The sequence below is a fragment of the Pelodiscus sinensis genome, chromosome 31 (genome assembly GCF_052426305.1).
Source record: "Pelodiscus sinensis isolate ZL-2025 chromosome 31, ASM5242630v1, whole genome shotgun sequence".
Taxonomy (NCBI): Eukaryota; Metazoa; Chordata; order Testudines; family Trionychidae; genus Pelodiscus; species Pelodiscus sinensis.
Window position 1 is genome coordinate 12,181,048 of NC_143082.1, and position 109,261 is coordinate 12,290,308.

Sequence of the window (109,261 nt, forward strand, 5' to 3'; positions counted from 1 at the left end):
GCTCTAAGGCCACTTATAGCTCGTTCATGGGGCTGGAGCCTTTGTCATGAGCTCATGCAATGCCCAGCTGCATCAGTGCAACAAGCTGCTGTGCTACTCTGGCCTCAGGAGCAGACAGAGGGGAGATGCTGACCCAATTCCAGTGGGTCCACAAAGTTGTCCTGGAATCAAGCTGGCCCAAGGACCAGTGGTGCAGAAGTGAACCCAGGACCTGGCTCAGGATAGAAGTATAAAAAAATGTAACTGTGTAACCACTAAAAACCTCTGCAGTACAAAGCTTGTATACAGAGTAGGGATGTAAAAGTAGTCGGTTAACCGATTAACCAACAAACATGCATTTTTGTCCCCCTGCCCAAACACGCGCACACGCACGCCAGTACATTTTTTAGCAGGCTGGCCAGCAGCCCGGCTCAGTCCTGGTTTGCGAGGGGTCCAGGACCTACCCCTGCTGCAGCTCTGCCTTTAAAGCATATTAGGACCCGCACAGGCAGGCAGCCCAGCTCGGTTGCAGATTGCACTGGGGCCAGGAGCTCACACCCACCCTACATGGGCTGCTGCCAGCCCGTACCTTTGCCTCTATTAGTTTTTAAACTGGCTCCCCTCACCAACCAGCTCCCAGGTGGCACCCTGCACTGCTGGCTGTGGGTATGTCTACACTACAGAGTTGTGTCAGAAAAATAGTTTTTTTCCAACAAAACTCCACATTGCAATTGCATTCTTCTGCAAGAAAAAAAATCAAAGGAACAGAGGGTTTTTTCCGGTATTGGTAATCCTCATTCTACGAGGAAGAAGCCTTTTTACAAAGAACTCTCTCGCAAAAAGGCATGTGTGGACGGGGAAGAGGGAGTTCTTTTGGAAGAGGAGGAAAGAGGAAAAAGCACAGGTGCCCTGGCGGCCACGCCGTCTACAGTAATATCAGTTTACATGCAAGCACATCCATTCAGTTGGGATACTCTTTCGAAAAAGCAGATTGCTTTTCTAATGCACTTTTGCTGTGTGGATGCTCTCTTCCAAAAAAAGCTTCTGAAAGAAGCCTGTAGTCTAGATGTAGCCTCTGATACAGAGGCACCAGCACAGAGTGGCAGGGGTCTTCTCAGGAGTGAGGCTGGAGTGCACTGGCTGCTGATCCCACCCCCAGGAACTATAGAAAAGTCGACTAACCAATAAGAATTCGTGAGGTTGCTCGACTATTCAGTTAACCGATATTTAACATCCTTAATACAGAGCCCACAACCAAGCCTCTCTGGGAACATGGTCAATAGGGACTGCCAGCCCCCACTCCCGGGGAGCCAACATGTAACCTGAGGCAATGGAGCTGGGCTGGACAGTGCGTAACCTGAGGCAGTGACAACATTAGTCACACCCCAACCCCTCTATGGGGGGGGGGGACAAGCAGGTGCTGGAGGAAGCTGGCTCTCCCCAGCACCATCTCCACAGAGGACCGGGGAAGGGGCAGAAGCACAGAGGGGAAACGGCGCTCACGCCAGGTTCTGTCTGCTGCGCTTCTGCTTTTGAAACCTAGCAAGAGCCCCTTGGGCTGTAGCACCGCAGTCAGAACACACTTGCCCCATGGGTCCCTGCTGCTCTTCTGCCTTTTCAATGCAGTAAGGGCCACAGAGACAGCCTTTACTACATTGAAAAGGCTGAGGCGCAGTCGGGATAGAATGCCCCACCTCCCCGTTATTGACTAGTTGATGGAAATTCCATCAACTACTCCATTAGATGATGAATCAATTTAATATCCCTAGCTGGGCCTACCATGGACAGGGCAGATCCGGCCAGCCACAGCAGCCCCTTTCTGTGGGGGGCCCAGCAGGGCTGGAGCAGACCCATGTCCAGGGTGGGCAGGGACTTGCGCCAGCCCCTACCAGTAACTGAAGCAGTAACCCTCACCCATTAAACTTTTCAGTTTAGAAAAGAGGAGACTGAGGGGGGATATGATAGAGGTCTATAAAATCATGAGTGGTGTGGAGAGGGCTGATAAAGAAAAGTTATTTATTAGTTCCCATAATAGAAGAACTAGAGGACACCAAATGAAATTAATGGGTAGCAGGTTTAAAACTAATAAAAGGAAGTTCTTCACACAGCGTGTTGTCAACCTGTGGAACTCCTTGCCAGAGGAGGCGGTGAAGGCTAGGACTATAATAGAGTTTAAAGAGAAGCTGGATAAATTCATGGAGGTTAGGTCCATAAAAGGCTATTAGCCAGGGGATAAAATGGTGTCCTTGGCCTCTGTTTGTCAGAGGCTGGAGAGGGATGGCAGGAGACAAATCGCTTGATCATTGTCTTCGGTCCACCCTCTCTGGGGCACCTGGTGCTGGCCACTGTCGGTAGACAGGACACTGGGCTAGATGGACCTTTGGTCTGACCCAGTACGGCCATTTTTATGTTCTAAGGAACACTGGGGGTGCAGAGGAGGGAGTGCGAAAGGGTTTAAACAAAACTCTTGGGATTGTCAGTGGCTTTGCTGGGTTCTGCGGCAGTGAAGCCTCCATCCCTTTGCCTGGGCCCTCCAGAACTTGGCCCCTGCTGCACTTTGCCTTGCTCTCAAACAGCTGGACAGCTGTGGCCATTAAGGATGAGGCTTATGTGTTAACTGGTTAACCATTTACATCCCTAGGCCTGGCCCTGCATAGGGGTCTGAGCAATGTCATCTCAGAACCAGCCTACAGGGGCTGGCCAGTAGGAGGCAGCCACGGGCAGAGCCCTGACTTGCAGAGGCCTCTGCCCTGAATTATTTACATACTAATAGCAGCCAGAGGAGATGTGGGGCCCAGCATGCTGGATGCTGCACGAACACAGAAGAATCCTGCCCCCCAGGAGCATCCATGCACTCAAGACAGTTAGACGGAGAACGCCAAACCCACGGAGGGATCTCGGTCCTGGACTCACATCCAAGCCAGTCTCCCTTGTCCAACAGTAGCCAGCCACCGTGCCTGAGCCAATAGTACTCCCTATTAAGGTTATACAAACTTTTCTGTGATAAGACCCTGTTTACACGGCTTAGAACTTGGCTAAGCGTTGCAGATTCTGCTCCCAAGGGCAACCTGGGCCCACAATGCAGGGGAACAGGCCTCACTAGAACGGGTACCAAGATTCTCATTTTTAACCGATCCCTAGGCATCTAAGGCAACACTGCCCACCATACTCCAGGGCCTAGACTGTCTCTACAGAGCCACCTGCTGGCCAGTGTCAGTCAGAACAGGTCTCTTTACAGAGGGTTCAAGCCAGTTACTCTTACACCAACATACCCTCCACACATGGGCTGCATCTAGACTGGCAAGTTTTTCCGCAAAAGCAGCTGCTTTTGAGGAAAAACTTGCCAGCTGTCTACACTGATCGCTTGAATTTCCGCAAGAACACTGACGATCTCATGTAAGAAATCAGTGCTTCTTGCGGAAATACTGTGCTGCTCCCGTTCGGGCAAAAGTCCTTGTGCGCAAAAGGGCCAGTGTAGACAGCTCAGATTTGTTTTGCGCAAAAAAGGCCCGATCACGAAAATGGCAATCGGGGCTTTTTTGCGCAAAAGTGCGTCTAGATTGGCACAGACGCTTTTCCGCAAAAAGTGCTTTTGCGGAAAAGCATCCGTGCCAATCTAAACGCTCTTTCCCGCAAATGTTTTTAACGGAAAACTCTTCCGTAAAAAGCATTTGCGGAAAATCATGCCAGTCTAGATGTAGCCATGAGGTACTGTCCTCCCCTTCCTGGGCTAGCCAAGTGCACAGCCAGCCCCCTTCCCCACCGACTGTCCTTTCAGTTAGCAGAGGCTCTAGAAGTGAGATTTGTAAAGGAAAAAACTTGGAACATGGGGACCGATGGAGCAGCCCCTTCCCGAGTTCGCAGAGAGCCTGAAAAAAAAGAAGTCCACTGGAGGGTCATTGTAATGGATACGGTCTCAAAGCCAGTGAGGACAGGTTAAAGGCCAGAACCATTGACTAGTTCTCTGCTCAGCAGGTCATGAGACAGAGCGAAGTGCCGTGCATTCTGGGGAGGTTTTCACCAAGCATGGGGCTGCAAGGCAGAGGCTGAGTGTTTTCCTCAGCTTTTTCTGCCTTCCCTGCAGCACGCGGAGCAGACTCTCTAGGGAAGCCAGCAACTCTGGAAGGGGCTGGAAGGCAGCATGGCTCAAAGAAGGAAAAAAGTCCCAGACGCTGAGGTCACTACTGCAATTTTATTATTGCGTCATTTTTAAAAGTCAAAGGAGGAGTGGCTGGAACACAGAACAGAGGATCTGAGAATCCTATGGGGCTCGGGAAACACACATGCTCCCACCCTGCCACCGTGGGATGCTCTCCCCGCCCACCACTCCCCATGACACCCCCAGCCTCCCTCCCCCCAATAAAATAATAAAAAAGGAGAGAGGTATGTGAAAAGTCAGCGTACGTCTAACACATCGAGAGCTGGGAAAATTGTTCTTAAAAATCCGGCAGCAGTCGACAAAACCCACCAGGGACGAAGGAGGAAGCTGGGGCTGTGGTGGCCAGAGGTGGCAGAATTCATTCACCCTGTGCGCACCGTGTCTGGGTCAGAGTCCCCTCCCAGCCCCCCCTCACAAATCCAGTTCCAGATCCTCCAGCTCCTCCTCCAACGCTTTCCGCCGTGCCAGCTTCTCCAGTTGCTCCTTTGTCGGCTGCTTTATTTCCCCAGAGTCAAGCCGCTGCTGCAGCTCCTCCACCTGCCGCAGCTTCTTCTTCAGGTTTTTCATCTTCTTTGTTTTCTCCGAGGCTGAGGAGTCCCCATCCCCCAGGGCCTTCCCCCCACAGGGCTGCTGTGTGGCTGACTTACCATCCCCCGGGGGGCCCCCTTCCCGGCTGCTGCCCCCCGAGAGGGTGGTCTTCTCCAGTGACTGGATCAGTTCGTCCGTCTCCCTCTCTCCTTTCTCCTGCTGCTGCTTCCTCTTCTCCTTACGTTTCAAGTTCCTCTTGGTTGTCTTGGACAGTCCTGTTTCACTGCTCTCCGCCTTGGCGGCCTGCTTGCCTGGCTGCATGTTGGCCTCAGGGCTCAGACCGGGGGGCAGGTCTGGTTTGCTTTTGAAAAACTTCACATACTTATTCTCGTACCTGCGCAGAACAAAACCCATCAGGACTTTCCTCTCCCTCTCTCACACGCAGCCCACAGGAACCAACCAACTGGTACAGCCACAGCCCTCAGGTCAAATGCCCTAAACCCACTGCAGCGGCACTTGGGAGGCACCCGGAGTGCTGCTGTACACCCAGCCCACTGATCCAGTCACAGCCCCCCCTTGAGCCCCAAGTGTTCAGCACCTCACCTCAGGACAGCAGCATCACTGAGTGACAACTCTAAAGGGCAAAGGAATCCCCAGCATTTGACACCCCCACCCTCAGGGCGGGAGGAGATGCCCAGACCAGAGGAGCGAGCCTCCATGTACCAGATGCACTTAGAACATTAGACTCTTTTGGCAAAACCCTGGGAGTTTGCAAGTACCTAAGCGCTATGCCTGAGACTAGCAAAATGCTGGTAGAGGTAATCCTCGCAGCTAGGACACAGTCAGAGCCCTGCCGAAGCCACCCCACCAGAATGATTTATAAGGGGAGTTAATACATACCGCCAGGTTACATCGTAGTGTATAAGAGGGGGTCAAAGTTGGTCAGGCACCTGGAAAAAGACTCAGATCTCACGATGTAACCCAACAGTACATACACATGGTTATAAATCATTACAGCCGAAGGGGCGCTGGGGCACGAGGGGCTTGATTTGGGATCATGGGACATGATCATTTCCTGACAGACGTGGCCCAACAGGATGACTCACGCTGGGCCAGCGAGGGAGGACGTCTGGTGTGTAAGAACTGCATGCAGGGAAGCTGGCCCTATGTGCAGCCCTCGGCACTACCTCGCTGAAAACTCTTAGAAAGATTCCGGGCGCCCTCTGAGGCAGGTTAAGGCCTTGGGAGATGAGCGCAGGGAGGCCATCGTTAGTGCTCCAAGGGGAGTAGAACCTACCACCTGTACACCAACAGCCACATTCCCACAACTGAGTGGCCCAGTAAGATGGCCTAGGAAGTTGACAAGCCTATTAGTGATCGATTATAGCTGCAGACCCGCAAATCTGCCGATATCCACACCCGCAGATGTGAATGTGGACATCCCCAGCTAATTCACACGCAGGTGAACACATTTGTTATCTAGAACCCTGCAAATCTGTCGATACCTACTTTATACCCACAGACTCAGATGCAGATATCAGCAACTTGCTTCTGCAGATACTTGCTTCTGCAATTTTGCAACCATGCAAGGCTCTAGTAAAAGCTAGGAGAGGGAGACATGTCCCAGCTCTGACAATGAGCTCCCATCAGGACTGGCAGATCCACAACACCATGTGGAGTAGGAGTGAGCAATAATTTTTGACCAGGAGCCACTTCAGAAATTGAGGTGGCCCCAGAAGGGGTGGGGCCAGGACACTTCCATGCTCCCCTCCCCCCCAGGTCTTGATTGGCCTGAGGGTGGGGGGGGGGGGGGAAGAGGGGGACAAAGTCTCTTGCTCCCTACTGTCTGCCACACAGTGCTTAGAGTCAATCCCCAGGACTGACTAAGCACCGAGCGCTCCCCTTTCCCTAGGCCCTGATTGGCCTAGAGGCAAAGGAATGGCAGGACCTCTGTGGGCTGGATTAACCCACTTGGTAGGCTGGATCCAGCCTGCAAAGGGCCTTTTGCCCATCCTGATGTGGAGTCTAACCCACCCACCTCATGCTCACTAACAACCTGTGAACATGGGATTTCTGCAGTTGTGCCAAATGCCCTGGGAGCTCGCTGAACATGCTCTGCCATGGGAGAAGAGCTGGGATCAGCACTCCAAGAGTTGACAGGAACGCCTGGCTTGTACCAGCAGATCCAAAGGATTCGTAACTTTGCAGCAAGACAACATCCTTGAGATCACCTAGCCTGATCTGGAGAGCACCAAGCTGTATTTTTTCTTTTTTAAACATGTTTCTAACCTGACCACAAGGCCTCTTGGATCCTCTGGGGAAAGCGACCCCAATCAGTGAGCAGGCCCCAAACATATGTCTGACTGGCTCATTATGCTGCCCCCAGCTAAGAGGTGGAACAGGAGAGGATTGCTGATCACAAGAGATGCTCTTACCCAAAAGGGAAGCCAGTGGAAGGAGGGAGGGGTCTCAGGCCTACATACAGAAGTTGCCACATTTTAACCTACACCAGTGCAAACCCACGGGGACATTTCTCTGAGTGGCTTACTTCAAGTGAGCTCACGGCTGTAAGAACAGGTTGAACCTAAACGAAGAGACACCGCTCTGAATCCAAAGGAGCTGCGCATACAGCAGTTCCCACCAGCTGAAAAGTCGCACCTTAAATGAAACCAGTGCCGCTTTCTTGCCTAGCCCACCTCTGAGGAAGCAGGCTACCTGTCTGTGGAACGGGCTGAGGCACAATGTGCTCATTTGGAGCCACAGAAGCAAATAATCTCAGTGTTGGGAGCTGTCAAGGCTTGCAGATGGGAGGAGTTGAACTGCGTAACAGCCCAGCCACAATGGCCCTCCCCTGCTCTCTGGAGGTTCAGCAAGGACCAGAATTTGACTTACACTGGCACTTCTTCCTGGGGCACGTATCCCTCCTTCACCTTCCTCTGCTTCCGCCAGGTCCCATCAGGGCGTTGCGTGGAGGCAATGTACTTCCCTGAAATGTTACAAGCATCTTTGTGACTGCATATTTTAAAGAGGGGAAGGGAAAAAGCGATGTCAATATTCACTCTCAGGCTGTTAACTAGTAACCCAACAGTGACCTGACAAGGCGCTTTGGGTGGCATCTCTCCCCGCTCCCCCTCCAGCAACAGACGCTAGGCCAATAAACGATGCATCATCCCAGCTGCCTTCTCTCTCTGGCAGCTTCCAGATCCTTTACTGGTGATACGTCCTACCGCAGGGAAACTGAGGTCCACTGCACCCAGGGCTGGCTCCATCGCCACTGCACCAGCCAGTCTGCCCCAGGTCAGCAAAGGGCTCCTCGGGCAGGGCAGGGCCCAAAGAGGGGCAGGGCTGACACAGCCCTTAACCTGATCTCCCTGGACCCCGCGGCTGCAGTGTAAGCGGGGCGGGGAGCTGCACGACACCAAGGCACAGAGGGGAAGGGAGCCAAAGGGGCAGCATCAGGGGATACAGAGCATGGGGGAGGGGCCGTGTCAGGAGGGCGGGGGGGCACAGCCCATGGGGAAGGGACCAAAGCGGGGGGGGCAGGATGGAGGGGGCAGAGCCCAAGCGGGAGGGGCCATGATGGGGGGGCAGAGCCCATGGGGGAGGGGCCAGAGGGGGGGGGCAGGATGGAGGGGGCACAGCCCAAGCGGGGGGGGGGCAGGATGGAGGGGGCACAGCCCAAGCGGGAGGGGCCATGATGGGGGGGCCGAGCCCATGGGGGAGGGGCCATGATGGGGGGGTGAAGCGCGAGCGGCGGGGGTCTACGGGCCGGGCGGGGGGGGCTCTCCCCTCCCGGAAGCGGCTTCCGCACTCACCGGTCTCGTCCGTCACATAGGGAGTCGCCATCTTGGCAAAGCGACCCACTTCCGGCCGATCTGACCCGCCCCCGGAAGTGGCGAGGGCGGGAAGGGGGGGAAGGAGCAGGCTCGGCGGCCATCTTGTTTTTAAAGAGACAGGCGCTGCCACAGGAGTCGAGGGGCGGGGGGGAGGGGGAGAGGAGAATTTCCCAGAGTCCTTTGGAGCTTAGGCTAAGCAACCCCCCCCCCCCCAGTGTCACAGGCCTCCCCAGGGGGGCATCTGTGGGGGAGGGGTCATGGGTTCAAACCCGGGGGCCACAGGCAGGGGACAAGGGGGGGCTCCTGGCTGCCTTAGGCACCCCCCAGCTCTCCAGAGCCGCCCCATGGGGGGAGGGGAGGCAACAGCCTTTGCTCTGCCCTAGGCGACCCACTGGGCCTCGGGCAGGGATGGCCGGAGACGTGGGGTGGAAATTCTGCGTCCACGCGCCTCCCCCGCACGAGCGGCCAGCCCCCCCCGCTGACACGTGGCAGCCTCACGGGCGGATGGGGAGGGAGGCCAAGGCAGCCACACCGAAGCCCTTCCAGTGGGTGATCCCAGCACAGCTGCTGCCTCACCACATTCGGTGGGGGCCCTCTGCATTGCCACTCCCACGGAGCTGCCCATTTTAGGCGCACACACAGCACCCCTCCCCGCCCCATCTGCTAGTAAGAACCCCCCCCTCACACACACCTTCTGGGAAGTGCCAACAGCCCCATTGTATAGGGGGAGAACTGGCACAGGGAGGCCACTACCACACTCCTGGGGCACAGGAACAAGCCCAGCCAAAGAGTTTGTGGGCCCCAAGGCGGCCTGTTATGGTTGGCTGCACTGCGTGGCCTGGCAGCTCGCAGCCGGGCAGCCTTCACCTTGCCCTAAGGCACAGGAGGGACTTATCCTGGGTTTCCCCAAGTCCTAGACAGCACCTTAATCATCAGACCAGCCTGTCTCTCCAAAAAAGTGAGCAGATAGGCCGAGCTGACACCTCGTGGGATATTCCACCTTCTGATTAACACCAGGGGTGAAGCTTACGTCCCAAGAAATTTTGTGGTTAGCCTTGTTTTGTTTTTTAAGTTAGTGACCAGGAAGAGCCACTCACCCGCCTCAGCTATGGTGTTTCCTCCCTGCAACCATTAACAAGGCATGGGGGCTGGCTAGGAACTGCTAGCAAGCAAGGCCATACAGCAGAAGAAAGGACAATTTCCCCTGGAGTCACAATAAAGTCTCTGATTTGATTCACAGTCTCCAGGTCAGTAGATAATTATTTCCACATCAGCAAATAATCTGGTTTGAAAAGATTAGTTTCATTAACTTACAGTGATCAATCCAATTAGCAGAGCATGGGGTAACTTAGTTACACTGAATTAGAGCCACTACTCAGGCAGGAAGCACCCGTAATTTATTTAGGCAAAACCCCAGGCACACTCTATGCATTTAAAGCCACAAAGCTGCTACTGGACTAGAGTTACAGCATCTTAAAAATAGACTCTCTAAACAGCAATGCCATCTGGCCAGCCTTTCCCCACACATAGGGCCAGACACAACCAACCTATGGACCCAACCACCCCCTTTGCACCCCACCACCCACTGCCAGCTAAACAGAGAAGCACCTCTCAGAACAATGGGAGTCTCATGCTACAGGGAACTCACTACCCTCACCTGTTGCATTAGGATCTCCAGCAGCAGCCATATTGAGGTAAAATGAAAGCAGCTGACTGGACTTTATAGAGGCTTTGTGGGCGGGGCTGTGGGCTAGGCTCCACCCTTCCACTCTCTCTTTGTATGCTACAATACTTAGCAAGACTTTTAGGTGAAGGGGGGGGGGCTTAACACTGCTATTGCTATGTTAGCTAAACCAATGTTTCTCAATCAGTGGTTCAAGAGAAGTCTGAGGGGTACTTCAACACAACTGAAATTTGGAGAAAACAGAATTTTTGTTGTAAGTTTTACAGCACTTTATTATTTTTGTACTTTTTATACCCAAAAATTTCATTGCCTGCCCGGCTATGATTAAGTTGTTTAAACAAATGTGTTGCAATGGTAGAAAAAATTGTGTGTGTCTGAAAACTGTAGGTACTAGGGGTACTTCTAATTTTATTGTTTTTAAAGGGGGGACTTTTTTTAAAGGGGTACTTTACAAAAAAAAGTTTGAGAAACACTGAGCTAAACCCGGGGGAGGGGGGCCCCTTAACACCGTTTTCCCTGAGTGCTGAGCTGCATGGAAGCTTCCCAAGGGGAGGCAATCCAGCATCAGGGGAACTTACAGCAGCAGGAGCAAGGGAAAGTGAGTGGATGTTGGCCAGAGAACTGCGATGTGTGTGTTTCTATGGCACCTGCAACCCAAGGAGCTGGCCTTTCCAGAGCGGCTGCTCCTTGGAACCCTGGTCAGGGTGGTGCTTCGTCACCCTCGTTTTACCCCTGGAGAAACTGAGGCAGCGGGAGTGGAGATTTGTTCCCCAGGGGACTGAAGCCAAGTACCTGACTCTCCTGCTGTAGCTACTAGACACCTCTGCCTTGCTATCTGGTGCCTTTCTGCTGTTCCTGCGTGTGGGCAGCACAGCTCCAGCCCTTTGCAAATCTTTATGTTCAAACTCTGCGGAGACAGACAGAACATAAGAACAGTCAGACTGGGTCAGACCAAAGGTCCATCTACCCCAGTGTCCTGTCGTCCAACAGTGGCCAATGCCAGGTGCCCCAGAGGGTGTGAGCAGCACAGGGAATCGTCACGTGGTCCCTCCTCTGTCACCCATTCCCAGCTTCTGACAAACAGAGGCTAATAACATTGATGGACCCATCCTCCATGATCTTCTCTAGTTCAGTGGTTCCCAACCCTGTCGAGCATGTGAACCCCTTTTCAATCTGTTAAAATTGTACAGACCTCCCCCCCACAAGGGGACCGGCCGGAAGCAGTGGCCAGCATGTCCATTGGCCTGCGCTGCTTCCTCAGCTCCTGCCTCCTCCAATCCTGCCCATCCAGAGAGGATACAGTGAGGGGGTTCTTATGGCCAAAGGCATCTCCTGCCCTGGCACTCTGCCCTTGGTCGTGCATAGAGCCCTGGGGGAGAAAAAAAAAAGAAAAGGAAAAGAAAAGGAAGGATCAGGCCCACTGTCGGACAGGGAGGTGGGAGAGGGGTGGAGCATAAACGGCAGCGCAGCTGGTGGCGGGAAGACAGATGGTGCCTCCTGGGCTATCAAGATCCCATCCTGAGGACAGGAGGCAGCATGCGCGCAGCCAGTCGCAAATGGCAAGCCGCAGGCAAGAATCGCCCAGCGGAAAGTCCCAGGCCCTCAGTGGGCCTGATCCTTACTTTTCTTTTCCTTTCCTATACTTTCCATGGACCCCTTACAGTACCACCCCAGGTTGGGAGCCACTGATCTAGTTCTTTTTTGAACCCTGTTAAAGTCCTGGCCTTCACAATATCCTCTGGCAAGGAGTTCCACAGGTTGACTGTGCGCTGCATGCTTTTTTTGGTTTTAAACCTGCTACCTATTAATTTCATATGGTGACCCCCTAGCATCTATGTTATGGGAACACATAATAATTTTTCCTTATTCATTTTCTCCACACCAGTCATGATTGTATAGACCTCTATCCTGTCCCCCTTAGGCTCCTCTAACAGGAGTTGTTAGCAGGGTGGACGATGAGGGATAAAGGGACAGGGGGCTTCCCTCCCTTCCCTTCAGCTGCCAGCACACAGCTCTGCTGGTGCTCACTGGTTCTGGAACAATTTTTAGAGAGGGGGTGCTGAGTTACCTCCCTCCTTACATCCATTTGTGCCCCTCCAGTGGTTGCCAACTCTCCCGGTTTGGACGACCGGACCATATTCATAGCAATGAAGTCTAGTCCATCCGTTCCAGGAGAGTTAGTAACTCTAGCTGTTTGCCGTCCCAAGCTGGGGCCGCAGCTGGGGACAGTCACTGAGCTGAGAGAGAGTCAGAGTCCTGGGCATGTGGTGGGGCAGCAGAGACTTCAGGGCCACTGGCCTAGACAGTGGGGCCAGCAAGGCCAGCAGGCTGCGGACCCTGCTGGGGCAGGAGCAGTGTGTGACAGGACCCTGAGGATCCAACAGAGCCTGCCAGGATCCCAGGGAGTGGCAGGATCCCAGGGAGTGGTGAAGCCAGTGGGACCAGCGGAACCCCAAAAGCCAGGGGTCATAGACAGCAGGGCCGGCCTCTGGGTACAGGGAACTTCCTGCAACTATGTCCATGCTCCTCAATCCCAACCCACAGCTCTCCTGCTTTCCCAGCCCTGGGCTCCCGCAGTTCTACCCACTAGCCTTCTGCTCTGCCTAGTCCTTCTAAGCTGAGCTGCCTGCTTTGGAGCCAGCTCTCTTTAGGGAAGCTACCTGGTATTGACAGGCAATCCAGAAAGCCTCACGAAGAGGAGCCTGTATGTTGTAGGCCCACGGCGATTCCCATCACCAGGGATGCCGGCCGATTTCCAAGCCGCTGAGTTTTGCGGGAAGGTGACTGAGGGGGAACCTGGCTGTGGTATGTTCAGGGCTGTGATAAGGACAGGGATAATTGTTCTCCCCCCAGAGTGAGGTCAAGAGGGAAGGGGCTGAGGCTGCAGCAAGGTTACATCTTTCTAACAGGAAGGCTGGACTCCCCCGGGGTGGCAGCCAGCATCTCAGACCAGAGGGCCTCCTGGCACAAGGGCTCTGCTGCCAGCCCCGGCACTCAATCACCACGCTCCATTCCCCGGGGCACGCGCAGAGCAGTCTCTGTGGGTGATCCTTATCAGCAGAGACTTGAGGTTTACCAATCAAGTGGCCGGCAGACAAGGAACCTCTGCCAGCAGGGCTGAGCTCTGATGCCAGCGAGAGATATGCACACTCGTTGCCTGGGAGGAAGCAGCGCTGCTGATCAATGTCTGCCTTACGCTGCCTGGAGCAGCTGCATGCACAGATCCCACTGGAGCCCAGAAAAAAGCAAATATCCCGGAGAAAGTCCCTCCGTCTGTTTGTGCTGGTCCCTCGCCACAACCCTGGAGCAAGTACCCAGTAGGTGTCACTGTGAACACTGGGAAGAGCTCCCTATAGGGACAGTGTGGCCTCTGCTTGATCATTCCCCCCGGGCAAGGGGCTTTGGCTCCTGCAGGAAAGAGGGCAGGGACAGTCTGGAGCCAATGTTCCCTCTAATTTTTGCCCACCCATGTGAGGAATTAATTTTGTTATGTGCACCAAGGCAGACACAGATGTGCACCACCAATTGAAAGACATGCTGCCGGCTGTGGGAAGCTGTGGGTGCTCTGCTAATCAGCTGGGCAGCAGGTGAATCTCTCCTGGGTGGCTGCTCAAGCACTCAGCTTACAGGGGATCCCATCTGGAGTGCCCCTCCACATACATCCCACCTCGTCAGTCCGAACCCATGGCTTGGACACAACTGCACTTGGCCCCTGCAGAACTACCCTGGGCTCCGACTCCCTCATCACTAACGCCAGTGCAAACCAACGTGACTTTGCACGGGGGCGAGGGGTTTGCACAACGGCTAGAGGGCTTGACCATGTGGTCCACTCGGACACTCGCAAGGTGGCCTTGAGCCGGTCGAAAAGCAGCCTGCCACAGAGGAGCAGGCCGGATTCCTACTTATCCTCAGGCTCTGGCGGCCTGACGGGGGTCTTAGAGGGGCAGAGCAGGGTGTGAGCAGAGCCCACTGCACTATGGCTGCTCCCTAAGGGCTAGAGGGAGCCACAGGAATTGAAGCGTAAATCAGAGCAGCCTCAGGGCATCTCCGTGTCTGACCAGCCTGTCCGTGTCCACATATTTCCCTAGCGCTGCTCCCTGGGGCCCTGCGTGCTAACACACAGACCCCTCCCTGCTTCTCGCTCCGTTCCTCCAGTCTGCCACGTCCCCCCTCCATCGCGCAGGTGCGGGGGAGACAGACCTTGATGAAGCCAATATCCGCAGCAGATGGTGCCTACAAGTTCCCACACGCCATCAGGCAGCACTGATGAGCTCCCAGGCTGGCGCTTGCAGGGCTCCCGTTAGCAAAGTCCGATTGCTGCAGCGGGTCGCTATCGCCAGAACCCCTTGGGAAACCAGCAGCTCTGCTCCCTCTTTTGGGTGTGTTCCAATGAGTGACAAAGCGAGGCAAATACCTGGCCGCTCTCCCACATTGCTTCCATACTAGTCTTGTTCAGTAATTTCCGTGGTTGGAGGAGAAGACTGGGAATCAGGTGCTGAGCCAGGCTTAGAAGAGAGTGTTGTCTAGTGGGGAGTGTAGAGACCTGGGAGTTGGGAGTTCTGGGTGAGGGAGTGTTGTGTAGTGGCTAGAGCCGGGCCTAACATCTGGACTCTTGGGTTCTAGCCCCAGCTTTGGAAGGGAGTGCAGGCTAGTGGTTAGAGCACCGTGAAGCAGAAAGTCAGGGCGCCTGGGTTCTAGCTCTGCTTGTCTGCTGTGGCATCAGCTCTGCAGAGATACGGCGCGGTTGTTTTCGAGCAAGCCCCCCTCCTCCTTTCTCTTTGTTCTCTGGCGGTTTCTCGCTCACACTCAGACGTGGGCAGCGGCACCGGGGCTGACAGGGAAGTGGGTGTTGCGTGTGGGCAGGGCCCCACCTATGACTCATTCTGGGGCAGGAACATACTTGCTCCTCCAGTACCTGATTGTTCTGCCTTCCCCACACCCACTCTCTTCCCTCTGCTGCCTTGGGCCCAACACGGCTGAGCCTTCCCAGGCGCAAACCGCGCTGCTCCATTTGCAGTCTCTGGGGCTCGAAGTTGGCTCCTGCAAGCTGTGGTCATTGCTCATCAACCTGATGGGGCTTCCTGTCTGCGCCTGGGAAGGCTGTCGGCCTGCAAAGCATGCTGGAAAGGCTCTGTCCCATCCCCCCGATTTGACCTGCATTAGGGTGCATGGTAGGGGCATGCATTGTTTGTGGGCAGTGATCAGACACGCAAATGAATATCACTCGCTGGGGAAGAGTCAGCACAGCTTTTGTCAAGGGAAGTCATGCCTCACTAATCTGTTAGAATTCCCTGAAGCGTTCCACAAACATGTGAACCAGTGGAACTAGTGATCCTGGGCTTTCAGCCACTCTTCAGCCACGTATGGAGTAATGGGACAAGAAGGAAGGTGCCCTCACCGGTCAGGAACAGGTTAAAAGTTAGAAAACAAAGGGTAGAAATAAATGGTCAGTTTTCACAGTGGAGAGAGCTAGGTAGTAGGGTCCAGTGTTCCCTGTAAGCTGAGCACTTGGGTAACCACCCAGGAGAGATTCTGATACTGCCCAGCTGATTAGCAGAGTGCCCACGGCCGGCAGTGTGAGTTCCTACTGGTGGTGCACATCCGCACATGCCTCAGTGCAAAACAACATTCATTCCACCCATGGATGGAAAATATTAGAGGGAACACTGGTGGGGTCCCCCCAGGATCAGTTCTGGGGCCAGTGCTTTTAGATATGTTCATGCATGGTCTGGAAAAAAGAAGTAAAGAGTGAGGTGGCGAAGTCTGCAAATAATACAACATTGCGCAAGAGAGTTAAGTGCAAAGCAGACTGTGAAGTGCTCCAGAGAGGCCTCACAGAACTGGGTGACTGGGCGCCAGGACGGCAGATTAAACTCAACCCTGATCAATGTAAAGTAATGCACACTGGAAAACGTAATCTCAGCGATGCATATAAAGTAATGGGTTCTACATTAGCTGTTACCACTCAAGACAGAGATCTTGGAGTTTTAATGGCTAGTTTCTCTGAAAACATCCACTCAGGGTGCAGCAGCAGCCAAAAAAGCAAACAGAATGTTGGGAACAGTTAGAAAAGGGACACATAATAAGCCAGGAAATAGCATAATGCCTCTATATAAATCCCCGCTACACGCACACCATTAATATTGCATGCAATTCTGGTCGCCCCATCTCGGAAATATTAGAAGAACTGGAAAAAGTACAGAGAAGGGCAACAAAAATGATTAGGGGGATGGAACAGCTGCCATCTGAGGAGAGATTAAAAAGACCGTGACTGTTCAGCTAAGAAAAGAAAGAATTGGGGAGGGACGTGACAGCTCTATAAAATCATGACTGGTGTGGAAAAAAGGAATAGGGGCATGTTATTTACCCCTTCTTGTAACACAAGAACCAGCATCACCCAATGGAATGAATAGGCAGCAGGTTTAAAATGAGCAGAAGGAAGTATTTCAAACAAACCGTTAACCTGTGGAACCCCTTGCCACAGTAGGTGGTGAGGCCAAAACTATAACGGGCTTCAAAAAAGGACTAGACCAGTTCACGGAGCCATGATGGTCAGTGCTGCTGAGCCACTCTGTGGGTGTCTCTAAGCCTCCAGCTGACAGAAGCTGGGACTGGATGACAGAGAAAGGATCACTTGATAGTTGCTTGGTTGTGTTCACTCCCTCTGAAGCGCAGGTTATCAGCAACTGTCAGCCAGAGCTCAGCTTCAGCTGGGCAGCAGGAAGCAGAGCGCTTCAGCCCCAGGGCATTCTGCTTGCCACTGCCATGGAGAAGCGAACATAATGGGCTGGGAGAAGGCACCATGATGGTGCAGGGCAGAGCAGGCTGCTGAGTTGCTCTGACTCCTGCCACTGCGGTGAGTGCAGGAGAGGGGCTGACTTCTACTGCCCCCCGCCCCATGCCAGGCTCCTGGTAATCCCCCAGCTCATATTGTTCAAGGGAGAACGGCTAGCAAGGGGATAGGAACAAGGTGCGGGTGAAGCAGGCGGGGTCTTGGGTGAAGGGATGGAGGGGGGGGGGGCAGGACCAGTGGATGGTGGTTGCCCTGGGCCCTGCACATGGGACACTGGGGGGGATGCACTGGGCTAACCCAAAATGGCCATTCATATGGTTCACACCCCCAAATGCCCCATTCTTAGTATGTCCCCACCCCCGTCTTTTCCAAACAGAGGCCTTCACCCACTACTCAGCATGGCCAGGCATCTCCTGGACACCCCGACTTTCAGGTCCCCCAATCTGACTTGTCCCCCACTCCAGTTCCTTGGAGTTTCGCAATAGGCGCCTCCCCCGCCCTGTCTGTCATTTGAAAGCCTGACGAACTAGCCGCCTTCGAAGAATTAATCAGCCGGAGCAGGGTCGGCCCATGGCAGCTCTTGTCACTGCTGCGGCTGTGATTCATCCCAGCTGGCATTTAGATTCTCCAGCCTTATTGGCAGCCAGTCGTGTGAGTGAATGCAGGGCCGGGAACGGCGCCTGCTTCCATCGGAGAGCCAGGGCCGCCGCAGAGTGAGATTCCACCCACCCACCGCCCAAGCCCCAGGCTGGCTGGATCCCCGCCTTTCTGAGCTCCATCACCATGCTCTTAGATCCCGGGCCTTCCCACCAACCCAGGGGCCCGCTCAGCGTGCCAGGGGCATGGTGGGGACACTTTCCATGCACCCAGCAGCCCATACAGGCTGCCTGGTGGGAATGGCTTTTCCAGGTGGCTTCCACACTGGGAATCCCAGGAGCGAAATCCCCCCTCACCACGTGCTCAGTAGTGTGGCCTTCCCTTCACCTCAGTAGTCTCTTCCCGACCAGACATGCTTCCACCCGGGTACACGCATGCACACACATGCTCACATGCACAACCGCTCCATTCATTCCCTGCAAAGCCCAGGCACTATCTCCGGCACCATGTGCAGCTCCGCTGAGCCACGACCTTCCCCCCCATGTCAGGGGGCGGTTTCCAGGGGCGAGGCGGGGCTCAGTGCGGGCACATCCTGCCCCTGCACGGTGTGCACACAATGCAGCAACGGCTGTAGATCCTCAGGGGAGATAACAGCATCACTTTTCAGCCTCTTTTGTTGCTCAGTTCCTATTTCCGGCTCTGCTGCGGCTGAGTGACAGGCCGGAATTTCTGCAGCTCTCGCTGCACTGCCAATGTGCATGGTCCTAGGGGAGAGGGCGCGGGGCTGCTTGTTCTGTTCCCAGTGTCAGTGGCCTGGTGGAGCTGCTAGAGGATTTGCTGGGCTCTGTATTAAACGGGGGGGAAGCAGAGCACACGACTCCAGCGCTCCCCCTTCCACCGACTGGTTTGCTGCATTGAAGACAAAGTGCACTCTGAGGAGGGCAGCATTGCCTCGTGTCTCCATGCAGGGGGCCAGGAACTGCCCAGCATCTGCTCTGGGCACTGCCACCCACTCATCATTCAACCTTCAGCAAGGCCTTTCTCCTCTCTCTGCCTCCCTGTCCCCCTCTGCAAACAAAGCGGAGGAACAGGCCCTGGGTTAATTAACTAATGAGGGTAGGAGGGTGACATGAGGTGGAAACGGCTCCCCGCAGTACTCGCACCTCCCGCCCACACACACACTCAGCCGGCACAGAAAACATCTGCTAGACAAAAAAGGGAAATTCCAGCTGCAGAGTTTGTGCCTCGCCGTGGGGCAACCGTGGGACATGGCAGATGGTACTTCCGCCTGCCCGACTGGGGTCCTCTGTCGACAGGCAGCAACAGACCCAAGCCAAGTCTCCCTGGTGTATTCAGTGCTGACCTCTCCCCCAAACCAGGCTGGGAGGGGGCCCACCCATGCCAGTATCTTATGGTCACTGCACTGGATTTGAACTGGTAGCCCAGGGGGCAAAGTCCTGTGCACCTGAGCTAGTTGCTCTGGAGAGCACGACTCACCTGAGCAGACTGTGAGGGCTTTCTGATGGCTGGTGTGTAGTGAATTGGCTGGGTCTCAGTCCAGTTCCTAGGTGGGACCCTTCAACCACCAACAATAATGGCTGTGAGCAGCCCCCTCCACAGAGAGGCCAAGGGCTGGCTGGGGCCCAGGCGGGTTGAGGGGGGAGGGGACAGGAGTTCGCAGCACATGGGTACCACAGAGCAGGCCGTGGGAGGGGGTGACAAATGACTCAGTGGTCAGTGGGTGGAGTTTCCTGCCCGTGGCCCATATTTGGGGTCGGGAAGGAATTTTCCTCTAGGGTAGATTGGCAGAGGCCCTGGAGGTTTTTCGCCTTCCTCTGTGGCATGGGGCACAGATCACAGCTGGAGGATTCTCTGCATCTTGGGTTCTTCAAACCCATCATTTGAGGACTTCAATATCTGAGATCTAGGTGAGAGGATTATTCCAGGAGTGGGTGGGTGAGATTCTGTGGCCTGCATTGTGCAGGGGGTCAGACTAGATGATCATAATGGTCCCTTCTGACCTTAAAGTCTATGAGTCTATGAGTTTCTAGATCAGCACCACCCCCTCACACCTAGCAGCCTGGCCTCGATCCCAGAGAGCGCAGGCTTGGGCAGGCCCATGTGCGCAGGGTTGCCCAGGCAGGCTCTGGCACACCCACGGAGGGAGGAGGAAGCAGACGCGCATGCAGTGATCCAGGCCAATTCCACCCCCGCGACGCACACATGCCCCACGCCCAGCGGGATGAAGGCCTCACACGGGGCCGTGCACAGGACTCAGTGCCCACACGGGCCCAGCACTCACGGCGAGCTTGTGGAGCAGAAAGACCGCCAGGCACCCCGTGGGGGGGGGGGGGGGGGGAGCGAGCACGCACAGAGTGACTGTGTGCACAAACCTACACACCCAGAGCCACACACGTGCACCTGGCTTACACCCCTGCGGACACTGCCCAGGGAGGTGGTGGCATCTCCATCACTGGGGAGGTTTAAGAGCAGGTTGGACAGACACCTGCCAGGGATGGCACTTAGGACCTGCAGGGGGCAGGGACCAGATGACCCCTGGAGGCCCCGTCCAGTCTTACCCTCCGCCTCACCCCCCCACAAACGTGCCCACGGGCAGTGCTGACCTGAGAGTTGACACCACACCCGGATTTGGCCTCTAAGCCCCCCTCGTCCCAGCCCTGCAGTTCAAGGCCAAGGCGATGGCTCTGCCTGGCACCCCCGCCTTCCCTGGGCTCACCTCCCACCCCGGCCTGGGCTGCAGCTCCCAGAAAAGTCCTGCTGGCGCTTGCCAGCGCCCCAGTTAACCCCTGGCCTGCACACGGGCAGGGGAGGCCAGGCCGATCCGGGGGCGCAGGGGGTTCCCCGGGGTTTGCGGCCAGGGCAGAGTGGCGCAGTGAGCCGCTGTCGCTTTAAATGTGGACCCCCCCCGCCCCCCCCCGGGGAGCCCGGGGCTCGCTGGTGCAAGAGGCTGCGGGCCGGGCTCTGCAGAGGCGCCGAGAGGGGGCGTCGCAAGCTCGCGCCGGGGCCAGCCCCCGCCCTGCTTGCGGCACCGGCAGCTGCAGGGTCCGTGCGCGCCCGGAGCCCGCCGGGCGCCCCGCTTCGCTCCAGCGCCGGCCGGACCAGGAAGGTGCGGGGCTCGGTGCGGGGCTCGCGGGGAGGGGGGGGCTGTGATGTCAGCGGGGCAGGGCTCGGGCGGGCGGCGCCCCGGGCTCGCCCCGCGCTGCCTCCGAGCTCGCCGCGCTGCAGACAAGGTAGGGCGCGCCCGGGGGGAAGGGGCTGCGGGGTCCGGGCGCCCCGAGCCGCGACCCCCGCCCGGCCCCGAAACTTTGCGGAGTCCCGGGCGGGGCTGGTCCCGGGTCTTCCTCTTCCCGCAGCGTCAGGGAGGGAGCCGGGGTGGCCCCGCGGCTCCGGCCCCGGGGGGTGTCCCGGCTCCGGACGCTCCCCGCGCGGGCGAATGGGGGGAGTGCCCGGTGGGGCTCTGGGAGCGCCCCGCGGCTGCAGTGCCGCCTCCGGGGCCAGTCTCTTGTGCCAGACGCTGCCCCCCCCCCCCGAGCCAAGCGGCGCTGAACCCCCCCCCCCCCGAGCCAAGCGGCGCTGAACCCCCCCCCCCCCCGAGCAGCGCTGAACCCCCCCCCCCCAGCCTGGTGGGGTTTGTCCCTTGTGCCAGGCGCTGGCATCGAGCTGGCAGGATCAACCCCCTCCCCCGGCCAAGTGGGGTCTGTCCCCTGTGCCAGGCGCTGGGCAGGGGAAGGGGTTTCTCTGCCCCCTGGCTTGGCACCTGCGTGACCCTAGGGACTGAGCTGGTGGTGCTGCCGGGTGGGGGGGGGGTGGGCATGCCCCCATCCATAGAGTGCCTGGCCAGGAGGGACGAGATCTGCCAGTCCTGCACGGTCAGGGCCAGAGGGCTCCCCTGCTCCTCCCTGGAGTGGGCGTTTGTAACCCGCCTACTCCCAGCCCCTGGCCCAAGGAAGCTGCAGTTCCCAGCCCCTGCCTGGCTGGAAGAGCCATGCCCAGGTTCACACCGAGCTCACCACGGCTTTCCCCACCTGGTAGAAACGGGCCAGGCTGGACCCGCTGGTGACAGCTTCCCCCACGTGCCCCACAGGGGCTCTCACGCTGCTGGCGGGTGTGCTGGGAGGGGAGGGGGAGGAAGCAAGCACTCACACAGTGGGGCAGGCCGTGGGCAGTGCAGTAAGGGGCAGGGCTTTGAGCAGGAGACACAGCGGAAGACCCCGGCCCTGCCAGACTTTCCAGCCAGTGAAGCACCCAACGGGTGCTGAGCTCCAGGCACGGCTGGTGTATCTAACCCCCAAGGACTGATCCAGCTGGGATCAAACATCTGGATCCGCTGCCTAAAGAACCCGGCCAAGTCTCCGTTATGCGAACAGGGCTGAGCCTGGCGCTCGGTGGGGTGACGCTCATGGGTGACCCCAAGTGGAGGGTCAGCTTCCTGGACCTGGAGTTTTTAGTGGGTTCAGGCTCGCGTGGGATTTCAGAGGCAGGTTTCCGCGTGTGATGCTCTGGCCCGGGAGAAACCCAGCCCCCACGACTCAGGGAACAAAGGCGCCACCATCCTGCTCTATTTTACATTCCCAGGCTGGGTAGGGGCTTTGGCCAATCCAGCTCCCTGGCCACTGGGGCAGAAATTGCCCCGAACGCGACACGCCTGGCCCTTTCTTCAGCACTGGGAAGGCCAAGGAGCCAAGTGAGCCCAGGGGGAATAGAACCCAGGAGTCCTGGCTCCGAGTCCTACCCGTGCATAGCTCTGTCCGCCTCGGGCCATGCGCCCTTGGGGCCAATTAGGGGTTTGCAGTTGGTCTTTTGGTTTGATTTGACAGTCTGTTCCAGTGCCTGGAACGCTCCATGGTGAGAAGCCGGCGTTGTGGGTGTGCAGACCGGCCGGGGAGGGTTTGTCCTGCCCTCGGCAAATCTCCCAAACCTGTACGGGAGGCCACGGCAGCCTCCGCCTGTGGTAAAGGGCCCTGCTGCAGTCCTGTGCCAAAGTACATGTTTACGCAAGGGCTCAGAGCGGCACTCCTGGGGAAACACTGCAGGGCGGGGGGCGGGGTGATACGCTGCCACCAGAGTTATTATTAATTAAAGAAAACAAAAGAACTTCCTGCCAAGATCGGAGCGGAGGGCAAAGAATAACACGGGACTCCCTAGTGCCTTTCCCCCTGCAGCGCTGGCTGTAGGCTGGTCGCTTTCTGCCCCGGGGATGCAGCCACCTCTGGAGTGGGGCACTGCTGCTGGTTAGACAGGGCCCAGTGGAGAGGTGATTTAGGTCTGAGGACAGCTGGCCCATGCAGAGGGAAGACGAGTGCCCCCATTGGAATGGCAGCTCCTGGCTGTTTCTTGGCTGCCCCTCACCCAAGCACGGATGTAGCACAAGGGGGTTATCTTGTGATTCGGGGGGGGGAGCAAGGGTGGGAGAGCTGGGCAGGCAGGGGGCTCTGTGACTCTCTGTTTGTACCAAGGTGGGGGCAGGATCGAAGCAGCCTAACCCCTCCATGGCCAAAGGAGGTGCATGCCCCATGAGCATCAGACCAGCCTCTCCAGCTGCTCCCAGTGCAGGGGATGGAGGGGGAGAAGAGTTGCTTTGAAGTGAGGCGGGAGGAGGCCTTGGCTGCTGCCTGCTGGGTGTCGTGAGTTTGGTGAGGGCTCAGCCCAGGTTCCGGGAGTTCACCCCATTGGCAGCTGCGGGAGACGCCAAGGGCTGAGACTGGTCCCGGGGCTGAGCCGGATTGACTGGCCGGGAGGTCTCTGTGATGCTTGGCTTGTGGCTGAGTCCCCACCCCCAACCCAGAGCCTCCCCAGCCAGCGTGGAACCCGGGATCAGGGCTCCCCCCCCCCGAGCCTGTGCTGTGATTGTCCCCATTTCCAGGGGCCCCCAGACCCTCAGCGCATCACTTAGAGCCGCCGTGGGGGCTGCTGTAACCTCAGCGGGAGGCATACCAGGCCCAGGCTCTGGGCAGTGCGGTGAGGGCTTAGCCCTTCCCTCTACCTGGAAACAGGGTCCCCTGGAGTCAGATGCGGGGGTGATGGGCCCAGAGCCAGCAGAAGCTCCAAAGTTACTTGTTACGTTCTGCTGCCCCCCCCCCCCCCCCCCGGCCTGGGGTGCTGCCCTGCAGGCTCGGCCCCCTTGCAGGGTCCGGGCAGGAATGTTTCCTTAATTGCAGCTGGCAGGTTGCACAGGCCTGCGCTTGATGGGAACGCAGGTGTGGGCCTGACAATAGCCGGCGTGGACCGGCTCGCCAGCGCCTGTTCCCTTAGCTCGGTGGCGTTTGGATCCAGCTGGGGGCTGCCTCAGAGCCACGGCCTGGCGGGGGAGATAAGAGCCGTGTGGGGAGCAGGCTGCCAGGCGGAGTTCAGACCCACTTTCCCTCTGCTGGGGGGGCGTGAGGCAGCTGCCTTGTGTCTAGCGGGAGTGAGTTAAAATGGAGAGTTGCTGCCAGAGCTGGGCCTGGAGCCCCCCAGCCCTGTCCTCTAACCACCACCCAGAGCTGGGGCTGGAACCCCAGAGTCCTGGCTCCCTGCCCCCCTCCTCTAACCTCCTCCCAGAGCTGGGGCTGGAACCCCAAAGTCCCGGCTCCCTGCCCCCTCCTCTAACCTCCTCCCAGAGCTGGGACTGGAACCCCAAAGTCCCGGCTCCCTGCCCCCCTCCTCTAACCTCCTCCCAGAGCTGGGGCTGGAACCCCAAAGTCCCGGCTCCCTGCCCCCTCCTCTAGCCACCAGCCCCTACTCACATTCCCCGGCTCAACTACCTTCTGTAAAGCTGCTCCCTGTGCTGTCCCTTTAACACCAGTCTGGGGGGGACCCCACTCCCCATCGGATAGGTGGGGCAGGGAGCGAGTGAGCCCTGCTGGCAGCTCAGGCCCCTGGCAGTGGGGGCCAGGGAGCCCCTGGCAGCTAGGCTGGCCCTGCCTGGCCAGGGCCCATGGTCCATGGGGAGAGGTAGGGCTAACCAGAGCGGGGCAGAGAGCTGGGTTCTGTGGGCCTGGGGCTGGTCCCGGAGCAGGGCACTGAGCTATTCCTGCCCCTGATGGCCTTTGCCCCTTGAAATTCCCCCTCCTTCTGCAGGGCTGGTTGACTCCCTGCTGAGCCGTAAGCCAGCCCCAGGCAGGGGTCCCCCAAGATCCACTTCCCCTGCGCTCTCATCGGCAGGGAGGGATCTACAGGCTGCGGGACCCCATTGGTAGGAGTCCCAGAGGAGGTGGGCAGGGAGCCTGCCAACCTGGGCCCGGCACCCGGCACTCCCGCCCCCTGCCTCCGGCAGCACAGGCTGCTCCCTGCTTTGGCACCAAACCCGGCAGCACAGGCTCAGCGGGGCTGGGAGGTGGGGGGTGCGTGTGATGCAGTGAAGATGGGCTGGCCCAGAGGGAGAGCAGTGGGAGCCAGGATGTCTGGGCTCCGTCCCCAGCTGGAGTTGTCCTGTGATTGTAGGCAAGTCCCAGCCCCTTGCTGCCTCAGTTTCCCCATCTGGAAAGCAGGGACGATCTCAGGAAGGCTGTGAGGCTAAAGTAATGACTCATGTTTACAAAGCTTTTTGGGGCCAGGATTGTGGGGTGCCAGTAGATCTTAGGGGCTGGCAGGGGCTGTGGGGTGGGAGTGAGGGGCACTGGCTGAGCTTGGGGGAGCCCAGGGCTGGGCTGGCAGAGGCTGTGGGTTGGGAGTGAGGGGCACTGGCTGAGCTTGGGGGAGCCCAGGGCTGGGCTGGCAGGGGCTGTGGGTTGGGAGTGAGGGGCACTGGCAGAGCTGGGGGAGACAAGGGCTGGGATGGCAGAGGCTGTGAGTTGGGAGTGAGGGGCACCAGTAGATCTTGGGGGGAGACCAGGGTTGGGCAAGCAGGGGGCTGCAGATCAGGAGTGAGGGGCACCAGTAGATCTTGGGGGGAGTCCAGGGTTGGGCAAGCAGGGGGCTGCAGATCAGGAGTGAGGGGCCCCAGTAGATCTTGGGGGAGCCCAGGGCTGGGCTGGTGGGGGGGCTGCAGATCAGGAGTGAGGGGCCCCAGTAGATCTTGGGGGAGCCCAGGGCTGGGCTGGTGGGGGGGCTGCAGATCAGGAGTGAGGGGCCCCAGTAGATCTTGGGGGGAGCCCAGGGCTGGGCTGGTGGGGGGGCTGCAGATCAGGACCTGCTGAGAACAGCCCTCCTCACCCCCCCCAGTTGCACCAACACTCACTTGTGTTGTGCAGCTCCCCTGGTACCATGGTGGTTGCTGGGGTGCCGGGGCGGTGATCCCAGTCTTGTCTCCTGCCCGTAGCGAGAGGGCGGTGCCGTAGCTGGGGGAGCTGTCCCCTCCCAGGCTGGGGAGCTGCAGAGGTGCGTGGGGTGGGGCTGTGAGCACACAGTCACCTTGCCAGAAATGGGCTTGTTGGTGTCTGTCAGCAACACGAGCGTGAAATCTCCGTCGTGCTGGGATAAAGCTCTGGGCTGCCGCACCCCCTTTGGCTCCCGCCGCTGGGAGAGTTGGGCCTGGCGAGGGCGGGGGAGGAGAGCCCCCCCTCAGTGTCCTGGGGAGGGGGAAGTTGTCAGGGTGCCCCCTGAGGCCCCCCAGATGCTATTCTGCCCTGACAAAGGATGGGGGGCGCTTTTCCCTGGATCCCCTGGCCAGTGGCTAGCCTGCCATGAGGTCTCTGTCCAGCATTTTGGGGGCTGGGGGGTGAGAGGACTGGATGGGCCTTGGTCAGAGGGGCTGCCCTCGCTGGGGTGTGGGTCCCCCCCATGTTTCTTCTCTGCTCCCTGCCCTGAGCCCGTGTGTGTAGCCAGCTGCTGTCCCGGGAGCAGGCCTGGAGGCTGAGCCAGGCTAGGACTTGGGCTGAGTTGGAGCCGAGGAGTCTCTGAGACTTGCGGGGGGGTGCGAGTCGTGTGCGGGGCAGGGCCGGCCGATGGTGCCCGGTCTGGGGCGCTGGGGGCAGGGTGGCATCACGCCCCCTGCTCCGGCATCCTGTGCGGATCGATGTGTTAAGCTTTGGCCTCCAACTCCAAATGGCTTCGCTCAGCATCGTGGTTCCATTTGGCTCCTGGAGCCAGGGCAGGCGGAGCTGGTGAGCTAGTTAGTGGGACTTGAGCGCTGGGATATGTCCAGGTGGAGTCGGGGCCCCTTCCCCTGGGCCTGGAGTGCCTGCCCTCCTGCTAACGGTACAGGGGGGGCTGGGAGCCAGGACTGTCTCACTTGGTGTTGCTCCGTGCCTCGGTTTCCCTTTGGTGAAGCGGGGGGGAGCAGGATCCTAGGCGGGGGCTCTCAGCACAGCTGACAGGTGCCTGAGAAAGTCCGTGGTGCTATTAATAGCAGGTTTTATTGGGTCTGCTGCTAAGTTTGTTGAGTTTGTCGTCAGATGCAGCGGGGGCCCCTCCCCAGTGCTGGGTGGGTACACGCCTCATCTCGGCTGTGACTGTCTCCCTCCCCTGCTCAGGTTCTGACGCTTGGCTCAAAGCTCGTGGTTCCCCACCCCCCACCCCCGCACTTGTGATTACCCTGGGGAATTCGCTGCTGCAGGATATTCTGGGGGCAAAGGGGGAAGTGAGTCAACAGAAAGGCCAGGTTGGCAGGAGGAGCGTGGCTGGAATCCACCCAGGGCTGGTTATCCTCATGCTCCAGGGCACAGCCTGCTCCCCAGCTGGGGTCAGGCAGGAGTTTCCTTCGGGACAGCAGCGGCTGCCTTGTAGCACTGGGCTGCACTGTCCCCGGGCCGGGCTCCCTCTCTGAGGCCTGGTCAGGCTGGGAGGGCCGGCAGTCAGAGGTGAGGGTGAAGCTGAGGACCCACCAAACTTGCCTAATGGGGAGGCTGCATCTTGGGGAGGCTGCATCTGCAGCAGCCTCCCCGAGAGGTACCAGGAAGCCCCATCGTTGCCTGTAGCCCCCCCCCCCGGTGTGCAGCAGGGCCACCTCCAGGCCCCACCCTCCCCCAGAGCTGAGAGCGGGGTCCCGTGAGGTGGCACAGAACAGCCCCCAAGCCAGGGCAGGTGACTCCCGTGAGCCTCATCCTGAGGTCCTGGCAGAGGTGCAGGGGGTTGTTAAAATGACCCCCCTCCCCCCCCCCGGGTTGGCAGGATCGGGGAGCCCTGAGCACAGGGTGGGGGCATGTGTACCCTGTCTTATGACACCCCCCGGCAGCATCTCATTTAGCTTGTCCCAGGGCCTGGTTTCAGGTGGGGGTCTGGCTGAAATGGGGAGTACTTGGGGGGGAGCCTGACTTTCAGCCCATCTCTGCTCAGCACAGCTGCACCGCCTATGGCTGGGCAGTGGGGCCTAGCAGTTGGAGCAGGGGCTGGGTGGTAGCCACTAGGCCAGATTCCCTGCCCTGCTGCCCCCCGGGGGGGCCCAGTCCTTCCCGGGACTTTGGGCCCCAGCAGAGCCCACGGGCTCCTAGTGTGGCTCCATTCAGCTGGGGGTGGGCGGGTTAGTAGCCAGGCCACCGGGGTCTCTGGAGCCCTGATGCTGGCTGGAGACTCTAGACTGAGGCCAGGAGCCTGGGCCGCATTTTGCACCAGCTCTGGGCATGTTTCTCACCTCCCCCTTGCCTGGGGGGCTCTGGGGGGGCTGCTGAACCTTTGAAGCCCAACCCCCTGTGTGAAAGTGGGGGGCCCAAGCGGGCACTGAGAGGACTGGGGCATGGCTGGTGGAGGGGCACCAGAGGAGGATTGTGGGGGGGGGGGATATTGAGGGAGGGCACCGGCTCCCTGCCCCCCACTAGCCCCACTCCTGTGGTTTGTTCCTCTCCCCGGGACAGCCCCGTGTTTAGCCCGTCAGGGAATCATTTCGAGACGGGGGGATCCCTCTGGGCACTCCCTCCCCCCGCCCCCGCTGCTCTAAAAATGGATCCACCGAAAGCAGAAGTCGTTAGTTAAAGGGCTTTGTCGGCCCCTCCCTTGCTGGCCCTATGGAGTGGGGGCAGGGGGACTCCTGGCTGGGCTGCCCCAGAGCAGCAGCTCCCTGGTCTGGCCCTAGCAGGTGAACCGGGGGGCCAGGTAGTCTTGTGCTGCGGGTGAACAGGGCTGGGATCGAGGGGAAGGCTGGCCTGACGGCAGGGCACACGTGCTAAGAGACGGGGGTGGCACCAGTTGGGGTGGAGGAGTCTTGGCAGAGCTAACCATTGGCCCCCACTGCCCACCCACAGATGGGCTAGAACCCAGGCATCCTGCCCCCGGTTCCCTCCTCTGGCCACTCCCGGCCCCTCCCACAGCCGGGCTAGAACCCAGGCATCCTGCCCCCGGTTCCCTCCTCTGACCGCTCCCAGCCCCTCCCACAGCCGGGCTAGAACCCATGAGTCCTGCCCCCAGCCTCCCTTTACGTCCCTTGTCCTACACATCCGTCTCAAAGGAGGCTACCTAGGCCCATGGACTCCCGGACTTTCTGGCTGGGGCTGGGACGCTCCTTTGATTGGCTCGGGCGGGCTGGGCCCCTCAGCTTATGTTAGCTCAGCTCTGGGCCCCCCTCTCCCCAGCCAGTGCCCCTAGTTCTGCGTCCTTCCTGACCAGCTCTGCCGGTGCCCCTCACTCCCAACCCACAGCCCCCTGCTGTCCCTGTGCTGGGCTCCCACTCAGTCCAGCCTGGTTACTGCTGCCCCTTGTCTTGCCTTCTGCTGGCCGCTTGTCAACCAGCATCCTGAAAGGCCACATTTGCAGGGGGCAGGGCTGGACTGGCAGAGGCTGGGGGGTGGGAGTGAGGGGCACTGGCAGGGCTGGGGGGCAGGTTGGGAGTGAGGGGCACCGGCAGAGCTGGGGGGGCCCAGGGCAGGGCTGGCAGGGCCGGGAGGCAGGGTGGGATTGAGGGGCACTGGCAGGGCTGGGGGGTGGGGCTGCGGGTGCGGAGTGAGGGGCACCAGCAGAGCTGGGGGGGCCCAGGGCTAGACTGGCAGAGGCTGCATGTTGGGAGTGAGGGGCATAGGCAGAGCTGGAGGGGCCCAGAGCAGGGCTGGGGGGCAGGGTGGGAGTGGGGGGCACTGGCAGGGCTGGGGCGTGGGGCTGTGGGTTGGGAGTGAGGGGCACCAGCAGAGCTGGGGGGCCCAGGGCTGGACTGGCAGAGCCTGCTTGTTGGGAGTGAGGGGCACTGGCAGGGCTGGGGGGCAGGTCGGGAGTGAGGGGCACTGGCAGGGCTGGGGGGCAGGTTGGGAGTGAGGGGCACTGGCAGGGCGGGGGGGGCAGGTCAGGAGTGAGGGGCCTCAGCTGTCTCAGACGCCGTCCGGGCTGCAAGGGGCTGGCGTCCCTGGGAGGCCTTGCTCTGTCTCAGCCCCATTAGCGTTAATGGGAGCGGCACGTCCTGTCCTCTCCCTGCCCTGCAGAGACCTGGGAGCACTTAGCGCAGCCTGGCGGCTCCCAGGTGTACGCCGAGATCTGTATTAACATGAATAAATCATAGGATTAATGGAGCGAGCCAAGGGCTCTGGCGGGTGGGGAACACTGGGAACGTGCTGCCTACAGGGACAATTCGAGCCCCAGAGCGGGGGGAACCCGGGTGCCAACAGCCGCTCACTGCCACTGAGCAGGAGGGTCTCTAAGCGCTCAGTGCTTTATTCTCCCCTGACGGGGAAACTGAGGCACGGGGGGAGGGGCAGTCAGGCAGTAAGTAGCAAAGCCAGGAATGGAACCCAGCCATCTGGGCGTTTACATCCTCGGCACTAACCACTAGAGCCCACACCCCCAAGCTGGGAAGAGACCTCTCTGCTCCGTGGCCGCAGCCCGTGCAATGGGGGCTCGGCTGCGCCGTGGGAGAGGCCGGTTTGATTCCCGGTTGTGCCACGGACTCGTCCCTGTGTTCTGTCAGTGCCTCCCTCTCGCCTGAAGTCAGGGACCAGCTGGTACCGCCCCAATTCAGCCCCAGTGCACGGCTGCTGAGACTGGTGGCTCTTCGGGGCAGGACCAGGCTGGTGCCCTGGAGTCACGGGGTCCCCCCCATGCTGTTAGCCCCCCTAATGTTGTTGCCCTGGACTCCAGCCAGTCCTGGTGCACGTCGCACCCCCTCCGCCAAGCGCCTGGCGTTCTGCACTGCCACGAGCACCTCGGCACCCCAAAACCCAGCCTGCTGCCAAGTCCCACCTCCCGCCCCCCCAGCTCGTGTCTGTGAATCAGACAATCCGCCCCGCCCCCGCCATCCCGAATTCACAGCTGCGATTGGAGAACTACAAACCTCCCCCCCCCCCCGCCGTGACTTGGCACCATTAAATATTTAGTGGCGCCGGCAAAGTGGCCACCCGCGGAGAGGTATAAATGCCCGGCGCTGGCGGCTCCGTGCCAGGCGGCCGTGGTACCGTGCGGCTCCCGAGCGTCCCGCTCCGGAATCACGCAGCTCTGGAGCCGGCAGGAGGGTTTGCGCTGGCGATGGGGCTGTTCTGGGGCAAATGGTGCTCCCGTCTCTCGGCAGGCGGCCAGTCCGCCCCAGTCGGTAATTGGGTAATATCTCTTTAAGAGCCTGCCTGGGGGAGGTCTCAGCAGAGGGTCTAAAGGTGGATCAGGGCATAGCAGGTGGCATCTGCCCCCCCAAGGGTGCCAGCCTGGCCACAGTTACCCCAGAGGGCTGTGGGGTTTCGGGGGTGCCGGCTGGCGTTGCCTGGGGGCTGCAGTTGGCACTTGCTGCTCTGGAAACAAACTGAGGAATGTGCCAGCTCAGTAGATTTGCGGGGGGCTGCCTGGGGACACCCCCCTCCGTGTCGTCCTTGTCCAGGCTCCGTGGCCTTGCTCCCTGTTGATTCCTCCCTCCCCCCACCCCGGTGTCTGTTTCTAACAGGCCCCCCCCGCCTCTTCCTCCCCCTGCAGCCGCGGCCCGGAGGCCCCCGGACGCCATGTCGGAGAGCAAGGAATGGGCCACACTGAGCCCCGAGGAGTTTGTCCATCTGCAGAAGTACATTGACTGTGAGTAGCCGCGTTTCCCCCCATCCCAGAGTCTCAGGCAGCCTGAGGCCCTGGGGGCCAAGGGAAAGGGGCCACCCAACCTGGGAGCATCACCCCCACCAGCCTGCCAATTCGGGCTCGTCCTAGGGCGCTGGGGCCAGTGGGGAGGGCTGCTGCTTCTCTGGCAGAAACGGGATGGGGCCCTGGGTATGGGGGGTGAACAGGGCAGCTCCATTCACCCAGCTGCGTTGGCGGTAATCACCCCCTGGACCTGGGGGGTCAGGGAGGGTCACCTGTGTTGGGGATCTGCCCAGGCCTGCAGGGGAGGGGCTGATTTCCTGCCTGGGATTGGGGGTTGGCCTGGCTCCCCATAAGGCTGGGAAGTTTTGTGGGGCTGGTAAAGCAGGGGGATTTGCCCCCAGAGTTCACACACAACTATGGGGCTGGGGGAGGGGGAGAGGAGGGCTCAACCAGGGTTGCTCCTCCATCCCGACTGGGGGAGAGCCCTGGGAACCTGACCCCCCCCCCCCCGTCTCCCACCTCTCCCCGCAGACAGCAGCAAGAAGGTCCAGGACGTGCTGAAGGAATTCTATGGGGATGGCGAATTGGCACAGCACCTGCAGGGAGATGTGAGTCCACCCTGATGCCCTCCCCACACCTCCCTGGGGAGAACCCAATCTGGCCCCATTGCTTTGAGCTGCCTCCCCCCTCCCCCAGCAGAAACACTGAGCAGGGCCCCCTGACTGCTCCCTCTCTTTGCTGCCTCCCCCAGTCGATCGACTTCGAGGGCTTCAAGCTGTTTATGAAAATCTACCTGGAGGCAGAGATCTCAGACACGCTCTGCCAGCGCCTCTTCCTGTCCTTTCAAACGTCGGCCGGCGAGACCCCAGGGGAGCAGCCAGGTAATAGCGTGCACTGGCCTCGTCTGCTCCATCAGCCTGGCTGATCCAGAGGAGAATCTCAATCAGATGCTGACCGTACGGGGCATATGACACACAGCACAGTTCTGATCCCAAGGAGTCAGGAGTCAGTCTCTAGCCAGCTCGCTGCAGCAGCCAGAGCCTGTGCATTGTGACCGCCAGCCTTAGGAGGTGGTGAGATGGGGCACTGGCTGCCTGGGGTGGGGAGGCTGCAGCTGATCTTGCTGGGGGGGGGGGCTGTGGTGGGTTCTCCATTTCCTGTTGCTGCTCGCCTCTTCCCACCTCTGTTGGTAGCTGAAGCAGAGGACTGAACGGGCCTTGGAGCCTGATCTCCTGGGTCCCTGCCGTGTGGGGCAGGGGACTGTGGGATTCACACTGGCTCTGTCCCTTTGCAGCCAGCGGCCTGGTCTGTGTTCACGATGTCTCCTGCTACTTCTCGTTGCTGGAGGGGGGGCGCCCCGAGGACAAGCTGGAGTGTGAGTCGGGGGAATGGCCAGGGGAGGGTCCTGCCCCATGGAGAGAGGGCAAGGGTGGGGCCTGGGCCGGGGTGGCCCTGGGGAGCTGGGGGTGGGTGGCGTAGCGAGGGGCTGAGGGAGATGTTTAGGGGAGGAGTCAATGTCTTTTGCAGGGAGTGGAGTGGACAGGACAGGCGGGGGGGGGGCCTCTGGCAGGGACTAGGGGGTATGGCTATGGGGGGGCTGGGCCCTACTGACTCTGCTCTCCTCACCCCCAGTCACCTTTAAGCTCTATGATAAGGATGGGAACGGCCTGCTGGACAGCTCGGTGAGTGCCAGGGAGGGGGGAACCCGCTCAGCCAGCCCTGCCCCCCCATGGCCATTACTGCCCCGCTCAGCCAGCCCTCCCCTCCCCTCCCCATGGCCAGTACTGCCCTGCCCCCCTATGGCTGATGCCACCCCGCTCAGTCAGACCTGCCCCCCCATGGCAGTTACTGCCCTGCTCAGCCAGCCCTGCACCCCCCTCCCCCGCCGATGGCTGGTGCTGCCCCACTTAGCCAGCCCTGCTCTTCCCCTCCCCCCATGACTGGTGCTGCCCTACCCCCCCCCCCCGACTTGGTACTGACCTGCCAATACCCCCCCAGGAGGTGGATCGGATCATCACGCAGATGATGCGAGTGGCCGAGTACCTGGACTGGGACGTCACGGAGCTCAAACCTGTGAGTAGGGGGCTGGCATCCCCCTGGCACCGTAGGGTGGGTGGGACTGCCCTGTCCTCACCCCCTCCCGCCAGGAGAGCCAGCCCATGGGAAGTGCAGGGGGTAGTGTGTGTGTTGGGGGGGCTGCCTCAAGCTCTGGTGGGTGGGGAGGCAGGGGCATCAGGGTTGGGGGCTGCCCGAGCCCAGGGGTGGGGGTAAAGCAGCTGTGGAGGGGGAGATCGGGTCCTTGTCCGGGGGGGGGGGGGGCGGGGGCTCATCCAATCCACCTGACCTCGGGAGTCCCAGAACCATGTTCCTGCCCCTCCCCCAGATCCTGCAGGAGATGATGAAAGAGATCGACTACGACGGCAGTGGCACGGTGTCGCTGGCCGAGTGGCTGCGCGGCGGGGTCACCACCATCCCTCTGCTGGTGCTGCTGGGCCTGGAAGTGGTGAGTCCTGGGGGGCGGGGAGGATCCCGGGGGGAGGTGGGCAGCTCTGAGCTGTGTGGGAATTTGGGATTCCCCGTTGGGCAAGATGGGGAGGAGCTGGGGGAAGCCTGAGGGCGGGAGAAGCACCCCCCCCCCGTTCCTAACCCTTCCTGCGCACCCAGGAACCCTCCCCATGACCCCCAATTTCCTTCCCCCACACCCACTGGTGACCACAAATAAGGAACTGCCCATGAACCCTAGGGGCATGTGAGACACCCCCTGACCTGCCGCCCCGACCTGCCCCACCCCTCCCCCAACCCATCACCCTGCCCCCGCCCCACCGACTCTCTTCTCTGCCCACAGAACATGAAGGACGACGGGCAGCACATGTGGCGTCTAAAGCACTTTAACCGGCCCGTCTACTGCAACGTCTGCGAGACCCTGCTGGTCGGGCTGCGCAAGCAGGGCCTGTGCTGCACCTGTGAGTGGGGGGGCCCCTGCTCCCCACCCCCTACATGGGCACAGGCGGGGGAGGGATCCGCCCCTGGAGAAATGGGCACGAGCTGGGGAAGGGCCCCCCCCCCCCGGGGATGCTGTGAGCAGCATGGGGCTGGCGGGGCCCAGCCTGGGGTGACCTGGAGAATAACCCCCTGCCTTTACTGAGGGGTGGTGAATGGAACACCCCAGGGAGCCAGCAAGGCCCCGCCCACCTCTCCCTCAGCCAATGAAAGACAAGCAAATCAGCATTATGTTGTCCTCTCAAACCGCCATTGGCTGTCTGGTGGCCCCTCCCTCCTGATGGGATTGGCTGACCTGCTCTCAGCCCAGCTAATCATTGAGCAGGGCCCTTAGCGGGGGAGGGCAGGGTGTATGTGGGGAGAAATGGAGGTGGGACTAGAGCAGCTAAGCCCCGCCCCAGACCAGCTGGTGCCTCCTCCTGGTCACTAACCCACTCTGGTGCCCTCCTCTGCCTCCAGTCTGCAAGTTCACGGCTCATGAGCGCTGCGCCCGCCAGGCGCCCCCCAGCTGCATCAGCACCTACGCCAAGTCCCGCAAGGACACCAGTGTGAGTGGGGGGCAGGGGACCCCCGTGTCTGGTCATCTCCTCCATCCCAGCGCTATGCTCCCTGGTCCCCAGAACCATCCTCTGCCCTCAAGTACCTGCTGGCATGATCCCTCACCACGCCTCCCATGCGCTCACTGGCCTGACTCTGCCCGTGGGGAAACTGAGTCACAGAGCGAGGGAGGGAATTGCTGTGGATAGGCTGGCAGACTCTGGGACTAGAACCAGAAGTCCTGCCTCCCAGCCCTCTTCCCCCCATCCCAAGATAGAACCCAGGTATCCTGATTCAGAGCCCCTCCCCCCGCAGCACCCCATTCTCCTGCCAGAGCCAGGAGAGAGCCCCAGTGTTCACTGCTCCTGTTGCCCCCAGGCGCAGAGCCACGTGTGGGTGAAGGGCGGCTGTGAGGCCAGCAAATGCGACAGCTGTCATAAGAAGATCAAGAGCTTCCAGAGCCTGACGGGGCTGCACTGCGTCTGGTGCCACCTCAAGGTGGGTGCGACCTGTGCTGGGGAGCTGCGGGGGGGCAGCTTCAGGGGCCATGGGGCTAACCCCCGTCTCCTCCAGATCCATGAGGAGTGCCAGCCCAGCGTGCCCCAGACCTGCGACTGCGGGGCCTTGCGAGATCACATCCTGCCCCCCTCGGCCATCTACCCCGTCGTCCTGGTGAGTGAGTCCCCACCGGGGACCAGCCCAGAGCTCCTGCCTAGGGCTTTATGGACCGGTCCGTGCGCTTTGGGAAGGGGAGCCTCTCCCCTGCTGGGGAGAGATCAGATGGCGCAGGCGAGGGGCTCTCTGGACCCAGAGCAACAGCTCGGCCCGTGACCCCGGGGGGCCCTGCCTCGGGTAACACCCCTGGCTCTGGGTTCCAGGAGAGGCAGAACAGCCAGAAGAACGGCGGCGGGACCCCCGTGGAGGAGACGCCACAGCCTTTCACCACGCCCGAGGGCCAGGCACTACGGGTGAGTGCGGGGGAGGGGGGGCTGCTCTTGAGCGGGTACCTGTGGGACATGGGCACTAGGGGGCGCCAGTGCCCTGAGCAACCCAGTTACTTCATGTCACTGCTGCCTCCTACTGGAGCTGTCAGGGTGCTGGGCTGGGCGGGAGCTGCCGGGCAGCCCCTGGGGCATGGGTGTGGGGAGGACACACCCCAGCCTGGAATGGACACGCCCCGTCTGGGCGTGGCCCCAGAGCAGGGTTGGGACCAGGATTTCATAAGAAGGAGCCAAAATGAATGACGTTTATCCCTGCCTGGAGCTAGGCTATCCCCCTGCCCCAGTGAGCTATGCCTGTCCTGTGCGGTGCCCCTCAATCCCGACCCGCAACGCCTGCCAGCCTAGCCCTGGGGCCCCCCAGAGCTCTGCTGATGCCCCTCACTCCTGCGCCGCAGCCTCCTGCTAGCCCAGCCCTGGGCTTTGCCATCTCCCATTCCCTGGTCCATATGCACAGAGGCCTCTCCCTGCTGGCTCCTACAGGGCATGGCGGCTCCCTCTGGTGGCAGAAGGTGACCATGCAGCTGCCTCCCCTGAGCAGGTATGGCTGGAAGGCCCATTGGGTTTGGGAGTCGGTGCAACCCGGTGCCCTTGGGCACACAGAGATACCAGCCCCTGCACGTCTTCCCACACTCGCGGTGGCATGTGCACGCCCAGGCTCTGCCTTACACGTTCCTCTCCCCCCCCCCCACTCCCGGCACGAGCCGCAGCTCCTCACTGTTGCAGGCGGGCGGGCAGGCAGGCATTTGGTTGGAACTCGTCTGTGGTTTACTGCAGCTGGTACTTGTGACTCACCCGTGGCTCATCCTTTCGTTTCCCCTTTCCCTCCCTCTGTAGATCATCCCAGTACCCGACACCCACCCCCTCCTGGTCTTCGTTAACCCTAAGAGTGGCGGGAAACAGGGGGAGAGGTAAGAGAGGAGGGGTCTAGCAGAGGGGCCTCTGGAGAGCCAGGATTCCTGGCTGTATGAGGGGGGTAGTGGTCTGATGGATAGAGATGGGGGCAGAGTTGGGAGCCAGGATTCCTGGCTGTATGAGGGGGGTAGGGGTCTGATGGATAGAGATGGGGGCAGAGTTGGGAGCCAGGATTCCTGGCTGTATGAGGGGGGTAGGGGTCTGATGGATAGAGATGGGGGCAGAGTTGGGAGCCAGGATTCCTGGCTGTATGAGGGGAGTAGGGGTCTGATGGATAGAGATGGGGGCGGAGTTGGGAGCCAGGACTCCTGGGTTCTGTTCCCACTCTCTGTGTGAACCAGAGCAAATCTTTCTCCTTGTCTGTGCCTCAGTTTCCCCATGTCGCATGAGAGGTGAAGGGGATCGGGTGGGTTAGGGCCTGTCCATGGAACATGTTCCGGGGCACCTGGGCGAGAGGCTTGTTACAGCAATGTCATTGCTGCATCCCACTGTAAGGGACGCGCCCATGGACAGCTGCCTTCCACCCCAGCTGCCTGTACCCACCGATGATCTGGGCTGGGGGGAGTCCATGGTGCCGCCCAGTGTCAGTTCTAGAGCTCGTCTGACCCCCTCTCCCCCTCCCCGTTCTGTGACCAGGGTGCTCCGGAAGTTCCAGTATCTCCTCAACCCGCGGCAGGTTTACAACCTGATGAAGGGAGGCCCAGCTCCTGGGTGAGTGAGAATTCAGGGGCTCTGCAGCCGTCCCTAGTGAGTCTCAGCCCTGCCCCCTGGTGGACTCCTGCCCACACTGCAACGCTACGGCACAGCTCCACAGTGGCACCAGGGTCAGAGGGCATCTGCCAAGGGGGGTGCCCAGGGCTGGGAGAGCTGTGGGTTGGGAGTGAGGGGCACCAGTTGAGCTGGGGGGTGCCCGGCGGGAGCCCTTGGGATTGCTGGCAGGGGCTGCGGGTTGGGAGTGAGGGGCACCGGCAGAGCTGGGGGGTGCCTGGGGAGAGCTGGCAGGGGCTGCATGTCAGGAGCGAAGGGCACTGGATTGGTGGTAGGGGATTCTCTGGGTCCGGGGGAAGAAGTGGCAGGGAATTGTGTGTGTGGGGCGGGGGGGGGAGGGGGCGGGTGGAATCCCGTCCCCGGTGCTGACTTGGCTTCATATCTTTTCAGGCTGAACTTTTTCCGGGACGTGCCAGATTTCCGGATCCTGGTGTGTGGGGGTGATGGCACCGTTGGGTGGATCCTGGATGCCATTGGTGGGTTGAAGCTGACGGGGGGTAGGGCTGGAAATGGGGCTTGATATTCACCCTGGGCTGCGATGGGAACCCTTGGAGGGGGAGCCTGCCCATTAGCACCCCTGCTGGGCACAGACTGAGGTGCAATGCCGGCGGGGGCTCCCCGTTGGGTCCCGCCCTCACTGACTGTCCCCCTGTCTCTGCAGATAAAGCCAACCTGCCCCGGCGCCCCCCGGTGGCCGTACTCCCCCTGGGCACCGGCAACGACCTGGCACGGTGTCTGCGCTGGGGAGGAGGTGAGTGACTCCCTGCCGTGAGCCTGGGGTGGGAGGAGAACTGGGCCCATGGGTCCCCTCCCCACCACCAGCCTGTCACACCAATGGGGGGGCCCAGCCACCCCGATATCTCTCCCTCCCTCCCCAAGCTCAGCCTAATGGGCCCATCCAGCCTGGACAGTCACACACCCCTGAGCATAGTTCGACGGGCCGAACCATCCTGAACATTCTCTCCCCCCCCCCCCCCAGCTCATCCCAATGGGCTCATCCAGCCAGGTGCCCCCAGCCTTCTTTGGTGGGAGGCAGATACCACCGGGGGGGGCAGGGGCCACCTGGCACTGAGCCCTCTGGGCATTAACTCGGGGGCTCCCTGATGCCTCTCCCCTTCCCGCAGGCTACGACGGGGAGAACCTGGGGAAGATCCTGAAGGACATAGAGAGCAGCAGCGTCCTGCTCATGGACCGATGGCTGGTGCAGGTGACCCCCGAGAACCCCTCCGAGAAGGGGGACCCCGTCCCCTACGAGATCATCAACAACTACTTCTCCATCGGCGTGGTATGGCCCTGGCACTGGGGGGGAGGGGAGGCTGGGCCCTGGCAGTGAGGGGGGAGGGGAGGCTGGGTGCAGGGGGGCTGGGCCCTGGCAGTGGGGGAGGATGCTAGGCTGGTGCGGGAGGAAGGGAGCAGGAGCCAGCTGGGGTGTGTGGCTTGGGGGTGGAGATGGGAGAGGACAGGGCAGAGCCTCCTTCCCGTCCCCACACTCCACATTCAGGAGCCTGGCTCAGTGTCACCCCTATGTGGCCAGTCTGGGAACCTCAGGGGGGAGCCCCTCGAACCCCCCCTCGGACTCCTGCTGCGCTCTGACCGTGTCTCTGTCTCCAGGATGCTTCCATCGCTCACCGCTTCCACCTCATGAGGGAGAAGTGTCCTGAGAAATTCAACAGCAGGTGAGCGAGGGCCAGGGGGGCAGAGGCGGGCAGCAGGCAGGGTAGGGCTGGGGCTGGCACACCGGGCCTGAGCTGCCAGGCTGTGTTGTATCATGGGAGGGGCTCCAGGGTCTGATGTCCCAGGGCTCAGGGAAGCTGATTCAGCCCTTGGGGACCCCGTGAGGGGTTGGTGACTGTGGATTCATAGCCCGGACGTTGGCCATCACGTTTTTTAACTCCCTGAGATTCCCCCCTCCCCATGCTGAGATGGGCTGGGAGCCACCAGGAGCAATCTGCTCCTCTCCCCCCCCCCCCCGTGCCCCTGCGGGGACAGGAGCAGCAGGGCTGTGCCCCTCCCCACTATAGCCAGCACCCCCTGCTGGGAGGCAGGGCACAGCTGTGGTTTGTTCTGTGTTCCACCCGGGCTCTGGGGGCTCTGGTTCCATTCCAGGATGAAGAACAAACTCTGGTATTTTGAATTTGCCACATCAGAGACCCTCTTCGCCACCTGCAAAAAGCTCAAGGAATATCTGACCATTGAGGTGAGGGACTGAGGGGCGCCCCCCATGCCCAGCACACCCCCAGCACCCCCTGTTGGGAGCTCCCGCCTCCTCTCCTGCCCCCCCAGCACCCCCTGCTGGGAGCTCCTGCCTCCTCTCCTGCCCCCCCAGCACCCCCTGCTGGGAGCTCCCTCCTCCTCTCCTGCCCCCCCAGCACCCCCTGCTGGGAGCTCCCGCCTCCTCTCCTGCCCCCCCAGCACCCCCTGCTGGGAGCTCCCTTCTCCTCTCCTGCCCCGCCCCAGCACCCTCTGCTGGGAGCTCCCTTCTCCTGCCCCGCCCCTGGCAGTGCCCCCTGCTGGCAGAGGCTGGTGCACAAATTACCCCGCTGATGCACTCTCTGTGCTGCCTGCAGGGGGAGCTCCTGGTGGCCTCTCTGGGTGGGGGCAGGTTTAAAGAGGCGCCGGTGGGTAATGAGGGCTCTGCCCCCCTCCTCAGTGCTGCGGGCAGCCCCTGGACCTGAGTGGAGCCCTCTCTGGAGTCGCCGTCCTTAACATCCCCAGCATGCACGGCGGCTCCAACCTCTGGGGTGAGACCAAGAAGCCGCTGGGTGAGGCTCGGAAAGCAGCTGGCGCGAGCCAGGCCGAGGCTGTCACTGACCCGGAGACACTTAAGACCTGCGTGCAAGGTAGGGGGGCGGGTGGGGAGGACCCTGGGGGCAGGGCGGTAGAGAGGCCTGGGGGGTGGTTCCTCCTATAGAGTGGAGGTGGGGCCCCGTCCTGGGTGGGGGTGGGGCCCCAGGCATGTGTCAGGCTAACACAGGGTCATGCTCCCTTTTTCGCCATGGCCCCACCCAATAGATGGAGGCAGTAAGGCCTCCTTCCAGGCGGTTCTGGAGTTAGGTGGGGAGTTCCCCGGGGGGGGGCGTTCCCCAGGGCCAGAGCACACCTGTCCCCTCCTGCGCTGGGGCCTGCTGTCCAGCCACGGTCACCGCGGGCTCGTCCCCCAGCCCATGGGGGGGCACCCCCGGCCGCCCCGGACCCAGCGCTGACTCCCCCTCCCTGCCCGCAGACCTGAGCGACAAGCGGCTGGAAGTGGTGGGCCTGGAGGGCGTGATCGAGATGGGGCAGATCTACACCGGGCTGAAGAGCGCGGGCAAGCGGCTGGCCAAGTGCTCGGAGATCACGCTGCGGTGAGTGCCGGGCGGGGGGGTCACCTGGGGGCAGGCTGTGGCCTGGCCTCCCGCTCCTGGGACGCGCCACGCGGGGCCCCGTCGGCGCTGCTCTCATGCCTGGATCTCTGCAGGACCCTGAAGTGCCTGCCCATGCAGATCGACGGCGAGCCCTGGATGCAGCCGCCCTGCACGGTAAGGAGCCGTATCGGGGTGGCTCCTCCCCAGAGCTATTCCAGCCCCCCCCCCCCCGGCTGGGGATCAGACCCCCGCCGCTCTCCCAGCCCCTGCCGGCGGCCTCGGTGGACCCTCCATCTATCTTGCAGTGCAGAGGAAGCTGGCACTGCTGGGGGAGGCAGGGCAGTCAGCTCCAGTGCCCACCCACCCTGGGGAGAGTCTGCTTGTGCCCACGTGCCCCTTGCTGCTGGCCGAATGGGCTGGCAGGGCGTGGGGCTGCTCAGAGCCATGGGGCTGGGGCCTGGTCAGCCACGCCCACGTCCCAGAGATGGGAGGAGCCATGGTGGAGACGGGGACATCAGCTGGGTGGGGGTTCTGTGGCCGGAGGTGCAGGGAGCATGTCCCCCGCCCCCCAGCGCATCCTTCCTCGCTCTCTCTCTTTCAGATCAGGATCACCCACAAGAACCAGGCGCCCATGCTCATGGCCCCGCCCCCCCGCTCCTCCAGCTTCTTCGGCCTCAAGAAGGGGCCCCAAGAGCAGTAGGACAGCCCCGTGGGGGGGTCCAGCCCCCCTTCTCTCTAAACCCTCTGAGCCGGGGCCGCCCAGCCGCAGGGGCGCTGTTGGGCTTGGCTCCTGCCCTGCCTGGGGCCCCCACTGCTGCAGCCTGGGCGCCCTGTAGAGACCCATCAGGGCTTAGGGTGGGGGGCAGGGGCCTTGGGCTGCACTAGCCAGGGCCCCTTGCCAGCCCGGGCCGTCCATGGCTGGGAGACGGGGCCTGACGCTGGGCCAGCTCAGCAGGGGCCTTGTCTAATGCCTTGCCCCCCTGCTGCTAGCTGTAGGGTACCAGCTGCCCCCCCCCACATCTGACCCTTGCAGATCACTGGCCCCTGCTCCCTGCCCTCCCCTCCCCCTGGATGTGTCTGCTCCGTGGTGGGCGAGAAGAGGGCGCCTGCCGCCCGTCCTGTGGATCTCTAGCCCCTGTGGGGAGGGGGGCAACGGGGGCTGGGCCCCTGCGTCCCCTACATTCCAGCCCTCCTGTCCCACCCTATTTATTGCCCCACAGCCCAGCCCCCCCTTCAGATTTCAAGTGCCTCATCTTACTAATAAAGGTTGGAGTTTTTGTTCTTCCCCCTCCCATTGTCTCTGTTCTAGGGCACAATTCCTCCCCCTCCTTGGGGGGGTACAGGGGAGCTTCCAGCCTGGCAGCAACCTGGTGCCTGGGGGGGGTTGGCTGGGGTTAGAGGCAGCACTGGGCTGGGGTTGGTCTCTGGGGGGGGCAGTTCTAGGGGTCCACACTGGATCGCAGGACACCTGGGATCCGTTCCAGGGCCCGCAGGCCTATCCCTGCCCCCAGCATGGCTTTCCCCACTGGAAGAGGGTGCGACGCACGACCTATCGCGGGGGCAAGAGGGGCAACAGGACCCAGCCCCTCCAATCTCTCACCCACCCCATGCCCAGCCTCCCTGCCCCCGCATTCACCCAGGGTCCCCGTGCCCTGCCCCCGCATTTACCCAGGGTCCCCGTGCCCTGCCCCCGCATTCACCCAGGGTCCCCGTGCCACGCCCGCCCTGCCCCCACATTCACCCAGGGTCCCCGTGCCCTGCCCCCGCATTCACCCAGGGTCCCCGTGCCCCGCCCGCCCTGCCCCCACATTCACCCCCATCGTCCCTGGCAGAACCAAGCAGCCGTGGGCAGGAGTCTGAGTGTTTAATAGCTGGTAACAAGGTCTCTTGGACACCACCCCCGCAGCGGGGGGCTGCTGTGGGGGAGGGGAGGCTCCTTCTTCCTGCCATGCTGCTGGGGTGGGGTGCTGGGCACACTGGGTGTCCCAGCCCCCACCCCCAGGCGCAGGAGGAGCCGGGGGAGGGGGCTTTCCGGTGCCGGGTCCCTGGGGGGCACCTCCCGCTTTAGACCACGTTGCCGCTCAGCAGGGGGCTGCTCTCGCCGGTGGGCGCGGTGCTGAGGGCCTGGCGCAGGAAGAGACGCAGGGCGGCCCGGTCGGGCAGCCAGGCCCGGGGCAGGAGGCTGCGGGTGGGCCCTGTGCCCAAGGGGCTGTACTTCATACTCCTGCCAAAGGGGGAGAGAGAAGGCGGGGGGGGGGGGGGTCATAACCCGGCCAGCTGCCCCCCAGCACCATTGGGGGCTGGCTCCTCATAGGGTGACCCCCAAATCAGGGGACTGAGTTAGCTCTGATTGGCCCAGTCTGTGCCTCAGTTTCCCTGCCCACTGCCAGGAGCTAATAACCTGTGTGCAGCAGGGAAGCTCTTCAGGGCAGCAGCTGGCTCTTGCTGTGGGGCTGGGCTAGCCTGATGGGGCCTGATCACAGCCAGGGGACCTGATCTTAGCTGGGCAGCTCGGCGCTGCTAGACAAGCCAGGCCAGGCTGCGGGGCAGCTCTATGGCTCAGAGCAGCGAGAACGGCCTGGACCCAGCCCAGCCCCACCCCGGGGTACGAGGCAGGCAGGGGCTGGTCTCACCTGTAGGAGTAGGCCACGGCCCCCACGGCCACGGCCACCACCACGAGCCCCACGATGAGGGTGATGCTGGGCCCAGCCGCATCGGCACCTGCAGGGCACAGACGCGGTGACGAGGGGCTGGGGCTGAGCCGCCCTCTGGCCTGGGTCGCCCAGGCTGCTCGGGGCCAGCAGGAGGGGGCCAGCCAGCCTCACCGCTGGGCCCCCGAGCTCAAGGGCTCCAGCTCAAGCTCTGGGAACCACCGTGAGAGGCTTGTCCTCTCCCGCCCTCCCTGTGTCATCCAGCCCCGCTCCCCACTCCATGCACTCCCCCTCCTGCCCCCCCCACCCCATGCAGCGCCCCCCCCCAACCACCCCAGGTCATCCAGCCCCCCTCCCCACTCCATGCACTCCCCCTCCTGCCTGCCCCACACCATCCAGCCCCCCTCCTGCCCCCCCCCACCCCATGCAGCGCCCCCCCCAACCACCCCAGGTCATCCAGCTCTCCTCCCCGCTCCATGCACTCCCCCTCCTGCCTGCCCCACACCATCCAGCCCCCCTCCTGCCCTCCCCACCCCATGCAGCGCCCCCCCCCAACCACCCCAGGTCATCCAGCCCCCCTCCCCGCTCCATGCACTCCCCCTCCTGCCTGCCCCACACCATCCAGCCCCCCTCCTCCCCCCCACCCCGTGCAGCGCCCCCCCCAACCACCCCAGGTCATCCAGCTCTCCTCCCCGCTCCATGTCCCCCTCCTGCCTGCCCCACACCATCCAGCCCCCCTCCTGCCCTCCCCACCCCATGCAGCGCCCCCCCCAACCACCCCAGGTCATCCAGCTCTCCTCCCCACTCCATGCACTCCCCCTCCTGCCTGCCCCACACCATCCAGCCCCCCTCCTGCCCTCCCCACCCCATGCAGCGCCCCCCCCCCAACCACCCCAGGTCATCCAGCTCTCCTCCCCGCTCCATGCACTCCCCCTCCTGCCTGCCCCACACCATCCAGCCCCCCTCCTGCCCTCCCCACCCCATGCAGCGCCCCCCCCCAACCACCCCAGGTCATCCAGCTCTCCTCCCTGCTCCATGTATTCCCCCTCCTGCCTGCCCCACACCATCCAGCCCCCCTTCCACCCACCCAGCCCCCCCATGCAGCCCCCCTTCTTCCCTCCCCACTCCCTGCAGTCCCCCTTCCACCCACCCCACCCCATCCAGCCCCTCCCACCTCGGATGCTGACGGTGGTGCTGGCGACCGCCAGGCTGGCGGGGTTGGCCAGCGAGACGTTGAGGCAGTAGAGGCCGCTCTGGTTGAAGGCCTGGCGCAGCACCAGCTGGCAGGCGGGCGCCGGGGGCACGGGGCTGCAGACGCTTTGCTGGGGCGTGAGGCACGCAGCGTCCGAGACCGTGGTGCAGACCTCCTCCGGCAGGCTGGGGGGCAGAGGGGGCAGGTAAGACACGGCTGGGGGAGGGGTTGGGGCACCGCCGTGGGGGCACTGGGCCGGCTGCCCCTGGGAGCCAGGCTCCGGCAGATGCAGCGGGGGGCTGGGCCGGGGAATCTCCCTCGGCTCAGGCCAGGGAGCCTTGGAGGTCCAGGCACCAGGAGGTCCAGGCATCCCGCCTGCCAGCCCCCGGTGCCTCCTACCTGCCCTGGCAGGTCACGGTGAGCTCCACGCTGCTCTCGCCCGCAGCCGGGGCCAGCGGCACCACTTGGACGATCTCCACGCTCTCGATCCCCTCTGCAACGGGCGAGCGTTAGAGACGGGCCCCCCTCCACCCGCGGAGACAGCCTGCCCCCGCCAGCCCCTGCCCGCAAACTGCCCCAGCGGCAGGGGTCGCCAGCGGGGCTGTAGGCTGCCCCAGGACCCGGCGCCCCTCCCGCTGCTCCAGATACAGGGAGGGGACTGGACAGGAAGCCCCGGGGGTGGGGGTCCCTGCAATGTGCCCCATTCCCAGCTGCACTGAACCGGGGGGGACCTGCCTCCCCCCCCCCGCTGAGTTGATCTTGGTCAAGGCCTTAGGGCCAACTAACCCCCAGGGACCATGAAGCTCTCTGGGTCGTCCCCCCAGCCAACCCCCCTGCCCTGATCCTGCACCCCTAGTCCTGGGACCCCATGTCCCATGGACCCCCTGCACCAGTGTCCTGGGGTCCCATGCCCCCATAGACCCAGGGCCCCCTTGAGCCTCCAGTCCTGGGACCCCATATCCCATGGACCCCCTGCACCATAGTCCTGGGGTCCCATGGCCCCATAGAGCCAGGGTCCCTCTGTGTCCCCACAGTCCCAGGGCCCTACACCCCATATGGGCTGCCCTGAGACCAGCCAGGCTGGGACAGCCCCGTCAGAGCACAAAGCTTCACAGAGTGTCGCCTCCCTAGGGCCGGGTTGGCCCAGTGGGGCTGGGAGCTGTGCTGGGGCCGGGCCCCCCTGCTCGGGGCCAGGGCCTGTGCTGGGGCCCCCGGTTGTGGGCAGCCCCATGACGGCAGGAGGTGCCCCCCCCCCCCAACTCACGGACGATCTCCAGCTCCGTCGCGAAGGTGCCGTAGCGATACAAGAGGCAGTCGGCGGGCGCCTGCCGCTTGGCCAGCACAAGCGCCTCAGGGGCCGTGTCCACAGTGGCAGCGGCTGCCGTGGCGCCGACGGTCACGTCTGATGAGAGACGAGCGGCTGAGAGAGAGAAGACCCAGCCCCCGACTCCCTGCCCGCCTGGCGAGCTCCCAGGTCATGGCCAGCCCTCCTGGGCCACGCCCAACGCCATGCTGGGCCCCAGGAGCTGCTGCGACCTGTTGCCCTCTGCCTCCCGAACACCCGTGGCTCTCAGAGCCTGAGGGCCCCATATCAGGCTGAGCAGAGGCTCCGGCCACTGACCAGGCAGCTCGGGCAAAGGCCCTGCGCCCAGCTGGCAGCCAGCAGGCCCACGCTGCCCCAATGGAACAGCCCATGCGAGGCTGGAATCTACCAACTGCTCCCACCTGCCACGGTTCCTGCTGCGCTGGCCACGGAGGTTGCAGGCGGAGGCGAGGAGGGGGCTGGCGGGTTGGCCACGGAGGACACAGGCGGAGGCGAGGAGGGGGCTGGCGGGTTGGCCACGGAGGACACAGGCGGAGGCGAGGAGGGGGCCAGTGGATTGGCCACGGAGGACGCCGGGGGTGGCGACGAGCTGCTCAGCAGAACTCCAGCAGCTGAGACGGAGGCAGGGACCGGCGGATCCACGGAAGCCACGGCCAGGTCTGAGCCATCAGCAACGGTGGCTGCAGCGGGCCCGGTGCCTATTTCTAAGCTGGGGGTGGAAGCCGTGGCAGCGGCCGGGGTGGCAGCGCTGGGCAGGGTGGCGGTGGTGCTGGGCTCCCCGGGGCTGGGAGGGGTGGAGGCTGCCGGCTGTTGGCCCGTGGGCGTTGCTGGCGGGACCGTGGCCGTGGGGACTGCGGGCGAAGAGCAAGAGCTGCAGCTGGTGCCGGGATCGCGTCCCTCGTGAAGCCCCAGCGATCCGGCTGCTACTTACCTACGCTCAGTGCCTGGCCCGGGGTGGGCGTGGGGCTCCCGCTGGGCACCGGGCTGGCAGGCGCTGAGGCGGAGGTGGGCTGCACCGGGGGGGCCGAGGGGCCCGGTGCCACAGTGGGATCCCCGGTGGGATCCACGACGGGTGTCGGCGAGGGGCTGCCACAGGCCACGGGAATGGCAGCCTGGAGCACCAGGCGGGGCCGGAAGGTGCCAGCCTCCAGGTAGGTGTGGGTGACGGTGCTGGCGCGGGACAGCAGGGTGCCACTCTGGTCCCCGAACTCCCAGGAGTAGGAGACGTCGGCGCCCTGCAGGTAGCGGCTGGGGTCGTGCAGCCGCACGCTGAAGGCCACGGCCCGGTTCCGCACGAAGCGCCGGTCGCCCACGTCCACGTCCAGCACCTGGGTGATGTCCACGGCGAAGGGCACCTGGTCTGGGGGGTCAGGGAGCTTCCAGGTCTTTGTGCTGGGGATCCTGCACCCCTAGTCCTGGGGCCCTGCACCCCCATAGACCCAGGGCCCCCTTGAGCCTCCAGTCCTGGGTCCCCATATCCCATGGACCCAGGGCCCCCCTGCACCATAGTCCTGGGGTCTCATGCCCCCATAGAGCCAGGGCCCCTCTGTGTCCCCACAGTCCCAGGGCCCTACACCCCAGATAGACTCAGACCCCCTGAGCACCCACAGACCCAGGGCCTCCTGCCCCCACAGACCAATGGCCCCACACCCCGGGGGTCCTGCCCAGGTCCAGGAGCTCACCTGGCTCCAGGCCCCAAACATCCTCCCCTCCCCTCCCCCCAATCCTGTCCAGGGAGCTGCCCTGGGGCAGGGGTGAGCCAAATCCCCGACAAGCCCTGGCATGAGGCTGTGGCCACAGATAGGCAGGAGATGGTGGCGGAAGGGGGCCGAATGGAGCCCAGGGGGACCAAGTGCCCTGGGGCCGAGGCTCAGACGTGCCCTGGACCTGGCCTCACCTGTGATGCTGAACTGGGACGTGGCCCTGCCGATGGGGATGAATTTGCGGCGCCCGCGGTAGTGATAGACCTCCACGTCCATGGCGTAGGAGCCCAGCGGTACGTCGGCCGTCTCCACCGTCAGCTGCGAGGAGGGGCCGTCCACCACCTGCCAGTACTGCCCTGGGGGGAGTCATGGTCCGGGGCTGGCTGGGGCGGGTTCTGCAGCACGGCCCGGGTTGGGGGGAGTCTGGGAGCGAGAACTCCTGGGTTCTACTCCCAGCTCTGGGAGGGGGCTTACTTACAGTGAAGGGCGGGGGCAGGGCAGGTTACCAGGCTCTGCCTCTCATGCCCCCTAGCAGCAGGGGAGCCATGGGGCTGCCTGCCCAGGACCCGGGGTTATATTCCCAGTTCCGCCAGCGAGTGTGACTGGCTCACGTTCTATGCCTCAGTTTCCCCATCTGGTCTAATGCTAGAAACGCTGGGAGATGTTTTGGGATAAAATTGGGGGCTTTCAAGGGTGGAAGATGCTGAGAGTTAGTGTAGGATGCGGGGGGGGCGGCCCTGTCCATGGGGTGCTGGGAGCCAGCCTGGGGCTCTGTGGGTGAACCCTGCCAATGGGGTGGAGGTTTCTGCTGCAGCCCTGGCTTACAGAGGGCTCCCTGTGCTCCATCTGTGCCAGGTGCTGCAGGTGGGCAGGGCAGCGGAGACAGCCCTGGAGGTGCTGGCCATGAGCAGGGGCGGGAGGGGAGCCGGCTCTCACCCCAGGTCTGCCACACGTAGACAAACTTGCTGCGCTTGCCCCAGGCGCTGCGGGGGAAGGGCTGCCCGTCGGGGAAGACACCGTTGGGGCCCCCGTCCAGCTGCTCTGGGAAGACGGCGTCGCCCTGTCTCACCCGGGTACCTGCAGGAGGGAAGGGGCAGTTAGCACAGCATGGCCGGGTGGGGCCCCCGGGGGCCTGAGCCGGGACCTTCCGGGGTGGAAGGGGGAGTATTGCAACTAGAGCTTTCTGCTGAAGGAGGGGGGGTTGGGAGCCCGGACTCCTGGGTTCTATCCCTGGCTCGGGGGGGTCTCTGATTCGCTCCCCCCCCCCCCCCCCGCGTTCTGGGCTGATCAGAGACGCAGCAGGCAGAATTCTCACCCCTGCCTCCAGCAGCCCGCGCCATTCGCACAGGAGGGGAGGGGGCAGCTGCCCGGTTGACTGTCAGGCTCCCCCCCAAGACACTGGCCTGGGAACCCCTTTGCTCTGCCTCTCATGCCCCCTAGCAGCAGGGGAGCCATGGGGCTGCCTGCCCAGGACACAGCCTAGCGCTGCCACTCGGCCGCAGGCTGCTCCTCAGGCGGGTCGGCCACCGGAGCAGGGAGATCTGGGGGGGTTGGCACAGCGGGGAACCTCCGGGCAGCAGCAGCACCAGGGCAGCCCGCCCCCCCCCCCCCCCCGAGGGTGCCTCTAGAAAGGCCCAGCGCTCGCCGGGGCTCACCGTTCACGGTGCAGTTCTGGCTCCACACCACCCGGCCGTCGGGCAGCACCGTCTGGTTGCCGGGGAAGCGCAGGGCGATGGCGAAGGTGGCCCTGGCCCCCATCATGGTGGGGGCGTCATTGCTGACGTCAAAGGTCACGGTGCCCCCTGGGAGGAAGAGGGGAAGGTGGCCAGCTGGTGGGGTGCAGATTGGGGGAGGGGTGCACCGTCCCGTCCCCCCGGTGTTTCCAGCTTTTCACAGGGTGAATCTTCCATCCCTAAACACTCCACTTTGCCGGTGCCCCTCACTCCCACCCCACAACCCCTGCCAGCCCAGCCCTGGACTCTCCCTGCCCTGCTGGTGCCCCTCACTCCCACCCCACAACCCCTGCCAGCCCAGCCCTGCCCTCTCCCTGCCCTGCTGGTGCCCCTCACTCCCACCCCACAACCCCTGCCAGCCCAGCCCTGGACTCTCCCTGCCCTGCTGGTGCCCCTCACTCCCACCCCACAGCCCCTGCCAGCCCAGCCCTGGACTCTCCCTGCCCTGCTGGTGCCCCTCACTCCCACCCCACAACCCCTGCCAGCCCAGCCCTGCCCTCTCCCTGCCCTGCTGGTGCCCCTCACTCCCACCCCGCAGCCCCCCCAGCCCTGCCAGTGCCCCGACCCGCAGTGGCACAGCATTGGGTTCAGAGGGGTCCTACGAAGAGCAGCCTGGCCAGCCCCTACCTCTCCAGCAGTTCTGCTGCCGGGGGTCGCCCTCCTGCCAGCGGGGGTACAGCTGGGAGTTCCAGGACCTGTAGGCTGAGGGCTGGCGGTTCCAGGTTTGACTCTGTCGGTTGCTCCCCTGGCCTCTGCTGCTGGCCCCTGCAGAGAGAAGGGAGCGGAGATCCAGAGCTGGAATCGGGGCAGTGGCCCAGCTGCCAGGACCAGACCCTTGGCCCAACCCCCCGGCCAGGTGCAAAGAGCTGTCCCTGCCCAGGGTGGATCAGGCTAGAACAGAGCTCAGCTGTTCCCAGGGGGGGAGTGGGGGTGGGGGCTGGAACCCCAGACTAGGGGGTATTAGAGCAGGGGGAGGGGGCAGAGGCGGGTTTTGTCAGGACTCCTGGGTTCTGTCCCCAGCTCTTGTGTGGCCTGACCAATCAAGCGCGGTGCTTTGAGATCCATGGTGGGACAGCTACGGGCTGGGGGGGGGGGGGGGGGATTATTGCCCTCTAAGGAGGATAGAGCACAGCCCAGGCAATTCCAGCCAACCTGCCCCCGGGCTGCTCCAGACCCTGCTCCATGGGGCTCCATAGTCAGCCTGGCCCTGTCTCTCCCATGGCCCAGAGCCCCAGCTGGTGCATGGGGAGCATGTGACTCGGGGGCTCCAGGCAAAACCCATCACATGGGCCTCTAAATCCTCCCCGAGCCCTTGCATGTGACTCTCAGCTGAGTCCCTGGTGCAGGCTGCTCCAGCCAGCGCGGGGTTAATGCACCCCCCCCCCCACCTCCCTTTGAAGCACCAGTCAGTAGGAGGGGGAGAGGCCAGATCACGGGCCCAGGCAGCCTCTCTGGGGCAGGGAGCATCCCTGTCTGTAGCATACCTGGGTAGTGTGAAGGGAAGTGGGGGCTAGTGGTTGGAGCAGGGGTGGGAATCTGGGGCTCTTAGAGGAGTGGGGCCAAGTCGGTTAGCACAGAGGGCCTGGATTCATGGTATGATGAGCGTCAGGTCCCTATCTTGCTCCGTGCCTCAGTTTCCCCAGCAGGAAGATGGGGTGGGGGAGTGTCAGTGCCTTGTCATGAGGCAGTGACGCACTTTGGGATGCCTGGGCAGGGAGGGAAGGCTTCCCAGGGAAATGGTCTGACTCGTAGCGCCCCCTCCCCCCGTGCAGCCAGACAGGCTGGCTGCATCAGTCCCCCCCACAGTGCCACTCAGCTGGGAAGCGAGGCTTTTGGGATGGCTCCCTGCTGCAGACAGGCTCCAGGGGAGACCAGCAAGGGCTAAGGGCAGAGAATCAGCTGCACCCCGGCGGAACCTGCCGCTTGTGGGCCCCTTGGCCTGGGATCCAGGCCCCGATAGCTCAGCGGAGGCCTCCCTCTGCTGCAGGCGCAGTGTTAGCTCTAGGCATGGGGCGGGCGGCGTGGGAGGAGGCCGTGGGGGGCTGCAGGGCGAGGCAACCAGCAGAGAGGGAGGTGCCTGGCTGCAGAGGTCAGCGGGAGGTGGGGGGAAGAGCCCCGCGCTGCAGTAGGTTGGGGCAGAGAAGGAGGGAAACCCCCCCCCCATGCCAGGCACAGCGCAAGGAGCTGTACGGATATTCCCTGGGGGCTGCTGCCCTGTCAACTTCCCCGTCAGCCCCAGGGGGCAGCAGAGCAACCTGCAGCAGCAAAGAGAGACCAGCCCCCCGCCTCCTGCCCCCTGCCCCGCAGGCTCCATCCGCAGTGTCCGGGGCTGGGTGGGTTCCCCCCCCCCCCCGCCCGATTCAACCCTCAGCATGCGAGGAGCCAGGCCCAGCCCTTCCAGCAGCGCAGCATCTGCCTCCCAGCCCAGCCCAGATGCCAGGCCATGCGAGGGATTAGCAGGGGCTCTGAGCCAGCTCCCCGTGTGGTTCGGCTTTGCCCCCAGCCCCCATTGATCTGGGAAGACGAGTCCCACTCGGGGCCAGTGGGCGGGCGGTGCCCGGGCTGATCCCTGCAGGTTGGATTCCCGGCCGTCCTGGCACCCACAAGCTTTGATGCCATGGGGGGGCATGAGACGTGGGCAGACCCGGGTCCTGGTTATGGAAACAGTGAGAAGCGGGCCCTGAGTGTTCCTGCTCAGGGGTCCCAGCAGGCTGGCCCCATCTGCTCACACTCGCCACCCAGAGGCGCTGACCCAGCCAGGGGAGGCTGGCTGGCTGGCTCCTCTGCCGGGGTGCAGCCCCCCACATTAGGTCTGGAATCTGGATCTATGTGATATTCCCACTCACCCCCCCCTCCCATTGCTCTGTGGCAACTTTATAGCAATTTGGTTCCCCCCTGGAACAGGACTTCCACATTTTAGCATCACTGCATCCAAAATCATCTACCCCCCCCCCGAGAAATGTGCCCCCCCCGCAGGCTGATGAGAAGCCCCTGGACCTTAGTGGAGATGCTGGGGGGTTGTTGGCAGCAGCCCCAGTGTTTTGCAACAGGGATTGACCCTGAATTGGCTGGGGGTGGGTCAGATGGGACCCTACAGAACCCAGCCCCCCACCCCCCAAGCCCAAGGATCAGGACCCTACTCACTGTGCTGAGCTGTCGCCGCAGCCAGAAGCGCCCAGGCTGCCACCAAGTACCAGCTTGTCTGCATCTCCCAACCTGCCCCGCGCTCCCTGGGACCCCTCCGCGAAGGCAGAAAGAAGCCAAGCACCCCGGCCACCCTGTATAAGAAGGAGGCCTCATTTGCCTAGCCCCGCCCCTTTCCTGGCATGACCTCATGAAAATCTCACCCCCCCTCCCTCCAGCAGTGGGGTGTGTGGGTGATGGCCAGTCACAAGTTTGTGTTTCGAGCACAATGGGGCCGCACGAGTTGTGCCTTCCAGACAGACCCTGGAATTTCAGCGGGGAAGAACAGAGGCCGGTTTCCGCTCTGAGAAGAAAGGGCCTAATTACCACGGAGCTGCAGGAGGGACGCGGAACCCATGATACGACCTCACTGCTGGGTTGTGGGGCGAAAGGACAAGCCACTTCGATGCTGAGCAAAGCAGGTGCCACTTAGCACTTGGCAGGCCGGAGCTTCTAGCCACCCTCTCCCCAGGCAGGAGACAGGAGAGGTGCAGCACACGGAAAACTGACCAAGGGAGCTCACTGCTGCAAGATACTGAAACCAAACGCTTAGCAGCTGTAAACAAAGAAAGAAGCGGATGGGTGTACAGTCCGGTTGTATGTATGATGTTAGCCCGGCTGAGAACAGGGCCCCACTGTACCAGATGCTGTACAAGAGACAGCTGCCACACACACCCCCCCAAAAGAGTTTACAATTGAAATAGACCAAGTAGGCACACGAAGGAAACTTTCCATTGACTTCAGCGGGGGTTGGATCAGACCCATAAACCCACAGGGCTCTCAACATGATCCAGTCTCTTGTTCGTAGGGGCAAGGCAGAAATGTCTTTTGTGAGCAGCCAATTCCATAGTTGTCAACTTCCGGCTTTTCCACCTGAAATAGCAGAGACCGGATAGGTAGATTCCTCCACCATAGGTCCTATCCAGTGTTTGCAGGTCACATGTAGCTCCTTGATGGCCCGAGACAGCCTTCCGACAGCAGGAGTGGAGCAAAAAAGCTAACTAGTTTGATCAAATTGGAGATGCCTTCCAGTGGAACATTCTATAACACGAGTGACTTAGACCCGGTGAACATACAGACTTCACCTGATTAATTTAAGGGGTGATTTAAAGCCAGTCCAATTAAACCCATGCAACTTTGTCTGTGGACACTCTTGAAACTGGATTTAAACCCACCTTATAAAGTGTTTCCTTTTTTTTTCTGTTATAGAATCATAGAACACTAGAACTTATGAATTCTGAGTTTCTGTTATCCCTCTCCAGCTCATCTGATGAAGTGGGTTTTGCCCACAAAAGCTAATGAAACTATGTATATTTTGTTAATCTCTAAGGCCATGTCTAGACATTGGCGCTATTTCGGGATACTGGAAGTGTCCCAAAATAGCTATTCTGAGTCTTTAAACGCGCCCGTTATTTCGAAATAACGGTCATGCTATTCTCATTCCACGAGGGTTAAGGGACTTGTCGGAGTAACGCTTTATTTCAAAATTTGGCGATCTGTAGTTGGTGCCAAATTTCAAAATAAGCTATTTTGAAATTACCTCGAAATAAATTATGCCCTTTCAAGGTATGGGTGCAGTGTAGACACACCCTAAGGTGCCACAGGATTATTCATTGTTTTTAATATTAAAGACTAACATGGCTACCCCTCTGCCACCTTCTAGTGGTTTAGCATGTGTCTGTGTTTGTAGATGTGAGCTACGCTGATCGACCGTGTAGTAAATCACTAACTGAGATGCATACGGAGTGGGAGGGGGAGGTGGCTGGTGTTACTAAATCCACTCTCAAACCACTGTATATGAAACCGGTGCAACTCCTGCGTGCTCGGTTAGCTTGTGAATGGGAAGGAAAGACAAGCTGGATTACCTGGCTCTGTGGGGTGCCAGTAGTAGAACAAGGGCATGTAAATCAAGGGACCCCTGATTTTCCAGGTTTTGTTCAGGACAGGCCTGGCTTAGAGCGATTGCTGTGAATCACTACGTTCCAATCAAAATGGCATTGCTCATTGCAACCTGGGGCGATCCAGTAATTGACAAGTGGCTAACGGGACGTTGACTAGCCTATTTTCCTCCCATACAGAGCACCATGAGTAGAGCTGGCAGCACCGCAGGGAGCTGGGGCGTGGCGAATGGCCCCCAAAGGAGGAGTTGGGAACAGTGGCATCAAGCTGTTGTGGGATTTTCTGTGGTTCCCTGAAGCAAGGCACAGGAGACAGCTGCATGAGAGGCACAGCTGCATGTGCTGTCACCCTGTTTGCACAGGAAGCTGCTGCCTGCTCCCACCTCGGTTCAAAGGAACCGGAACTTTGTACCCATCATAAACAGACAAGCCACACTAAGGAGATACCTGACAGCATCACCCATGGCTGCTCCAGACCAGAAACTGACCTGGAAGGCCCCAGAATCTGCTACTGCTCAGCAAAAGGGGCAGCAGAACGAATGCCAAATCCTGTTCTGAAGCCCAGTAAGCTCTTGGCTGTGGCAAGACCATGCAGCAGTGAGTTCCGCACGTTAATTATGTGCGGTGCAAAGGATATTAGTAGCACCGGGGAGGGAATTTGTTTTCTAGATGTATCATTCTCACTCTGTCTGTGTCCCTTAAATAAAAGGAACAAACTGGGAGAGAGAATTCCCAGGAGTTATTGGAATTTAGAAGCCAAACTTCCAATGATTTTAATGGGAGTTAAGTGCCTAAATTCCTTTGCAGATCTGGGCCCATGTGTTCAGGATATTAGCCTGCTAAGAAAGTGATTGCTGCATCGCTTCCCCCCCAAACACTAGACATATCAGCAAAATCCTGTTTAATAAACCCATGTTTCCCTTGTGCCCTTATGTTTACCACTTTTATTAGCCCTTGACAAATTTTGTGCAAAATATGCCTTGTGAGTGATCATCTGAAAATCCATAATTCACTGATCATTATTGTCCTGTTAAAATAGGTGTGGCCACATTGTATGTAAAGTTATAAGATTCCATTGGATGATGTTACTACGGGTGTATTTCCAATCGGGGAAGAAGCACAAATAAATTCTTCAGTAAGTAAAAGGCAAACTGATGCTTCTGCCAGGAGTCAGCAAAACCAACTGGACTGTTCCCTGGTTAGGCAGCCCTTCTTTAGCAAGAAGGGTGCGAACAAGAAATTCACGGCTTGACAGAGGAACAGGCTGGCTGACACTTGAACCCCAGCTGGGGATGATTCTCAAAGAGGAGGAAAATGGGGAACAGAGGCCCCACCCCGATCACATCTTTCTCTTCATCTGTACTGGGGGTTTCAACAATATTTCAAAGACAAAGGAAGTGTCGGTGAACTGGAGAGGGGTCCTGGTGGAAGGAATCCAGCCAGACTGCTGTTAAAATATGGTGACAGAAATCCAGCTGCTCTTAGTTCACCTAACTAAGTAAAGTATTAGTTTGTGTTTTATCATTTATTTCTTTGTAACCAATTCTGACTTTCATGCCTTATTCCTTTGTCATCACTTCAAATCGATCTTCCTGTAGTTAATACGTGGGTTTGATTGTTTACCTAAACCCCTGTGTTTGGACTGAAGTGGTCAGGAATTTCCATTTGAGATAACCAGGGTTCGTGCATAGCTCCATAACGATGGACTTTCTCGGAGCGTGTACTGCACAGAGGGGGAGAGCTGGGCAGGCACCTGGAACTGGTGAACCTGGATCCCTTTGGTGAGGAGACCCTGGGCTCAGGGAAATGAAGAGAGCCCATTCAAACAATAAACCTGCCCCACACCAGCAACCCCCTGGGTGCCCGTTCAGGAGCTGAGCCCCGGCAGGCAGCAAGCACAGCGTATCACCAAGACACACATGAGCTCATCACTCCGAATAGCACGCAGGCTCACAAAGTGTAGGACAAAACAAGTTCCCCAGGAACTCCGCGGCCTCCCACGGCCGGCTCTTTTGTCTGCCCGATTGAAGTTCCCAGAGCAGGTGCTTCTAGGCCCTGCTCAAGTCAGGAGCATCTCACCAACCAGCGGCACAGCTTTGTCGTGCTGCCCTGCTCAGTACGGCTCTGGCAGGCCAGGCAAGGGGGTCACGTGGCTGGCTGGCTGCTAGGGTTGAAATCCCCACTGCAGAGGAGGCCGTGGGTGCAGAACCTCCAAGGAAGCTTGGAGCCTCCATGCTTTTCAGGAGCTGGCTCATAGTGGTTTCAAAGGAAGCTGAAAGTCCTGGTTCCCAGCGAGGTCCTCAGGGCAGAACCCAGCTCTGGCTTCCTAGGCAGTGTAGAAACAGGGTCCCGAGCCGGGGCGCGTGAACTGAAATAATAAAGGAATCGATGGGAATCCAACCCTTGGAGTCCCCTTCATAGAGACCCAGCCAGAGCCTCTGCAGGAGGGACAGGAGAGAGGACCAGTCCCCTGGGAGGGGGGGGGCATGGAGTTAAATAATGGGGGAGTCTCCTTAGGGGAGGGGCACAGGGTGCATCCCCCTAGACACAGCTCAGGGGGCTCAAGGAATCCAGCAGGGGAACTGGGGAAATCACCCCAATAATACACGGAGCTGGGAGCAGCCTTTGGCCTGGCTCCCTCACTGACACCCATGGGGGGGTCCTAGGGCTTAGGGGCACCCTAACTCCGGCCGCTCCTACAAGCGGGGAGGGCTGCTCCTGCCTCCGGGCCTGTCCCTTTAAGGAGACTCCCGCGTCGCCTCCAGCGCGCTCCTCCCCTCCCTCCGGGCGCCAGCCAATGGCGCGGCGGGTGGGGCGGGGCGAGTGGAACGCGGGAAGCAGCCGGGCCGGGGGTTACATTGTAGCCAGTTGGGGGGTGGGCTGGTAACCGCCGGGGGACGCGGAACGCGCTGCCGGGCCCGATCCCCGGCACCCGGGCCCGATCCGGGGCCGGCCCCATGGAGAACTTCCAGAAGGTGGAGAAGATCGGCGAGGGCACCTACGGGGTTGTCTACAAGGCCAAGAACAAAGCCACGGGCGAGGTGGTGGCGCTGAAGAAGATCCGCCTGGATACGTGAGTCCCCCCCCCGCGAAGGGGCCGTACCCCCCCCACCCGTTCATGGGGTAGCTCCAGCTTTGGGGGGAGGAGTCGGCACCTCCCCTGCCGGCTCGGGGCCTTCTGCAGGACCCCGCCCCGGGGGAAGTGCGGTGCCCCGGGGCCTGCAGATCTGGCGGAGAAAGCCCCCCCCCCCCCCGGTCCTTGCGGGACGGGCTGTCAGTGGGCACTTGGCTTGAGTCCACGTGCAGCCAAGGTGGGGCGGTCTGAGCACTAGGACTGGGCATGGGCGTTACAAGTAGGGGTGCGGGGCTGCTGCAGCGCTCACCCCCACCACTTAAAGTGGTTTCCGTTATATCCAGGCGTTACAGTTGGGGTCAGAGGTTCTCAGCGCCCCCCCCATAAAACTTGTTCCAGCCCTGCTGGTGTTGGGGGGGGGCACCCCATACCCTCTCCATGGGAGCGCTGGAGGCTTCCCAGCAATTCCCAGCTCCTGTTCTCCCTGGGCTAAGTCCACCCAGCTGAACCCGTGGGGTGATGGGTGCAGCAGGAATTGCATCCTTCCACCATTTCTACAGCCCCATTTCTGGTGAGTGGGGGAGTTCTGCCCCATACGCTTCACTGGTGCCCTGACAAAGGTCATGGGATGGGAGAGACTCAGACCCACACTCCTTAGGCTTTGCCTGTAGCTGTGCTTAACAGCCATTCTCAGAATTAAGTCTGAATCTGGGGCTGGTATCCACCCTACAAGGGGTGTGGGTCTCTTGGTGAGGTTCGGAGATGCCAGGGGCATGATGAATGGATTGGAAAACCCGCCTTGGAGGGACAGACTCAGGGAGGTCGAGCGTTTAGCCTCACAAGGAGCAGGGTAAGCAGTCACCGGCCTAGTCAACAGGTTGGACCGCGAGCCAAGTCCAGGCCACCAGGTGTTTCTGAATAGGCCACAAAATCTTTGTCTTTACTTATTCGTTATTTATTGCTGGAAGACTTACCTGGTGCTGCTCAGGTCCTAATTATTGTGCTTGTCCCTCGTCCGGGGCAGATCCAGGTTTGTCTGCCCCCTGCACCCCCTAGCCAGAGTGAGGAATGCAGCAAATGGTGTATTTTCCCCTTGCTACCTGATGAAGAGGAACAGCCAGCAATGTTCCCATACGAATTGTGGGGGGGGGAGAGTGCCCTTCCTAAAGGGTACCTGGGGGGTGGGAGGCGGGAGGCTCAGGGCTGGGGCAGTCCCATGGGGGGCAACCCCTTTCCCCTGCCTGGTGGTTGACTTTTTTGTATGGTTTTCTGAGAAGCAGTCCCATTCCAGACACATCCCATTTCCCTGGCACAACCCCGACCTGGCTTTAAGTTATGATAAGAGGAAGCTGCCTACTGACCTTGGTGGTCCTAGCTCTCAGCATTTAGGAGGAGTCCTTGAACAGACAGACTCTCAAACTCTCTCAATACATCGCCGTGTGAAAAAGGGTTCCCTGGAGCCTGGGCCTTGACTGCCCTTGGTCTAAGAGCCCCTACCTGGGGAATCAGAATTTGGCCACTGCCTTGTCAGTCTTGCGGACAAAGGTCTAAGAGATGCAGTGGCAGGAAGTTGGAGGTCGAGTTGGTCTGGGAAATAAAGCCCACGTTTGTAACAACGAGGGTCATTCGCCACTGGAACGAGCGCACAAGGGTTGTGGCAGATGCTCTGTCACTGGCCGTTGTTCGGTCAATGGGGTTGGGCCTGGCTGTATCCCAGGCCAGGGCTGCTCTGCTGCATGTTGCAGCTGGTGCCCTGTCCAGCAGCTGGTGCTCTGGCCCCTGGCGTGAGCACGTCAGTTTCTTTCTGGGAGTGGATGGGCAGCGCTCAGGGCAGTGCCTTTGGAGAGCCCTGGGCTCCCAGGTTCCGACCCAGACAGCTGGTTTGGTCCAGATGTGATTGGGGCAGGAGTCCAAGCAGGGCCTTGTTGGCTCTGGACCGATGTTAAGGATCCCGAGGGGGAGCAGAAGTTGCTTCCCTGTGTCCTAAGCTGCCCCCTCTCTTCGCTGTTGCTTCTACCCCAGAGGTGGCTGAGTTTCCATGGTGGTACATCGGGGTAAAGGGCTTTTGGCTTGGCACTGCTGCCCTCAGTTGGCACTTGTGTGGGCTGCAGGGCAGGTCTGAGCTGGGACAGAGTCGTTAGGCTGCCTGGTGTGAGGTCACTAGAGCGGGGCCGAATGGAGCCCCAGAATGGAGCTTGTCAGGCTCTTCATGGCTTCCCCCCCCACTGCAGAGAGACGGAGGGTGTCCCCAGCACGGCCATCCGGGAGATCTCCCTGCTCAAGGAGCTGAACCACACCAACATCGTCAAGTAAGTGGGGGAGGGCGTGTTATTGACATCTCAGGAGGGTGGCTGGGCTGCTGGGATCCAGAGCCCTCATCCCCCCGGGGGGGGGGGGGAAGGGAGCACCCAGATCCGTGACTTTCATGTGGCCGTCATGGCTGGTCTTGGCCCGGCTCCCCAGCACGCAAGCTTGTCACGCTGGTGCTGCCCACTTCCACGGTTGGCAGCCCCAGCAGAGGCCGAGAGGGGCATGGGGCACAGAGTGCGAATGCCCCCAGCCCTCCAATCAGGGCAGAAGCCGTGACGTCTTCTCCTTCCTCTCACCAGGCTGCTGGACGTGATCCACACCGAGAACAAGCTCTACCTGGTCTTCGAGTTCCTGCACCAGGACCTGAAGAAATTCATGGACTCGTCCTCCGTCAGCGGCATCCCTCTGCCCCTCATCAAGGTAACCAGCCTGGCCGGCACGCTGCTCACACACCCCCACCCCCGCGAGCCCAGTTCTCCTCTGACCTCCAGCCCTGTCTGCCTCCTGCTGCAGAGTTACCTCTTCCAGCTACTGCAGGGCCTGGCCTTCTGCCACTCCCACCGGGTGCTGCACCGCGACCTCAAGCCCCAGAACCTGCTCATCAATGCCGAGGGAGCCATCAAGCTGGCGGACTTCGGGCTGGCGCGGGCATTCGGCGTGCCAGTGCGGACCTACACCCACGAGGTGCATTGGAGGGCTCCTCTCCCTCCACCCATCTGCTGGGATCCGGGGGCTAGGCAGTGAGATGGGGGCCACCTCTCTGGGGTAGGTGCCTCTTGATGGGGCGGAGTATCCCTGTCCTCCCTGCACCAGGACCCCCCACTCCTGCTGAGAACGGCTGGCTGATCCCGCCTCCTGCGGCATGTATGTGATGGGACGGGGTGATCATGGCCGGCCCATGCCGGTTCCCCCAGGGCTGAACCTGGCAGCCATGCCACCACAGGCCCTAGGGAGCAGGAGAGATCCGGCTGCTTCCCTTGGGCATGCACCAGGCTCCCAGGTCCAGGACCTGTCGCCCTGCCACTTTGTTCCGGAGTCGGAGTCCTGCCGGGGTTGGAGTGTGTAACGGTTACAGCACAAGGCCGGGAGCTCAGACTCCTGGGTTCTGTTCCCCACTCCCCCAGAAATTCGCTTTCTCCTTGGGTGAGCGGCCTGTTCCGTGTCTTGGTTTCCCCATTTGCCGAATGGGGGTTATGGCGTCTTCCGATTGTGAGTAAAGCCCTCTGGGGTCCGTGGAGCGGAAAGGGGGATCGATGCCCCTGTCACAATTAACAAGGATCTCCCCTTTCCTCCCCTTCACCAGGTGGTGACTCTCTGGTACAGGGCCCCTGAAATCCTGCTCGGCTGCAAGTACTACTCAACGGCTGTGGATATCTGGAGCCTGGGCTGCATCTTTGCCGAGATGGTATGTCCTCCCCCCGTCCCTCCCGTGCACACACGTGGTTCTTCTTGACCTGCAGAAAGGGAGGGACCCGGGGGCCAGGTGCTGCTCCCCCATTGGGTGGAGGAGCCAAACGAGCATGACTCCTATGTTGAGAGCCTGATCCTGCCCCTCCTGACAGCCGTGTGCGTGCTGGTGAGCGACAGGCAACTGTGAAATGGGGGGGGGGTCTTGCTTGATGCTGCTCCCCTCTGTTTGTAGCGCGTCCTGCCACGCGCTGGGGACGGGGGCTGAGTTACGTTCGATCAGGATGAGTTGCACCGTCCTGCCTCTTGCACCCAACCACCGCCGGGCCCCAGGACCCTCGCAGTGGCAGGTCTCTCCTGGTGCGTGGCACGCACGCCTCCCTGCTTCGTCTCCCCTGGGCAGGAGAGGCAGCGTTAAGCTTGCGAACGCAGGACGGGGGCAGACCCTCGCCTGATGGGCTCTGATCAAGGGCCCCCCGCATGCTGCCCGAGCTGCTGATGGTGTCAGATGGGCCTCGCTTCTTCCGCCCGGGGCAGCTCCAGGATGTGCTCGGTGACGCTGCCCCGGCCCCAGAGAGGGGTGCTGACCCGCCGAGCGGGAATCGGGAAATAAAAGGGCTCTGTTGCGTTCTCCGGGGGGTGCCCTGCCTGGTATTTCCCCTGCCCCAGGGGAAGGGGTTGTCACGGCAGCGTTGTCATGTGGAGTGCCTGGGCCGGTGTCTGTGTCATGGGGTGGGCCAGGGGGCAGGCCACCGGAGCCAGCTGGTCTTAACCCTTTGTGCCCAGGCCGTCCCCACCCCCGCTGGGTGGAGGCTGTGCTGCAGCGGGAGAGGGGGATCTGCTGAGGAGCACAAGCTATTGACTCCTCTCTCCCCCCCCCCCCCCACTCCCTTCTGCACTGAGCCTGGTTACTGGGGTGTGGCCAAAGCTGCCTTGGAAAGCAGCTGCCCTGGATCTGGAGACATCAAGAAACACGGCTCCTCCACTTCCTTGGGGAGTCCGTTGCAGTGGCTAATCACACGGGCTTGGGCGGTTCATCTCCCTGCCCCTGCCAGAGACTGTCCCCAGCCCTCCGATCGCTCCCCGGGGAAGAGAGGAGGGTGGGAGGCGCTGGCCATGCTGCTGTAACGGGAAAGCCCCCCCTCGCAGCTTAGCGCCCTGGGGGGGCTGTGCCAAGATCTTGTTTGACCCTCCCACCCCGCTCTTCAGATCACCAGGAGAGCCCTGTTCCCCGGAGACTCAGAAATAGACCAGCTCTTCCGCATCTTCCGGACTCTAGGCACCCCGGACGAGGCTGTGTGGCCCGGGGTCACGTCCATGCCCGATTACAAGCCCAGCTTCCCCAAATGGGCCAGGCAGGACTTCAGCAAGGTGGTGCCCCCCCTGGATGAGGAGGGGAGGAAGCTCTTGGCTGTGAGTAGTGGGGGACTCCAGGATCGGCTCTGTTAGCTCGGGGGCGGGTGGCGGAGAGGAATGAGGTTTCTGGGGAGAGGGCAGGGCTGGAGCGGGGGCCTGAGCGCCTCTTGCCATGCAGCCAGAGCCAAGCTCCTTTGCTCTCCACCCCTGCTACGTGCACAGCAAGTGCCCCTCCTCCCTCTAGCCCCGCACTGGGGCAGCCTGAGACATGACTGGGCCGTGGCTTGTCCAGCCCATGCAGTCGGGGGCAGAACCAGGACCCCCCGCTGACGTTGCTCCCATCCCCAAGCTACAACCAGAACCCAGGAGTCCTGCCTGCGAAGCCCTGGAGATGTTGGGTTCGCAAGGATTCTCTCTCCTTCCTTGTCCTTAGCGGGGGCTGTTGGGAGACCTACCATGCTCTGCCCCAGAGGCAGCTGCACTCCAGCTGGGGGAGCGTCCCAACTTGGTGCTTCATGATGGATGGTGTCATGGGAATGACTATAGTCTCCTTCCCCTCCCTCCCCCATAGGCTCCTAAGACTGGAAGAGTCATCGAGTCCAACCCCCTGCCCAAATCGGGACCAACCCCAACTCAATCAGCCCAGCCAGGGCTTTGTCAAGCTGGGAGTTAAACACCCCTAGGGATGGAGACTCCCCCCCTCCCTAGGGAACCCAGCCCAGCGCTGCCCCCCTATCCTAGGGAAAGAGTTTTTCCTAATATGCGAACTAGACCCCTCCCCCCACAACTTGAGACCATTGCTCCTTGTTCTGCCACCTGCCCCGGCTGAGGACAGCAGTGGCCTATAACCGCCCACCCCTCTTCTCCCCAGCAAATGCTGCACTATGACCCCAACAAGCGGATTTCGGCCAAGTCGGCGCTGACCCACCCCTTCTTCCAGGATGTCACCAAGGCCGTCCCTCACCTGCGCTTGTGAAGTGGCTTTGGGGAGGGGGCCAGCCCGGCCTCTGCTGCCCCTGCACTGGCTCCGTCTGGCTTGTGCCTGTATCTGAATCCAGCTCCTGGGCCCGCCCCAGGGCTCCTGTGGCTCATTCTGCCTCTGGGGACTTGCACTTAAGCCTCCCGACCTTGCGGCTGCTGAACTGACGGGGTGGGACCCCCATCCCAGCCCCCATAGCCCTGGTGGGAGCTCCCAGTCTGTGACTCTGATCCTCCCTGGAGGGCTTGGATTCCAACACCAGCAATGGGACATTCCTCGCTGCAGCTGCGACCCTTCCCCTTTTGCCTCCCTCAGTGTGCCCCCATCTGGGACTTTTTTCGGAGGTGTCTTGCGTCCTCTGGAGGCCCCTCCCCCCCAATTTCCTGCTCCAAACCCCCCTGGACACCCCACGCCTCGTCGATGGGAGGAAGCCTTGGAGGGTCCACCTGCTTCGCATCTAGCACCCTGGAATCTGTGCTGCATCTGGGGGGAACTCCAGCGGATGCTCCCTGCAACTCCTGTACCTGCTGCGAGCTTGCCCCCGCTGCCCCAATCCCCAGTGGCTCTCTGGATCGTGGAGTCTGCCTCCCACAGGCCCACTCGGCTCCCCTCCTCTCCTAGCAGGCTCTGACCCCACAGCTTAGCAATCCCCCTTTATGTCCCATGGGTAGAAGCATTTTGCCTTCATGCACCCTCCACTCATATTCCCCCCTTCCCACAAGAACCTTCTCTCCAGCGTGATGCCCGGGTGCGCCCTGTGCTGCAGGGCAGCGTGTTGAACCCAGCAGCTGAAACTGACCGCCGCATCCGGCTCATCTCGTGGCCTCCCGGCAAGATGCCACCGGATCCTCTGCTCCCCGAAGGGCTTTGTTCCCAGTGGAGCCCCTGGCCCAACGGTGCTGCCGTCCTCTCTGACAGATTCTCTGCCTGCTGCCTCATTGGCTGCTCAGTCTTTGGTGCTGCCTATGGCCAAGCTTGATGCAAGGGGACTGATCCTCGGTGGGCGTCGATCACTGTGGTTCCACTGATTTGTGAATGGTGCTTATGCCAGGTACAGATCTGGCCCCAGAACCTGAAACACACACCAGCTGTTGCGAGGTGAGTCATGCCAGCCACATGCTGGGGAGGGCTGTCTCCCAGTGGTGGGGACTCCTTGTCGCTTTCTCTTTGGCTCAGATCTTTGCATACCAGAAGTGCTTCAACCCGGGGAAAGTTTGGCTCTGGCACATGGACCAGATCTCCAGCTGCTGTGGCCGATGCAACTCCCCTGAGTTCAGAAGAGCAGTGGTATTTACGCTAGCTGAGAATCGGGGCTCTGAAACCAGCTTGTGCACCCAACCTGAGATTTTTTTTTAACTCTCCTCCTCTTCTCCTGTGAGCTTCTCCAGCCACAGTGATGCCTGCGTTTCTGAAAGGTCAGCTTTGGCCATCCAGCAAGGAATATGATTAGAAATCCTCAAAGAACAGCCTGAAGCTGGGGGATTCCTGAGTCAGGATTGGTGCAATCTGCTCAGATGGTCCTTGAGGATGGAGAAGGGGGACACTCTGTAGGAAAGTAGCCACCACCACTTAGCCTTTGGTAACAGCCAGATGTTCAGCAGCTGCTCCCTTTAAATGCAATGCAGACTGGGTGCTTGAATGGATAGTAGCACCATCATCAAGATTACTCGGGTAGCAGGTATTGATAGGGGCTTCTCTCCACCACAGTAATGCGGTCAGTTGCAGAGGAGCGTGACTACTGCCTTAGAAACCGCCACATCTGTAAACATCCCATGGTGTATGTAGTGGTAGCTATCACCTGCCCACTTCCAACCTCTTGGGGGTCTGTTTAAAAAGAGGATGGGGGAATCACATCTATCTCAAAACTGATCAGTTGACAATAGATAAATAGGCTGTTTAAAAACAGACTTTAGTGTATTTTATAGTAAAGTTTTATATTTAAGGGTTGTTTATAAAAGTATTTTAGAGGTACACATTAATATTCCAGGAGAGGAATGATCCTTAAGAGAATCGGTGAATTTAGCTCATAAGCCACCAAGTAGGTGGTGAGGATTGAAAATCAGAATGGTTCTGTTCCTACCACAGCTATTTTGATCTCTTGTCTCTTGAGTTTCTGCAGAGCAGAAAGGTTCTGTCTCATTTCCTTCCACAGCAAACTATTTTTTTTTCTCAACTTATTTGATTAAAAAAATCTGCAGGGTTAGGACACCAATGTAAAGTGCCTGATGAGAACCAGTTTGAGGAGGGCGGGAAAATTGAATCTCAGAACCTACAGCTACAGGGTGGAAGAGAATTCCCCCAAAACCATGCTCTTGCCAGTTTATGACTGAAAACAGAGCGCGATGGAGGAGGGGGTTAATAGCTATAACATAATATTGGGGAGCATGAATATATATATTTTTAGACTGGAACAAGTAGGGAAATATTTATAAGGCTGTGTTAGTTTTAAAGCAGAGTTCTGGATTTGTACAAAGTTCATTAGACAAGCACCATGGACTTTTTTTTGAAGTGAATATTTAAAAAACAAACAAATCCTAGAATATATTTGTCCTTGATTTTTGTAATTCTTTCTAGACTGTTTCTTACCAGATGTTAAAGATATTATGTGATTGGTTTATAAATCATTAAAAATATTCTTAGTTTTAACTTGAGTTGTGAATGTGATTCCTCCCCCTGCTCCCCCCAGGGAATTGCTGAATAGCTACTGAAGAAAATATCTTTTATTAGATGAGAGAGGAAGTCCTGGCCAGTGGTTAGGTTACTTAGAAACCGGTTCTGTTCCCACCTCTGCTACAGAGCCTGGGCAAAACACCCAAGCCCATATCCACAAAGGTATTTAAGTGGGTGTTAGACACATCAAAACCTTTGAGTCTGCATTCAGCAGACTGCTGACCAAAGTGTGGGATCGCCGTGGAATAAGCCTTGCTACAAAGCTTAAAGTCTATCGAGCAGTAGTGTTAACTACCCTGATGTATGCCAGTGAGACCTGGACTGTATACAGGAGGCACGCTAGGCAACTGAACCACTTCCACACGATTTGCCTCCGTAGACTTCTGAGGATCTGGTGGCAGGATAAGGTGCCAGACACAGAAGTCCTTTCTAGAGCAGGTCTGCCATCAGTTTACACCCTGCTGATGAAAGCTCAGACACGCTGGGCAGGCCATGTTGCAAGGATGCCAGATCATCGCATCCCTAAACAGCTCTTCTATGGTGAGCTGTTTCAAGGGAAGCGATCGCACGGGGGACAAAAGAAGCGATACAAAGATACGCTTAAAGCCTCTCAAGTCCCTGGATATTGACACCACCTCCTGGGAGACCCTGGCACAAGACCGATCAACATGGCACACGCTGATCTACCAAGGCTGTCAAACATCTGAAGCCAGAAGGACAACCATAGCACAAGAGAAGCGAGCACTCCGTAAAGCCAGAGTTACAAAAGCTGCAACAGTGGTGCCCACACATGTCTGCCCGACATGTGGCAGAACATTCCGTGCCCGTATCGGCCTTATCAGCCATTTGCGGACACACCGTGGACAGTCCACAACCCGCTAGATGTCAAGGTCCTCTTCGAATACGATGGACGAACAACAACAGACACATCAAAACCTTTGAGGATCTGGGCTTAAGAGTTCCTAGTCATGGGCTAAGCCCCCATGATGCTAGATGGAGACAGTCCCTCCCACAAAGAACTTATAATACAAAACAACAGATGAAAGTGCATAAGCAGACTAGTACCAATGACATGTGCAGTTAAACTCGGGTCCACTAAGTTGATTTAGGAAAGTGCAGTTCTTCCCTGGAGTCTTGTCAGTAGTTTTTCCTTTTTTAAAAAAAAGTGGAGCCATTTTAGTGGGAGGGAAATAGACCTTGCAGTAGATGTACTGATAATGGACACAGCTCCCCTTAGTAGCTCCGGCCATATTGGGATGGGCAGCCCTCCTGTTATGCCAGCCCTGTGATCCTCAGTCCTCACCCACAGCCTGCCCTCCTATCTGCAATAGCAGCTGCTGTATTCACTGAAGTGTGAGCTCTGGGGGGGGGGGGCAGGCACGGGTTAGCTTTTGAGTGTGTTTGTACAGCACCTGGTGCAGTTGGGGGTGGGGAGGGCTGACTGGGATAGCAGCTCTGCCAATAACTGGGGGGGAGGGGGGGGACTGGCAAGACAGGCTCAGGCCCTCTCCTGGGTCACAGTGGTGCTGGTGGGAGTCACAGTAACCACCTGTTAGACTCGTGGCCCCGCAGTGCCCGGTGCCCCACAGGCGTGATGGGCCATGCTTGGCCTGCCCTGCACGGCTGCTGGCTCCCTGCCCATGCTCAGCCCTCCATGCCTGAACCTAGCCCCTGCCATGGGTCATTGTCCCTGGGCCACAGGCCCAGCCCTGCCTTTAGGGGGCTGGGCCCTCAGGCCCCGCCCCTAATATTAGGCCCCTCCCCTAATCTTAGGCCCCGCCCTCTTGTAGGCCCCACAGTCAGCCCCCTTTTCTAACCCTGGCTCCGCCCCCTAGGTATCTCATGGCCCCGCCCCCCAGATTCTGAGACCACCCCCCAGACCCTCTGCCTATTTTTAGCTCAATTAAGCTAAGGGAAGGGTTATGATAAGGTGAAAGGTCAGATTCCCAGGGGCCTCCGCGCCTACACCCGCCTTCTCGCTTTGCCAATCATCCGCGAACTCGTTTCTGATTGGCTAGCGGGGAGGCGGGCCGTCGTTTGCTCGGTTGGATGGGGGGAGTTAACCGACGCCCGCGGGGTGCTTGTCAATCATAGCATTCTGGTCTGTGATTGGTAGAGATGGAGCCCGTCTGCCCTGTGATTGAAAAGTAGGGACGGGATTCCGGATTCTGATTGGACGGTGGAGCTGGAAAGTGCCGCCCCTTTAGGTCACCTTATTTGTTGTTGCCGCAGCCTCCGGAACTACTGCTGTTTCATTGGTCTCAGGAACCGTCAGCTAATATAAGAGCCAGCCCTACCGTGACGTTTCTCCAGTTTATTGGTTCGTGAAGTTCCATGTTTCTCCCGTCTCCATTGGCTACATTGTGCGCCTGTCCGGCCAATTCTGAGTCCCTATTGGTGAATCTGAGAGAGTGGCCCGGCGATGCCTTTTCTGGAGCGGTGATTGGGCGCGTTGCCTGTCGGAGGCGTGCCCGCTCGCCTGCTGCCCGGCGCGGATTGGACCAGCCGCCGCTTCACCCCGCCCACCAGAGGAGGGTTTGGTTGAGAGCAGCTGTTTGTGTGTTCGACACTTTAGGGCCCGCGGCGGGGGGAGATTGCGCTGGAGCCGCCTCAGGTACCGGGTGGGCGCGCGCTGGCCGGGGGGAGGGGCCGGGCGCCTCGGCTAGGCCCCGGTCGCGCCGAGTGGGGGAAGGGCCGGGCCTGTGGCGGGGGATGTAGCTGCCCCGTGGGGGGAGGGGAGGCGAAAGGCCCCTGAGGCTTGGGGGGGAGGGGCGGGGCCTTGGCCTGGCGGGGTGGGGGTGGGGCAGGTTGGGGGGGGGGGGCCGTTGCTAGGAGGAAGTGGGGGGGCAAGACTGTTCCTGGCGGTAGCAAGAGCCTCAGGCTGCCCTGGGTGTGGGGGGGGGGGGATGGGCTGGACGGCTGCCCCGTGGGGGTGGGAGTCAGGGCGTGTCTCCCTGTGGGGGGGGGGGGGTCTGCATCTTTGTTCCCTCCTGGCTTGGGCTTGTCGAGCTCCCTGTGCTCCTGCTCCCTGCCCGTGCTCCCTAGACGCTGCAGAGGTGGGTTGCGCTGGTTCCGTCCCGTCTCCCCCACTGCTTGGGACCTGAATGCTCCTGTCCCAGTTCATGCTGGGCCCTCATATCTGCCCCTGTTATTAATGTGGAGGTTTTTTTTATCAGAAGCGCGGGGATAATACAGCACCGATGCTTCTCTCTCCTCCCCCTGGTCAGCCCGCCACATGCGCCAGCAGCTTATAACCCTTAACAGTAGAGACACTTGATCTGAGGAAGTGGGTCTGGCCCACGAAAGCTCATCATCTAATAAACCATCTTGTTAGTCTTTTAAAGTGCTACATAGTCCTGTATTTTGCTTCAGCTACACCAGACTAACATGCTACATTTCTATTACTATTGAACAGTAGAGACGCTTGTGGAGGGAAAACGGGGCCTCGTTGTAGTTTAGTTCTGGTGAGCAAACCTGTGCAAGGAGAACCCCATAGTGTGTATTTAATGTCCAGGGCTGGTCTGCCTGACTCAGCCTCCAACATGCTCCTGGTGGGGCATTGCTGATGGTTCCACTAATCCTTGTAATTAGCCCCTGGTAGTGTGAAGACAGGCATATTAGAAATTCACGGATACACTCCTTCAGCCCTGAGGTGCTTCTGATCTTCTTCTTACAATTTAACTCCATTAAAAATGCATTGCAACAGGAGATCTCAGAGGGACAAAGTGATAAATATTTCTTTTGCTGAAGGGAGCAAAAAGAGACCTTCTCTTCTAAACAGGGGGGCTGGATAGAGGGGTTAACCTGGTGTACCATACATTATCAGGTTGCCTCATGGATTGATCATATCAAGGGGGCTGATTGCCAGAATCCACTCCGGACTGTGTGTTAGTGTCTCAGCTGGAATCCTATGGACCTCACCAAACATAAGTAGAGGTTACACTGATGACATATTAGTGTGAGGTTAGTGATTGAATGTTTATTTCCAGGGCACTAGTGCCTCAAGGGCTCCTGGTATTTAGGCTAGTTCTTCTTCCTTCTGGGGTGGCCTCAGTGCAGTTTGCTTTTGTTAATTGTGACTGTCAAATTGGATGCTTGAGCATTTGCCTGTCCTTTAAGAAAAGGAGGAAGTTGGGGAGGCCTTGTAGCTCCTCAAGTCCATGCTATATGAGTATCTAATTTCTACCTTCAGTCTCTTCTTTATACAGTCTAGTTTGAAATCTCCTGAACTAATGGTGCTTTTGCTAGTTCTCTCTGGGAGTAAGTAGAACTGGAATTAGCAGGCTTTAGGATTGTTAACCTAAGGTTTCAGTGTTTATACCCATTTTAACTCCAGGTTAGGAATGGTAGAATGTTGGAGCTCCAGAGTCTGTTTCACTTGGCAGGCCCAAGGCCAACTGCCTATATCCCAGACTTCTAACACCCTCCCAAAGAGTGGCCATTCTAGCCCATAGGTTGTGGTACAGTGTGGGAGAAGTGATTGTCCAGAGGACAAAAAGTCAGCATGTGGGATTGTGGGCCCCCTTGGTACATCTGTATTGTGATTAAAATCTCTGTGGTGTGAGGGGTTGGTCTCACAGTGTGGACTCTAGCCCCAGCTTGCAGCTTTTTAGCTCTGGAGCCTGAGCCTCAGGAGCCTGAGTCAGTTGATGCAGGCTCTGAGACTTGATACATCTACACTGTGATAAAGGGAGAGCATCGGCTGCACCTACCCTGCAAAGCAATAAGGCTTGAGCCCGGGGTCTAAGCTAGGGATGTAATAGTCTAGTTGATTAACTGATAAGCGAAAGCTTATAGGTTAATGCTGTAGGCCAGTGTTTCTCAAACTGTGCTCTGCGGAGCCCCAGGGCCCTGCGAGACATCTCCAGGGGTTCCGCCAGGCTGACAAACTGGAAACCTTGATAGGTACAGCACATACAATCAGTGGACCGTTGGGGCTCCACATAAATTTTTATGCATGTAAAGGGCTCTGGAGCCCAAAAAGTTCGAGAACCACTGCTGTAGACTACAGGCATTCTTCTCCCCCACCCCCCAGTAAATTTTTTAGCAGGCTGGCCAGCAGTCCAGCTCAGTCCTGGCTCACACTGGGTCCTAGACCTACCTCTTCTCCCCCCCCTCCCTTATGGCTCTGCATTTAAAGTGTATTGGGAGCCAGGTGGGCAGGTACCCCGGCTCAGTTCTGGCTCATGCTGGGTCTGGGAGCTCAGACCCCTTCCCCCGGACAGGGGCTGCCTGGGGACTATAGAATAATCGACTAATCGATAAGAATTCATGAGGTTAATCGGCTATTCAGTTAACTGATATTTAACATCTCTAGTCTGGACTTGATTCAGTCTTGGACCCTCCACACCTTCTGGATCCTGGGTTGGGAGTAAAGGGAAGCAAGGGTTAAGCTTGAACCTGAGTTCAAACCCTGGGATTAATTGCAGTGTAGACACTAAGGATGTAAAATCCTGTTTAATTGGCTAACTAGTTAAACCTATTGGGTAACCAGTTAACCCACTAAAGGGAGCTAGTGGGGGGGGGGGGTGCTCCAGCACAGCTAGATCAGCCCCTTTCTCTCTCTCCCCCCCCCCCCCCCCGCCCCCTCTGCTACAAGCAGGGGCTGCTCTAGCATCCTGGTCGGAACAGCTGCCTACAAAACACCCAGGTCAGCTGCAGGCAGGGCCTGTGCTGGAGCAGCCCCTGTATGTGGCAGGCCCCCATGGGGTAGGAGTAGCCCCCTGCCTGCAGCAGGTGAGGAACTGCTCCAGCCCCGCCAGTTAACTGGTTAAGCTTCCACATCCCTAGTAGAGACACCCTGGGGGACTGTTCCATCCTCTGGCAGATCTCCCCGGCTCTTGTGAAGCCTGTCCTGATATTCAGGCAGAACTTGCCTCCCCTATGCCTTGCCCCAGCTATTTCCATTTTCCTCGCTTACAAAGCGAACAACTTCCTCTAAGTGTGATGGGGGAAGCGGATCTTCTGCTCTTGCAGGAGCCAAGTGGGCTCACCCCTCCCAGTGCTGAAATCTATAAGGGTCAACTGGTAGGGATGTTAAATTTAGATTAATTGGCTAATTGAATAGTCGATAAGGGCACCTCCACCCCCAGGGCTGTTGCTACTCTTGAAAGGTGAAAGTGCTGTGGGGAGCACGGGGCCAGCAGGGGACTCAAGCAGCTCCCCACTGGCTCCCTGCTCTTCGTAGTGTTGAAAAGTTCTGACTCATGCTGGGTCTGGGATCACCGGGCCAGCTGGGGGCTCCCCATCTGACCCCAGGCTGCATGTGGCATTTCAAAGTGGCAGCATTGCATAGAGCCCAGGGTTGGCTCCAGGCTCCATGTGGCGCTGCTGCCTTGAAGCAGACCCCCCTCCTGCCCCCCCCCCCCCCCCCCCCCCCGCCGCCCGCAGCCTCTTTCTAATAGAGGCAGCAAGGGCAGAAGGGGAAGTGACTAGTCGACTATCCAATAAGCATTTGCTTACTGGATAGTCAACTAGTCATTCGCATCCCTAGTCACTGATGCATTCTACTCTATCCCTGCCTCAATTTCCTCCTCCTCTTCAACGCAGTCTCAGAAATATTTTGTGTTCTAAATGGCTTCACGTGGCAGTGCTTCCTCCCTGTGCTTAGTAATGTTTGACAGGCCTAGCTCCTATGTGAGCTTTTCTGACTTCTTACGGAGGGAAAGGAAGAGACTCTGCATGGTTAATGGCAAAGGAGCTAGGACTCTCGGGAGCTGCTGGGGAAATAGAGGTGCATAGAGGGGAAGTGACTTGCCCATCTGTAAAGAGGCAGGGACACTTATGCCCCTTTGTGTCAGGACCTATTCAACCTTACAAGTGCCTGTTAGTCACTTCCCCATGCTTGCCTAGAACCTGTCTGTGTCGTTATTAGCCCTTTAGCAACGTTAGGGGCCAAGCCAGTGAGGCAAGGGGAACTAACTCAAGTCCCCTCATTGTAGTTTAAAGAGTATTTGAAATCAATACATGCTCTTGCTAAAGACAACTTGCGGGCCCATTATTGGGTCTGTCCTGATGCATGGCGGGAAATATCCTGGCTTACTAGGGTGTCTCATGTCCAGAGCCTTAGCAAGCTTTGGAACAGAGCTTTCCATGCTGCATGCAGTGTGCCTACCTCTCTGCCGCTGCATGCAGTGTGCATACCTCTCTGCCACAGCCTGTGCTTGACAGCAGATCCCCTTTTTGTTTTACATCTGCGACTGCCACGGAGAACAATCAGACTCCGGCAGGTTCAGAGAGACAAGCGGCAGCTTTCTTGCAGGGTCCTTAATAAACCTCGCGTCCCTTAGAATTGCCAGCCCCTTGGGCAAGGTGTGTGGGGGTTGGCTTTGTGCTCCTGAAAGGGGTGGGACAGGGCTGGGGCAGCCAGCCCTCAGCACCACCTAGACGGTGCTTTGCTCTTTGCCCCTCACTCCCCCCCCCCCCCCCCCGCCCATCAGACCTCAGTGCCACTCGGTCTGTGCCATGTTGGGGTTCCAGTGGTGATTCAAAAGTGGGGCCCTTTTGAAAGAATAGTGGTGGGGAGCTCCGGACCGTTTTGAATCGCCAGGCCCTGAGGCAGTTGCCCCCTTTACTCCCCACTCTCCTTTCAGCAGGCCTGGCCTTTTAGGGTTGGCATGAAAACTTACTCTCCAAACCAGTGGTTCCCAAACTTTTCGGCATCACGCCCCCTTTTTTATTTTTAAGAAACCTTCATGCGCCCCCCCCCTCCCAAAAGCAGCAAAACTTGGGGTGTGTGGCTGGGTTGCCTCGTGCCCCCCCTGGAATTTCTTCAGGCCCCCCAGTTTGGGAACCCATGCTCCAAACACTCAACGGTGGTGACTGCAGAGCTAATGCTTGCCCTGGGATGAGAAGTTTTATTCAGCTTTGCAAAGTTCTGCTTGACCCTTCCCTAGAGCGCTACATCACCCAATGCCCACTGAAAGCAATTGTTATATTGTACTGGTGAATTCCATCTCTGTATCACTGCCTTCTACTGCTCATCTGGGTTGGATAGGCCTTGCACAGCTAAGGGAGATTCTCCTCCCCCAGCCTCCCACAGAAATGGACCTGTGTGTGGGAGCAAGAGGGGCTGGACCCTAGCTCTGTGGCTGCCCAAGTTTTGAGTCAGTGTCGTATTTATTTGGGGCCAGTGGGGCATTCCTGGGTGACTGCGGGTGTTGTACAGGATATTCCTAACCCGTCGAGTAGAAAGAAGACTGGTGGCCCTTGATCCACCGGATATCAGTACTGTGAGTCAATGTGAATTACCTATTTAATGAGCAGTGGTGTGGAATGACTTCACATGGGAAATTCTCTTGAGACAAATGTGCTAATTATCCCAGCGGTGACTCTTAAAGCTCTGTTTGGTGACTGTAATTGGAACCCAGCATGGTAGAGGAGGCTTGGCAGCGCTTCGTTTCAATCCAGGATACATGCAGAGGAAGGAGCTGAGGTGAGAACTGGGACCTAGGAATGGTGGCCTTCGCTTCAAACCCCATGTAGACAAGACCTTCCAACCCATCACCTCTTGCAAGTGGTTCTTGGTCTTAGTTCTCACCTGTACGCCGGGGGGAGGATGCCTGCCTCTTTACTCACTAGCTTATCCTCAGCCTCCACAAGAAAGTGCTTTGAAGACTAGCTGTGGAGGTAAACCTGGCTTGTCTGAACCACAAATAGGCCCATACCTATTGAGCAGCCTCGTACCTGGATGGGGTAAAATGGCAGATCTGTTGCAGCCTTACCAATAAACAGATGGGGGCTGTGTTCCTGTTATCCTACATCTCACTGTGTGTCACCTGGGCTCTTCAGGAACATCTCTGAGTCGAGCCGTGCTCCCTGCTCTATCTTCTCATTCCTGCGAGGAACCTGATCCTGCATGGGCAGAAGGCACTACTAGGGACTGTGCTGGGCTCGTATCTGGAACGCCTGCACGCTGCCGGGTCGGGATAGAATCCAGTTTTGCAACAGCTCTAAAACCTCGCATGCTCTTTGCTGTCTGGCTTGATAATAACACAGGGCTGGGAAGAGAGGGCTGATGGCAGACTTAACCCCATGCATGCAGATTTGATGGCAGTGGCTTATGCTGTATGTGATTAGGACATAGGAAAAGTAACGCTGGCAACAGGAAAGCAGTTAACCCAGACAGGCTGTTGCAACTCCTCCTGGGAGTATCTCCCGAACAGGACCGCCCTCAAACAAAGTGCAGCTCTCAAACCTCCTAAAGACTGAACTGCAATGGATCACGTTAATCCCTGCCGTGACCCCACTGAAGTCAGTGCAGTGAAAGAGAACGATACGATCCAAGGGAAGACGTCCAGCTAGCTCCGTATGCTGCATGTTCCTCCTTTCAGTGCTGTCAGCAGGGCCAAGGAGTTTGCAAGGACTGGGCTCTGTTGCTCTCCTTCCCAATTCTTTCTCTGTGCCATCCAAAAAGCAGTTGAACTTGCCCAGGGTGTCAGCCAGTCGAAGAGCCCTGCTCCCCTTCTCGTGGTGGTAAAATGGTCCGCGAAACTGGCTCGTGAATCTTTAATATTGGCAGTGGAGACAAAGCACAGCTTGACTTGTCTGCTGCCAGGCAGGCACTGCGCTGCCTGCTGTTAGGACACCTTTATTGTAACTTGTGCAAGCGAGGGATTTTGATGTGTCAGTGACTGACACAGAGTAAAGTGGGATTCCTAGGGGGTCATCAAAGCCACACTTAGGCTCATGCTCAGTGGCTGTTAGTTGCTTACTGAAAACATTTTGCTTTGATCGGCAAGTACCTTTCCTAACAGAGATTGTAATTCTAACAGAGGCTAAATATCAGCCATGCAGGTATAAAATTACTCTGAAAGTCTCCAAAGGAAACTACGGGAGGTTATACTGACTTACTGGGAGACTGAAGAGCCAATGAACCTACGGGCTTTGGCCTGTCAGGGATCTGATACCTCATGCCAGTAAGTGGAGGGGGCAAGGGAGGGACTAAATGCCTCGTAGCCTTTTAAATAAAGGCATCTGTATCCTCTATAGGAGCCCCTTGCTTCAGAGGAGGGTTCCAATTCAAAGAAATTAATTCTTGCTATTGGTGGAAGCTTCTATTTAGCAAATACAAGTGGGAAGTTGAATGAATTCCTATGATTGGATGGGGGGTGACTTCTTGGATCTATCCTGGGATTGTATTAATAGTGCTTATAACAGCGGTGGCTAGGGACCATCCAAGGACAGGGCCTCCTTGTTAGGCACTCCGCGGAGTGGAGTAGACCGTCCCTGTGCCAAGGAGTTTATAGTCTGAAGAGTGGATATAGCTCTTGGCTTCCCATCCCCATGCCAAGCAGTGGTCTCTGGGCACTAGTAGTACTGGGTGCCTTCATGGCCTGTGTTGGTTTGTCTGCTCTTGTGAGGTGTGTGCACACCTCACTTCAAAAGGCTTTGAAGAAGGTTGTCTTGTGGGAGGGAAACCCGAGTAACAGAAAAAACCCGAAGAAGCTGTTAGGTGCTATTGTGCAGGTTGAATGTTCTTGTGCATGACATGCAGGGCTGTCAGACTGTCTGCAGCTCTGCCAGACTCGCTTTATGACCAGGGCAAAGCCACTTCATGTCTGAGCTTTCCCTTCCTCCTCTCTGAAATGGAGATGCTACTCATGGGGTATTTGGAGGCTTCATTCAGATAAGCTGGTGAAGGGCTTTGAGAGCCTGGGGCTGGAAGGCCCTGTGGTTGAGAGAGGACAACTTTTATCTGGTACCAATTTAGTAGGCACTTAAGCACAAAGATGCTGAAACAAGCTCAGATAAACTTAGGAGCTGAAAAGTGTCCCTAGATTAGGCTCTCCTAGCCACCTCTCCGGGAAAGCTCTGGTGCTTTGGGGAACTAATGAATTCAGAGCCTCACAAGGAAGTGAAAAGTTGCAGCAATTGAGGAGAAGGGATTTTTTGTTGGAATGGTCACAGCATCCGTGTTTCACTTACTGCACAGTCTCAGGGGGAGGAGAGAATCATTTATTAAGATGGAACAACTGGGGCACTGCAGCTTAGACCTCCAGCATAGAGGGAAAGCCGGAGACATTCCTGATTTCTGTGGAGCCTTCAAAGGAGGGTATGTCTACACTACAGGGTTGTTTTTTTTCTGGAAAAACAGAACTTCACTTGTATTCACACTTGTATTCACACTGCAGTCGCGTTCTTTTGAAAGAAAATCGAAAGAACAGAGAGGGGGTTTCCGACGTTGGTAAATCTCTTTCTACGAGGAAGAAGTCTTTTTCCAGAAGAGCTCTTTCAGAAAAAGGCGTGTGTGGATGGGGAAAAGGGAGTTTTTTTCGCAAGAAGAGGGGGGAAAAAGCACAGGTGCCCTAGGGGCCCATAGTAATCACAGCTTAAATGTGAGAGAGCATCTGTTCAGTGTGGACGCTATCTTTTGAAAAAGCAAATCGCTTTTTCAATGTGCTTTGGCAGTGTAGATGCTCTTTTTCGGAAGTTCTCTTCCGGAAAAGCTTCTTCTGAAAGAAGCCTGCAGTCTAGACATAGCCGGAGAAATCATTTAAAAAAAAAAAAAAAAAAAAAAAAGCAAACCCCAAACAAACCACCCTTTGTAGGTCCCCTCTAAGGATCTGTGGTGATGGGTTTTACAGTGAGGTGGTCCTGTTGTCAAATACTCCCTCTTTCTCTGAAGTTTCCTTCATGTTTAGCCTCTTGGGACTTGCTTAAGCCAGCAGACACAGTACCGGTCACTGTAACTAACTAGCGATTGGCAGGTTGAGATGATGGGGTGACCAGCAATACACCCTTTGGGATAAGTAATGGGAGTGTCTTCAGTTGGAGAAGCCCAGTATTCTGTGGTTACCACAGGCTAGACATCCAAAGGAGATTGGGTCATCGTGGGAGGAGGCACTGAGGACTTTCAAATCTGGCCCCAACTGTAGTTGCTACTCACTAATATTTCACCCTCTGTCTAAATCTTTGTCCTTATATGAATCATAGAGCTGGAAGAGATCTCAGAAGGTCATAGAGTCTAACCTCCTGCCCTAGGCAGGCCTGATCCCAACTAAATCAACCCAGCAAGGGCTTTGTCAAGCCGAGACTTTAAAATCTCTAGGGATGGAGACTCTGCTACTTCCCTAGGTAACCCATTTCAGTGATTCGCCACTCTCCTAGTGAAATAGTTTTTCTGAATACCCAACCTGGACCTCGCCCAGTTGAAGCTCTAACCCTGCATCCATGCAGCCTGGGTTTTTCCAGAATCACTGCTGCTTCTCCAGAATCAGGCAGGACTCTCCCTCAGAAACTCCCATCGGATATGGATGAGGTCACTGCTTAATCATTTCCCCCTCACATAGTTAACGAAGTCATCAAAGTGGAAGGAAGCATTTCCCTGTCTTTAGCCAACTCAGCTCCAGGAAACCCGAATGCGCAGTACTTGGGTTGCTACCAGGCAGCTTTGGCCATCATGGGCTTTGAAACCTTTTCCTGTTGTTCTTGGATTCTTGCTTTAGAAAACATGAAATGGTGACCTTCATGGAACTGGGAGGTATGGGGCTGCCCAGCATTTGGTTTGTACACAATGCTGTAGTTACACTTAGCATTTTCTGCTAGCTTTTGCCCTTTACTCTGCTTGTATCAAAGCATGTGGGGAATGGGAAATGTCAAGATCTAAAGCCACCAGCCCAATTGTCTGTACTTTGGGAAACTCAGCTCAGCAGTCACCGGTGCTGACTGTGGAACCCAGAAATGGGCTTTGAAGAGTTCATCCTTCAAATCCCAGCAGCCAGTAGGCAAACCACATGTTTTGCTAAATCCCCCCTGGCTCATTGGTGGTGGTAATAACTCACTGAAATAAAGGGTTGAGATGTGCCTCACTTAACACTAATCCGTTAAATGGTGAAATAAACAGACTCTGGAGTTTAATGCTGTTGCCTTCCATTGCTCCCGATATGTGTTTTTTGCGGTTACTAACGTACCAAAGCAGACAGAGCTATTTGAATTAACAGTTTGGCTACATTGCTTTCTAAGGGGATTCCAGTAAGAAATCATCACTAGTATGCATGTGTTTTGAGCTCTTAAAATGCATTTCATGTCTGGTCAAAGGAACTCCTCTTGCAGGCTCCTAGTTGAAATCCTGAGAAACCGTAGGGGCTTGAACTCTCAGCTACTGGCAGAAGGAAGGCATTGGCTACAGGCATGCTGGAACCAAGACAAGAGGCTGTAGTTCACAAATTGATGCATGGACGCAGATGTGTGGGAGCTTATTTCAGATGCTGTCCATTTCAATTAGCACCCCCTTCCCCATACCCTTTGTGGCCAACACTTGAAATAGAATCTTCTATTATTGATTGTACAGCTGTGAATTAAAACAGGTCTCGCTTTCTAGACTCTGACTTGCATACAGACAAACCTAGACTCTCCTGCCTCATCTAAACGCGTACCTGTCAAACTATTGCAAACCTCTGGCTGCTTCAGGTATCAGTGGCTTATTTAGGTTTAGTTTAAACCTATTCCTAGTTGACTTCACTTAAACTGTAATAAGCTGTTCACACAGCCTCTGGCACAATTTAAAAACAGTGAATGGTCCTGCAGCACCTTAGACTAAAAAAACATGCAGCTAGTATGAGCTTTCAGGAGAGACACTGGTGTTTTATCTGAAAAAGTGGGTTCAGTTAAACCAGAATAACTCCGGATGTAGAGTCAGCGTTCTGTCTCCCCATTTGTTCCTCCTCAGAACTCCCAGCCGTATGGTTTGATTGTTTGGGTTTTTTTCACCCACTGCCTGTGGTGGGGGAAGGAATCTTTGGTTATGGACAGTCGCTATGTGACAGAGACCAGGGTCTTGTCAGTTTCACTCTTACCTGTGAAAAGGCTCTTGCACAGATCTGCAGCAAAGCTTTAAAATGGGAGGAGGGAGGCTGGGAAGAGAACATGGTCTGCCTATAGCCCCTGTGTGGGATAGCGTGAGAGTGGGGAATCTCAGAATACTTAAACAAAAACAGACCAAAGTGTCCCTTGCTTAGGAATTTCCCTTCAGAACTGCAACCCTGAAATAGTTCCATCCCTCTGTCCTGCCCTCAGAGAGCTGGGGGGAGGTGAAAAGCAGATTTGGAATTTCAGGCCACTTGCAACAAACTGAACAGATGTATTCAGGTTGCAAAATGGGGCCTGAGCTTGTTGCTGTGTAACGGAGAGCTCTTGAATCTCCTTTCCTCCTGGAGTAGGTCAGAGGTGCTGCCCTTCCGCCCCAGCCCTCGGTACCACATGGCTCAGCGTGAGCTCCTATCCAGGAGCTGTTGGCTACGTCTCCAGGAATGCAAGTGAGACATCTGCTAGGATTGCTGACTCACTTGCTCTGGTGCACCGGCCACTCGGCTCTAAGGAGCCAGCGTTTTCTTGCCCTCCTTGGACTGATTTCTGCTTGTCAGCTTTCTACTTTTTAAAGCTTGTCTGCCAGTGAGGCTGGGGGAGCAAAGGCCTCTCTGCCTCGGTGTACAGGGAATCGGAACTCTTTGCAGGAAAGGGAGCCTGGCCCAGTAGGTCTAGTGGGCAGGTCAGACTTCGGGGTTCTATGCCTCACTATGCTGCTCAGGAGAAATTCAAATGCCGCCCAGCTGATCAGCAGAGTGCCACTTGCCCCTGTGTCTGGTATTCAAGGCAGTTACTGGTCCCATAAATTGGGGATAAGCCCCTCTTCCGACTGCTCTCTGCTTCTGTACTAGTGGTGTGAAAAGCAGCTCCATTCAGCTGAGTTGATGGCTGAGGCCAAAGTGCTAGGAGCCCTGTGAACTCCGCAGTATTGTATCTCTGCTGATTCTTCACCTCCTTTTCTGTTTCAGGAGACTTGAGCCAGTAGGATACTGCAAACCCAGCTGCTCCCCTCACAAGAGCTGGTCAGTGGCACAAAGGTTCTCCGATCCGCTGGGGCGCAGGGTGTGACCAGAATCCAGGCCATGACCAGCAGAGGAGCTGCCAGGCCGAATGGTCAGTCCCAAGCTAGTAAAATCTGTCAGTTTAAGCTAGTGCTGCTGGGCGAGTCTGCGGTGGGAAAGTCCAGTCTGGTGCTGCGCTTCGTCAAGGGTCAGTTTCACGAGTACCAGGAGAGCACCATTGGGGGTAAGTGAACGCCAAGAACCATGGGGGAGCGCATGTCGGGTAAACATAGACTTCCCCGGGTTGTCTGGAGCTCCTGGCTTCCCTTGCTCCCCACCGGGGCACCCGCCGCTGGGGCTGGTCACTTCTGGCCTGTTATCCCTGTGGGCAGCCTTCAGAGGGGCCCAAAGCATGGGGCTAAATGTTGCTGAATTCATGCTCCTTCCAGAGCTACCTGCAGCCTCCCAGTGACTCGCTGGCGCTCCTGGAGGAACCTCATAGTGCGTGTGACGGTGGTGTAGCCAATTCTCGGATCCTGGCTGAGGCAAGACGGCCAGATGCCTCTTGGATTCATAAGTGGCACATCCGTAGAACTGGTGGTGCAGCGGCATGGCTAGAGCACTGAAGCAGGAGTTGAGACCTGAGTTCTGTTCCTGGCTTTGCCACAGACCACATGCGAGTCCCTGTCCCCTCTGTGCCTCCCATTGCCCCATCCATAATGTGGAAACCTTCATAGCCCCCCCCCCCCCTTTTCATTGAGAGCTCGGAGACCTGTAAAAGAGGAGGGCTGAGTCATCACAGGGGTGAATCCCCCAGGAGACGTATTTGTGACTCCTTCAGCGCCCAGCAGTGGTTTGACTCTTGGGTTGCTCACCTCCACCACGCTGAGTCTTGGCTGGTGTAGAAACTTCTTAATGCATTTGCTTTCTCTCCACCTGTCTTCCCCTAGCATGGTGGGGGACAACAATAGTGCCTCATGGTGCCATACAAATCCATAGGCACCGATTAGTGCATGGAACTGGGAGCCCAGACACGTGGGTTCTGCTGTGGGCCAAATACCACCCCACTGTGTCCTTTTTTTCTCCCTTTGCAAGAGGGACTCAAGGGTCAGTTAGGTTTGAAAGTCACGGGCAAAGCCTTTTTTTGAAGGGGGATGCAGAGACCCCACCCCCACCCCTCATTACTCTGGCCCTAAGAGCTGCAGGGAATGGAACCAGGCTCTTGAAGGCTTGCCGTCCAGAGGACTTTGGGCCCCCAACTTAACCCTAAAGGATAGTGCACCCTTCTGCAAACCAAGCCCCCTTTAATGTGCTGCTAGTCTCTTTTGAAAAAGGAGGTCATGGTGTCCTGCACGGACTTGTGTTGCATCCCGCACGGAGATGTATTGCCCTGCCTGAGCACAAACGCTGCTCCAGTTTGGATCTGGCTGTCCCCGCCCCGCACGGGGGGTTGGGAGAAGCTGTCTGTCCAACTCCTTAATGCAGCCACGAGCCCCAGTTCCTCCCCAACACAGGACTGGTTCTTGGTTGTGGTTGGCTGCTTGATCTCCCAAGAAGCATGCAGCTGGTGCACAGCAGCAGGACTTCAGCAGTAGCAGGTGAATGTTAAGGTCCAACTTGAAAGGATTAACCTGCTGCTGTGTGACCTACACCTAGAGAGGCAGCTGGCTCAGAGTCTAGGGTCCTAGAGACCTGGCTTTGTGCCCTTGAGTGAGTCACTGCTCCCTCCCCAGGCTTTGCCTGTCAATCGTCTTAGATTGACAGCTCTTCAGGGCAGGGGTGCGCTCTGCACGGCTCTGAGCCGAGTGCTACTATCCCACTGTCTCCTTTCCTCTCAACAGCGGCGTTTCTCACACAGTCTGTCTGCCTGGATGACACCACAGTAAAGTTTGAGATCTGGGACACAGCCGGCCAGGAGAGATATCACAGTCTGGCCCCCATGTATTATCGGGGGGCCCAAGCTGCCATTGTGGTCTATGACATCACCAACCAGGTACATTTGGCTTTCTCCCTTTGCTTTCCGGTGCCGGGAGCGTGGGGGGGGGGGGGGGGGGCGGGGCGGGGCGGCGGATGAAACTGTTGTGCTCCAGGAGGAAGGATGGTCTCTCGGCTGAGGCAAGGATCTGGGAAGCCTGGGTTCTGTGTCTGCCTTGACCGCTAAGGGCACGGCATCAGGCAAGGCACTGACTTGAAGCTCCTGTCTCTTGCCTTTCCTTCCAGGAAACGTTTGCCCGAGCGAAGACATGGGTGAAAGAGCTGCAGCGGCAAGCGAGCCCCAACATTGTCATAGCCCTAGCGGGCAACAAGGCCGACCTTGCCAACAAGCGCATGGTAGAATATGAAGTGAGTAGCCAGCATTGATAGCCTTGGTAGAGCCTTCCCAGCCCCCAGCGCTGCCTGACTGCTGCTCCTGGCCTTTGAAACCCTCTTGCTATCTTGCTACAGCAGCTGGGAAGTCTGTCAGCTCTGGCCAGGGGTCAGCCAGCAAGCAGCTCTTGGACAAATGCTACTCTGACCAGCACAGAGGTGTCTCCACCCTGTGCCTCGAGATGGGTCACTGCTTCCGTCTTGCCAGCAGGATACGTTCCTGCTGGTCAAAGGGTAGCTAGCCAGGCCTGTTTAGCACAGCTGAGCCCCTGCGAAGCCTGAGCAGTGTCCTCTCTCTCTCTCTCTGTCTCTCTCTCTCTCTCTGCTGCAACCTCTCCGTGCCTCCTTAAGACTAGTTTGCTGCGTCCTGTCTCCAGTCCAGTGGAGATTAATGGTCCATCTCTGGAGCTGCTGGCTTAGCTCCATAGCAGAGGACCTAGGCCTCTTGTGTGGCCACAGGATTCTGGATGATTGTGAAAGGGTGTCATTGGTGAGTTTGGCCATCGCTCACCCTTCTCTCACCTTCCAGGTGTGAACCTCCCTGAATGGTGGAACTTACACTTGTAGAACTGGAAGGAACCTCCAAGCCCCATCTAGACCAGTGCTTCGCGAAACAACTTTGGGAAACACATGAACTGGCCGCCCCGGTTTATTAATTTACTGGCGCTGCGGGCAAAGAGCCTCGCGGCTCCCATTGGCGCCATTTCATCCTTTGCAGCCGAGGGGAGCGGTGTGAGCCAGCCCACGCTATTTCCTGTGGCTCTGCTTGGCTACAAAGAGCAAAACGGAGCCAATGGGACCTACAAGGCTCCTTGGCCGCGGTGCCAGTAGAAAAACCAGGGCAGCCAGTTACTGTGTTTCTCAAAGTGCTTTCAGAAACACTAATCTAGACCATCCCTGACAGGTGTCTGTCTAAACTGCTCTTAAACATCTCCAATGATGGAACTCCACAACCTCCCCAGGCAATTTATTCCAGTGTCTGACTACCCTGACAGTGAGGAAGCTTTTCCTGATGTCCAGCCTAAACCTCCCTTGCTGCTATTTAAGCCCATTGCTGCTTGTCCTGTCATCAGAGGCCAAGGAGAAAAAGTTTTCTTCCTCCTCCTTGTAACACCCTTTTAGGTACAGTTATTCCTCATTTAACACTATTGATATGTTTCAGAAAATGATCAAGTTAAGTGAAAACGTCTTATGCAGGGTCAATTTTCCCATTGAAAATAATGGAAAAGGTGGGGCTTGCATTTCAAGCGGTGGTGTCCGTTGGGACCGGGACATAAGGTTGGAGGAGAAAGGGGACTGGGTTACTGCAGGGACGGGAGGTATCTGGCTCTGGGGAAGGAGAGGTGAGGGGGATTAGGTTGGGAGTATGCCCCTGAGATGGGTCTGCTGGGACCTGCACTACATCCGGCGAGGGGAGGGGGGGTCGCTGGGGAACGTCACAGTGAGTGGCGAACCCTCTGCCGCTTTGCAGGGAGGTAGGGGAAGCCCTGCACAGCCACCGGCAATGGGCCGGCTGGGGAAATCGTGTTATTCTGGGGATGGTCATGTAATTCCAAAAACATTCCCTAAAAAAAAAATCGTGCTATCGCGAAAACGTGTTAAGCGGGCACGTGTTAAATGAGGAATTACTGTACTTGAAAGCTGTTACCATGTCACCCCTGTCTCTTTCAGATTAAACAAACCCTGTTCTCTCAACCGTCCCTCACGGGTCATGTTTTCTAGACCTGTCCTCATTTTGGTTGCATCTCTGTTACAGGAGGCACAAGCCTACGCAGATGACAACAGCCTATTGTTCATGGAGACGTCGGCCAAGACAGCGATGAATGTTAACGATCTCTTCCTGGCGATAGGTAAGGCCTCAGGGCTGCATGGCACCAGCCCCACTGTAGCAGACGGGGTACCAGCTCCACACCACGTGGCTACAGGAGGCAGTTCCCACTTGAGCTCTGCAGAGAGGTTGATCTGTGCAGTCGCTGTGGAGGCCCAGAGCCCCATGGTCAGGCCTCCGTCCTGGCCTGCGCCAGCACCACAGGACACTGAGCTGAAAAGGCCCACAGGGCTCCCATGCCACTGAGCATGTCTCGGGGAAGGGCTGTACTGCTGACGATTCCTTAGGGAAGCCGGCAGTGATCTGGTGGCAGAGCCTGTGGACGCGGCATGTGCTTGCTGCTTGAGCTGGAGCAGCATTGGTGCAGGCAGTGGGCAAGGCTCGGAGCGAGCCAGCCAGGAAGTGCCCAGCTCACCTTTGCAGTTAGTCCTTGGACACCACCTGTGTCCTTACTTGATCGTGGAGCCTGCTGGACCCTGGGCTACTTCTCGCATCTCCAGGGCCACCTTAATTCTGACTTTTAGCACCACCGTCTTCAGTGGCTTTAAATCCATCTGTGAAGACAGTAGCCACTGGAGCTGCTGCGTTGCCTGGGATGTTCCCTACACGCCCTGTAAACTCCCTTCTCCGCCCTGGGGGGAGCTCAGTTGGCTCCTTCTGGCCTAGATGGAGCTGGTCACGACAGGCTGCACAACACAAACTGCGTGAGAGCTCTGAAGGGCTAGGGAGCGGCTCCAGCCAGTTCTTTGGCCCTGGCCTTGAGAGGATGCAGATGGGCAAGAGCTGAGTTCCCCACAGAGCACACTTGTGCTGGAGAGTGGGGGCAGCTGGGAAATGTCTCTGAAATCCAAATTTGAGCCTCCAAAATGGGCCCAGGTGAGAACCACCCAAGGCAGAAGGTGGCCAGTGCTGTCCTTGTGTCCCCAGTGGTGTTCCCTGTAAGCTGAGCGCTTGGGCAGCCACCCAGGAGAGAGTCAGATGCCGCCCAGCTGATTAGCAGAGCGCCGAAGTGCCCGTGACCGGCAGCATGTTTTCGCTCTGGGTGGTGCACTTATGTGCATGCCTTGGTGTACATAACAAAATTTATTCCACACACGGATGGAAACATTTAGAAGGAACATTGCTCCCCAGGGGTCTGAAGAGGCCGGGAGCTGTCACTCTTCCCACTCCTTTGGCATTGCTCACTCTTCTGTTTCCCTTCCTCCAGCCAAGAAGCTGCCAAAGAGCGAGCCCCAGAGCACGAGTGGCGCGGCAGGAAGAAACCGAGGTGTGGACCTTCATGAGCAGACCCAGCAGAACAAGGGCCAGTGTTGTAGCAACTAAAGGGTGGCTTTCGAGAGAGGCCAGCGCGAGAGGAAGAGCTAAGATATAACCTCCATTCCCACCCCTGCCCACCACACTTCGCCTCCCCTAACAACGGCACACCGAAACCCGTCTGAACCGAATCCCTCCCCAGAGCTCTAACTGCACTTTTTAATGCTTCAGAACCACCACCAGACATCTGTTACCACCACTCCAGTGACCGTGGAAATAGATCGACCGGGGACTTAACTTCCAAAAAACAAACTCTTCACTTTGTATTATAGGTGCAAATAGCTACCTAATTCTGATTGATTCCCAATCTCCCGAATAATTCCTCCCTTCCTACCTGCTTCCTCTTTGCTTTGGTAAATCTCTTCTCTGTCCCATAACATCTGTCCCCTTCTCCCTTTTTTAATGCTGGGGGGAGGGGTCCAAAGGAGGTGGGAATTTAATCCTTGTAGGTTTATTTTGTGAAGACTAAGTTGAATGGGGACCTACAGAAAACACCGTTTTCTGAGGGTGTCTTTTTGTGGGTTTACTCTTTCTCCTGTTTTTTCATCTGTTTCAGTGTTGGGGGTGGGGGAGGGGCTGCAGTGTCCTTAATTTCTTCCTGGGTGGCCTTCTTGTCAAGGGATCAGAAGTGATTGGGGGGAGGGAGGAGGAGATCAAGGGGTTGGGATCCTGTGATGCAGCAGGATTCTGATTTTTTGCAAGTGTTGATCGCTGTGAAACGAACATAGATGGTGACCCTAAGTGCCACTGAGTCTCAGTAGCATGAATAGAATCATGAACTGTGCCGCTATGAATATAAGGTATAAATACTGTCCCATAAGTCTAAGTAATCCCATTGATCTTGGTCACACCAGGCCGATGCACTTAGCATCATGTGCTGGGCAGGTTCTACTGCTGTGTGGCAGATGGTTTTGTTAGTACTGACCTTGTGGGGGGGAGGGTCTGTACCCCAAAGTTCCTGCTGCGGCTGGCATTTTGCAATGACACGCACCTCAAGCTCCTGTCCTCTCGGAGCTGTGGGTTTATTCCTCCCCTCTCACCAGCCGTGCGAGTTCTCTGGTTTGCACTTTAATCTCCGATCTGTCCAGTTGGGCTAAGCTCGCATTGGGCTGTGTGCAGTTGATGCTATCTGGAAGGCTCATGAGCCTCGTTGGGAGGCAGGGATCTACTGATTTCTGCTTGCTCCCTCTGTTAAGAAGCTCTCGGTTTGAGGAACCCACCAAAGTGTGTTGTGTGTGGGTTTTTTTTGTTTTTTTTTTTTTTCCTGGGCTCTAGGCTATTCCTGTCATGTAAGCTGCAGAGCTCCGTGCAGGGAAACTGGGCTTGCTTTGTCTGTTACTTTGCCCTTTGGACCCAAGTGACTGACCAGGATCTCTTCAGAATGGACAGGACATAAGACGGTCACTGAGCAGGGATGACTGCTCTTTGCCTGTAGTAGGGGTGAGGAGCGCACCGAGCCAAGGATCTAGGGAGCTCCTGGAGGGACATGGGAGCAGGAGTTTCTGTTACACAGGAGGTGAAGGAGAATGAGAGGCCATTCAGGGGTAGAGGACCTGCCTGCCTTCCTGGTCCTCAGTGGAGTGGCTGTGTTCTGTACCTCCCCTTCCCCAGGCTGGAGCCTGCTCCATTGTGAGTCTTACATGGGCTAGAATTTGGGCGAAGTGGGGGGAGGGTCTCCTACCCACTCTGGGACACCAGCAACAATGCAACCCCTCCCCTTGGAAAAGAAACATGCTGGTTACCTAGAGGCCTGTCCGTTCCCCTTGCAGGTTGTCTTGGCATCGGAGCACCATCCAGTCTGTGTCCTCTCCACGCACTCAGGTTGTCATGTGCTCACACGGAGCGTCTTTTGCTTCTCTGATCCAAGGCCATCCCCAGCTGGCTACGTTGACCAGTCACAGGCACCCACCCTGTTGCACACAGTCCCTGTCTATGCAGTGTAACCAACTCGGCTGAGGGCTCATTGGGAAGACAAGCTCTCACTTGCAAAGTAGCAGCATTTGTTGTTTTGGCTGTAAATAGCGCTTGGTCCCGGTGGGCTGCATGGGATGCCGACGGTGCCACTTCTGTAATAGCTGATCCCCTGTGGATCAGAGCAGTGCCCTGTAATTTTGTTAGGAGGGTCCTGCTCGGAGCAGCTCTGTCTTACTGGGGTTTGCCCAGGCAGTTGCTCCCCCCTGTGGCTGAATGTGCAGACAGCAGAGCAGTCCTGATGCCCTGCCCAGATGTGGGGAGAAACGGAGTCCCTTGGCTCTGGCTCTGAACTGACCTGAGTCCCCCTTGGGTGTGTAGTGACCTGCCGAGAATCATCCCTACAGTTGGTGCAAGCTGATGGCTTTCCTTGGGTGGCTTGGAGGCTGAACAGTGCCTCTTGTGGACATCTCCCAGAGCAGGGGCACAGCACACGGGCCAAGGGATTCTCCTAACCCCTGCACCTGTCCTCTGCATAAACAGCCTCGGGCGCTGTCCGTCCTGGCTCCTTTCACCGCTTCAATCATATTTTTAAAATCCGGTGTCCCCTGTGTGCTGGGGAGAGCAGGTCTAAGACACTGGCCTGGGTGTCTGCTGTGGAGGTGGCTTTGAAGAGATTTCTTCCCCGGTCGAGTGCTCCAAAAAGGGGGATGCGATACCCTTAGCACCAGCCGAACCCTCCTGTATGTGGAAGCAGGCCCTGTCTTCATCTAGTTTTGTCTGGGACAAGCAGAGTCAAAATAGAGAAACAGCTAGGCAGGGGAAGCCCCAGGCTCTGCCCAAAAGGGGTGGGAAAGTGATCAGGATGTGGCTGGGAGGCTGAGCTAGCTTCTTCAGGGCCCTCTACCCGCCCACTGACTTGGGGGACTGAGGGAGGGGGCTTTTCTTAGGCCAGGACAACTTTGGGAGGGCTGAAGTGTGGCGTTGCCTCATGGGTGTTCAAATCTCTTCTCCAATCCCTACAGTGATGTGACAACTCCCCCTGCCACTAATCCAAGGGACGCCGCTGCAGATTTCAGGCTTCACTTGTCCATGGGGGGCTCTGTCCTTGGTGAAAACTTTTTCTGTCTACACCCCTCTGCTTCCCTGTCCAGCAAACACTGCTCTTCATGCAGCATCCGCCCCACTGGCTTCTGGCAAAGCTGGCGCCCAGAGTCCCCTGCCTTCACCAGTGTCCATAACCCTCTCTTCCATGGAGTGTTTTCTGACTAAATCCCTGGACCAAATTGGGACACTGCAGCTTTCAAAAGCCCCCTCCCCCCAGCTTGCATCTTTTTCTGATCAATCTTTTTTTTTTTCTGCTTTAAGAAAGCTACATTGCATTTAAAATAACAATCATGGTAACAGAATTCAACTGCTGATTTACCAATGTATTTAATGTAAGTAAAACAAAATCAGTGTATTAAGTGAAGCTGCTGTTTTCTTTTGTCTCACTAGCTGGTTGGGGGTGGGGGGGGGAGGAGGAGTTGGCTCCTCTGACACGGAGAGGGCCTGCTCTCCCTCCTGGCTCTGGCTTGCATTTGCCCGAGGGGGTCAGATGAGGGTAGCAAAGGACTTGTTTCTAAACCCCGAGCCCCTGGGCTGTAGATTTGTGACAGGCACAAGTGGGGGAACAGCTGAGACTTTCACTTCCCTGCCCTGGTCCTCCTTGTCCCATCCGAATGGACTGGGCATGTGCCCTGCCATGGAGGCAAAAGGGAATGAAGGGAACCCCCAACGCTGTTTAGAAAAAGCAGTTTCCTGTCTGAGCCCAGGCCTGGCTCTGGGCGAGGGGCACTGAACAGAGCTGGGTGAGAATTCCCTGAAGTAGTTCTCTGCCTTTCTGCCAGAGGCTGGCTGGAGCATTGGGTGGGTTAGGCCTGTCCCGGGGCTGGCTGGTCAGCAGAGGGTGCAGTTGAGCAGCCTGTCAGCAGGTGCTCAGGGCTGGAACTGGCCTGACCACAGCTCAGGGTGATCACCGGATTTATGAAGGTGCCTGTTGGCAAAGCCCACCCCATCCATGCACCCGCTGCTCCCACACAGGGCCAGTCTGAGCCCAGCCCCCACCTACTCTTACATCGGGGTAACTTTCTGGGCTGGGGTGTGACTAGCAGGAAACTGCCTCTGGCCTGTGGCTGAGGACATGCTTCTCAGGAGCTGGGAGCTGCGAGTTTAAGGCCCGAGTGAACGGGATGGTGTGTCTGGTGCTAGTTCCTCCAGGATGCAGGTGGCCAAGTGGCCTGAGCAGCCTCTGGCTCAAACACCTCTGCCCAGCAGCAGCCTGGAGTGTGAATGTAGCAGGCCCCTGTTTAAAAGCAGAGCAGCGGGGCTGCCTCTGGCCACCTGCTCCCGCCTGATAAGAGCTGGGCTGACCACATCCGCAGGTGCACTACTCTGTTAATGAGTGACAGGAGGGGTCAGCTTGGGTCCCAGGAGAAGGCAAGGGAGCTTGTTGGCTGGGGTGAGTTCAGGTCAGAAGTGGGGAAAGGGGGTGATCCTGTGTGCCCACATGGTTCTGGGCTGGCCTGTAACTGGTTCATCCCAGTTCCTACTGGGCATGATTGGTCCCAACTCTCCTCCTGCCTGGCAGCCTTAGGCCTGGATGGAAGGGCCCATTCTCATAGGGTACGTGCCAAGAGGCATTTGGGGTATGCCTCTGGCACTCTCCAGGCTCTGCTTACCCAAGGGCAGCAGGTACCCACAGAGCACCTCTGCCCTGTTTGTCATGGACACTGCAGCCTGGCTGGTTCTCACAGGGCTGATGCTGGAAGGAAGCTAATAGGGCTGTAATTACCTGCTTCCATGCCAAGCTTTTGCAGTCCCAGCAGGTGGGGGGGAGAGGGAGGTTTAATAGTGCCATGAGCTCTCACTGGAGCAGTAATGAGCATAGGCCTTTGTTTGCCCCCTCAGAAGGGCCCAAGATAGGGAGTCTGGGGAACAGGGGCTGGGTGGGAAATAGAATCTGCCCAACTAGCAGCAGCACTGCATGGATAAACATTATCTCAAATTGTCAGCCAGGGCTGGGGGCTGTCTGCACCATGGGCAGGGCAATTCCAGCTCCACGGAGTGGCATGTTGCTCATAGATGGGGAGTCCCTAGGCAGCTGCACCTTCCCCTACCCCAGGGGATTAAGGACTGCCTCAGGCTGCAGAAGCCATTTCAGGGGGAGGGAGGGCTGAACTGCCTGGTGGTTTGGGTTGGGGCTGGAGGGGCAAAATGCCCTGTTGTGGGTCGCTGCATCTCTTTCCTCCCCCCCCCCCCCTTGCTGGCTCTGAGAGGGGAAATTGGTGCCCCAGCCAGCTGCCAGGGGGTTGCTTACATGTGGACCTTGTTGGCAGGGCTATGGCTCCAGGAATGACTGCTGCTAGTCAGGCACTGAGGGGTCGAGCTCAAAGCTAGCTGGCTGGGGTGCTGGTGTTTGCACCTGCTCAGTCACCCTGCTGGGTCGGGCTCTGGTTTCCAGCGGCTGCATCTACACGGTAAAATGTGTCCCTACACCTGGTGATAACTAGTGCCATCCTTTTCCCCCTGCCAGTGAAGGCTGCCTCAGCAGCAGATCTAAGGACACAGACTCAGTTCCCCTCTAGCGCCATCCCTCACCTGGGTTTGCTCTGGCTGCTCTGCAGTTAATTCCACACCTCAGGAGAGTTTCTTGGGCACTTGGTATTTGTGCTACTGCTGGCCTGGGCTGCACAGACCTCAGCTGGCTCCTAGTGGAAGTCAGAGCAGTCTCAGGGCTGCTGTAATGTACCCTGATGGGGGGGAGCCTTTACCCCTCCCACTGTCTGCAACCTAGTGTAATGGCCTTGTAGCAAGTTTATACCGAACCTCCTTGGGGCAGAGGCCGGGAGCTACCTTCAGGGGGTTGGAGTGCTGGCTGTGGACCTGAGCCCTCGGACTCCTGCATTGAATTGCTCAGGGCTGTGAGTCCCTAGGCTGGGAAGGGGGGGGGTTATATTAATGTAATGGGGATATTTCCTGATGGAAAGACAGGGCCTTGCCCTTGCCTCTGCTCCCTCTTGTGGCCATGAGCCCCATGCGGCTGCCAGGGGAGAGAGTTCACACCCTTTACCCCTTGGGGGGCTGGGAGGCCGTGCTGAGCCCGGTTCCCAGCCGGGGCTGGCCTGGCTGCCCCTGGTCAATCGGTACCTGCTGGCTGGGCTGGCCCCTGCTTCCCCCTCCCCCCAGCCTGTGGGGGTCTCAGGTGAGTTTGCAGGTGCCCTGCCCAGCCCCGCCCCCGTAGCCCAGAGCTGGGGCGGGGTCATTGCCCTTGAACGTGCTCCCCCTCCCCCCCCCTCCCCCCCCCGCTCTGGCCACAGCCGAGCGCGGCGTCTGGCCCTTTAAATCGCCGCTTCCCCCTCCTGGGGGCGTCTCCCAGGCTCCTCCCCTGGCGTCACTCGCCCAGGCCACGCCCCCCAGGCCTTAAAGGCGCAGGCTCGGGCCAGGGGCGGGCTGACGTTCGTTCCCCCGCGGTCTCAGGTGCGGCGCTCACAGGTGAGGCTCCGGCGGGGGAGGGGGGCTGCGGAGTGACGTCAGGGGAGCGTCTGGGAAGTTCCAGGGGGGGCTGCAGGGGGCACCCCGCGGGGGGGGGATCTGCGGGGTACTTGCTGGGGGTTGGCTCGGGACCGGTGGGTGGCAGAAACACACTCCCCCCCCCGCCCCCTTCCCTCCCGCTAGCCACGGGGCAGTGTCCCTATAAGCGGAGCACTTGGGTGGCCACCCAGGTGGGTTCCTCCTGGTGGTGCACATCTGCCTGGGCACAGAAAACAAAATTTATTCCACCCATGGATGGACAAACTTAAAAGGGAACATGGCCCCTGAGGCATCACCCCCCTGGGTGTATGTGGGGCTAGCTCTGGGATGGGGTGACTCTGCATAGCCTGGCCATTTGGGCACAGCTGGTCCAAATTCCTCCTCACCCCAGGGCAGCCTGGCTCCAGGCCTGTTCTCTGACTTGCATTTGGTGAATCTTTAATGGTTCCTTTCCCTCCTGGGGGGATGCCAAGTCCAGCTCGGACATGGGCTGATCCAGGCACTTGCCTGTAGCCAGGCTACTCTTTACTCTGATTCTTAGATCAGATGCAAAGAAATCCCTGCCCCTGTCACTAGATCCCCCACTCTTCCATCATCCATTGGCCCAATGGGGCATCTGCCTCCTGCTGGGATGGATCCTAAGTCAGCTGGATGCCCAGAACTGGGTGTTGACTTCTCCACCTGCCTCCTCTCCATCTAGGCAAAGATCCAGTGCCTTAATCCCCTGCCCCCTGGAGATGTTTGAACACAAGGTGAAAGGGGGGAATTTCCTCCTGCCTTTAAATCCAGAGCCACAGCTGGTTCTTGCTGGTGGTCTGTGCAGTGCCATGGTCCCTGTGCTGCGGTTTTGGAATGGAAGGGATGGTTCCTGCTAGGAGACATGGCCTGCTCCCATCCCCAAGGGTTTTTAATCCCTCTAATTGCTCAAACGAGAGGAGCAGTATGAGGAAGTTTATTTCCCCCACTCTGGGTTTCCAGGACTGGAAAACGAGGCCTAAAAACTCCAGGCAAATACGACCCAGGAGGCTGCATCTGAACCTATTCCGTGGCCTGACCGGTCCTAGGCTGAGAACACTGCCACAGTGGAGCTGGGCTTGGCTACCTGTTACACCTGTTGACTGAACAGCTTCCAGGACCTCCTGGTTCCTGTTGATGTGCCGTTTGGCTGCTCTGCAGCAGCTGGGAGCAGCCCAGTTCTACTTTGTAGATGTGGGGTCAGGAGGAGGATGATCCCAAGCCAGCCACATGTTGCTGACTGCTCTGGGATGTGGCGCCTGGCTGCCGGGCTCGGGTTTGAGCTGGACCCTTCTGGCAGATGATCATCGCGGGGGGCCTGGGATACCTGCCCCCAGGAGAGTGGCAGGAGGGCAGAGCTGTTGCATGTCACATAGAACCCCCTCCCCCTCTCCCTGCCTGGCTAGTTTGGGCACCTCAGGGTTTGTGAGTCTGAGGCAAAGTCATTTATCTCTTGTCCTTTCACTCCCTGCGCAGGTTCGGCGGAGATGCTGCTGCTCAGACCCATCGTGAGGGGTCTCTGGGTCCTCCAGAGTACGCCTAGGTAGGGGAGGCGCTGATGCCAGGGATGCTCAGGGGGAGAAATCATAGCAGCTCCCCTGCTGGTCCAGCCCTGGCTCCCCAGTACAGCTTTACCAGTGTCCCTCAAGTCTGCCCTTCAGTGCCTGCCAGCCTAGCCCTGGGCTCCCAGTTCTGCCAATGCCCCTTGCTCCCGACCCACAGCCCCTGCCAGCCCAGCCCTGGGCTCCCCCCAACACTGCCACCCTCCAGTGGCACAGACCGCTCCGCTGGTGAATCTGAGTCCTGCCCGGCAGCCCCTAGGAGCTTGAAAGGGAAGGGAGGGCGGAAATGAGAGTGAATTTCCTTTGGGATTCTCTTTGGGGCAGCTACTGCTTTGACACCTTGCAAGGATTTTACCCAGCGGCTCTAATCTAGTCTCTGCAGCCCCCCTGCCATGTTGCTGCTCGGTGGCAACCCAGGGCAGGAGCCTTTTATCTGGCAGGGGAGATCCTTTTTATGGCCCTGCAGTTGATGTTATCTTATCAGATCTGTGGCAGAGGAACTCTCCCTTAGGTTAATGTTCCACCTGCTGCTGGGGAAAGCCGCTCTTTAGGGAATAGCTCCCCTGACAGTGGCTGGAGGCTGAAGTGCAGCCACCTCTGGGGTGGCAGGTGGCAGCTGTTTAACAGCCGCGCTGCAGGGGTGGCCTAGCAAAGGAGGTGAACTTTCTCCTGGGTTGGGCTAAAATTACAGGGATTATTTTAGGGAGGCGGAAGATAATGAGCTGTCTTGGAAGCGGGCCAGGAGTGGTACATGGCTCGCAGGGAGGTTGCTGGGGGATTTTGCTCTCACTGGAGTCCTGGTTGCTCCCCCAGGTTGGCAGGTGTGGCCTGGGGGTCCCTCCCCCGAGCGTGCGCCGCCTGGACCCCCTCCCGTGCTCAGGGCACTTGGAGCGCTGGCCACAGCAGCCAGAGACGGAAGGTCACTGCAGTGGGGGCCTTGCTGGGCCTGGGTGCTGGCCTGGCCTATGGAAATCACCGCAGGCAGGTGAGGAAGGAGCCGGGCAGGGAGGGGCCCATGCTGCGGGGGGCGGGAGGCCCTGACGTAGCGGGGAGGCGGGGGGTGCTGGTGCTCAGTGCTGCCTCGGAGCACAAAGGTGGCGCCAAAGCTGGACGGGCGTTTGGGGGAAGGAGGCAGGGTCTAGTGGTTAGAGCAGGGGGCTGGAAGCCAGGACTCTGGGGTTTTGGCTCTGGGAAGGAAGTGGACTCTAGTGGTTAGAGCTGGGGGGCAGGGCTGGGAGCCAGGAAACCGGATCCACTCCCAGATTTGTTCCGATGAGCTGCATGTCCCTCCCCTCCCCTCCCCCCCCCGAGCCCTGTTCCCCTTCGGAGGCCTATGGTGGAGGCTGGCAGACACGAGGCTCTGCACTGAACCCCTCTCCTGGTCCCTCTGCAGGCGACGGAGGCTGAGCCGAATGCAGAGGCTGCACCTGGGGCACCGTACCCCGTATTCACCCGCCAGGAGGTGGGGCAGCACCGCAGCCTGGCCGACCGGGTCTGGGTGACCTACGGGAACGAGGTCTTTGACATCACCGACTTCGTGGAGCTGCACCCGGGGGGCCAGAGCAAGATCCTGCTGGCGGCGGGAGGGGCACTGGAGCCGTTCTGGGCCATGTACGCCGTGCACAGCCAGGAGCACGTGCTGGGGATCCTGCGAGGCTACAAAGTGGGCGAGTTGAGCCCCGAGGAGCAGAGCCAGCCTACCCCGGAGGACCCCTATGCCGGGGACCCCCCTCGGCATCCCGCCCTCAAAGTCAACAGCCTCAAGCCCTTCAATGCGGAGCCGCCGGCCGAACTGCTGACCGAGAACTACCTGACGCCCAACCAGCTCTTCTTCAAACGCAACCACCTGCCTGTGCCGGCCGTGGACCCAGCCAGCTACCGTCTGCAGGTGGAGGGGCCACGGGGCCGGACGCTGGCTCTCTCCCTGCATGAGCTGAAGAGCCGCTTCCCCAAGCACGAGGTGACAGCCACGCTGCAGTGCGCCGGCAACCGCCGCTCGGAGATGAACCGTGTCCGGCCGGTGAAGGGGCTGGAGTGGGGGGTGGCGGCCATCAGCACGGCCCGCTGGGGCGGCGCCCGGCTGCGAGACGTCCTGGCACACGCCGGCTACCCGGAGGAGGGGCAGGCCGGGGAGCAGCACATCTGCTTTGAGGGGCTGGATCAGGACCTGAGCGGGGCAGCCTACGGGGCCTCCATCCCCTACAGCACGGCCATGGGTCGCCACGGCGACGTGCTGCTGGCCTACGAGATGAACGGCGAGGAGCTGCCGCGGGACCACGGCTACCCGCTGCGCGTGGTGGTGCCGGGCGTGGTGGGCGCCCGCAACGTCAAGTGGCTGGGCCGCATCTCCGTGAGCCGGGAGGAGAGCCAGAGCCACTGGCAGCAGAACGACTACAAGGGCTTCTCGCCCTCCGTGGACTGGGACACGGTGGATTTCAGCACGGCCCCCGCCATCCAGGAGCTCCCCGTCCAGTCGGCCATCACGGAGCCCGCCCCGGGCGCTGCCGTGCCGCCCGGGGAGCTGACGGTCAAAGGCTACGCCTGGAGCGGGGGCGGGCGTGGCGTGGTGCGCGTGGACGTGTCACTGGATGGTGGCCGGACGTGGCACGTGGCCGAGCTGAAGGGCGAGGAGCAGGCGCCGGGCCGGGCCTGGGCGTGGCAGCTGTGGCAGCTCACGGCCCCCGTGGCCCCCGGCAGCACGGAGCTGGACGTTGTCTGCAAGGCCGTGGACGCCAGCTACAATGTGCAGCCTGACACGGTGGCGCCCATCTGGAACCTGCGGGGGGTGCTGAGTAACGCCTGGCACCGCGTCCACGTCACCGTGGTTCAGGATTAATGGAGGGGGCAGCTGGAGGGGCAGGTCCCAGCCCCTCTGCCGGCACCAACAGGTTATTAAACATAGAGGAGAGCAGGGACAAGGGAGATGTTCACCTCCAGCGCCCTCTGCCCCCCCCCCCCAGGATGGATAGAGATGCGGGGGCTGAATCAGGGAGAGAGCTTCTGAAACGGCTGCACCCAGTCGCGGGGGGGACTTAGAAAGGCCAGTGGGGGCAGCTGCCCCCCTCTGGCCTCTCCAGGGCTCCCTGCTTATGAGCCTGGCTTAGGAACGACTGTCTCCCTGGGGACAGGGGCTGGCCCAGGGGCAGACTAGGAAGTCAGGGCTGCAGCTTTGTGTGAGATGAGTTTGGTGGGTCTCAGCCCAGCTCCCGGCAGGAGGGCGGGGAGGCCACTGCGGCTGGTCCCAAGCAGCCTCTTTGCTAGAGCCCCCATGGGGAGCCCCGGCCTGGACTGGGCTGCGGAGATGGGAGGCAGGTCACCCCCCCGAGCGGGCTAGAGCAGGCCTGCTGGGGGAGGAGGCAGGGATGGCAGCCTCCAGTTCTCCCACTGGCACCATTATTCCAGACTGTGCATCCCCCCCCCCCCCCCGTTATCCCAGCATAAAATCAACCCACTCTCCTCCCCCGCAGACAGGGCCCAGCTCTGTGCCAGCTGCTCCCTCCTCCCCACCTGCCATCAGCACACTGGGCCCCCTCCGCCTGCCTTTAGCACCATGTGCCTTCTGGCTCCAAGCCCGTTCGCCCTCCACCTCCCCCACCACTGTTCCCACGAGGCCCATCTCCCTCCTGCCACGTAGTCGGCCTATTCGCCGGCCTGTCCGCTGCACCCCAACCTGGCCCCTCCTCATTCTCTGGGCTCCCCGCAACGCGGGACAAATGCCGCGGCTCTTCCCACACCAGGCTGGCCGTGCAACGGGCCCTGCCAAAGTCCCCTTGTTTCACAGCCGCGGGGAGGTGTCAGGCGCCATAAAAACTGAGCTGGGTTTATGGCTTGTTTAGTTAACTTACAAGGCAGCTGGCCGCTCACGGAGGCTCTGCGGGATAAACCGTTGCCTAGGGTCAGGAGGAGGGTGGAAGTCGGAGGTGCCTGCTCTGAGATTTCCCCGCAACGGGAGCCGGGCCTGCCTCTGATGAGCCCGTGTCCTGGGTGGGGGAATGATCGAAATTCTAAATGGATCAAATCAGCATACCCTTGCTGCCTGGCATGGGTAGAGTGAGGGGAGGCAAGCTTCTAACCCCGCCCCTTCTGGCTGAGGCCCCGCCCCTTCTGGCTGAGGCCCCGCCCCTTCTGGCTGAGGCCCCGCCCCTCACTCTACCCAGGCCAGGCAGCAAGGAGCTCAGCCCCCCACCACCACCACAGGAGCAAGCGCCTCCCCGGCTCCGGAGCATCATGGGGGTGCTGGGCAGGTGGCGTGCTGCCCGAGTCTCTCTGGCCCTCGAGCACGGGGAGAGTGGCCTGCCCCAGGATCTGCAGCCTCCGTGAGGCTGACGCCCGAGGACAGCAACGCTCGGCCCCCAGAACCCCTATTGCTTCAGCACGGCTCCCACTGGGAAGCAGCAGGCATTGTGGGTGGGGCCATGCCTGGCTGTTTGGGAAGGCCTTGTCTTCCCCTGCCTGTTATACTTGCCGCCTATGCTGCCTGGCTTGGCTCAGCTGGTGCCAGTAGCGGGTGAATGGGATTTTCCTCTGACACCCTCCCCGCAACTAGGAAGATACTACAGAAATGTTTCTATGCTGAGGTCAGCTGTTCCCTCGGCTGGTCAGGCGGTGGGGACGTGAACAGCCCTAAGCTGTGCAGCGTCTGGGGATTCTCCACCAGGACAGGTGGCTTTTCTAAAGTTGACTTTTTCCAGGGTGTGGTATCCCCCCCCCCCCCCCCCCCCCCGACACTTTTTACAATTTTCTGTTGGGAACTTTTTAATAAAAATATTTTCTCTGAGGTCAACTCGACTCTGCCCCGGCGGCTCTGCCGATCTCTCTTGAAATGGTTCTTTGCAGCTCAGGTCAGCGTTAATCCGTACTCGCAGGAGCCCCGCCTCCTGGTTGGTGTGATTGCAGAGCTTTGTCCCTCCGTCTCTGTGGCCCAGCCACCTCAGAACTACAAACCGGAGTCCGGGAGCCATCGCTGAAATCAACCACTGGACCAAATGACAGCTCATGGGATGCTGATTTTCCAAAAAAGGCTCCAGAGGTGATCCTGGCAATTGCAGGCAGGAACGTCTAACTTCACAACCGTAATAAAGACCAGAATGATCCGAGACACGGGTGAACAGCTTTTGTAGGGGGAAAATATATGGAGATAGGTATATATCTCATAGATCTGGTAGGGACCTTGAGAGGTCATCGAGTCCAGTCCCCTGCCCTCATGGCAGGACCAAGAGTCAACAGGGCTCCTGTTGGGGGAAGCATGCTCCCCTCCCCCCATCTGAGAATTCTTTGCGGGGGGGGAGATCTAGAAATGTGTTGATCCAGTGGATATAGTGCAGTTCGATTTTCAGAAAGTTTTTGCCAATGTCCCCTTTAAGCAAGATGAGCTGCCATGGGATAAGAGCGAAGCTCCTGTCACAGAGCAGTAACTGATTAAATACTAGGAAACTAAGGATAAGAATAAATGGTCAAGTTTTCACAGTGGAGCGAGGTAAATCGGGGTCCCCCAGAGGTCTGTGCTCTTCCACATATTCATAAATGAGGTGGAAAAGGGGGTGAACAGGGAGGCGGCAAAGTTTCCGGATTGACACACAATTATCTGCTCTATATTTGAGAGCGTTTGTGTGTCTGTCTGTGTGTCCGTCCCTCTGTGAGTCTGTTTGCTCAAGCACTCCTCCTCCACGGTAAGAGCTAGGATCACCAAATGCTCCTCCTCTTATCCTAACTGAAAGCAAAGTCGGGGTTCGGTTGTGCCAGGACAATGGGATGTGCCTGGAATGGGACTGTTTCTCTTCAAACAGAAAGGGAGGGGTTTGAGAGCTGGGACAGTTATTCCCGAATGACCACAGGAGGGCAGCAAGCCCAGAGAACAGTTCTAATTCGCAATGACCACAGGGGAGCAGCCGGCACTGGGTGCCCCCAGCCCTGAGCCCCCCCATACCTCTCAACCCCTTGCCGGGAAGGACCCGAGCAATGCCAGGTGAATCTAGTTCAAGATAATTAAGTCCCAAGCAGACTGTGAAGAGTTACAAAGGGAGCTCACAGAACTGGGTGATTTGGCAAGAAGATGGCAGATGAAATTCAGTGCTGATCAGTTCCAATGAATGCACATTGGAAAACATCATCCGAATTGTACATACAAAACAAAGAGGTCTAGAGATGTAAGAATGTAGCTGATTAGCCAATTAACTGATAAGCAAAAGCTTATCAGTTAATGCTATAGACTACACACATTTTCGTGGCCCCTCCCCCCCTTGCCAGTAAATTTTTTAGCAGGCTGGCCTGCAGCCCGGCTCAGTCCTGGCTTGGGTAGGGTCCAGAACCTATCCCTGTTGCGGCTCTGCATTTAAAGTGTATTAGGAGCCAGGTAGGCAGGCAGCCTGGCTCCGTTCCAACTCGGGCCGGGTCCAGGAACTCAGCCCCCACTCTAGACAGGGGCTGCTGCCACCCCAAGCTGCTGCCTCTGTATTAGAGGCAGCAGCGCGGAGTGACAGGGGGAACCTTAGGGACGGAGTCAGAGCGCTCTGGCTGCCGGCCCCACCCTCGCGGACTATAGAATAGTCGAGTAACCGATAAGAATTCATGAGGTTAATCAACTGTTCAATTAACCAATATTTAACATCCCCTAATGGGGTCTAAATTACCACTCAAGAAAAATCTGTCAGTCCTTGTCAATAGTTCTCAGCAAACATCTGCTCAATGTGCAGCCGCAGTCAAAAAAGCTAACAAAATGATAGGACCATCAAGAAGGGGATTGCTAATGAGACAGAAAATATCACAAGGCCGCTGTGTAAATCCATGATGGGGCCTACACCTGGGATACAGCGGGCATGGGTGGTCATCCCAGCTCAAAAACATCTATTAGAAAAGGTCCAGAGAAGGGCAACGTGATTAGGAGGATGGAACAGCTGCCACCCAAGGAGAGATCAAAAAAACCGGGACTGTTCTGTTTAGAAAAGAAATGACTGAAGAGGAACATGAGAGAGGCCTGTAGAATTGTGACGGGTGTGGACAAAAGGGACGAAGGAAGTGTTCTTTACCCCTTAACATTACACAAGCACCACGGCCCCCCGGTGAAATGAGAAGGCCGCAGGTTGAAAACCAAAGGAAGTGTTTCTTCACGCAGCGCACAGGCAACTCGTGGAACTAGTTGCCAGAGGCTGCCGTGACAGCCAAAAGTGTAATAAGGCTCGGAAAAGAACTAGCTGAGTTCCTGGAGGCAGGGCCGGACTGAGGGGTGGGCGAGCCGGGCAGCTGTCCAGGGTGCTAACTGATGGGGGGCACCTGATGGCAGTTGTAAGGGGCATGCGGTGTCCCTTATTGCTGCCATCAGGCACCGCGCGCCCGGCTCCCACAGCACCGGCTCCGCGGCGCCCTACTCTCCACGGCAGCGGGGCCCTGCACGGCCTGGCACACGTGCCAGCAGCGGGGGCCAGGCCAGGCAGGGCAGCACATGCGCCGTGTGCCCCAGGGGCGGGCCCCGGGCTGCACGCCAGCGGCCATGGCTGGCCTGCACATGCGCTGTGCGCCCGAGGGGCTGGCCCGTGCACCCTGGGGGGGCAGGCCTGCGCATGAGCCCGGGCTTGGGGTGGCAAAAGGGCTCGGGCTGGCCCTGCCTGGAGGCTGGGTCCATCAATAGGTTTTGGCCAAGAGGGTCAGACACACAACAATCCCATGCTCTGGGTGTCGCTACACCTCTGACAAAAGCCGGGAGTGGGTGACCGGGATGGATCATATGCTAATTGTTCAATTCTGTTCACTCTCCGTGGGGCACCTGGCATTGGCCACTGTCAGAAGACAGGAGCCTGGGCTGTATGGACCTTTGGTCTGCTCCAGTATGGCCCTTTTTATGTACACCTCCCAAGATGCACCATGGTCACCCCCTGGATGAACCACCATGGTGCATCATGGGAGGTGTAGTGCATCTGGGGAGCCTATCCCATAGAGGAGACTGGGGCACTGCCCCCAGACTCCCCCTTCCTTGAGGCACTGCAGCAGCTCGGGGGCGTGGCTCCATGTCGAAGGGCAGTGGCTTCATGTTTCCAAGTGGGGACGTTTCAGAACTTTCCATTCCATGGCTCCTTTTTTTAAATACATCAACTTTTTGGCCTGATGCAGGATGGAAGCAGGTTGAAATCTCAGCATTGCCGTGGGCTCAGATCTAATCAAAGGTCCCCTCCACTCCCCATAACTGGCTCGTCAGCTCTTGGGGCCGCTTGTCTCGCCGGCCCTGGTGTGAGGCTGCAAAGTCTGGCCCGCCCCAGGGGAACGCAACCCTCTTAAAGCTCGGCTCCCTGGCAAACTGGACTCGGCCCCACCATGCTCGTGTGCACAGCGCCACCTCGTGGTTGGCAGCTGCCTCTGCCACAGCTGACTCCTACTAAGGCTCTTGTGAGTTTGATGGGAAGGTGGAGAGCTTCAACCCCAAGGGCGCTCAGAGGGGAACTCTGCTGTGTGGGGCGGTGGGGTTCCTGGGCTCATAGAATAACAGAACGGGGAGGAACCTCGAAAGGCCATCAACTCCAGCCCCCTACCCCCACGGCAGGACCAAGCACCATCTAGATCATCCCTGACAGATGTTTGTCCAAGCTACTTTTAAAAATCTCTAAGGATGGAGATTCCACAACCCCCCATGGCAATTTATTCCAGTGTTTCACCATCCTGGACAGTGAGGAAGTTTTTCCTAATGTCCAACCTAAACCTCCCTTGCTGCAATTTAAGCCCATTGCTTCCTGTCCTCTCATCAGAGATTAAGGAGAATATTTTTTCTCCCTCCTCCTTGTAACACCTTTTTAGGTACTTGAATGCTATTGGCTGTGTCTAGACTGGCAAGTCAAGCTTGCCAGCTGTCTACACTGGCCGTTTGAATTTCTGCAAGAACACTGACCTCCTACTGTCCGAAATCAGTGCTTCTTGCGCAAATGCTTTGACGTTCCCGTTCGGGCAAAAGCCCTTTTCTGGAAATGTTTTTGCTCAGGAGGGCCAGTGTAGACGCTAAAAACTGTTTTGCGCAAAAAAGCCCCGATGGCGAAAATGGCAATCGGGGCTTTCTTGTGCAAAACTGCGTCTAGATTGGCACGGACGCTTTTCCGCAAAAAGTGGTTTGCGGAAAAGCATCCGTGCCAATCTAGACGCTCTTTTCCGCAAATGCTTTTAACGGAAAAACTTTTCCGTTAAAAGCATTTGCGGAAAATCATGCCAGTCTAGACGTAGCCAATGTCTCTCCTCTCAGTCTTCTCTTTTTCCAGTCTAAACAATCCTATTTTTTTCAATCTTCCTTCATACCTCATGTTTTCTAGACCTTGAATCATGTTTGTTGCTCTTCTCTGGACCTTTTCCAATCTTTCTTCAAATGTGGTGCCCAGAACTGGACACAATACTCCAGCTGAGGCTTAATCAGCGCAGAGTAAAGCAGAAGAATGACTTTTCTCGTGTCTTGCTCACAGCCCTCCTGTTAATTCATTCCAGAATCATGTTTGCTTTTTTTTGCAACAGTCTCACACCATTGACTCATGTTTAACTTGTTGTCTACTATGACCCTTATGTCCCTTTCTGCAGGACTCCTTCCTAGACAATCGCTTCCCATTCTGTATGGCTGTGTCTACACTGGCCTCCCTTCTGGAAAAGGGATGCTAATGTAGCACTTTGGAATAGGCAAATCCGCGGGGGATTTAAATATCCCCCGCGGTATTTGCATTAACATGGCTGCCGCTTTTTTCCGGCTTGGAGATAAAAAAGTGGTGTGTGTCTCCTCCCCACCCCCGATGGCTCAATGTGACCCAGAAATGCTGAGGTGAGCGGGGAGGGGTGGAGACCATGCCACAAGCTGGCATTGCCCGGGTTTGGCTGACTCTGGGTAAATTCTCCCCTCAACAGAGAGCACATGATAGAGACTCTAGGAGGCAGCAAGGCCTAGTGGAGCATGCCTGCCCTGGCCACACCTCAGCCACGGTCCTGCGAGGTGACCTTGGACAAGTCACTGTTCTGCCCCGTGCCTCAGTTTCCCATCATTCAAATAGGGGTAGTGATACCGACCCGTTGTGTCATGCAGTTTGAGATCTGGTGGAAGGTGGTAGGTATTCCGTGTGACTCTGTCCGGTCCCTTCATCTCCCTGGGCCTCCTTGTTCTCCATTGTATGAAATGGACCGGGAGCACAAACCCCCCTTTCTCCTGCCACATGTCTCTCTTGGCTACGAGCCTTCAAGCTCTTCGAGGCCGGGTCTGTCTTGTGCGATGTGTGTTTATGCAGCTCCTGACACATTGTGGCCCAGGCGCAGTCGGACTGCTAGATTCTCCTACGCAAGATCATAAGAACAGCCAGACTAGCCTGTTTTCCAACAGTGGCCAATGCCAGGTGCCCCAGAGGGAGTGAACGGAACAGGGAATCATCACGAGATCCCTCTCCTATCACCCATTCCCAGCCTCTAACAAACAGAGGCTAGGGACACTATTCCTGCCCATCCTGGCTAATAGCCATTGAGGAACCCAGCCTCCATGAATGTATCTAGTTCTTTTCGAATCCTGTTATAGTCTTGGCCTTCACAACATCCTCTGGCAAGGAGTTCCACAGGTTGACTGTGCATTGTGTGAAGAAATACTCCCTTTGGTTTGTTTTAAACCTGCTACTTATTAATTTCCTTGGGTTACCCCTAGTTGTTGTGTGATGGGAAGGAGTAAATAACTCTTCTTTATTCACTTTCTTCACATCTGTCATGATTTTACAGACCTCTCCCATCCCCCCTTAGCTGTCTCTTTTCCAGGACGAAAAGTCCCAGTTTTTTAAAATGCTCCTCATTTGACAGCCATTCCATACCCCTAATCATTCGTGTTGTCCTTTTCTGAACTTTTTCCAATTCCAATAGATCTTTTTTTAAATGGGGCAACCACGTCTGTCCGCAGCATTCAAGATGTGGGCACCCCGTGGATTTAGAGAGAGGCCATAAGATATTCTCTGTCTTATTCTCTGTCCCTTTTTGTGAATGATCCCTAACGTTCTGGGTGCTTTTTTTCCCCCCATTGTATGGATGTCATCAGCAAACCATCCGCAATGACGCCAAGATCTCTTTCTTGAGTAGTAACAGCTAATTTAGATCGGCTGTGTCTAGACTGGCCAGTTTTTCCGGAAAATCAGCTGCTTTTCTGGAAAAACTTGCCAGCTGTCTACACTGGCTGCTTGAATTTCTGCAAAAGCAGTGACTTCCTACTGTAAAAAATCAGTGCTTTTTGCGGATATACTATGCTGCTCCCATTCGGGCAAAAGTCCCTTTTGCGCAAAAGGGCCAGTGTAGACAGCTGAGATTTGTTTTGCGCAAAAAAGCCCCGATCGTGAAAATGGCAATCGGGGCTTTTTTGCGCAAAAGCGCGTCTAGATTGACCATGGACGCTTTTCCACAAAAAGTGCTTTTGCGGAAAAGGATCCGTGCCAATCTAGACGCTCTTTTCCGAAAATGCTTTTAACGGAAAACTTTCGATTTCCGGAAAATCACGCCAGTCTAGACGTAGCCATCCTGTTTTATATGTAGAGGTGGGATTATGATTTCCAGTGTGCAGTGCTTTGTATTGATCCCCCATTTATAACACATAAATAGGCAGGCATCGTGGATCTCAGCCAGTCCCCACTGGACTCAGTGGAACTCATTTCCGCCAGCTTTGGAGTGGGCTTGTAAATAACCCCCCTAGAAACTGTGCTACTCAGCTTGGCCCTGAGCCAATGAAGGTGATGCCTGGCTAATGGATCTGTTCATATGTGCTTTGGGGTAGAGAAGGAGTTTAAATTGCAGTAAGACCATTGCCTGTTTCAGTGGTCAGGGGAGGCCAGGAGCCAGGGGAGGCTGCACTGCAGCAGGAAGTTGTGTTATCACTGTAACCGTTCCATGGTTCTGTCAGTAATACATAAAAAAAAGTGTTACTTGGCTTATCTTGCGTTTTTCAGCTGCTAGCACTTTCCAGCCTCTCTCCCCACCACTGAACTGCAGCCCCCTCTGGGGTGGAACATGGCAGCTGTAGAACAGGGCGTGACAGGGCTTCCATGATTCCAGGTGGGGGAACGAAGAGAAACATTGTATCCAATGGAAACAACAAAAGGAAGCAGACTATAATGATCAGGGCCAGAACAGGGCTGGGGCATTAAGACAAGTACAGACATCAGATTGGGCCTTTGTCTTCTTTTTCTTGTGTAATGGTTTGGGCCCAGAGCCTCAAAAGTGCCTAACTCCCATGGACATCAGCCAGCACTAACCATCAGCCCTCATTAGATTTCAATGGGGATTAGGTGCCTAAACAACTGAGGATCTGGCCCTGTGTGCTGGTTCCAACAGAAGCCTGCCACCTTCTCCGTCACTAATGCACTGCAAGACAGTACTCAGGGTTGCTTAGCGTGCAGGAGAGAAATGCAGATGAGCCTGGCTCCCTGAAAGAGTCAATCCTGCAGAGCCCTTGCGGATACAAAACCAGGATCCACATCTATATCTGCAAAAATGATCCCCAGACAGCCACACGCATGGATGTAGATACCTGTGGATAGAAAGCAGATAGCCACACAGATGCAGGGTTCGAGATACAAAATGTATATGCAGCAGTGGATTTCTGCATCCATCTCTGTGGATGTGGATGTCCACAGATGTAAAGTGGAAATCTGTGGCTTTGCAGGGCCCTACAAACCTGACCCCTGTGGAAATGGATGTGGCTTCGTTCACCAAAAAAGCAGCAATCACTGTGTAACCAGCAGAGTGGTCATTCTCTCCCGACTTTATGGCAAAACTTCAGATTTCATGCAAAGAGCCAGCACAGGTTGGAAGTGGCTCATGACAAAATCAAAGGGAAATTCTGGGAGCAAAAGGTAATTTGACGGTGAGTCTACCGCAACGCTCTGCCCCACTTGTATATCGGGCAAAAAAAAATTCCCTACTCCAAAGAGATTGGAAATAGTACATGCAGGGAATTTATTGTGGCCTTCCAACAATGCCTCAGGCTTGACAAAGCCCTGGCCGGGTTGATTTAGTTGGAATTGGTCCTGCCTAGAGCAGGGGGCTGGACTTGATGACCTTCTGAGGTCTCTTCCAGTTCTATGATTCAAAGGGAATTTCAGAGGGCGACTCACCAGGCAGGGCCTGAAGAGGTGGAGTGAGAGATGGGAAGAAGTAGCAAGAGGAACTGGCTCAGAGCTAGAGTCCTGGTTTGAGCTTTGGTAAGGGTAACTCCATTCTGATGACTGTTACATGTAACTTGTATCGCAATAAGAGTTACAGTCGTGGTCCCACTGTGCAAGGTGCAGTATAAACACACACCAAAAGATTAGACCATCTGGGCAGTGTACTTCCCATTGATGCCCGAAACTGCACCTGCTTGTGGTGGGAGCAAATGTGGCCCCTCCTTCATATTTTTTGTCCCCCAGAGCCTGATTTTCAGAGGTGCCAGGGTTGCCAATTTTGGTTAGACGCATTCCTGGAGGTTTCGTCATATGGCCTGATGTTCAAGATAAATCTTTAATTCCCGGAGACTCCAGGACAATCCAGGAGGGTGGCAACTCGAGGTGCTGAGCATTCCCCAGTCGTGTTGATTTCAAGCAGCTTCGCTCCTTTAAAGAGCCAGGACCAAAATGAAACCGACTCTGGTCCCAATCCTGCAGAGAGCTGTGGCCAGCCAAACCATGGGTCAGAGCAGACCTCGTGCTGGATCCTGCACTAAAAAGACAGAGAGCAAGTACTCCTGGAAACAAGCGGGAAGTACAGAAAATGCATGGTAGTTCAGGTTGGCCATAAAAGGCTTTGTGTTAATCCTTTTTACTCCTGCTTTTATTGGTGTTTGACTTTGTGTCTCTCTCTCCTCTGGGGATGTCTTAGGAGGTTTTATGTCCCTCTGAGGTCTCATGTTTTAATTTTTTATATATATTTATATTGTGTTTTTAAAAAAATTTAAGCTACCTCGAATATTTTAATAAATAAATTAAATAACTAGGTCCAACACACCAACCCTGCACCTTCATTAGTAAGGAATGAGTATTATAATCAGCTCGCTAGTAATTACAGTGCAATTCCTTAATGCCAATGAATCAAGTAAGAAATAGGTGTCGCTAATGTTACACACTGTCCCCACGTTATGCTGATAGCAATTAGCACTGCTCTCTGATCCACTAGCGAGATTCCCAAGGACTGATTATCAGTTATTTATTGTCCATCGCCCCTGTCACTGTGCACGTGAAATCAATAAATGTATGTTCATTAATTCTGTTTAACGGGCTGCAGACGAATTGCAGCTGTAACTGCTGAGCTGCTGCCCTGTTACTTAGCGAGGGCCAGCGGCACGTGACAGTCAGCTGATGAGTGATCATTAATCGATCATTAATTGATTAATCAATCGATTATTGATTGACTTGATCAGCCATCACTTTGCAAATGCTCTGGTGATGGAAGTAGGTAATTAAAGTCGGAGGAGG

General features: G+C 58.1%; 6 protein-coding genes across 11 annotated transcripts; 4 read left to right on the top strand and 2 right to left on the bottom strand.

Annotated features, from left to right (window-relative positions):
* Nucleotides 1-4,151: 4,151 nt before the first annotated feature.
* PYM1 (PYM1 exon junction complex associated factor) lies at nt 4,152-10,232 on the bottom strand. 3 transcript variants are annotated; one of them, XM_006131235.5, is made up of 3 exons: nt 10,160-10,232; nt 7,559-7,652; nt 4,152-5,060 (listed from the first exon to the last, which is right to left on the bottom strand). In XM_006131235.5, exons 1-3 carry the CDS (start codon nt 10,188-10,190, stop codon nt 4,550-4,552), a joined length of 636 nt encoding a protein of 211 aa, XP_006131297.2. In that variant the 5' UTR covers nt 10,191-10,232; the 3' UTR covers nt 4,152-4,549. The 3 variants fall into 3 exon arrangements, with proteins under 3 accessions (XP_006131297.2, XP_075758051.1, XP_075758053.1); XM_075901936.2 differs by lacking the exon at nt 10,160-10,232 and adding an exon at nt 8,482-9,161 and having other exon boundaries at nt 7,559-7,678; XM_075901938.2 differs by lacking the exon at nt 10,160-10,232 and adding an exon at nt 8,482-8,627.
* A 10,316-nt stretch (nt 10,233-20,548) lies between these two features.
* DGKA (diacylglycerol kinase alpha) lies at nt 20,549-42,268 on the top strand. 3 transcript variants are annotated; one of them, XM_075901932.2, is made up of 24 exons: nt 20,549-20,703; nt 31,329-31,424; nt 31,956-32,032; nt 32,176-32,305; nt 32,719-32,799; nt 33,057-33,106; nt 33,423-33,497; nt 33,808-33,927; nt 34,270-34,387; nt 34,884-34,972; nt 35,340-35,459; nt 35,535-35,633; nt 35,840-35,929; nt 36,797-36,870; nt 37,511-37,585; nt 38,033-38,118; nt 38,304-38,393; nt 38,767-38,927; nt 39,254-39,318; nt 39,749-39,839; nt 40,293-40,482; nt 40,866-40,986; nt 41,100-41,160; nt 41,588-42,268. In XM_075901932.2, the coding sequence occupies exons 2-24, from the start codon at nt 31,355-31,357 to the stop codon at nt 41,684-41,686; spliced, it is 2,232 nt and encodes a 743-aa protein (XP_075758047.1). In that variant the 5' UTR covers nt 20,549-20,703; nt 31,329-31,354; the 3' UTR covers nt 41,687-42,268. The 3 variants fall into 3 exon arrangements, with proteins under 3 accessions (XP_075758047.1, XP_075758048.1, XP_075758049.1); XM_075901933.2 differs by having other exon boundaries at nt 20,692-20,827; XM_075901934.2 differs by lacking the exon at nt 20,549-20,703 and adding an exon at nt 24,226-25,096.
* Nucleotides 42,269-42,835: 567 nt separating this feature from the next.
* On the bottom strand, nt 42,836-52,883 carry PMEL (premelanosome protein). Its single transcript, XM_075901935.2, has 12 exons — nt 52,734-52,883; nt 50,217-50,354; nt 49,512-49,658; nt 48,793-48,933; nt 48,051-48,212; nt 47,085-47,513; nt 46,555-47,004; nt 46,094-46,231; nt 45,229-45,322; nt 44,812-45,014; nt 43,620-43,707; nt 42,836-43,210 (listed from the first exon to the last, which is right to left on the bottom strand). The coding sequence occupies exons 1-12, from the start codon at nt 52,795-52,797 to the stop codon at nt 43,051-43,053; spliced, it is 2,214 nt and encodes a 737-aa protein (XP_075758050.2). The 5' UTR covers nt 52,798-52,883; the 3' UTR covers nt 42,836-43,050.
* Nucleotides 52,884-57,486: 4,603 nt separating this feature from the next.
* On the top strand, nt 57,487-66,441 carry CDK2 (cyclin dependent kinase 2). 2 transcript variants are annotated; one of them, XM_075901930.2, is made up of 7 exons: nt 57,487-57,743; nt 59,975-60,052; nt 60,353-60,473; nt 60,567-60,737; nt 61,357-61,458; nt 62,740-62,873; nt 63,688-66,441. In XM_075901930.2, exons 1-7 carry the CDS (start codon nt 57,628-57,630, stop codon nt 63,737-63,739), a joined length of 774 nt encoding a protein of 257 aa, XP_075758045.1. In that variant the 5' UTR covers nt 57,487-57,627; the 3' UTR covers nt 63,740-66,441. The 2 variants fall into 2 exon arrangements, with proteins under 2 accessions (XP_075758045.1, XP_075758044.1); XM_075901929.2 differs by having other exon boundaries at nt 57,489-57,743; nt 62,670-62,873.
* A 2,482-nt stretch (nt 66,442-68,923) lies between these two features.
* RAB5B (RAB5B, member RAS oncogene family) lies at nt 68,924-90,163 on the top strand. Its single transcript, XM_075901931.2, has 6 exons — nt 68,924-69,079; nt 81,240-81,516; nt 83,114-83,265; nt 83,493-83,615; nt 85,396-85,489; nt 86,675-90,163. The coding sequence occupies exons 2-6, from the start codon at nt 81,354-81,356 to the stop codon at nt 86,788-86,790; spliced, it is 648 nt and encodes a 215-aa protein (XP_075758046.1). The 5' UTR covers nt 68,924-69,079; nt 81,240-81,353; the 3' UTR covers nt 86,791-90,163.
* Nucleotides 90,164-93,146: 2,983 nt separating this feature from the next.
* On the top strand, nt 93,147-99,575 carry SUOX (sulfite oxidase). The gene is made up of 4 exons (XM_089774728.1): nt 93,147-93,210; nt 94,756-94,822; nt 95,655-95,826; nt 96,235-99,575. Exons 2-4 carry the CDS (start codon nt 94,767-94,769, stop codon nt 97,675-97,677), a joined length of 1,671 nt encoding a protein of 556 aa, XP_089630854.1. The 5' UTR covers nt 93,147-93,210; nt 94,756-94,766; the 3' UTR covers nt 97,678-99,575.
* The last annotated feature ends 9,686 nt before the right edge of the window (nt 99,576-109,261 follow it).

Bases quoted from the DNA above. Each gene is read 5' to 3' on its own strand.
- RAB5B (XM_075901931.2), top strand. From the start codon at position 81,354: ATGACCAGCAGAGGAGCTGCCAGGCCGAATGGTCAGTCCCAAGCTAGT. The intron at 83,616-85,395 runs GTGAGTAGCCAG...TCTCTGTTACAG, and splicing joins AGCGCATGGTAGAATATGAA to GAGGCACAAGCCTACGCAGA. The intron at 85,490-86,674 runs GTAAGGCCTCAG...CCCTTCCTCCAG, and splicing joins CGATCTCTTCCTGGCGATAG to CCAAGAAGCTGCCAAAGAGC.
- SUOX (XM_089774728.1), top strand. From the start codon at position 94,767: ATGCTGCTGCTCAGACCCATCGTGAGGGGTCTCTGGGTCCTCCAGAGT. The intron at 94,823-95,654 runs GTAGGGGAGGCG...TTGCTCCCCCAG, and splicing joins GTCCTCCAGAGTACGCCTAG to GTTGGCAGGTGTGGCCTGGG. The intron at 95,827-96,234 runs GTGAGGAAGGAG...GTCCCTCTGCAG, and splicing joins ATGGAAATCACCGCAGGCAG to GCGACGGAGGCTGAGCCGAA.
- DGKA (XM_075901932.2), top strand. From the start codon at position 31,355: ATGTCGGAGAGCAAGGAATGGGCCACACTGAGCCCCGAGGAGTTTGTC. The intron at 31,425-31,955 runs GTGAGTAGCCGC...CTCTCCCCGCAG, and splicing joins TCTGCAGAAGTACATTGACT to ACAGCAGCAAGAAGGTCCAG. The intron at 32,306-32,718 runs GTAATAGCGTGC...GTCCCTTTGCAG, and splicing joins GACCCCAGGGGAGCAGCCAG to CCAGCGGCCTGGTCTGTGTT.
- PMEL (XM_075901935.2), bottom strand. From the start codon at position 52,797: ATGCAGACAAGCTGGTACTTGGTGGCAGCCTGGGCGCTTCTGGCTGCG. The intron at 50,355-52,733 runs GTGAGTAGGGTC...TTCTCTCTGCAG, and splicing joins TGCGGCGACAGCTCAGCACA to GGGCCAGCAGCAGAGGCCAG. The intron at 48,213-48,792 runs GTGAGAGCCGGC...GACTCCCCCCAG, and splicing joins CTACGTGTGGCAGACCTGGG to GGCAGTACTGGCAGGTGGTG.
- PYM1 (XM_075901936.2), bottom strand. From the start codon at position 8,603: ATGGCCGCCGAGCCTGCTCCTTCCCCCCCTTCCCGCCCTCGCCACTTC. The intron at 7,679-8,481 runs GTGAGTGCGGAA...TAAAATATGCAG, and splicing joins CTATGTGACGGACGAGACCG to TCACAAAGATGCTTGTAACA. The intron at 5,061-7,558 runs GTAAGTCAAATT...TGTTCTGCGCAG, and splicing joins CCCCAGGAAGAAGTGCCAGT to GTACGAGAATAAGTATGTGA.
- CDK2 (XM_075901929.2), top strand. From the start codon at position 57,628: ATGGAGAACTTCCAGAAGGTGGAGAAGATCGGCGAGGGCACCTACGGG. The intron at 60,474-60,566 runs GTAACCAGCCTG...CTCCTGCTGCAG, and splicing joins TCCCTCTGCCCCTCATCAAG to AGTTACCTCTTCCAGCTACT. The intron at 60,738-61,356 runs GTGCATTGGAGG...CCCCTTCACCAG, and splicing joins TGCGGACCTACACCCACGAG to GTGGTGACTCTCTGGTACAG.